Source organism: Chiloscyllium plagiosum, unplaced genomic scaffold (genome assembly GCF_037043375.1).
Source record: "Chiloscyllium plagiosum isolate Xiang-an unplaced genomic scaffold, Cpla_swu_hap1 HiC_scaffold_10, whole genome shotgun sequence".
NCBI lineage: Eukaryota > Metazoa > Chordata > Chondrichthyes > Orectolobiformes > Hemiscylliidae > Chiloscyllium > Chiloscyllium plagiosum.
Genome location: NW_028270148.1, coordinates 78,260,887 through 78,405,065, shown reverse-complemented (window position 1 = coordinate 78,405,065; position 144,179 = coordinate 78,260,887). Strand labels below are relative to the sequence as shown.

The following is a 144,179-nucleotide window of genomic DNA, read 5'->3' as shown; positions in this document are numbered from 1 at the left end:
TCATTCAATCAATGAATCTAACTGCGCATGTCAATTCAAATAGTAGAGCTTAACGCATTCATTCAAGGAAACAAAGTGTCTTCATTCACCTATTCCTTGAAGCATACTTCAATCATTCATTCAAACATTATTCCTTGATTAAATGAAACAAACTTAACTCATACAGTTAATGTGTCCAACTACACTCATTCATCTACTGAAATGAAAAGCATTCGTTCACTCATTCAGTGAACCAAACTGCACTCATTCCTTCAATGAAACAAACTGCACGTGCTATTTCAATGAGTTGAGCTGAAATCATTATTTCAATGATTCGAGATTGACATATTCATTCAATGGAACACACTGCAATCATTCATTACTTCAATCAATTAATGAGAAAAGCTCTACTCATTGAATTAACTTGTTTCATTAAATGAATGAGTGCAGTGTGATTCACTGAATGAATCAATGCAGTTGGATTCATTAAATGAACGTGTTAATAAGTTTGTTTCATTGAATCAATGAATAACGTTTGATTCTTTGAATGCACGATTGCAGGGTAATTCAAGGAAGTTTGAGCTCGTGACATTGAATATATGAGATAATAAGATAAACTCAACACTTGGAATTAACACGTGCAGTTGTTTTCATTGAAGGAATGAGTGCAGTTTGTTTCACTGAATGGATGAACGAATGCAGTTTGTTTTAGTAAATACATGTGTGCAGTTGGTCTCATTAAACGTATGAGTTAAGTTTGTTTCATTTTTTCATTGAATAGCGTTTGATTCATTGAAAGTATGATTGAAGGATTGAATGAATGCAGTTTATTTCATTGAATGAATACGTTAAGCTGGAATCATTGAATGAACGTGCAGCTCGTTTCATTGACTGAATGAATGCATTTTGATTCACTGAATGAATCAATGCACTTGGATTCATTAAATGAACGTGTTAAGTTTGATTCATTGAATGTACGATTAAAGTTGAATTCATGCAAAGAATTAATGCAGTTTGTTTCTTCGAATGAACGCATTATGCTCGCAACATTGTATCAATGAAAATTCCTCCATTGATTGAAACCACACATGAAGTTTGCTTCATTGAAAGAATTTGTGCACTTTGATTCATTGAGAGAAAGAATGCAGCAGGAATCATTGAAGTTTCATTGAGTGATCTGCTAAGTTGAATTAGTGAGATTTCTTTCTTCCCATTGAATTAAAACTTGCATTTTCTTTCATTGATAGCGCGAATGCAGTTGGATTCATTAAATAAATGTGTGAAGTTTGTTCCATTAAATAGCGTTTGATCATTGAATTAATGATTGAAGTTTGATTCAAGGAATCAATGAATGCAGGTTGTTTCATTGAATGAATGCGGTATGCTCGAAACATCGAATTAACATGTGCAGATTGATTCATTGAATGAACGATTGCAGTTGGATTCATTTAATGAATATGTTCAGCTCGTTATATTGTCAGTGAATTTGTTTTGATTCATTCAATGATTGATTTAAGTTTGACTAAAGTAATGAATGATTGCTGTGTGTTTAATTGATTTAATGAGTGCACTTTGATTTATTGAATTATTGAATGTAGTTAGCTTCATCAAATGAATGTGTTAAGCTTGTTTCATTGAATCAATGAATGACGTTTGATTCATTGAATGAATGATTGGTTTGATTCGATTAATGAACGTACAGAATTGACTGAATGCGTTAAGTTCGTGACAGAATTAATGAGAAAAGCTCTACTAATGGAAAAGTACGTGCAGTTGGTTTCATTGAAGGAGTGAGCGCAGTTTGGTTCACTGAAAAAATGAAAGAATACAGTTTGACTCAGGCTAAATGAGTGCAGTTGGACTCATGAAATGTATGAGTGAGGTTTGTTGCATGTAATAAATGAATTTCGCTTGTATCATTGAATGAATGATTGAATGAATGATTCAACAAATGAATGAATGCAGGTTTTTTGAAACAATCTGCATGCATTCATTCATGCATTCAAACAATCATTCTTTCATGAATCAAACTTTATTCATTGATTCAATGTAACAAACTGAACGCATCATTTAATGCAGCGTAATTCAAGGCCGTTTAAGCTCGTGACATTGAATATATGAGATAATGAGATAAACTCAACACTTGGAATTAACACGTGCAGTTGTTTTCATTGAAGGAATGAGTGCAGTTTGTTTCACTGAATGAATGAACGAATGCAGTTCGTTTTAGTAAATACATGTATGCAGTCTGACTCATTAAATGTATGAGTTAAGTTTGTTTCATTTTTTCATTGAATAGCGTTTGATTCATTGAAAGTATGATTCATTGGATGAATGAATGCAGTTGGATTGATGAAATGAATATGTTCAATTTGATTTAAGTTTGATTGAAATAATCAATGATTGCAGTGTTGTAGAGCTTATCTCAATAATTCCATCTCTCGACCTTAACGCATTCAGTCAAAGAAACACAGTGCATTTATTCATTCTTTGAATCAAATATCAATCGTACTTTCAATGAATCAAACTTTATTCAATTACTCAATATTTACGCATTCATTTAATGAAACCAACTGCATTCATTCATTCAATGAAACAATCTGCGCATCTTAATTGAATGAGCTTAACTGAATAACTCAATATCACGAGCTTATTGCATTTAAGCAATGAAACAAACTGCATTCAATAACCCTTTGAATTAATCTTCCACGTACATTCAAAGAATCAAGCGTTATTCACTTAATCAAGGGATCGGCATTCATTCAATCAAGGGATCAGACTGAACTCATTCCTTCAATGAAACAAACATCGTATGTTATTTCAATGAATAGCGCTTATCTCATTAATTCAATGTTTCGAGCTTAACGCATTCAATCAATGAAAAACACTGCTTCCATTGATTCCTTTAATCATCTTCAATCATTAATTCAAAGAATCAAACGCTATTCAATGATTCAATGTAAAAAATCGTAACGCATTGATTTAATGCATTCGTTGATTCAACAAAACAAACTGTACGTGTTAATTCAATGTGCGGAGCATATCTGATTATTCAATATTTCGAACTAAGCGCAATCACTCAATGAAACGAACTGCTTCCGTTCTTTCATTGAATCAAATTTCAATCATTCGTTCAATGATACAAGCTTAACACGTTCGTTTAATGAGTCCAACTGCGTTCATTCAATCAATGAATCTAACTGCGCATGTCAATTCAAATAGTAGAGCTTAACGCATTCATTCAAGGAAACAAAGTGTCTTCATTCACTCATTCCTTGAAGCATACTTCAATCATTCATTCAAACATTATTCCTTGATTAAATGAAACAAACTTAACTCATACAGTTAATGTGTCCAACTACACTCATTCATCTACTGAAATGAAAAGCATTCGTTCACTCATTCAGTGAACCAAACTGCACTCATTCCTTCAATGAAACAAACTGCACGTGCTATTTCAATGAGTTGAGCTGAAATCATTATTTCAATGATTCGAGATTGACATATTCATTCAATGGAACACACTGCAATCATTCATTACTTCAATCAATTAATGAGAAAAGCTCTACTCATTGAATTAACTTGTTTCATTAAATGAATGAGTGCAGTGTGATTCACTGAATGAATCAATGCAGTTGGATTCATTAAATGAACGTGTTAATAAGTTTGTTTCATTGAATCAATGAATAACGTTTGATTCTTTGAATGCACGATTGCAGGGTAATTCAAGGAAGTTTGAGCTCGTGACATTGAATATATGAGATAATAAGATAAACTCAACACTTGGAATTAACACGTGCAGTTGTTTTCATTGAAGGAATGAGTGCAGTTTGTTTCACTGAATGGATGAACGAATGCAGTTTGTTTTAGTAAATACATGTGTGCAGTTGGTCTCATTAAACGTATGAGTTAAGTTTGTTTCATTTTTTCATTGAATAGCGTTTGATTCATTGAAAGTATGATTGAAGGATTGAATGAATGCAGTTTATTTCATTGAATAAATACGTTAAGCTGGAATCATTGAATGAACAAGAAAAGCTCTACTCATTGAATGAACGTGCAGCTCGTTTCATTGACTGAATGAGTGCATTTTGATTCACTGAATGAATCAATGCACTTGGATTCATTAAATGAACGTGTTAAGTTTGATTCAATGAATGTACGATTAAAGTTGAATTCATGCAAAGAATTAATGCAGTTTGTTTCTTCGAATGAACGCATTATGCTCGCAACATTGTATCAATGAAAATTCCTCCATTGATTGAAACCACACATGAAGTTTGCTTCATTGAAAGAATTTGTGCACTTTGATTCATTGAGAGAAAGAATGCAGCAGGAATCATTGAAGTTTCATTGAGTGATCTGCTAAGTTGAATTAGTGAGATTTCTTTCTTCCCATTGAATTAAAACTTGCATTTTATAGCGCGAATGCATTTCATTGATAGCGCGAATGCAGTTGGATTCATTAAATCAATGTGTGAAGTTTGTTCCATTAAATAGCGTTTGATCATTGAATTAATGTTTGAAGTTTGATTCAAGGAATCAATGAATGCAGGTTGTTTCATTGAATTAATGTGGTATGCTCGAAAGATTGAATTAACATGTGCAGATTGATTCATTGAATGAACGAATGCAGTTGGATTCATTTAATGAATATGTTCAGCTCGTTATATTGTCAGTGAATTTGTTTTGATTCATTCAATGATTGATTTAAGTTTGACTAAAGTAATGAATGATTGCTGTGTGTTTCATTGATTTAATGAGTGCACTTTGATTTATTGAATTATTGAATGTAGTTAGCTTCATCAAATGAATGTGTTAAGCTTGTTTCATTGAATCAATGAATGACGTTTGATTCATTGAATGAATGATTGGTTTGATTCGATTAATGAACGTACAGAATTGACTGAATGCGTTAAGTTCGTGACAGAATTAATGAGAAAAGCTCTACTAATGGAAAAGTACGTGCAGTTGGTTTCATTGAGCGCAGTTTGGTTCACTGAAAAAATGAAAGAATACAGTTTGACTCAGGCTAAATGAGTGCAGTTGGACTCATGAAATGTATGAGTGAGGTTTGTTGCATGTAATAAATGAATTTCGCTTGTATCATTGAATGAATGATTGAATGAATGATTCAACAAATGAATGAATGCAGGTTTTTTTGAAACAATCTGCATGCATTCATTCATGCATTCAAACAATCATTCTTTCATGAATCAAACTTTATTCATTGATTCAATGTAACAAACTGAACGCATCATTTAATGCAGCGTAATTCAAGGCCGTTTAAGCTCGTGACATTGAATATATGAGATAATGAGATAAACTCAACACTTGGAATTTACACGTGCAGTTGTTTTCATTGAAGGAATGAGTGCAGTTTGTTTCACTGAATGAATGAACGAATGCAGTTCGTTTTAGTAAATACATGTATGCAGTCTGACTCATTAAATGTATGAGTTAAGTTTGTTTCATTTTTTCATTGAATAGCGTTTGATTCATTGAAAGTATGATTCATTGGATGAATGAATGCAGTTGGATTGATGAAATGAATATGTTCAATTTGATTTAAGTTTGATTGAAATAATCAATGATTGCAGTGTTGTAGAGCTTATCTCAATAATTCCATCTCTCGACCTTAACGCATTCAGTCAAAGAAACACAGTGCATTTATTCATTCTTTGAATCAAATATCAATCGTACTTTCAATGAATCAAACTTTATTCAATTACTCAATGTAACATATTTACGCATTCATTTAATGAAACCAACTGCATTCATTCATTCAATGAAACAATCTGCGCATCTTAATGGGCTTAACTGAATAACTCAATATCACGAGCTTATTGCGTTTAAGTAATGAAACAAACTGCATTCAATAACCCTTTGAATTAATCTTCCACGTACATTCAAAGAATCAAGCGTTATTCACTTAATCAAGGGATCGGCATTCATTCAGTCAAGGGATCAGACTGAACTCATTCCTTCAATGAAACAATCATCGTATGTTATTTCAATGAATAGCGCTTATCTCATTAATTCAATGTTTCGAGCTTAACGCGTTCAATCAATGAAAAACACTGCTTCCATTGATTACTTTAATCATCTTCAATCATTAATTCAAAGAATCAAACGCTATTCAATGATTCAATGTAAAACATCGTAACGCATTGATTTAATGCATTCGTTGATTCAACAAAACAAACTGTACGTGTTAATTCAATGTGCGGAACATATCTGATTATTCAATATTTCGAACTAAGCGCAATCACTCAATGAAACGAACTGCTTCCGTTCTTTCATTGAATCAAATTTCAATCATTCGTTCAATGATACAAGCTTAACACGTTCGTTTAATGAGTCCAACTGCGTTGATTCATTCAATGAATCTAACTGCGCATGTCAATTCAAAGAGTAGAGCTTAACGCATTCATTCAAGGAAACAAAGTGTCTTCATTCACTCATTCCTTGAAGCATACTTCAATCATTCATTCAAACATTATTCCTTGATTAAATTAAACAAACTTAACTCATACAGTTAATGTGTCCAACGACACTCATTCATCTACTGAAATGAAAAGCATTCGTTCACTCATTCAGTGAACCAAACTGCACTCATTCCTTCAATGAAACAAACTGCACGTGCTATTTCAATGAGTTGAGCTGAAATCATTATTTCAATGATTCGAGATTGACATATTCATTCAATGGAACACACTGCAATCATTCATTACTTCAATCAATTAATGAGAAAAGCTCTACTCATTGAATTAACTTGAATTTCATTAAATGAATGAGTGCAGTGTGATTCACTGAATGAATCAATGCAGTTGGATTCATTAAATGAACGTGTTAATAAGTTTGTTTCATTGAATCAATGAATAACGTTTGATTCTTTGAATGCACGATTGCAGGGTAATTCAAGGAAGTTTGAGCTCGTGACATTGAATATATGAGATAATAAGATAAACTCAACACTTGGAATTAAAACGTGCAGTTGTTTTCATTGAAGGAATGAGTGCAGTTTGTTTCACTGAATGGATGAACGAATGCAGTTTGTTTTAGTAAATACATGTGTGCAGTTGGTCTCATTAAACGTATGAGTTAAGTTTGTTTCATTTTTTCATTGAATAGCGTTTGATTCATTGAAAGTATGATTGAAGGATTGAATGAATGCAGTTTATTTCATTGAATAAATACGTTAAGCTGGAATCATTGAATGAACAAGAAAAGCTCTACTCATTGAATGAACGTGCAGCTCGTTTCATTGACTGAATGAGTGCATTTTGATTCACTGAATGAATCAATGCACTTGCATTCATTAAATGAACGTGTTAAGTTTGATTCATTGAATGTACGATTAAAGTTGAATTCATGCAAAGAATTAATGCAGTTTGTTTCTTCGAATGAACGCATTATGCTCGCAACATTGTATCAATGAAAATTCCTCCATTGATTGAAACCACACATGAAGTTTGCTTCATTGAAAGAATTTGTGCACTTTGATTCATTGAGAGAAAGAATGCAGCAGGAATCATTGAAGTTTCATTGAGTGATCTGCTAAGTTGAATTAGTGAGATTTCTTTCTTCCCATTGAATTAAAACTTGCATTTTATAGCGCGAATGCATTTCATTGATATCGCGAATGCAGTTGGATTCATTAAATCAATGTGTGAAGTTTGTTCCATTAAATAGCGTTTGATCATTGAATTAATGTTTGAAGTTTGATTCAAGGAATCAATGAATGCAGGTTGTTTCATTGAATTAATGTGGTATGCTCGAAAGATTGAATTAACATGTGCAGATTGATTCATTGAATGAACGAATGCAGTTGGATTCATTTAATGAATATGTTCAGCTCGTTATATTGTCAGTGAATTTGTTTTGATTCATTCAATGATTGATTTAAGTTTGACTAAAGTAATGAATGATTGCTGTGTGTTTCATTGATTTAATGAGTGCACTTTGATTTATTGAATTATTGAATGTAGTTAGCTTCATCAAATGAATGTGTTAAGCTTGTTTCATTGAATCAATGAATGACGTTTGATTCATTGAATGAATGATTGGTTTGATTCGATTAATGAACGTACAGAATTGACTGAATGCGTTAAGTTCGTGACAGAATTAATGAGAAAAGCTCTACTAATGGAAAAGTACGTGCAGTTGGTTTCATTGAGCGCAGTTTGGTTCACTGAAAAAATGAAAGAATACAGTTTGACTCAGGCTAAATGAGTGCAGTTGGACTCATGAAATGTATGAGTGAGGTTTGTTGCATGTAATAAATGAATTTCGCTTGTATCATTGAATGAATGATTGAATGAATGATTCAACAAATGAATGAATGCAGGTTTTTTTGAAACAATCTGCATGCATTCATTCATGCATTCAAACAATCATTCTTTCATGAATCAAACTTTATTCATTGATTCAATGTAACAAACTGAACGCATCATTTAATGCAGCGTAATTCAAGGCCGTTTAAGCTCGTGACATTGAATATATGAGATAATGAGATAAACTCAACACTTGGAATTAACACGTGCAGTTGTTTTCATTGAAGGAATGAGTGCAGTTTGTTTCACTGAATGAATGAACGAATGCAGTTCGTTTTAGTAAATACATGTATGCAGTCTGACTCATTAAATGTATGAGTTAAGTTTGTTTCATTTTTTCATTGAATAGCGTTTGATTCATTGAAAGTATGATTCATTGGATGAATGAATGCAGTTGGATTGATGAAATGAATATGTTCAATTTGATTTAAGTTTGAGTGAAATAATCAATGATTGCAGTGTTGTAGAGCTTATCTCAATAATTCCATCTCTCGACCTTAACGCATTCAGTCAAAGAAACACAGTGCATTTATTCATTCTTTGAATCAAATATCAATCGTACTTTCAATGAATCAAACTTTATTCAATTACTCAATGTAACATATTTACGCATTCATTTAATGAAACCAACTGCATTCATTCATTCAATGAAACAATCTGCGCATCTTAATGGGCTTAACTGAATAACTCAATATCACGAGCTTATTGCGTTTAAGTAATGAAACAAACTGCATTCAATAACCCTTTGAATTAATCTTCCACGTACATTCAAAGAATCAAGCGTTATTCACTTAATCAAGGGATCGGCATTCATTCAGTCAAGGGATCAGACTGAACTCATTCCTTCAATGAAACAATCATCGTATGTTATTTCAATGAATAGCGCTTATCTCATTAATTCAATGTTTCGAGCTTAACGCGTTCAATCAATGAAAAACACTGCTTCCATTGATTACTTTAATCATCTTCAATCATTAATTCAAAGAATCAAACGCTATTCAATGATTCAATGTAAAACATCGTAACGCATTGATTTAATGCATTCGTTGATTCAACAAAACAAACTGTACGTGTTAATTCAATGTGCGGAACATATCTGATTATTCAATATTTCGAACTAAGCGCAATCACTCAATGAAACGAACTGCTTCCGTTCTTTCATTGAATCAAATTTCAATCATTCGTTCAATGATACAAGCTTAACACGTTCGTTTAATGAGTCCAACTGCGTTGATTCATTCAATGAATCTAACTGCGCATGTCAATTCAAAGAGTAGAGCTTAACGCATTCATTCAAGGAAACAAAGTGTCTTCATTCACTCATTCCTTGAAGCATACTTCAATCATTCATTCAAACATTATTCCTTGATTAAATTAAACAAACTTAACTCATACAGTTAATGTGTCCAACGACACTCATTCATCTACTGAAATGAAAAGCATTCGTTCACTCATTCAGTGAACCAAACTGCACTCATTCCTTCAATGAAACAAACTGCACGTGCTATTTCAATGAGTTGAGCTGAAATCATTATTTCAATGATTCGAGATTGACATATTCATTCAATGGAACACACTGCAATCATTCATTACTTCAATCAATTAATGAGAAAAGCTCTACTCATTGAATTAACTTGAATTTCATTAAATGAATGAGTGCAGTGTGATTCACTGAATGAATCAATGCAGTTGGATTCATTAAATGAACGTGTTAATAAGTTTGTTTCATTGAATCAATGAATAACGTTTGATTCTTTGAATGCACGATTGCAGGGTAATTCAAGGAAGTTTGAGCTCGTGACATTGAATATATGAGATAATAAGATAAACTCAACACTTGGAATTAAAACGTGCAGTTGTTTTCATTGAAGGAATGAGTGCAGTTTGTTTCACTGAATGGATGAACGAATGCAGTTTGTTTTAGTAAATACATGTGTGCAGTTGGTCTCATTAAACGTATGAGTTAAGTTTGTTTCATTTTTTCATTGAATAGCGTTTGATTCATTGAAAGTATGATTGAAGGATTGAATGAATGCAGTTTATTTCATTGAATGAATACGTTAAGCTGGAATCATTGAATGAACAAGAAAAGCTCTACTCATTGAATGAACGTGCAGCTCGTTTCATTGACTGAATGAGTGCATTTTGATTCACTGAATGAATCAATGCACTTGGATTCATTAAATGAACGTGTTAAGTTTGATTCATTGAATGTACGATTAAAGTTGAATTCATGCAAAGAATTAATGCAGTTTGTTTCTCCGAATGAACGCATTATGCTCGCAACATTGTATCAATGAAAATTCCTCCATTGATTGAAACCACACATGAAGTTTGCTTCATTGAAAGAATTTGTGCACTTTGATTCATTGAGAGAAAGAATGCAGCAGGAATCATTGAAGTTTCATTGAGTGATCTGCTAAGTTGAATTAGTGAGATTTCTTTCTTCCCATTGAATTAAAACTTGCATTTTCTTTCATTGATAGAGCGAATGCAGTTGGATTCATTAAATAAATGTGTGAAGTTTGTTCCATTAAATAGCGTTTGATCATTGAATTAATGATTGAAGTTTGATTCAAGGAATCAATGAATGCAGGTTGTTTCTTTGAATGAATGTGGTATGCTCGAAAGATTGAATTAACATGTGCAGATTGATTCATTGAATGAACGAATGCAGTTGGATTCATTTAATGAATATGTTCAGCTCGTTATATTGTCAGTGAATTTGTTTTGATTCATTCAATGATTGATTTAAGTTTGACTAAAGTAATGAATGATTGCTGTGTGTTTCATTGATTTAATGAGTGCACTTTGATTTATTGAATTATTGAATGTAGTTAGCTTCATCAAATGAATGTGTTAAGCTTGTTTCATTGAATCAATGAATGACGTTTGATTCATTGAATGAATGATTGGTTTGATTCGATTAATGAACGTACAGAATTGACTGAATGCGTTAAGTTCGTGACAGAATTAATGAGAAAAGCTCTACTAATGGAAAAGTACGTGCAGTTGGTTTCATTGAGCGCAGTTTGGTTCACTGAAAAAATGAAAGAATACAGTTTGACTCAGGCTAAATGAGTGCAGTTGGACTCATGAAATGTATGAGTGAGGTTTGTTGCATGTAATAAATGAATTTCGCTTGTATCATTGAATGAATGATTGAATGAATGATTCAACAAATGAATGAATGCAGGTTTTTTGAAACAATCTGCATGCATTCATTCATGCATTCAAACAATCATTCTTCCATGAATCAAACTTTATTCATTGATTCAATGTAACAAACTGAACGCATCATTTAATGCAGCGTAATTCAAGGCCGTTTAAGCTCGTGACATTGAATATATGAGATAATGAGATAAACTCAACACTTGGAATTAACACGTGCAGTTGTTTTCATTGAAGGAATGAGTGCAGTTTGTTTCACTGAATGAATGAACGAATGCAGTTCGTTTTAGTAAATACATGTATGCAGTCTGACTCATTAAATGTATGAGTTAAGTTTGTTTCATTTTTTCATTGAATAGCGTTTGATTCATTGAAAGTATGATTCATTGGATGAATGAATGCAGTTGGATTGATGAAATGAATATGTTCAATTTGATTTAAGTTTGATTGAAATAATCAATGATTGCAGTGTTGTAGAGCTTATCTCAATAATTCCATCTCTCGACCTTAACGCATTCAGTCAAAGAAACACAGTGCATATATTCATTCTTTGAATCAAATATCAATCGTACTTTCAATGAATCAAACTTTATTCAATTACTCAATGTAACATATTTACGCATTCATTTAATGAAACCAACTGCATTCATTCATTCAATGAAACAATCTGCGCATCTTAATGAGCTTAACTGTATAACTCAATATCACGAGCTTATTGCATTTAAGTAATGAAACAAACTGCATTCAATAACCCTTTGAATTAATCTTCCACGTACATTCAAAGAATCAAGCGTTATTCACTTAATCAAGGGATCGGCATTCATTCAATCAAGGGATCAGACTGAACTCATTCCTTCAATGAAACAAACATCGTATGTTATTTCAATGAATAGCGCTTATCTCATTAATTCAATGTTTCGAGCTTAACGCATTCAATCAATGAAAAACACTGCTTCCATTGATTCCTTTAATCATCTTCAATCATTAATTCAAAGAATCAAACGCTATTCAATGATTCAATGTAAAACATCGTAACGCATTGATTTAATGCATTCGTTGATTCAACAAAACAAACTGTACGTGTTAATTCAATGTGCGGAGCATATCTGATTATTCAATATTTCGAACTAAGCGCAATCACTCAATGAAACGAACTGCTTCCGTTCTTTCATTGAATCAAATTTCAATCATTCGTTCAATGATACAAGCTTAACATGTTCGTTTAATGAGTCCAACTGCGTTCATTCATTCAATGAATCTAACTGCGCATGTCAATTCAAAGAGTAGAGCTTAACGCATTCATTCAAGGAAACAAAGTGTCTTCATTCACTCATTCCTTGAAGCATACTTCAATCATTCATTCAAACATTATTCCTTGATTAAATGAAACAAACTTAACTCATACAGTTAATGTGTCCGACTACACTCATTCATCTACTGAAATGAAAAGCATTCGTTCACTCATTCAGTGAACCAAACTGCACTCATTCCTTCAATGAAACAAACTGCACGTGCTATTTCAATGGGTTGAGCTGAAATCATTATTTCAATGATTCGAGATTGACATATTCATTCAATGGAACACACTGCAATCATTCATTACTTCAATCAATTAATGAGAAAAGCTCTACTCATTGAATTAACTTGTTTCATTAAATGAATGAGTGCAGTGTGATTCACTGAATGAATCAATGCAGTTGGATTCATTAAATGAACGTGTTAATAAGTTTGTTTCATTGAATCAATGAATAACGTTTGATTCTTTGAATGCACGATTGCAGGGTAATTCAAGGAAGTTTGAGCTCGTGACATTGAATATATGAGATAATAAGATAAACTCAACACTTGGAATTAACACGTGCAGTTGTTTTCATTGAAGGAATGAGTGCAGTTTGTTTCACTGAATGGATGAACGAATGCAGTTTGTTTTAGTAAATACATGTGTGCAGTTGGTCTCATTAAACGTATGAGTTAAGTTTGTTTCATTTTTTCATTGAATAGCGTTTGATTCATTGAAAGTATGATTGAAGGATTGAATGAATGCAGTTTATTTCATTGAATGAATACGTTAAGCTGGAATCATTGAATGAACAAGAAAAGCTCTACTCATTGAATGAACGTGCAGCTCGTTTCATTGACTGAATGAGTGCATTTTGATTCACTGAATGAATCAATGCACTTGGAGTCATTAAATGAACGTGTTAAGTTTGATTCATTGAATGTACGATTAAAGTTGAATTCATGCAAAGAATTAATGCAGTTTGTTTCTTCGAATGAACGCATTATGCTCGCAACATTGTATCAATGAAAATTCCTCCATTGATTGAAACCACACATGAAGTTTGCTTCATTGAAAGAATTTGTGCACTTTGATTCATTGAGAGAAAGAATGCAGCAGGAATCATTGAAGTTTCATTGAGTGATCTGCTAAGTTGAATTAGTGAGATTTCTTTCTTCCCATTGAATTAAAACTTGCATTTTCTTTCATTGATAGCGCGAATGCAGTTGGATTCATTAAATCAATGTGTGAAGTTTGTTCCATTAAATAGCGTTTGATCATTGAATTAATGATTGAAGTTTGATTCAAGGAGTCAATGAATGCAGGTTGTTTCTTTGAATGAATGTGGTATGCTCGAAAGATTGAATTAACATGTGCAGATTGATTCATTGAATGAACGAATGCAGTTGGATTCATTTAATGAATATGTTCAGCTCGTTATATTGTCAGTGAATTTGTTTTGATTCATTCAATGATTGATTTAAGTTTGACTAAAGTAATGAATAATTGCTGTGTGTTTCATTGATTTAATGAGTGCACTTTGATTTATTGAATTATTGAATGTAGTTAGCTTCATCAAATGAATGTGTTAAGCTTGTTTCATTGAATCAATGAATGACGTTTGATTCATTGAATGAATGATTGGTTTGATTCGATTAATGAACGTACAGAATTGACTGAATGCGTTAAGTTCGTGACAGAATTAATGAGAAAAGCTCTACTAATGGAAAAGTACGTGCAGTTGGTTTCATTGAGCGCAGTTTGGTTCACTGAAAAAATGAAAGAATACAGTTTGACTCAGGCTAAATGAGTGCAGTTGGACTCATGAAATGTATGAGTGAGGTTTGTTGCATGTAATAAATGAATTTCGCTTGTATCATTGAATGAATGATTGAATGAATGATTCAACAAATGAATGAATGCAGGTTTTTTGAAACAATCTGCATGCATTCATTCATGCATTCAAACAATCATTCTTTCATGAATCAAACTTTATTCATTGATTCAATGTAACAAACTGAACGCATCATTTAATGCAGCGTAATTCAAGGCCGTTTAAGATCGTGACATTGAATATATGAGATAATGAGATAAACTCAACACTTGGAATTAACACGTGCAGTTGTTTTCATTGAAGGAATGAGTGCAGTTTGTTTCACTGAATGGATGAACGAATGCAGTTCGTTTTAGTAAATACATGTATGCAGTCTGACTCATTAAATGTATGAGTTAAGTTTGTTTCATTTTTTCATTGAATAGCGTTTGATTCATTGAAAGTATGATTCATTGGATGAATGAATGCAGTTGGATTGATGAAATGAATATGTTCAATTTGATTTAAGTTTGATTGAAATAATCAATGATTGCAGTGTTGTAGAGCTTATCTCAATAATTCCATCTCTCGACCTTAACGCATTCAGTCAAAGAAACACAGTGCATTTATTCATTCTTTGAATCAAATATCAATCGTACTTTCAATGAATCAAACTTTATTCAATTACTCAATGTAACATATTTACGCATTCATTTAATGAAACCAACTGCATTCATTCATTCAATGAAACAATCTGCGCATCTTAATGAGCTTAACTGTATAACTCAATATCACGAGCTTATTGCATTTAAGTAATGAAACAAACTGCATTCAATAACCCTTTGAATTAATCTTCCACGTACATTCAAAGAATCAAGCGTTATTCACTTAATCAAGGGATCGGCATTCATTCAATCAAGGGATCAGACTGAACTCATTCCTTCAATGAAACAATCATCGTATGTTATTTCAATGAATAGCGCTTATCTCATTAATTCAATGTTTCGAGCTTAACGCATTCAATCAATGAAAAACACTGCTTCCATTGATTCCTTTAATCATCTTCAATCATTAATTCAAAGAATCAAACGCTATTCAATGATTCAATGTAAAACATCGTAACGCATTGATTTAATGCATTCGTTGATTCAACAAAACAAACTGTACGTGTTAATTCAATGTGCGGAGCATATCTGATTATTCAATATTTCGAACTAAGCGCAATCACTCAATGAAACGAACTGCTTCCGTTCTTTCATTGAATCAAATTTCAATCATTCGTTCAATGATACAAGCTTAACATGTTCGTTTAATGAGTCCAACTGCGTTCATTCATTCAATGAATCTAACTGCGCATGTCAATTCAAAGAGTAGAGCTTAACGCATTCATTCAAGGAAACAAAGTGTCTTCATTCACTCATTCCTTGAAGCATACTTCAATCATTCATTCAAACATTATTCCGTGATTAAATGAAACAAACTTAACTCATACAGTTAATGTGTCCAACTACACTCATTCATCTACTGAAATGAAAAGCATTCGTTCACTCATTCAGTGAACCAAACTGCACTCATTCCTTCAATGAAACAAACTGCACGTGCTATTTCAATGAGTTGAGCTGAAATCATTATTTCAATGATTCGAGATTGACATATTCATTCAATGGAACACACTGCAATCATTCATTACTTCAATCAATTAATGAGAAAAGCTCTACTCATTGAATTAACTTGTTTCATTAAATGAATGAGTGCAGTGTGATTCACTGAATGAATCAATGCAGTTGGATTCATTAAATGAACGTGTTAATAAGTTTGTTTCATTGAATCAATGAATAACGTTTGATTCTTTGAATGCACGATTGCAGGGTAATTCAAGGAAGTTTCAGCTCGTGACATTGAATATATGAGATAATAAGATAAACTCAACACTTGGAATTAACACGTGCAGTTGTTTTCATTGAAGGAATGAGTGCAGTTTGTTTCACTTAATGGATGAACGAATGCAGTTTGTTTTAGTAAATACATGTGTGCAGTTGGTCTCATTAAATGTATGAGTTAAGTTTGTTTCATTTTTTCATTGAATAGCGTTTGATTCATTGAAAGTATGAATGAATGCAGTTTATTTCATTGAATGAATACGTTAAGCTGGAATCATTGAATGAACAAGAAAAGCTCTACTCATTGAATGAACGTGCAGCTCGTTTCATTGACTGAATGAGTGCATTTTGATTCAATGAATGAATCAATGCACTTGCATTCATTAAATGAACGTGTTAAGTTTGATTCATTGAATGTACGATTAAAGTTGAATTCATGCAAAGAATTAATGCAGTTTGTTTCTTCGAATGAACGCGTTATGCTCGCAACATTGTATGAATGAAAATTCCTCCATTGATTGAAACCACACATGAAGTTTGCTTCATTGAAAGAATTTGTGCACTTTGATTCATTGAGAGAAAGAATGCAGCAGGAATCATTGAAGTTTCATTGAGTGATCTGCTAAGTTGTATTAGTGAGATTTCTTTCTTCCCATTGAATTAAAACTTGCATTTTCTTTCATTCATAGCGCGAATGCAGTTGGATTCATTAAATCAATGTGTGAAGTTTGTTCCATTAAATAGCGTTTGATCATTGAATTAATGATTGAAGTTTGATTCAAGGAATCAATGAATGCAGGTTGTTTCATTGAATGAATGCGGTATGCACGAAAGATTGAATTAACATGTGCAGATTGATTCATTGAATGAACGAATGCAGTTGGATTCATTTAATGAATATGTTTAGCTCGTTATATTAAGTCAGTGAATTTGTTTTGATTCATTCAATGATTGATTTAAGTTTGACTAAAGTAATGAATGATTGCTGTGTGATTCATTGATTTAATGAGTGCACTTTGATTTATTGAACTATTGAATGTAGTTAGCTTCATCAAATGAATGTGTTAAGCTTGTTTCATTGAATCAATGAATGACGTTTGATTCATTGAATGAATGATTGGTTTGAATCGATGAATGAACGTACAGAATTGACTGAATGCGTTAAGTTCGTGACAGAATTAATGAGAAAAGCTCTACTAATGGAAAAATACGTGCAGTTGGTTTCATTGAAGGAATGAGCGCAGTTTGGTTCACTGAAAAAATGAAAGAATACAGTTTGCTCAGGCTAAATGAGTGCAGTTGGACTCATGAAATGTATGAGTAAGGTTTTTTGCATGTAATAAATGAATTTCGCTTGTATCATTGAATGAATGATTGAATGAATGATTCAACAAATGAATGAATGCAGGTTTTTTGAAACAATCTGCATGCATTCATTCATGCATTCAAACAATCATTCTTTCATGAATCAAACTTTATTCATTGATTCAATGTAGCAAACTGAATAACTCAATATCACGAGCTTAATGCATTTATGCAATGAAACAAACTGCATTCAGTTACTATTTGAATTAATCTTCCACGGACATTCAAAGAATCAAGCGTTATTCACTGATTCAGTGTAACAACGCTATCACTTTCACTTAATCAAGGGATCAGCATTCATTCAATCAAGGGATCAGACTGAACTCATTCCTTCAATGAAACAAACATCGTATGTTATTTCAATGAATTGCGCTTATCTCATTAATTCAATGTTTCGAGCTTAACGCATTCAATCAATGAAAAACGCTGCTTCCATTGATTCCTTTAATCAACTTCAATCATTAAATCAAAGAATCAAACGCTATTCAATGATTCAATGTAAAAAATCGAAACGCATTGATTTAATGAATCCAACTGCATTCGTTGATTCAACGAAACAAACTGTACGTGTTCATTCAATGTGCGGAACATATCTGATTATTCAATATTTCGAACTAAGCGCAATCACTCAATGAAACAAACTGCTTCCGTTCTTTCATTGAATCAAATTTCAATCATTCGTTCAATGATACAAGCTTCACACGTTCGTTTAATGAGTCCAACTGCGTTCATTCATTCAATGAAACAAACTGCGCATGTCAATTCAAAGAGTAGAGCTTAACGCATTCATTCAAGGAAACAAAGTGTCTTCATTCATTCATTCCTTGAAGCATACTTCAATCATCCATTCAAACATTATTCCTTGATTAAATGAAACAAACTTAACTCATACAGTTAATTTGTCCAATTGCACTCATTCATCTACTGAAATAAAAAGCATTCGTTCATTCATGCAGTGAACCAAACTGCACTCATTCCTTCCATGAAACAAACTGCACGTGCTATTTCAATGAGTTGAGATGAAATCATTATTTCAATGATTCGAGATTGACATATTCATTCAATGGAACACACTGCAATCATTGAATAGCGTTTGATTCATTGAAAGTATGATTCAAGGATTGAATGAATACAGTTTATTTCATTGAATGAATGCGTTAAGCTGGAAACATTGAATGAACGCGAAATGTTCTACTCATTGAATGAATGTGTGTAGTTTGATTCACTGAATGAATGAAAGCAGTTGGATTCATTAAATGAACGTGTTAAGTTTGATTCATTGAATCAATGAATAACGTTTGATTCTTTGAATGCACGATTGCAGGGTTTCATTGAATGAATGCGTTATGATCGAAACATTGAATTAACATGTGCAGATTGATTCGTTGAATGAATGGAATGCAGTTTGATTCATTTAATGAATGTGTTCAGCTCGTTACATTAAATCAATGAATTTGTTTTGAGTCATTCAATGATAGATTTAAGTGTGATTGAAGTACTGAATGATTGCTGTGTGTTTCATTGATTTAAATTTGTTACATTGACTGAATGTGTTCAGTTCGAGGCATAGAATTAATGAGAAAATCTCTACTCATGGAAAAATACGTGCAGTTGGTTTCATTGAAGGAATGAGCGCAGTGTGGTTCACTGAAAACATGAACGAATACAGTTTGGCTCAGTAGATAAATGAATGGCTCAGTTGGACTCATTAAATATATGAGTAAAGTTTGTTGTATTTAATAAATGAATAACGCTAGAATCATTGAATGAATGATTGAGGTATAATTCAACAAATGAATGAATGCAGGTTTTTTGAAACAATCTGCAATTTTCAGGTTTCCATGAGTTCATTTAATCATTGAATAGCGTTTGATTCATGGAAAGTATGATTCAAGGATTGAATGAATGCATTTAATGAAATTTGCTCTGCTGATTGAAACCACACATGAAGTTTGCTTCATTGAATGCAGCAGGATTCATTGAAGTTTCATTGAGTGATTGCGCTAAGTTCGAAACATTGAATTAGTGAGATCTTTTCTTCCCATTGAATTAAAACTTGCATTTTCTTTCTTTGATAGCGCGAATGCAATTGGATTCATTAATCCAATGTGTTAAGTTTGTTCCATTGCATCATTGCATTTCATTCATTGAATGAATGATTGAAGGAATCAATTAATGAAGTTTGTTTCATTGAATGAATGCGTTATGCTCCAAACATTGAATTAAAATGTGCAGTTTGTTTCATTGAATGGATAAATGCTTGCAGATTGATACATTGAATGATTGAATGAGGGTTGCTTCAATGAATGAATAAATGAAGTTCGATTCATTGAGTGGACGCATACACTTTGATACTTTGAATGAGTCATTGACTAATTGAATGAATGAATGAGTGAATGCAGTTTGATTTATTGTGTCAATGAATGCAGTTTAAATCATTACGAGAAAGCATGAAGACTGATTCATTAAATGAATGAAGTTTGAACCATTGAAGGAATGAATGCACGTTGATTTATTATTTGAATTAATACAGTTTGATACATTGAATGAATGAAGTTTGATTCAGTAAATGAATGATTGTAGTTTGATTCACTGAATGAATGTTGATACGTTGAATGTTGGCTGCATTGAATGAATAAATGAAGTTTGATTCATTTAATACACTTTGATACTTTGAATGAATGATTGACTAATTGAATGAATTGAATGAATGAATGCAGTTTGATTTATTGTTTCAATTTGATTCATTGCCAGAAAGAATGGTGACTGATTCATTAAATGAATGAATGATGCTTTGATTCGTTGAATAAATGCAGGTTGATACATTGAATGAAGAAATGGAGTTTGAATTGTAAAAAGAATGAGGTTTGATTCATTGAATGAATGAATGAAACTTCAATCATTGAACAAATGCATCCAGCTTCATTCATTGTTTGAATGAATGAACTTTGAGTCATTGAAAGAATGAATAAATTTGATTAATTTAGTGAATAAATGTAGTTTAATTCATTGATTCAATAAATGAAGTGTAATTCATGGAATGAATTAATGCAGTTTGATTAATTATTTGAATTAATGCAGTTTGACTCTTCGAATGAATGGTTGAAATTTATTACATTGAATGAATGAATGAATGCAGTCTAATTCATTGAAGGAATGAATGAAATTTGATATATTGAATGATTGAATAAAGTTTGCTTCAATGAATGAATGAATGACGTTTGAGTCATTGAATGAATGTACACAATTTGATTAATTGAATAAATGGATTTAGTTTGAATCCTGAAATGATTGAATGAAGTTTGATTCATTGAATGTACAAATACAGTTTGAATTGGATGAATGAATGCTAATACTAATTAGATGAATGAATGCAGTTTGATTGACTGTTTCAATAAATGCACTCTGATTCATTGCCAGAATAAAAGAAGATTGATTCATTAAATGATTCATTAAATGAGTGAAGCTTGATTCATTGAAGAAATGAATGAATGAATGCAGTTTGAATCATTTTTGAATGAATGCAGTTTGATACACTGAATGAACGAATACCAATTGATACATTTAATGTTGAATGAGGTTCGCTTCACTGAATGAATGAATGCAGTTTGATTCATTGAATGATGTGTACAGTTTGATTAATTGAATACATGTATTCAATTTGAATCCTGAAATGAATAAATTAAGTTTATTCATTCAATGCACGAATGCAATTTGGTACTTAGAATTGACCAATTGAATGAATGGATGCAGTTTTGATGTATTGTTTCAATGTATTGAATTAATATTTGATAAGGCTTCCCCATGGTAGGTGCATTCATAAAATCAGGAGGTATGGGATACAGGGAGATTTGGCTCTCTGGATTCAGAATTGATTAGCTGACAGAAGGCAGAGAGTGGTTGCCGATGCAAAGTATTTTGCCTGGAGGTCAGTGGTGTTCTTGTCCTCTGCTCTTTGTAGTTTTTATAAATGATTTGGATGAGGAGGTTGAGGGGTGGGTTAGTACATTTGCTGTTCATAGAGGACTGTTGTAGGCTGCAGCACGACATTGACAGGATGCAGAGCTGGGCTGAGAAATGGCAGATGGAGTTCAACCTGGATAAATGCAAAGTGATGCATTTTGAAAGTTCAAACTTGAATGCTGATTATAGGATTAAAGACAGGATTCTTGACAGTGTGGAGGAGCATCAGGATTTTGGTGTTCAAGTATATAGGTCACTCAAAGTTGCCACTCAAGTAGATAGGGTTGTTAAGAAAGCATATGATGTTTTGGCTTTTTTTAACAGGCGATTGAATTTAAGAGCCACGAGGATTTGGTGCAGCTTGACAAAACCCTGGTGAGACCACTCGGAATATCGTGTCCAGTTCTGGTCACCCTATTTTAGAAAGCTATAGTTTTGTAGAGGGTGCAAAGAAGGTTTACCGGAAGGGCTTGTCTTACGAAGAGAGGCTGACTAAGCTTGGACTTTTTTTCTCTAGAGAGGAGGAAGAGAGGTGACCTAATCGAAGTGTACAAGGTAATGACATGGATACAGTCATTAGCCAGAAACGTTTTCCCAGGGCAGATTGACTGCCACATAGGTGGCAGTTTTAAGGTGTTAGGAGGAAGGTATACAGGAGATGTCGGAGGAAGGTTCTTTATGAATCATTCTTTCATGAATCAAACTTTATTCATTGATTCAATGTAACAAACTGAACGCATCATTTAATGCAGTGTAATTCAAGGCCGTTTAAGCTCGTGACATTGAATATATGAGATAATAAGATAAACTCAACACTTGGAATTAACACGTGCAGTTGTTTTCATTGAAGGAATGAGTGCAGTTTGTTTCACTGAATGGACGAACGAATGCAGTTCGTTTTAGTAAATACATGTATGCAGTCTGACTCATTAAATGTATGAGTTAAGTTTGTTTCATTTTTTCATTGAATAGCGTTTGATTCATTGAAAGTATGATTCATTGGATGAATGAATGCAGTTGGATTGATGAAATGAATATGTTCAATTTGATTTAAGTTTGATTGAAATAATCAATGATTGCAGTGTTGTAGAGCTTATCTCAATAATTCCATCTCTCGACCTTAACGCATTCAGTCAAAGAAACACAGTGCATTTATTCATTCTTTGAATCAAATATCAATCGTACTTTCAATGAATCAAACTTTATTCAATTACTCAATGTAACATATTTACGCATTCATTTAATGAAACCAACTGCATTCATTCATTCAATGAAACAATCTGCGCATCTTAATGAGCTTAACTGAATAACTCAATATCACGAGCTTATTGCATTTAAGTAATGAAACAAACTGCATTCAATAACCCTTTGAATTAATCTTCCACGTACATTCAAAGAATCAAGCGTTATTCACTTAATCAAGGGATCGGCATTCATTCAATCAAGGGATCAGACTGAACTCATTCCTTCAATGAAACAAACATCGTATGTTATTTCAATGAATAGCGCTTATCTCATTAATTCAATGTTTCGAGCTTAACGCATTCAATCAATGAAAAACACTGCTTCCATTGATTCCTTTAATCATCTTCAATCATTAATTCAAAGAATCAAACGCTATTCAATGTAAAACATCGTAACGCATTGATTTAATGCATTCGTTGATTCAACAAAACAAACTGTACGTGTTAATTCAATGTGCGGAGCATATCTGATTATTCAATATTTCGAACTAAGCGCAATCACTCAATGAAACGAACTGCTTCCGTTCTTTCATTGAATCAAATTTCAATCATTCGTTCAATGATACAAGCTTAACATGTTCGTTTAATGAGTCCAACTGCGTTCATTCATTCAATGAATCTAACTGCGCATGTCAATTCAAAGAGTAGAGCTTAACGCATTCATTCAAGGAAACAAAGTGTCTTCATTCACTCATTCCTTGAAGCATACTTCAATCATTCATTCAAACATTATTCCTTGATTAAATGAAACAAACTTAACAGTTAATGTGTCCAACTACACTCATTCATCTACTGAAATGAAAAGCATTCGTTCACTCATTCAGTGAACCAAACTGCACTCATTCCTTCAATGAAACAAACTGCACGTGCTATTTCAATGAGTTGAGCTGAAATCATTATTTCAATGATTCGAGATTGACATATTCATTCAATGGAACACACTGCAATCATTCATTACTTCAATCAATTAATGAGAAAAGCTCTACTCATTGAATTAACTTGTTTCATTAAATGAATGAGTGCAGTGTCATTCACTGAATGAATCAATGCAGTTGGATTCATTAAATGAACGTGTTAATAAGTTTCTTTCATTGAATCAATGAATAACGTTTGATTCTTTGAATGCACGATTGCAGGGTAATTCAAGGAAGTTTCAGCTCGTGACATTGAATAGATGAGATAATAAGATAAACTCAACACTTGGAATTAACACGTGCAGTTGTTTTCATTGAAGGAATGAGTGCAGTTTGTTTCACTTAATGGATGAACGAATGCAGTTTGTTTTAGTAAATACATGTGTGCAGTTGGTCTCATTAAATGTATGAGTTAAGTTTGTTTCATTTTTTCATTGAATAGCGTTTGATTCATTGAAAGTATGAATGAATGCAGTTTATTTCATTGAATGAATACGTTAAGCTGGAATCATTGAATGAACAAGAAAAGCTCTACTCATTGAATGAACGTGCAGCTCGTTTCATTGACTGAATGAGTGCATTTTGATTCACTGAATGAATCAATGCACTTGCATTCATTAAATGAACGTGTTAAGTTTGATTCATTGAATGTACGATTAAAGTTGAATTCATGCAAAGAATTAATGCAGTTTGTTTCTTCGAATGAACGCGTTATGCTCGCAACATTGTATGAATGAAAATTCCTCCATTGATTGAAACCACACATGAAGTTTGCTTCATTGAAAGAATTTGTGCACTTTGATTCATTGAGAGAAAGAATGCAGCAGGAATCATTGAAGTTTCATTGAGTGATCTGCTAAGTTGTATTAGTGAGATTTCTTTCTTCCCATTGAATTAAAACTTGCATTTTCTTTCATTCATAGCGCGAATGCAGTTGGATTCATTAAATCAATGTGTGAAGTTTGTTCCATTAAATAGCGTTTGATCATTGAATTAATGATTGAAGTTTGATTCAAGGAATCAATGAATGCAGGTTGTTTCATTGAATGAATGCGGTATGCACGAAAGATTGAATTAACATGTGCAGATTGATTCATTGAATGAACGAATGCAGTTGGATTCATTTAATGAATATGTTTAGCTCGTTATATTAAGTCAGTGAATTTGTTTTGATTCATTCAATGATTGATTTAAGTTTGACTAAAGTAATGAATGATTGCTGTGTGATTCATTGATTTAATGAGTGCACTTTGATTTATTGAACTATTGAATGTAGTTAGCTTCATCAAATGAATGTGTTAAGCTTGTTTCATTGAATCAATGAATGACGTTTGATTCATTGAATGAATGATTGGTTTGAATCGATGAATGAACGTACAGAATTGACTGAATGCGTTAAGTTCGTGACAGAATTAATGAGAAAAGCTCTACTAATGGAAAAATACGTGCAGTTGGTTTCATTGAAGGAATGAGCGCAGTTTGGTTCACTGAAAAAATGAAAGAATACAGTTTGCTCAGGCTAAATGAGTGCAGTTGGACTCATGAAATGTATGAGTAAGGTTTGTTGCATGTAATAAATGAATTTCGCTTGTATCATTGAATGAATGATTGAATGAATGATTCAACAAATGAATGAATGCAGGTTTTTTGAAACAATCTGCATGCATTCATTCATGCATTCAAACAATCATTCTTTCATGAATCAAACTTTATTCATTGATTCAATGTAGCAAACTGAATAACTCAATATCACGAGTTTAATGCATTTATGCAATGAAACAAACTGCATTCAGTTACTATTTGAATTAATCTTCCACGGACATTCAAAGAATCAAGCGTTATTCACTGATTCAGTGTAACAACGCTATCACTTTCACTTAATCAAGGGATCAGCATTCATTCAATCAAGGGATCAGACTGAACTCATTCCTTCAATGAAACAAACATCGTATGTTATTTCAATGAATTGCGCTTATCTCATTAATTCAATGTTTCGAGCTTAACGCATTCAATCAATGAAAAACGCTGCTTCCATTGATTCCTTTAATCAACTTCAATCATTAAATCAAAGAATCAAACGCTATTCAATGATTCAATGTAAAAAATCGAAACGCATTGATTTAATGAATCCAACTGCATTCGTTGATTCAACGAAACAAACTGTACGTGTTCATTCAATGTGCGGAACATATCTGATTATTCAATATTTCGAACTAAGCGCAATCACTCAATGAAACAAACTGCTTCCGTTCTTTCATTGAATCAAATTTCAATCATTCGTTCAAGCTTCACACGTTCGTTTAATGAGTCCAACTGCGTTCATTCATTCAATGAAACAAACTGCGCATGTCAATTCAAAGAGTAGAGCTTAACGCATTCATTCAAGGAAACAAAGTGTCTTCATTCATTCATTCCTTGAAGCATACTTCAATCATCCATTCAAACATTATTCCTTGATTAAATGAAACAAACCTAACTCATACAGTTAATTTGTCCAATTGCACTCATTCATCTACTGAAATAAAAAGCATTCGTTCATTCATGCAGTGAACCAAACTGCACTCATTCCTTCCATGAAACAAACTGCACGTGCTATTTCAATGAGTTGAGATGAAATCATTATTTCAATGATTCGAGATTGACATATTCATTCAATGGAACACACTGCAATCATTGAATAGCGTTTGATTCATTGAAAGTATGATTCAAGGATTGAATGAATACAGTTTATTTCATTGAATGAATGCGTTAAGCTGGAAACATTGAATGAACGCGAAATGTTCTACTCATTGAATGAATGTGTGTAGTTTGATGCACTGAATGAATGAAAGCAGTTGGATTCATTAAATGAACGTGTTAAGTTTGATTCATTGAATCAATGAATAACGTTTGATTCTTTGAATGCACGATTGCAGGGTTTCATTGAATGAATGCGTTATGATCGAAACATTGAATTAACATGTGCAGATTGATTCGTTGAATGAATGGAATGCAGTTTGATTCATTTAATGAATGTGTTCAGCTCGTTACATTAAATCAATGAATTTGTTTTGAGTCATTCAATGATAGATTTAAGTGTGATTGAAGTACTGAATGATTGCTGTGTGTTTCATTGATTTAAATTTGTTACATTGACTGAATGTGTTAAGTTCGAGGCATAGAATTAATGAGAAAATCTCTACTCATGGAAAAATACGTGCAGTTGGTTTCATTGAAGGAATGAGCGCAGTGTGGTTCACTGAAAACATGAACGAATACAGTTTGGCTCAGTAGATAAATGAATGGCTCAGTTGGACTCATTAAATATATGAGTAAAGTTTGTTGTATTTAATAAATGAATAACGCTAGAATCATTGAATGAATGATTGAGGTATAATTCAACAAATGAATGAATGCAGGTTTTTTGAAACAATCTGCAATTTTCAGGTTTCCATGAGTTCATTTAATCATTGAATAGCGTTTGATTCATGGAAAGTATGATTCAAGGATTGAATGAATGCATTTAATGAAATTTGCTCTGCTGATTGAAACCACACATGAAGTTTGCTTCATTGAATGCAGCAGGATTCATTGAAGTTTCATTGAGTGATTGCGCTAAGTTCGAAACATTGAATTAGTGAGATCTTTTCTTCCCATTGAATTAAAACTTGCATTTTCTTTCTTTGATAGCGCGAATGCAATTGGATTCATTAATCCAATGTGTTAAGTTTGTTCCATTGCATCATTGCATTTCATTCATTGAATGAATGATTGAAGGAATCAATTAATGAAGTTTGTTTCATTGAATGAATGCGTTATGCTCCAAACATTGAATTAAAATGTGCAGTTTGTTTCATTGAATGGATAAATGCTTGCAGATTGATACATTGAATGATTGAATGAGGGTTGCTTCAATGAATGAATAAATGAAGTTCGATTCATTGAGTGGACGCATACACTTTGATACTTTGAATGAGTCATTGACTAATTGAATGAATGAATGAGTGAATGCAGTTTGATTTATTGTGTCAATGAATGCAGTTTAAATCATTACGAGAAAGCATGAAGACTGATTCATTAAATGAATGAAGTTTGAACCATTGAAGGAATGAATGCACGTTGATTTATTATTTGAATTAATACAGTTTGATACATTGAATGAATGAAGTTTGATTCAGTAAATGAATGATTGTAGTTTGATTCACTGAATGAATGTTGATACGTTGAATGTTGGCTGCATTGAATGAATAAATGAAGTTTGATTCATTTAATACACTTTGATACTTTGAATGAATGATTGACTAATTGAATGAATTGAATGAATGAATGCAGTTTGATTTATTGTTTCAATTTGATTCATTGCCAGAAAGAATGGTGACTGATTCATTAAATGAATGAATGATGCTTTGATTCGTTGAATAAATGCAGGTTGATACATTGAATGAAGAAATGGAGTTTGAATTGTAAAAAGAATGAGGTTTGATTCATTGAATGAATGAATGAAACTTCAATCATTGAACAAATGCATCCAGCTTCATTCATTGTTTGAATGAATGAACTTTGAGTCATTGAAAGAATGAATAAATTTGATTAATTTAGTGAATAAATGTAGTTTAATTCATTGATTCAATAAATGAAGTGTAATTCATGGAATGAATTAATGCAGTTTGATTAATTATTTGAATTAATGCAGTTTGACTCTTCGAATGAATGGTTGAAATTTATTACATTGAATGAATGAATGAATGCAGTCTAATTCATTGAAGGAATGAATGAAATTTGATATATTGAATGATTGAATAAAGTTTGCTTCAATGAATGAATGAATGACGTTTGAGTCATTGAATGAATGTACACAATTTGATTAATTGAATAAATGGATTTAGTTTGAATCCTGAAATGATTGAATGAAGTTTGATTCATTGAATGTACAAATACAGTTTGAATTAGATGAATGAATGCAGTTTGATTGACTGTTTCAATAAATGCACTCTGATTCATTGCCAGAATAAAAGAAGATTGATTCATTAAATGATTCATTAAATGAGTGAAGCTTGATTCATTGAAGAAATGAATGAATGAATGCAGTTTGAATCATTTTTGAATGAATGCAGTTTGATACACTGAATGAACGAATACCAATTGATACATTTAATGTTGAATGAGGTTCGCTTCACTGAATGAATGAATGCAGTTTGATTCATTGAATGATGTGTACAGTTTGATTAATTGAATACATGTATTCAATTTGAATCCTGAAATGAATAAATTAAGTTTATTCATTCAATGCACGAATGCAATTTGGTACTTAGAATTGACCAATTGAATGAATGGATGCAGTTTTGATGTATTGTTTCAATGTATTGAATTAATATTTGATAAGGCTTCCCCATGGTAGGTGCATTCATAAAATCAGGAGGTATGGGATACAGGGAGATTTGGCTCTCTGGATTCAGAATTGATTAGCTGACAGAAGGCAGAGAGTGGTTGCCGATGCAAAGTATTTTGCCTGGAGGTCAGTGGTGTTCTTGTCCTCTGCTCTTTGTAGTTTTTATAAATGATTTGGATGAGGAGGTTGAGGGGTGGGTTAGTACATTTGCTGTTCATAGAGGACTGTTGTAGGCTGCAGCACGACATTGACAGGATGCAGAGCTGGGCTGAGAAATGGCAGATGGAGTTCAACCTGGATAAATGCAAAGTGATGCATTTTGAAAGTTCAAACTTGAATGCTGATTATAGGATTAAAGACAGGATTCTTGACAGTGTGGAGGAGCAGCAGGATTTTGGTGTTCAAGTATATAGGTCACTCAAAGTTGCCACTCAAGTAGATAGGGTTGTTAAGAAAGCATATGATGTTTTGGCTTTTTTTAACAGGCGATTGAATTTAAGAGCCACGAGGATTTGGTGCAGCTTGACAAAACCCTGGTGAGACCACTCGGAATATCGTGTCCAGTTCTGGTCACCCTATTTTAGAAAGCTATAGTTTTGTAGAGGGTGCAAAGAAGGTTTACCGGGAGGGCTTGTCTTAAGAAGAGAGGCTGACTAAGCTTGGACTTTTTTTCTCTAGAGAGGAGGAAGAGAGGTGACCTAATCGAAGTGTACAAGGTAATGACATGGATACAGTCATTAGCCAGAAACGTTTTCCCAGGGCAGGATTGACTGCCACATAGGTGGCAGTTTTAAGGTGTTAGGAGGAAGGTATACAGGAGATGTCGGAGGAAGGTTCTTTATGCATAGAGTTGTGAATACGTTGCCAGTGGTGGTGGTGGAAGCAGAGTCATTAGGGACATTTAAGCAACTGCTGGATATGCACAGGGACACCAGTAAATTGAGGTGTGCGTAGGTTAAGTTATTTTATTTTAGATTAGGATTAATCCTTGGCACAACATCGTGAGCCGAAGGGCCTGTTCTGTGCTGTACTTTTCTATGTTGATTCAATGAGTCAAACATTGTAAACATTCAATAAATCAACCGGTGTATGATTCAATGAATCAAATTTATTTATTTTAATAAATTTATTTATTAATTCGTTCATGCAATTAATGAAATTTCACATTCATTCATTCATTCAATTATATATTCACGGAATCAAACATTGCATTCATTCAATCATATATTCAAAGAATCATACCTTGCATATACACATTCATTCATTGCATCAAACTGCATTCATTCATTCATTCTTGACAGATGTGGGAGTTTAAAGAGAGTTAAGGGTTACTGCGGATTATATCTGCCATAAATGCTTTTGGATGCGAATCTTATCAGATCAAGTGGATCAGTTGGAGAGACAGATAGAAGCGATGAGGAATTTGCAACAGTAACAGTATGTGATGGATGGCAGTTATAGGAAGGGGGCAAAGTTTCAGATACAGTCATATAGATGGGTTAACTCCAGGAAGGGTAAGAGAGGTAGGCACCCAGGACAGGAGTATTTTGTGGATATACCCATTTCAAATAGGTATGCTGTTTTGAAAACTGTAGGGGGCAATGGATTCTCAGGGGAAAGTAGCATGAAAAGCCAAGTTTCTCGTATAGGTCCCACCTTCCCCAGAAGGCATGCCAATTATCTACATATCTGAAGCTCTCCCTCCTACACCAGCTGCGCAGCTACGTGTTAAGCTGCGCCCGCTCCCTGTTCCTCACCCTCGCTATCTCGTGGCACCGGTAGTAAACTAGAGAACACTACTTTGTTTTGTGCTGCCTTGCAGCTTCCATCCGAACTCCCTGAAATCACTTTTTATATCTTCGATCCTTTTCCTGGCTATGTCATTAGTGCCAATATGTAACAAGATTTCTGGCTGTTCGCCCTCCCCTTTTAGAACCTTATGCACCCGATCGGAGACGTCCCGGACCCTGGCACCAGGGAGGCAACATACCTTCCGGGAATCCCAATCCTGACCACAAAATCTCCTGTCGATTCCCCTAACTATCAAGTCCCCTACCACGAGTACTTTTCTATTCTGCCCCCTTTCCTTCTTTGCCACAGTGTCAGGCTCAGTACCAGAGAACTGACTGCTATGGCTTTCCTCTGGTAGGTCATCCCCCCCAGCAGTATCCAAAACGGTATACTTATTGCTGAGGGGAATGTCCACAGGAGATCTCTGCACTGTCTGTCTGTCCCCTTTCCTCTCCCTAACTGTAACCTGTTTATCCTTGTCCTTCATCAAAAGCCCTTCATCATTAAAATAACAAGTTGCATTGATGATGCATGAACAAAAGAATAAGTCAGATGAGCATGGTCCAGTCAAGTTTTTAATTATTGGAATTCAGAACAAAGGCAAAGGTGAAAGTGATCTAATTTATAGTAAATCACAACAAATTAAATTTTGATGATCTTCCTCTCTGCTGATAAGAAATACTGTTTATTTGGCTGCGTATTCTGATTCAGTGACAATCAAGTCCAGCAATGTATTTTATAAGTTGTGTTCTAGGATTTCTTTTGGTTCATTCATTTAGTTCCAGTCCCTAATTATTTGCTGTTAATTGTTTTAATAATTTCGCCATTTTAATTTGCATCCAGCGTACATGCTTTATGTACATGAACAGAATAATTATCATTTATTGTTAACTACTTTCAAAGTGGCAAGTCACAAAAACACAGTGTCCTGTTAAAAGCATCCTATATACAACATAATGTTCTCTGATGTATTGAATTTGTTTTTCCAATGCAATGTAGCAATTTTGAGACACTAGTGAATAGATTTATCTAACATTACAGCGTGGAAACAGGCCCTTCGGCCCAACAAGTCCACACCGACCCACCAAAGCGCAAGCCACCCATACCCCTACATTTACCCCTTACCTAACACTACGGGAAATTTAGCATGACCAATTCACATGACCTGCACATCTTTGGACTGGTGGGAGGAAACCGGAGCACCCAGAGGAAACACACGCAGACACGGGGAGAACGTGCAAACTCCAAACAGTCAGTCGCCTGAGGCGGGAATTGAACCCAGGTCTCTGGTGCCAACCACTGTGCAACCGTGCCGCCCATGAAGATGTTGATGGTAAACTTTGGTAATGAGATTAATAGCAGAACAGAAGAAATTGCTTAGCTATTTGTCGCTACTTATAATTCATGGCATCTCTTCGCTCATTACCAAATTATTTCTTACACATTAACAATTGCATGCACGGAAGACTCACAATAATTTAAAGCAAATTTTGGGCAAAGATGTTCATGGAATACAATCAAATCAGTAATAACAATTTGCAATCACTCTTTCATTCTATTATGGCTAGGCAGCAGTGTAAATTGCATGCTCAATTATGTTACTTAGTGGTGTGTGTGCAGGGTTTCTTGCCATTAAAGCACAAATCTGATTCATTGCCTTTCAACACACATTGCTATTCCCATTCCTCCACCAATACACAAAGCAGCGATTCCACGCTTTCCTCCTGTTCTCTCCAAAGTGTAGAGAAGTGTAATCAGGATACGGCACCCAGACATTCCCAGGGGGTGACCTAAAGCAATAGCGCCACCTTGGATGTTGACCTACAAAAGAACAATCAGATCTAATGTCAATCAACACTAATCTTTTCTAAAACAAAAGTTCTTTGTCCTTTAATTGTTGTCCTTTAACGGTTGATCTATCAACCTCCCTGAACCTACAATATATGCACGTGAAAAGAGTGAATTGTACAGGAGATGAGAAAAGGTTTTTCCCTTATAGTTAGGTTATGAGAGGGATAATCATCGATGGTTCAGCAGAGTAATTTAAAATTTACTCAATTTGTCTCTTCTAAGTAACAAAAATATCTGCCTCTGCATCTGCGTCAGGGTGATTTGAGATATAACTGCAAATCCAGGAAGGTTGGTTGTTGTACAGCTACAACTGTATCAGCTCTACAGAAACTGCAAATTCACCAATTGTAGGATTATGTGGATCTTCAATAGTGGACGTAACCAGTAGTGAAAAACAAACTATTATTTTTTTTAATATGTTATTGGATTTGGGTGCTTAGTAATGAACCATGCCAGGTGTCAGATCGCTCAGTGAGAGAGCATTTCTGTGATACAGATCACAAAGGTTGTGACAGATCACAAAGATTGTGATACAGATCACAACCTTTACTATACAAATGGAGAGGGATAGGAGCAGACAGTATGGGAAAGTATTTAAATTGGGGAGGGGGAATTCCAATGATATTAGGCAGGAACTGGGGCACCTAAATTGGGAACAGATGTTCTCAGGGAAATGCATGACAGAAATGTGGAGGTTGCTTAGGAAGCACTTGCTGATAGTGCTGGACAGATTTGTCCCACTGAGGCAAGCAAGAGGTTGAAAGAACTTTCAGTGACAAGGGATGTGGAACATCTAGTCAAGAGGAAGAAGGAAGCTTACTTAAGATTAAGGAGGCAAGGATCAGACAGGGCTTTAGAAGGTCACAAGGTAGCCAGGAAAGAACTGAAGGATGGACTTAGGAGAGCTAGAAGAGGGCAAAGTGAATTCCAAAGTGAATTACTTCACACTTTCCATATTAAATTCCATTTGACACATCTCAGCCCAGCTCTGCAGCTTATCTATGTCACTCTGTAACCTACAACATCCTTCGTCACTATCCACAACTCTACTAACCTTATTGTCATCGCAAATTTACTAACCAATCCTTCTACACTCTCATCCAGGTCATTTATAAAAATGACAAACAACTGTGGGCCCAAAACAGATCCTTGTAGTATACTACTAGTAACTGAACTCCAGGATGAATATTTCCCATCAACCACCCATCAATCTTCTTTTCGCTCGCCAATTTCTGATCCAAATGGCTAAATCACCCTCATTCCCATGCCTCTGTATTTTGTGCAATAGCCTACCGTGGGGAACCTTATCAAACACCTTACTGAAATCCATATGCACATCAACCGCTTTACTCTCGTCCATCTGTTTGGTCACCTTCTCAAAGAACTCTATAAGGTTTGTGAGGCACGACCTACCATTCACAAAACCGTGTTGACCATCCCTAATCAACTTATTCCTCACTTGATGATTATAAATTCTCTTATAACCTTTTCCAACACTTTACCCACAACCGAAGTAAGGCTCGCTGACCTATAATTTCCAGGGTTGCCTCTACTCCCCTTCTTCATCAAAGGAAAAACATTTGCTATCCTCCAGTCTTCTGGCACTCTTCTTATTGACAGTGATCACATAAAAATCAAAGCCAAAGGCTCAGCAATCTCTTCCCTGGCTTTCCAGGATAAATCCCATCTGGCCCAGGGGACTTATCTATTTTTACACTTTCCAGAATTGCTAACACCTCCTCCTTATGCACCTCAATCTGATCTATGTGTTGCTGGAAAAGCACAGCAGGTCAGGCAGCATCCAGGGAACAGGAGAATCGACGTTTCGGGCATAAGCCCTTCTTCAGGAATTCCCGAAACGTCGATTCTCCTGTTCCCTGGATGCTGCCTGACCTGCTGCGCTTTTCCAGCAACACATTTCCAGCTCTGATCTCCAGCATCTGCAGACCTCACTTTCTCCTCAATCTGATCTAGTCTGGTAGCCTGTATCTCAGTATTCTCCTTGGCCACACTGTCTTTTTCTGGAGTGAAAACTGACGAAAAGTATTCAGTTAGCACTTCTCCTTCTTCTATGCCTCCATGCAAAACTTACCACCATTATGTTTGATTGGCCTTAACCTTATTCTAGTCATTCTTTTATTCCTGATATAGCTATAGAAAGCCGCAGGGTTTTCCTTGATCTTATACGCAAAAGACTTCTCATGTCTCCTCCTGGCTCTTCTTAGCTCTCTCTTTAATTACTTAATCCTCGAATGTAGATTGGAATTTCAATATTTGCCATTGATACAAAACGTGGACAAGTGGCAAACAGTAAGGATTACATGAATAACCTGCAGTATAACATAGGTAAGCTATCAAAATGGGCAGCTGGAATTTAATGTCAAAACATGTGGCACTGAACAACACAGCAGGTCAGGCAGCATCTAAGGAGCAGGAGAGTCAATGTTTCAGGCGTAAGCCCATCAATCAGGATTGAAGGGCTTTATGCCCAAAACATTGACTCTCCTGCACCTTGGATGCTGCCTGACCTACTATGCTTTTCCAGCAATGTCCTAGTGGCATTATCGCTAGACTGTTAATCCACCATAGCATATGGTACAATTTGAACTCAGTAAAACCTGGAGTGAAGAGTCTAATGATGACCATGAATCCATTGTCAATTGTTGAAAAAACCCAACCAGTTCACTAATGTCCTTTAGGGAATGAATCTTGCCATCCTTACCCGGGCTGGCTTACATGTGACTCCAGATCCATAGCAATATGCTTAATTCTTAACTGCCCTTTGGGCAATTACGGATGGCAATAAATGCTGGCCAACGCCCTCATCCTGTGAACGAATATAAAAAAACTTTTCGACTTTGATCTCCAGCATCTGCAGTCCTCACTTTTTTTCATAGTTAGAATTTACTCTGTGAATCTAGTTTAATACATAGAAATGCAAAGTGATACATTTAGCAGAAGGAATTGGAAAAGGCAAAGATTATTCAGGGACCGAGGGACCTGGATTGCATGCACATAGATCTTTAAAGATTAGAAACAAAAACGTTGCAGATGCTAGAATTCAAAGTAGACAACTAGGAGGTTAAAAGAACACAGCAAGCAAGGCAGCATCAGGAGGTTGAGAAGTCAACATTTTGAGAACAACCCTTCTTCAGGACTCAAAAAGGGCTATACCTGAAATGTTGACTTCTCCATCTCCTGGCTTGCTGTGTTCTTCTATCTTATGTTTGTCTACCATAGATCTTTAAAGGCAGTTCAGATAGCAAATGGGATTTTGGGCTTCATAAAACAGAGGCACTGACTGTAAAAACAAGGAAATCATGCTGAACTTTTAAAAATGTAAGGCTCCAAGTAGGGTATTACACCCAATTCTCATCACAAGGGTCCAATTTATAAACGATGTGAAGATCCTTGAGAGATACTAGGGGAGATTTACCAGAACGATTCAATATCCATAGATTTTTGTTGCAAGATTAGGTTGGAAAAGTTGCTTTTGTCTTCTTGGCTTAAAAAAACTTGAGGGCAAATTTGATGGAAGCGTTTGATTTGATTACAACAAATTTGGACATAGACAAAAAAAATTGTTCCCATTAGTTGGTCATACGAGTGCTAAGGACACGCATTTAAGACTGACAAGAAATGCAAAGTGAATTTGAGAAGGAATCTTTTGCACAGTAAGAGGTAATGACAGAGAACATACTGCCTCTGAGTTTGGAGAAAACAGAAATAATCAACAATTTCAAAAGGAAAATGGATGGGCATTTTAATTAACTAAATCTGAGACTGACTGGATTGCTTCATGGAGAACCAACATGGACTCAATGTGGAAAAAAAAACAATTCCTTGCTGTAAATGTTTCTATGATTCTAAATTAAAGCAAGGTGTTTCCCTGTGCAGTCTACAGCATAAACTCCAATGCATAATCTGGGCTACGTTAGCTAAACACAATTCCATATGGACAACTGACCTCAGCCATTAAGAAGAGTGCTGGTGACAAAAAAAGAGTAATTTCTTCTCTCTAATACATGAACCGTCCTTGATTTAAAAACAAATGTATGAACATTAGGTGGCTTTGTTGCAATACCCCAATTTTAAAAGTCAGCCCGACTCTCAGTTGAAGAAATAGCATTTGATTGAGGGAGAGAACAGAGGACAATTAATGATCTTGCAGCCATTCTCCAATATGATCTGGCACCTTCTATGAGCAGTCATGGAAAGTCGAGAACCTGAGCAAAGATCAAATATAAAAAGATCTTAAACATCCAAAGCTAAAATTATCATGCAATGGAGCTGTGATATTCTCTGATGTTTTGGACAAAAAATACATCAGGGTTGTTTGAAAGACGAGTCTGTTTTTGATACTGGCAACGACACTCCCTCCATATTTCATGGAGCTTGTTGCACCTGACAAATCAACTGCTCAATGAGAAGCATAGATGACTTAGGTGGCAGTCTTTAAGGGAATACACAGTGTATAGGCTGCAGACTGTAGAGGGATCATGACACAAACGCCTTTCAACCTGCTTGAATATATAGCTTCTACAATTCTTAATTTCTAATATGTGCTTTTTCCCAAGTACGCCATCTCAGTAGAATATGAATTCTTTTCTATGTCTCACCTTTTCTGGGTTTAAACCAAGTTCCTTGACAACAGCAATTGACTGTGCAGCGAAAGCTTCATTAATTTCAAACAGATCAACTTCATCCAATCTCCAACCAGCTTTATCCACCTAGTAAATTTAGGATGTCAGTAAATTAAAACCATGGTTTAGCAGTAGTTGAACATAATTTGTATTCCACCAGACTTTGAAAAAACAAATCTTTTGGTGCAACGTCTTGTAGATTTGTTTGTGGGAATACTTGAATGGCAAATTAATTATCATCATGGGTGATAACAGCAAAAAGGTGATAAAATCAGTATATATAGTACAGGAGCAGAATTAAGCTGTTGGAAGAACTATTTTCACAATGTCACATCTCTTATTCTCAGCTACTTGTTTCTTGACCAAAACACCAAGCCAATCACAGAATGTGTGACAGAAACATTAAATCAAGACAGGTTGGTGTGCACACAGCTCATGGAGTTAAGAAATTGGACAAGAAGAAATGTATACTTACAAACATATATTGAGTTGCAAATGGTCACAGTGATATACAGTCTTTTTTGCGACTATATTAGATTCTTGATTTTGTTGGTAACATATACAAGGGTAATGTTAATTGACTAGTAATCCAAAGGCACTGGGACAAAAGGTTCAAATTCCACTGTTGTAGCTGATGGAATTTAAATTATATGCATTAAAAATCTGGAATTAAAAGCTTGTCTCAGTAACAGCTACCCTGAATTCATTGTTGTAAAAATCTATCTGATTGACTAATGCCTCAAGGAAACGAAACATGTTCTAACTAGTCTAGCCTATGTATGAGCCCAAACCAAAAACAACGTGGTTGACTTTTACATGCCTTTTGAAAGCCTGTTAGCCACTAAGTGATATTAAATTGCTGCAAGGTCAGAAACAAATGAAACGGGATGAACCACCCAGCAAAAATCCTTGACACTGATCTAACTTCCTTAGAGCCAGCTCTCACAGTGAACAGAACCACTGACACTCCATTTGTATCTGTAAGCTAGGGCACCGATTGGAACAGATTAATAGCCCAAAAAAGGGAATTCATATTCTATGATGTCCACTTGGCTGATCTTGTTATAATCACTACATTCCTCCCCCTGTTATTCTTCTTGTTTTGTAGCTCCTCCTCCAACTCTGCCTGCGGAGTGTAATGCATAGTGGCTTACATTTTGCACCTGGAGCATCTCAAAAGAAATTCATTCTCCTCTTCAGGCAGCAAAACTGTTGAGGCGGCGACATCCGCCTGGTCCATCTCAAATTCCGAGATATCTTCAACGTTTGATGGTTAGGGAAAGCCCACAGGTTCTGGAACAGTTGGAATGCCAGTGCAGGTGCTAGGTATGTTTTGCTCCCACTTGGTTTGCGAATTTGCAGCTTTCATATGGTCATGTGCTTGTTCAGGATCATCACACCTACCCCAACTTCATATGGCACTGGATGTGACTTCACATTGACCATGTCTCTTACCCATGCAGAATCACTCTCCTGGTTCCTACATAAAACTCTGTTCCCTGAGGTAAACTGTCTCTTCACCACCGTACAGAGTTTTATGTCCGACATTGGTGTTCTTGATGTGTTTTGCCCTCCTGTGGCCAGAAGGACCATCCGAAATAATGAACTTCTGATGGACAATAATAAACTTACCATGGAGTCACAAAAGATGAACAATGATTAAAGCATACTGGGAAATAGAACCCAGCCTTGACCAAAGTGACTGCTAATCCACATGCCGCAGCATCCAAATAGGTTGCAGCTGCTATAGACAGTTTGCCATCTAATTTAGAACAGAGAACATAGAACATCTTGCTAACATCTTCATTTTGGAAACCCCTGGATGATCCTGGTGGAGTTCCTGCAGCGACCTTTGCTCAGGACAACCACTGTAGCTCCACATAGTAATATCATGATCTGATCTCTCCAGGTCCAAAATGTTTTCAATTCTTTGGCTTCCCCCATCACCACCAGCTGTTTCAGTTTTGCCAGGAGCAAACTTTTCTGCGTCCAAAGTCTGATATTGTCATCAGTGACTGCAAAATTTAAAACCGAACAGACTCTTCCAACGGCAGTACCACCAGCAGTTCATCTGCTAATGGGAGGCAGTTCAATACATTCACATTTGACATTGGATTTCCAGACGGTGTTCCAACCTGTATTTATACGCACTTAGTGTTACAGCCTACCGCTCAATTCTATCTCAACCTATTGGCAGCACTGACTTGTCCTCTTTAAGTAGACCTTCCAGAGATTTTCGGTCCATAATATTACAAACCTGCAACTGTAAAAGTATTGGTAGAACATCCTGACTCCAAATATGACTGTCAAAACTTCCTCTGTCTGGGGGCATACTTTTTGTCCTGCATTAGCCAAAGTCCATATGTGTACTCTATTGAGCTAATGTGTACTCTTCACTGGGCCAGCTATGAGCTTATATGCCATACAAGAGGTCATCGCATTTCAATACCAGATCTCACTCTGGATCATAGTATGCCAACACTGTAGAGGAGGATAGCTGTTTCTTCACTTCTCTGAAAGTTAAGGCTTTGCTTTGCATTCATTTCGAAGTCTGACCTTTTTTAAGAGTTGATGCAAAAGTGCCATAATGGAGGCCAGGTTATGCATGAACTTTCCACAATACTTCACCAGCCCAAAGAAAGACCTAAGTTCCAGGAGAGATGTGGGTGCCAGGGCTCCTCTGATCACTTTCACTATATTCTCCAATGGATGTAACCCAATCTTATCAACTCTGTAGCCCAAGTACACATTTTACCCTTCCAAGGTGAAAGTTGGCCTGGGATAAATGTTTAAAGTCTATGTCCAAATTCTCTAGGTGCTCCATATTGGCTTCCCCTGTTATTAGCATGTCATCAAGATAAATAGTGACCTATGGTAGACCTTGCAAAATGTTCTCCATCATCCGTTGAAAAATTGCACAGGCTGACAATACCCAAAATGCCAGTCTCATATATTAGTGAAAACCCTTATGGATATTAATTGCTGGGAATCCTCATCCAATTGCATCTGCAAGTACACATGGCTCATGTCCAGCTTTCTGCCTTCCTGCCAGCTTTGCACATAAATCCTCTATGAAACAGATTGGGTACTTAACCAGTCATAAAAAATTGATTACTGTTTGTTTAAAATCCCCACAAAGGCGAACTGACTCGTTGGGATTCACAATTGGTAGAACGGTGCTGCCCATTCCGCAAGCTGGACTGGTGTGATTATTCCTTCGCTTTACAAACTTCGAATTTCTGCCTGTATTTTTGTCCATAAGGCGAATGTCACTGCACAGACCTTGCAGAATTGTGAAATTGCTTCTTGGTCAACAGGCAAGGTGGTCTTGGCTCCTTTGAGAGCCCCTAGACTTTCCTGATATTTAATTAGGACTTCACTCAGGTAACCATTTTCTAATTGAAAAATCCAGGTTAATCTTTCTCAACCAATTTTGCCCCATCAGCCTTAGCCCAAGCCTTCTACTGAACCAGATGTTTCTCAGAAGAAATCAGAATGGAAGTTGTACCCTTAATCTGCAAAGGTTCCCCAGTATAGGTTCTCCAGCTGAGGTCTTGCGTAAACGTAAGGATTAGAGTCCAGAGAGAATTTTGTTAAAGAATGGTTCTGCGATCACTGAAAGGGCCATATTGGTATCGACCTCTATTAGAATAGGGTCTATTGGACCATTTAACTAGATGTTTATTTTGATTGGTTTGATTTGGATGTTGCTAAGCAATTTGAATGGTCCAAATCAAAGGTGGACTTTCCAGAGTGTGCACACTCCTGGATACCATCCTATGAGTTCTCTTACTCCATTAGGTCTAGTGGAACTCTTTTGCTGTCTTGAATCTGCATACCAGCAGCAACTTCAATGGCTTGCTGGCCCAGATCCTGAAGAAAATTTTAATCATTTGGTCAAGGCTTGGTTTTGTTTTGGGGTTTTGCTCTGTGGATTGACCTAGAGTCCCTTTGTTTAGGATATGACCTGAGTGAGCTTGTGCCTTCATTCAAGTGGTGTTCCCAAGTTTTACTGAACCTGTAACCCATATGCTCCATTTGCTGCATCTTCCACTTTTAAAGCTAGTTGTAATACCAGTTTGAACTTCAGCTAATGGGCATGGTTACACCACTTCTCCCACATACCAAATGGTCACTCAGCATCTCATTGAAGGTTAAAACAACCTCTGTCAGTCACCTTAATCTAGTCAAAAATCTCAATACAGACTCGTCTGGTTCTCAAATTGCCAAGTAAAATCCATAGTATCTCAGAATTACAGGAGGCTTGGATTCATGATATTCCTTAACTAAATCTGTCAATTCTTGCAAGGTTTTAGTATTTGGTGCCTCAGGGAAATTTAGGGCCCTAATAACTGAAAACGTTGCGGGTCCACAAGCTGTTTAGTGAATTACTCATGGCTTTCCATCTGTCCCAATGTCATTTGCCTAAAGAAAATAAGGCATTCTTCCCACATATTGGGCCAATTTTCAACAGCAGGATCAAACGAGTCAAGCTTCCCAAATAATAATGGTACCAAGCCAGAACTGCTCGCCCCAACTCAAAATTTGACTGTTCAGTTAGGACTATGTTTTTCATTTGTCACCACTGAAATAATTCCACAAACACCTTTTCCTTTACTTACACATGGAAAGTCCTCGATACTGATCCAGCTGCCTCAGAGCAAGCTCTCAGAGTGAACAGAACTTCTGAAAATCTTGTTTGCATCTGTTAGCAAGGCTTCCCGATTGGACCAGATTCAAAGCCCCAATCGGGGTACTCATATTCTATGAGGTCTACCTGGCTGACCTCATTACAATTACTGCAACTTGAGCACTGGAAATGACAATGCCGACCCCAACCCTGCTGACCATTGAAAATCAACCTCAGTACGACTTGTGCCAAGACTGAGCTGCCCCACAGATTAGTCAAGCAACATAGTTACCTGAACCAAAGCAGACCTGACAGCATATGTCTCAGAAACGACCATCATCTTTCCTGGGTTTGACATGCCCCATTTACAGGCCATATTCAGCAGAGTAGTGGCACAATGCACAGTAGGATTGGGCCGGGAAGGGGAAATTCTAAACTGTACTTAGAATCTATTTACTTCTGATAAGAAGTACAGAAACCTGGTCTATAGAGAGGCATGGTTAATCCAAGATTTGTTAAATTCAAATTGTAAATCACAAACTCCAATAAATTCTTTGATAGGATAATACAGAATATTGATCAAGTTAGATCTGTAGATACTGCATGTAAGAACTTTGGAAGGCAATCAACAAAGGGACTTGTAAAAAGATAAAAGCACGTAGAATTATGGGGAAGTAGTGGTATAGGTATGAAAGCGAAATACTACAGATTCTGGTCATCTGAAATAAAAACAGAAAATATTGAAGGTGTGACTGCATCTGTGGAGAAAGAAAGAGTTAACATTTTTAGTCCAGTATATAAATAAGGCTCGCTGAGCTCGAAGATTTGTTTTCAGACGTTCCATCACCCTGCTAGGTAACATCATCACTGAGAGTCTCCAGTGAAGCGCTGGTGGTATATCCCAACTTTCTATTTATAGGTCTTGGTTTCTTAGGATGGGTGATGTAATTTCTAGTTCTTTTTTTTCCAAGAGAATTTATTGATTGAGTTCTGGTTAGAATGCCATGCCTCTAAGAATTCTTGTGTGTGTCTTTGTTTTGCCTGTCCTAGGATATGTGTGATGTCTCAGTCAAAGTGGTGTCCATTATAGTCTGTATGTAGGGAAACTAGTGATAGTGGGTAGTGTCTTTTGGTGGCTAGTTGGTGTTCATGTATCCTGGTGGCAAGTTTCCAGCTTGTTTGTCCAATGTAGTGGTTTTTACAGTTCTTGCATGGTATTTTGTAAATGATGTTAGATTTGCTGGTAGTATCCCAGTTTCATTAATATGACTCTTCAGAACTGTTGGGGTTCTCCAGCATTTTCTGTTTCTGGCTTAGATATAAAAGCCTATCAGTGCAAGAGACAAAGATGAACTGAAATTTCTCGGAGTAGTGATTTGTAGTGATGTTCCTCAAGGATTAATTTTAATCTTCTCAAATTTTATGAATGACTCAGTCTCAACTATAGCAAGAAAAGCAGTAGATAGTGAGGATGAAAGTTTATAGCTTATGGATGACACAGAGATGATGAAATGACGGTGGAGTTCAATGTGAAGAGTGTGAAGTGATACATTTTCAAAAGACTTGAATAGAAGAGTCATTATTGTCACTTGTATTGTTTACAAAACAAAGTCGCCACAATGTAACACTTAAGTTGCCATACCACAGCGCCTAAGTTGCCTTAACATGACCAATATGAAAGATGGCTAAAATGCATAATTTCGAAAAGTGCAGGTGAGTAGAGATCGCAGTCACCATATACGCAAATTCTTAAAGATGGTTAAGCAACACATAAGCTATTTGGATTTATTAAACAGAGGTACAGCATATTAAAGCAGAGAGAGCTTTATGAATCAATGGTTAAGCCTCAACTGGGCAATCCTGGGAACTACAGTTTGGAAATTTATAAATGATATAGAAAAGATTAACCAGGTGTTACCAACTTTGAGAGATTTTGATAAGGACTGAAGAAATTGGAAAACTAAGGACTGATCTCCTTGTAAATTAAATGGTTTCAGTTTTCTAAAAGAATAGACTTCCTACTGATTTCCTAACAGAATTATCTGACATAAAGGATGAAATAACCAAGAAAGAAATGAAACATTTGGCTATATTTTGGTACAGTCCATATTTCAGAAAGGCATAGCATTAACAAAGTTGGAAAGGAAATCGCATCTCTTACTGCTTTCCTTATTGCTGGTATAGGGCCAATTCCCATAATAGCAGGATCCAGTCCAGCTTGTGCCCAGGATACAATACGTGCCAAAGGCATCAGGTTTCTTTTAAGAGCTTCTGATTTCTTCATCAAAATTACAACCGCTGCTCCATCATTTATACCTGTAGCAACAGGAACCAAAATAACATCAGTCCAGTCATTGTAATTGTTAGTAACTGCTCAAGTGATGAAAATGACCAGGGTTAAAGGAAAGATGCATCACCCACCTGATGCATTAGCAGCTGTAACGCTACCAGTCCCATCGTTTATAAAACATGGCTTCAGTTTTGACATCACTTCATAGCTACTACCGTGACGGGGAAATTCATCAGCAGATACTTCAAAAGAGCCTGAAAAGAGATATGTCTATGTCCAGTTATTTACAAGCAAAAGCTAACACAAAACACTCCTGTAATCATTTTGAGGTAGACTTTTGTATAGGGTCATTAGAGTCCTTTTCACATGAAAACTAAGATCTACATCACATCCCATTTATGTCAAGCCAAAAGATAAAATGTATTAATTTGGAGCACTGTGTGCAATTTTGGTTACCTTACCTGAGGACAGGCAGGAGGCTGGAAGAACACAGCAAGCCAGGTAGCTTCAGAAGGTGGAGAAGTCTACATTTCGGGTCAAACCCTTCTTTAGTCCTGAATTTGGGAGTCCAGCATTTGCAGCTTTTTTTTGTCTCTAACCTTACCTGAGGAAGCATGTTCTGGCTATGCAGAAATTGCAACAACGGCCAATTTGCAGGAATGCAGGATTGATGTACAAAGAAAATCTGGATCAGTTAGGAATAAATTCACTGGAATTTTGACAAATTCTCTGACACGTCCCTCCCCTTCCTGGACCTCTCCATCTCCATTAATGACGACCGACTTGCCACTGACATTTTTTACAAACCCACCGACTCCCACAGCTACCTGGATTACACCTCTTCCCACCCTACCTCCTGCAAAAATGCCATCCCGTATTCCAAATTCCTCTGCCTCCGCTGTATCTACTCCCAGGAGGACCAGTTCCACCACAGAACACACCAGATGGCCTCCTTCTTTAGAGATCGTAATTTCCCTTCCCACATAGTTAAAGATGCCCTCCAACGCCACGTCCACATCCCGCCCCTCCGCCCTCAAACCCCACCCCTCCAACCGTAACAAGGACAGAACCCCCCCTGGTGCTCACCTTCCAAGCTACCAACCTTCGCATAAACCACATTATCCGACGACATTTCCGCCACCTCCAAACTGACCCCACCACCAGGGATATATTTCCCTCCCCACCCATTTCCGCTTTCTGCAAAGACCGTTCCCTCCGTGACTACTTGGTTAGGCCACGCTCCCCCCCCCCCCCCCCCCAACAGCCCACCCTCCCATCCTGGCACCTTCCCCTGCCACTGCAGGAATTGCAAACCTGCGCCCACACCTCCTCCCTCACCTCCATCCAAGGCCCCAAAGGAGTCTTCCACGTCCACCAAAGTTTTACCGGCACATTCACCAATATCATTTATTGTATCCGTTGCTCCCGATGCGGTCTCCTCTACATTGGGGAGACTGGACGCCTCCTAGCAGAGCGCTTTAGGGAACATCTCTGGGACACCCTCACCAATCAACCCCACCGCTCTGTGGCCCAACATTTCAACTCCCCCTCCCACTCTGCTGAGGACATGCAGGTCCTAGGCCTCCTCCACCGCTGCTCCCTCACCACCTGACGCCTGGAGGAAGAACGCCTCATCTTCCGCCTCGGAACACTTCAACCCCATGGCATCAATGTGGATTTCGCCAGTTTCCTCATTTCCCCTTCCCCCACCTCACCCCAGCTCCAACCTTCCAGTCCTGCCTATCTTCCTTTCCACCTATCCATTCCACCCTACTCTCTGACCTATCACCTTCATCCCCACCCCCATTCGCTCTTTGCTACCTTCCCCCACCCTTCTCTCTGGCCTATCAGCTCCATCCCCACCCCCATGCTACTTTCTCCCCACCCCCACCCCCCTCTCATGTATCTCTCCACTCTGCAGGCACTCTGCTTCTATTGCTGATGAAGAGCTTTTGCTCGAAACATCGATTTTCCTGCTCCTCGGATGCTGCCTGACCTGGTGTGCTTTTCCAACACCACTCTGGTTTCCAGCATCTGCAGTCCTTGTTTTTATCCATTTAGCACTGAGATGAGAGTGGTGGAATTCTCTGCTAAGGAATGTGCTTGAGGCCAAAACACTGAATCTTTTCAAGGAGTTAGATGTAGCCCTTTGGGTTAAAGGACTCAAAGGGTATGGGGAGAACGTGAGAACATGGTATCCAGTTGGATTATCAACCATGATCATTGAATGGGAAAGAAGGTTTGAAGGCCAAATGGCTTAACCTCTGCTCCTATTTTCTACATTCACTGCCTTGATACACGAGTTTATGTTTTTCAGGAAGGTTTTTCACTCAGTGCAGAATCCATTTTACTATAGTTTGCACAGAGGTAATATTGAAAGTGGCTAAAATCAGGAATGAAAAACAAATGAGAAAATTTTGTAAAGGGAGAAGTCATCTACAAGATTATTCCAGCATTAGCAGATGTGCAAAAATGAAGGAGATTCCAAGGATAGAGGAGGCTGTGTCAAAGGTATGCAAAATTATGAGAGGCAGATGATGAGAAATATTTGCTCGTGGTAGATGTGTCTAAAGCTGAATGGTACAAATTTAAGATGTGATGGAAGTGCTTCAGAGGAGATCAGGGAAAAATGTTTTCAAAATGTGAAGCATGGCAGAAATATGGAATATGCTGCCCTGAGAAGGTAATGAAGACAGGTCCTCTTGCAACATTTCAGAAGCATCTGGATAGGACAACGTAGGATATGACTAAGCAAAGGCAAATGAAATTAGTGTAGTCATGGTGTTTGTTGGCTGGCATAGACATGGTGGGGCAAAGTCAAAGAGTGTGGTGCTGGAAAAGCACAGCCAGTCAGCCAGCATCAGAGGAGCAGGAGAGTCAACATATCATGCATAAGCTCTTCATCAGGAATGAGAGAGGCTGACAGATAAATGGGAGGGGGTGGGGCTGTGGGGAAGGTAGTTGGCATTGTGATAGGTAGATGGAGGTGGGGATGAGGGTGATAGTTTAGAAAGAAAGGTGGAGGGGATAAGTGGAAAGGAAAATGGACAGGTAGGACAGTTTTAGAGAGCAGTACCGAGGTGGAAGGCTGGATCTGGGATGAGGTAGGTGGGGGGGAAATTAGGAAACTGGTGGAATCTACATAGATCTCGTGTGTTGGAGGGTCCCAAGGTGGAAGATGAGGCGTTCTTCCTCCAGGTGTTGGGTGGCTAGAGTTTGACAGTGGAGGAGGTCCAGGACTTGCATATCCTTGGCAGAGTGGGAGGGGGAGTTCAAGTGTCCAGCCACAGCGCGGTTGGATTGTATAGTGCATGTGTCCCAGTTATGTTCTCTGAAACATTCCATAAGTTGGCGTTCTGTCTACCCAAAGCAGAGGAGACCACATCGTGAGCAACAGACACAGTAGATGACGTGTGTGGAAGTACAGGCAAATCTCTGTCAGATGTGGAAGGATCCTTTGGGTCTTCAACAGAGGTGGTGGAGGGGTGTGTGGGCGTAGGTTCTGTACTTCTTATGGTGGCAAGGGATGGTGCCAAGGGATGGTGCCAGGAGTGGATGGTGGGTTGGTAGGGGCGTGGACCTAACAAGGGAGTCATGGAGAGAATGATCTCTGCTTAACGCTGATATGGGTGGGGAAGGAAATAGATCCCTTTTGATAGGGTCTGTTTGTAGACAGCGGAAATGGTGGAAGATGATATGCTGTTTCCGGTGGTTAGTGGGGTAGAGGGGGGGGGTTCTGTCCTTGTTGCGATTCAAGGGCAGAGGTGGGGTTCAAGAGCAGAGGTGTGGGAGGTGGAAGAGATGTGCTGGCGGACATCGTCGGACCACATGGGAGGGGAAATTGTGGTCCTTGAAGAAAGAGGCCATCTGGGATGTTCTATGGTGGAATTGGTCCTCCTCGGAGCAGTTTGGGAACCTTGAGCAGCATGGATGAGTTCGGTTTCTGTGTTATATGAATCTGTCACTCTATGACATTTGGCTTCAATGGGTGCAGAGAATGACCTTCATTCAGCTGCCCTCAGTACATATCAGGGTGCTGAATTGAGTGAAAATAAGTTTTATAGTATGTGGGGAAGTATGAGGTTATTTATTTTCATCATAAAAATGAAAACCGGGGAGGGCAGCAGTTGCCAGGATCATAGCACCATGGCAGGCACTGTAATTCAGAAGGGCAGGAAAAAGACTCATAGGGCCATAGTCATAGGGGATTCTATTTTGAGGAGAGTAGATAGGCGGTTCCGTGAACGAAAATGGGACTCCTGGATGGTATGTTGCCTCCCAGGTGCTCGGGTCAGGAATGTAATCGATCGGCTGCAGAGCATTCTGAAAGGGGAGGGTGAACAGTCTTGGTGCGTATCAACACCAATGATATAAGTGAAAAATGAGATGAGGTCCTGAAAGCAGAATTCAGGGAGCTAGGAGAGAAGTTAGAAAGGAGGACCTCAAAGGTAGTGATCTCGGGATTACTACCAGTGCCACCTGCTAGCCAGCGTAGAAATGTAAGAATAGACAGGATGAACACGTGGCTTGAGGGATGGTGTAGGAGGGAGGGGTTCAGACTGGTTGGACATTGGGACCGGTTCTGAGGAAGGTGGGACTATTACAAATTGGATGGTCTACACCTGAACCAGACTGGAACTAATGTCCTTGGGGGAGTTTTTGCTCCTGCTGTTAGGGAGGTTTTAAACTAATGTGGCAGTGGGCTGGGAACCAGAAGAGAAGACAAATAGACAGCGAGATGGAAACTGGAGACTGTAAGAATCATGAAGTTAGCATTAATAAGGGGAAGAGTAGGGAGAGAGGAGATGAACGCAAAAGAACTGGTGGCCCGGAGTGCATATACCTTAATGCAAGGAGTATAGTGGGTAAGGCAGATGAACTTAGGGCTTGGATTGGTGCCTGGGGAGTATGACGTTATTGCAATCATAGAGATTTGGGTGAAGGAAGGGCATGATTGGCAACTAAATGTTACAGGATATAGACGCTTCAGACAGGACAGGGAGGTAAGTAAAAGGTGGGGTACTAGTTGCATTGCTGGTCAAGGATGATATCCTGGCTGTGCTCAAGATGGCCATTATGGGGGCTTGTGTAGAGAGGCATTATGGGTGGAGCTGAGAAATAAGAAGGGTGCAGTTACATTGTTGGGGCTGTATTACAGGCTTCCCAACAGTGAGCGTGAGGTAGAAGAACAAATAGGTAAAGAGATTATGGAAAGATGTAGAGGCAACAGGATGGTGGTAATGGGAGATTTTAATTTTCCCAATAGTGACTGGGATACACTTAGTGTCAGAGGTCTGGATGCGGCAGAATTTGTAAGAAACGTCCAGGAGAGTTTTCTAGAGCAGTATGTTAATAGTCCGACAAGGGAAGGAGCCCATTGGACCTGGTGTTAAGGAATGAGTCAGGCCAGATGGTAGAAGTTACAACAGGGGATTTCTTTGGGAACAGCGACCACAATTCTGAAAGTTTTAGAATACTTGTAGACAAAGATGAGTGTGGTCCTAAGGGAAGAGTACTAAACTGGGCAAAGGCCAATTATATCAAAATTAGGCAGGAGTTAGAAATGTGCATTGAACACTGCTATTTCAAGGCAAGTCCACATTTGATATGTGAGAGGCTTTCAAAGATGGGTTAAAGATAGTACAGGATAGGCACGTCCCGTTGAAAGCAAAGGATAGGAAAGGCAAGATTCGTGAACCGTGGATGACAGGAGAAATTGTACGACTAGCCAAGAGAAAAAGGGAAGTGTATATAAGGTCCAGGAAGCTAAGAACAGAACAGACCCTGGAGGAATATCAGGAGAGTAGGACCAGATTTAAACGAGGAATCAAATGGGATAAAAGGGGTCATGAAATAGCTTTATCGAGCAGAATTATGGAGAATCCCAAAGCCTTTTACTCTTATATAAGAAGCAAGCGGATAACTAGAGAAAGGATTGGTCCACTAAAAGATAAGGAAGGAAGGCTATGTATCGAACCTGAGGTAATGGGTGAGATTCTGAATGATTACTTTGCATCAGTGTTCACTGAGGAGAGGGACATGATGAATATTGAGATTAGAGATAGAAGTTTGATTATTCTGGATCATGTTGACCTAGGTAGGGAAGATGTGTTGGGTAGGCTAGAGGTTATTAAGGTAGACAAATCCCCAGGACCGAATGAGATCTACCCCAGATTGCTGAGGGAGGCAAGACAGCAAATAGATGGGGCCCTGAGATAGCTTTGTAGCATCCTTAAACACAGGTGAGGTGCCGGAGGACTGGAGGGTTGCCCCTATATAAGAAGGGTAGTAGGGATATTCCGGGTAACTACACACCAGTGAGCCTGACGTCAGTGGTGGGAAAGTTGCTGGAGAAGGTACTGAGGGATAAAATCTACTTATATTTGGAAAAGAATGGGCTTAACAGTGATAGCCAACATGGTTTTGTGCGGGGGAGATCGTGCCTTACCAACTTAATAGAGTTCTTTGAGGAAGTGACTAAGTTGATCGATGAAGGAAGGGCTGTAGATATCATATACATGGACTTTGTATAAGGTTCCCCATGGTATGCTAATGGAGAAAGTGAAGTCATGTGGTGTGCAGGGTGTTCTAGCTAGGTGAATAAAGAACTGGTTGAGCAACAGGAGACAGAGAGTAATAGTTGAAGGGAGTTTCTCAAAGTGGTGTTCAAAAGGAAACAGGGCCGCTGCTGTTCGTGATATACATAAATGATCTTGAAGAGAGCATTGTTGGTATGATCAGCAAGTTTGCAGATGACACGAAGATTGGCAGAAAGCATAGGGGACTGTCAAAGAATACAGGAGAATATAGATAGGAGAGTTGGGTGGGGAAGTGGCAGATGGAGTTCAATCCACGCAAATGTGAGGTAATGCATTTTGAGAAGTCTAATTGTAGGGCAAATTATACAGTAAATGGAAGAGCATTGGGAAAAGTTGATGAACAAAGAGATCTTGGAGTGCAGGTCTATTGTACCCTGAAGTTTGCTGCACAGGTGGATAGACTGATAAAGAAGGCATATGGTATGCTTGCCTTCATCGGACGGGGTATTGAGTATAAGAGCTGGCAGGTCGTGTTAAGATTGTACAAGACATTGTTCAGTCGCATTTAGAATACTGCATACAGTTCTGGTCTCCACATTACCAAACAGAATTGGACCCTTTGGCGAGGGTGCAGAAAAGGCTTACGAGGATGTTGCCTGGTATGGAAGGTGCTAGATATAAAGAGACGTTGAGTAGGTTAGGATTGTTTTAATTAGAAAAAAGGAAAATCTGGGGGGACGGTGATTGAGGTCTACAAAATCATGAAGGATATAGACAGGGTCGATAGAGATAAGTGTTTTTTCTCAGGGTGAAGGATTCAATAACAAGAGGTCACGCTTTCAAGGTGAGAGGTGAAAGGTTTAAGGGCGATACACATGGCAAATACTTTATACATAGGGTGGTAGGTGCCTGGAATGCGTTGCCAGCAGAAGTAGTAGATCATCATTTAAGATGCGTCTGGACAGATGCATGAGTAGGTGGGGAGCTTAGGAATTGGGCGACAGGTTTAGACAGTGGATTTGGATAGGCACAGGCTCGGAGGGCTGAAGAGCCTGTTGCTGGGCTGTAAATTTTCTTCGTTCTCTTTGCTCTTGGGATCCAGCACCAATTCTTGTGGCACTCCATTGGTCACAGGCCTCCAGTCTGAAAAACAACCCTCCACCATCACTCTCTGTCTTCTACCTTTGAGCTAGTTCTATATCCAAATGGCTAGTTCTCCCTGTATTCCACGAGATCTAACCTTGCTAACCAGTCTCACATGGGGAACCTTGTCGAACACCTCACTGAAGTCCATCTAGATCACGTCCACCGCTCTGCCCTCATCAAACCTCTTTGTTACTTCTTCAATCAAGTTTGTGAGACAAGATATTCCATACACAAAGCCATGCTGACTATCCCTTATCGGTCCTTGCCTTTCCAAATACACGTACATCCTGTCCCTCAGGATTCCCTCCAACAACTTGCCCACCACCGATGTCAGGCTCACTAGTCTAGAGTTCCCTGGCTTGTCTTTACCATGCTTCTTAAACAATGGCACCATGTTAGCCAACCTCCAGTCTTCTGGCGCCTCACCTGTGACTATGACATCAAGCAATTAAGAATGAAAATGGCATGCTGGCCTGCACTGTAAGGAGTTAGGCTACAAATATGAAGTTGTCTTGCTGTAATCGTGTTGGGCACCTGAGACATTGTGCAGTGTTGTTCTCCATATTTAAGAAATAGCATATTTGCAATGGAGGCAGCAGAGTGAACTCTCTGGAAGACAGAGACATTAGCCTGGATTTTCCAATGACCTAACAGTCATTCCAACATAAACAAAAGTTGCTTGGGGGTACCCTGTGGAATCCCCATCATAGCACACTCCAAAGGAAATGTCCAGAAATTGAAGATTGTGGAAGCCTGGAACCCTTTGAAAAGCCCTTCCTAATCGTTAATGATTATGATGTGGTAGGCATCACAGAGATGTGGTTGCAGGGGGTTCAGGACTGGCAGTTAAACATCCAAGGATTTATAACTTATCAAAAAGACAGGGAGGGTCGCATTGATAGTTAAGAATGAAATTAAATCTATGGCACTGAATGACATTGGGTCAGATGATGTGGAGTCTGTGTGGGTGAGGGGGGGGGGGGGCGGGGGGGGGGGGGGGGTGGATGGGGGGTGGAGGGTGAATTTAAACAGCCATGGCTGACAAAGGAAGTCAGGAAATGTATCATAGAGAGAGAGCATACAAAGTGCACTGGGAAGTCAGAAGATTGCGAAGACTATAAAAACAGAGGATAACAAAAAGAGAAATAAGGAAGGAGAGGATCAAATATGAAGGTAAGCTAGCCAGTAATATTAGAAATTATAGTAAAAGTTTATTTCAATACATAAGAAACAAACGAGAGGCAAAAGTAGAAATTGGGCCGCTCCAAATTCATGCAGGAAAGCTAGTGATGGGAGATAAGGAAATAGCTGAAGAACTTAATGAATACTTTGTGTCAGTCTTCAAAGTGGAAGACATGAGTGATATCTCAACAATTAAGGAGAGTCGGGGCAGAGTTGAGCATGGTAGCCATTACAAAACAGTAAGTGCTAGAAAAGCTAAAAATTGATACATCTCCTGGCCCGGATGGGCTACATCCTAGAGTTCTGAGGGAGGTGGCTGAAGAAACACGGAGGTGTTGGTTGTAACCCCCTTGTTCAAGAAAGGATCAAGACAAAAGATGGAAAATTATAGGCCGATTAGCCTAACCTTGGTTGTAGGTAAAATTCTAGAATCCATCGTTAAGGATAAGATTTCTAAATTCTTGGAAGTGCAGGATCGGATTAGAACAAGTCAGCATGGATTTAGTAAGGGGGGGTTAGAATTCTTTGAAGAGGTAACAAGTAGGTTAGGCCAGGGATACCCAGTGGATGTTACCAACCTAGACTTCCAAAAGGCCTTTGATAAGGTGCCTCATGGGAGGCTGCTGAGTAAGGTGAGGGCCTATGGTGTTCAAGGTGAGCTACTGGCATGGATCGAGGATTGGCTGTCTGACAGAAGGCACAGACTTGGGATAAAAAGGTTATTTTTTGGAATGGCAGCTCGTGACAAGTGGTGTCCCACAGGGTTCAGTGTTGGGGCCACAGCTGTTCACTTTATATCTGGATGAAGGGACTTGGGGGCATTCAGGTGAAGTTCGCCGATGATACGAAGTTAGGTGGACAGGCATGTAGTTCAAAGGAGGTGGGGAGGCTGCAGAAAGAGTTAGACAGTTTAGGAGAGTGGTCCAAGAAATGGCTGATGAAATTCAATGTGAGCAAATGCCAGTTCTTGCACTTTGAAAAAAAGAATACAGGCATGGACTAATTTCTAAACGGTGAGAAAATTCATAAAGCCAAAGTACAAAGGGATCTGGGAGTGCTAGATCAGGATTCTCTAAAGGTTAACTTGCTGCTTGAGGCCGTGGTTAAGAAAGTAAATGTAATGCTGTCATTTATCTCAAGAGGGTTGGAATGTGAAAGCAGTGATGTGCTACAGGGACTTTATAAAGCTCTGGTTAGGCCCCATTTAGAATACTGTGCTCAGTTTTGGGCCCCACACCTCAGGAATGACATACTGGCACTGGAGCAGAGATTCACACAGATGATCCCTGGAATGGTAGGCCTAACATATGATGAACGGCTGAGAATCCTGGAATTGTATTCATTAGAGTTCAGAAGGTTGAGGGGAGATCTAATAGAAACTTACAAGATAATGCATGGCTTAGAAAGGGTGAACGCTGTGAATTTGTTTCCATCAGGCCGGGATACCAGGACACGTGGGCACAGCCTTAGAATTAGAGGGGGTCAGTTTAGAACGGAAATGAGGAGACATTTCTCCAGCCAGAGAGTGGTGGGCCTGTAGAATTTTTTGTTTGGAACGCAGTGAAGGCCGGGACGCTAAATGTCTTCAAGGCAGAGATTGATAAATTCTTAACCTCGCAAGGAATTAAGGAATACAGGGAGAGTGCGGATAAGTGGTGTTGAAATGCCACCAGCCATGACTGAATGGTAGCGTGGACGCGATGGGCCGAATGGCCTTATGTCTTATGGTCTAATTCAGTTTAAAATCAAAATTTGGAGAAGAAAATTTGGACTAAAAGGAAGTCTGTCTCCTGGGTAACTGTTTCACTGTCGCCATATTTAAACTACACATGCCTAACTACACCTCCCTAGACCTTGACCTGACATCCCTGGGACCGACCCCTCCTTCCCTTACTCTGGATTCAAACCACTTCACCTGCTCTTTAACAACCTCCTTTCCCCTGCTTTTGGACACTGTTATTTCTCTCCATGACATTAAGCATGCTCACTCTTTCCCCCACTGATGGATCCTTCCCTGCTCCATACCGAACCATTCCTACTGCAGGACTCAACATCCCCCACCCATCCAGATATACCCTAAACACTGCATGCATTACCTAGCCCCTTTGCAGCCTTGCATTCTACCCATACTCCAACCTGTCTGGCACCCTACTCTCCCTGCATCCTAACATCACACTTTATGTACTTAGCATCTGGCAGAAGCTGTTTGGACCTTAAAATTACACAATACAACAGGAAACTTCTGTGAACATGGGGCACTATTTTCTTTCTCCGACATTCTGGCACGGTAAAACAACTGTCAGAATGGAAGTACAGTTCCACAATTCTGAAGGAGTTTTCAGGAATGCAGAGTCCCCTCCTTTTATAAAAAGGGGCAGTGCAGCAATCTATGAGAGGTTTCTCCTCACTTCCTAAATGATTGGATCTCTTATCCCAAAACAGGAATTCTTTTGTTCTAGCACAAATCGGCACTTCTCAGAAAATCTCCTTGCCGGCCCATGTTTTACCTTGGCTGGGAAATCAATAATGAAAGGTTCTTGAATGAAATGTGGTACAGCTACAAATGCTCAGTGTCACATAATCAAAATTTATGCTGATGAGATTAGTCAGTAGTCATGTATCCCTGGACACTACAGGGCAGTTTGCCATGGCTAGTCCACCGAACCTGCACATTTTTCCACTGTGGGAGAAAACCCAAGGACCCGACAGAAATCCACACAGAGACGGAGAGAACCTGTCACTTAGATGAGGACATATCTCTTCTCTCAAAAGAAAGTAAATCTTTGGATTTCTCTAACCCAGAGGGTTGTAGATGTGCAATTACTGAATTTATCTAAGGTTAAGACAGATTTCTGGTCTCTCAGAGAATTAGCAGATATGGGAAGCACACACAAAAATTGAGCTGAAGGCTGATAGGCAACTAGGTTTACCTGGTATAATATGTCAGCAGTCAGCAAACCTTCGGAGACTTTGTGGCACAAGACTATTAAAAAAATCAGCAAATTCCTAAAATGTATGTGGTACCGCTATAAATGCTCAGTGTCACATAATCAAAATTAATGCTGGTGAGATTAGTCAGTAGTCATGCATCCCTGGACACTACATGGCAGTTTGCCATGGCCAATCCACCTAACCTGCACATCTTTCCACTGTGGGAGGAAACCGGAGGACCCGATAGAAACCCACAGAGAGGCGGGGAGAACCTGCAAACTCCAGACCAACACCATGACTCTAAGTCGCCCTCTGCAATTGCTTAGCAAGACAGTTAATTCAACAGCCATTGAAAAATCAATGTTGGCATTGCCAGTGATGACACATACCATGAAATAAGGAAAAGATGCTTTCCTAGGACTATATTAATTCATAGATACCTCCTCACCATCATGGATTTATCCACTTTATTTCCAGAGGCAGCGCTAGTTTAAAAAAAAGCAGCAATAAGTTCTGACCGAGGTGTTGGTCCAGTTTTTCCAGTTCCTTTCAATTGCCAAAAGAAGTTCAAACTGACATGATCACATTTCATGTTAGATAGGTTTCAGAAGGTCATGTGTAATTTAGGAGATCAGCAGCTCACGTGACCTGGTTATTTTCTGCAGCCCCAAGATTATCAGACACCATAGAATATGATTAGAATTTATTGCCTTGAGCACTGCCAGAATTAGGAAAGATATTGTTCTTGTTATTTGGTGTAGCACTACAGACCACATCATGAACTTGTGGCATCAGTATTGAGTTTTATATGCTGTTATAATCACAGTGTTCAGTACAACAATTGTGGGGGTATACAGATTAAATGCAGCTATGAGGGTTTACAGCTGTTACAGAAGTAAGTGATGCCAGCTCCTCAAAGGTTTAAGGTTCATTCAACACTTTCATGCTAATCTTGTCAATGCAAATGATCCTGATGTTTTTGAATTAAGGGAAAGGCTCAGCCACTAACTGCAATGCAGTGGTTGCTGCTGGAATTGTAAATGTACATTACTGCTCAGAAAGATCAAGCTGTTTGGTTGGCTTGGTTGAGATGTCCTCTCTACAATCAAATAGCCTATAAGATATACTGTCAACACTGACAAATGCAAGACCATACAATCATTACCCCAGTGTTAGCACTCTCAGAAGAAGGCTGAAATTCCCTGATCGAGACCAAAACCACTTTTTCTACAGTCCTATTCTTAGAAAACCAAAAGTAAAGCTGACCAAGATCAATGTTGAAGATTTCACAAATGCTTCATGTGGGATCACACCAATACCTTTTCGAGATGGGACACAGATGGGTACAATTTCCTTGTCAAAAAATCCTGCTTTTTGTGCCTTCTCAGTTCTTGTCTGGGATTGTACAGCAAATTTGTCCTGTTCTTCTCGACTAACATTCCATTTTTTGGCCACATTCTCGGCTGCAGAAGGAGAAACAAATAAAAACTAAATATAGTGAAATGCCCATGCTGTAAAAGTCATGATAAGCTACTTTCCTAAGTGTAGACATGTGGATTGTCAGGAAATATAACAAGTAATTGATCAATCTTGCACCATTGATCCATGCTCAAAATTATTCTACTAAGTACAAACTTAGTTATAGTACTCAGGCATCCAGCCATTCAATCTGCAATTGCTTCACATATTTTTGCTAAAACTCAAGAGTCATTTAGAGCACTGGTTGTCTATTGAGTCCACACAGCTGCCTGTGGAGCAATCCAGTCAAACACCCTGAAAAGCTAATCTCGCCTCGTAATCTCTTAAAATATGAGTGACAAAGAACTCCCAGATTCCATTATTTGAAGAAAATAAGATCTTTTTTTAACTCTAAAAGTGAACATTAAAAACCTATTCACAATGCCAAGCCCTCTTTTCTCTTAACTGCCTATTATCTGCCTCCAAACCTATAACATCATACTGTTTCCATAAGACACTCATTAAAAATATATCAACTTAATTTCAAAACCACACAGTAGCTTCCTTCTTCTGTGTCTTCCATCTTCCAGCTGCTAGGTCGTTTCCTTTCTTTTTACTGAGAGTATATTTCACATGGAAAGATACCTTTGATAGAGAGGGTTTCCTAAATTCTTGGAGAGCAACATGTCATATTGGCAAATAACTCTCTGGCTCTACAACAGTTGCTCTCTGACCAATTTTCAAAATGTCTACATTTTATACGTCCCAACATCGAATCATCTCATTGGTTCAATGTTGGCAAAACAATAAATTCAAACTTGATTGGGTTTCACAATCCTGGGGCATAATTTAAACTAATTGGTTAAATTCAAATTGTTGTCAAAACAGCAACCAAAACTCAGGTATCCATTTCATAGCCAAATGTTATATATTTTCAATTTTCCAGTACACTCTGGGACTGTCATTTAGTCACATTCACAGGTGCTTGTAATCTCTCAGTTCCAAACAGCATTCTCTCTCAAATTTCATCACACCTCCCTCTTAAGAAATAAGTAAACCATCATTATGAGAAGATGGCTTCACTTTTTTTCTCTAATTCTTAATTCCAATACAATGAAATACATATGTCATTAATCTAAGTTATACTATTCATATTAATTTCTGCACAAATATATAACATTGGAATCAGTCAAATCTTATCTACACTTTTTCTGTCAAATTCGCTTTAATACATCTGCTATCACACTTTTATGACACACAACATGCACAATTTGTAAATTAAAAACCTGTAACAGATGACTCCAATGAAATAGTCTCATATTTTTGCCTTTAAATCTCTCTACGAATGTAAGAGGATTGTGGTCCATGTACACAATTGTCTCTGGCACATTGTTCATCACATCAACAGTAAAATGTTGGAAGGCCAGTGCCAAACTCAATAATACCTTTTTGATGGAAGAGTATTTTCTTCGAATGGAGGACTGTGACTTGAAAGAAGTTCTGGGATCTACATATTAGTCACTCGAAACCTGCATCCTCAGATGATTAAAGACTTGACAGCAATCTTCACACCAATTGTATGACATTTTGATCTTTTATTATAAATTCTATGTCCTGTGATCCTGCCCCATTAGCTACTTGATGAAGAAGCAGCCTCTGAAAAAGTGAGAACTATTACCTGGTGTTGTGTGATTTTTAACTTTGTCCACTCCAGTACAACACCAGCACCTCCACATCTTACATTAATGATGGTTAGGGAGTGGCCAATTCTCCCATTTGAGGTGTTTTCCAGTTTGGTTTAGTTTCAGCAGGCAGTCAGAAGCTGCAACAGTGCAAAAAAAATGTCATGCTTCAACAGGTGATTCTTAACTGACTTCGCTCTCTGAAATTTGTCTTGCTCCTAAGAACGGGATTTTGAACGTACCTTTTGCAAAGGGGTGTGTTTATGGGATATTACAAGAATTGGAACAGCTCCTTAGTTAAATAGTGGTATTGGGTCAGTTGAGTTATCATAGAGATATACAGCACAGAGAGAGACCCTTCGGTCCAACCAGATATCCCAACCCGATCTAGTTCCAGCTGCCAGCACCTAGACCATATCCCTTCAAACCTTCCTATTCATATACCCATCCAGATGCCTTTTAAATGTTGCAATTGTACTAGCCTCCATCACTTCCTCTGGCAGCACATTCAACACACGTACCACCCTCTGTGAGAAAACACTGCCCCTTAGGTCTCTTCTATATCTTTCCCCTCTCATCCTAAGACTATGCCCTCTAGTTCTGGACTCACCCATCCCTGGAAAAAGACTTTGTCTATTTATCCTATCCATGCTCCTCATGATTTTGTAAATCTCTACAAGGTCTCCCTTCAGCCTTTGACGCTCCAGGGGAAACAGCCCTAGCCTATTCAAGTCTCTCCCTATAGCTCAGATCCTCCAACCCTGGCAACATCCTTGTAAATCTTTTCTGAACCCTTTCAAGTTTCACAACATACTTCCAACAGGAAGGAGACCAGAATTGCATGCAATATTCCAACAGTGGCCTAACCAATGTCCTGTACAGCCCCAACATGTCCTCCCCAAATCCTGTACTCAATACTCTGACCAATAAAGGAAAGCATACCAAACTCCTTCTTTACCATCCTATCTATCTGCCACTCCACTTTCAAGGAGCTATGAACCTGAACTTTAAGGTCTCTTTGTTCAGCCAACACTCCCTAGGACCTTACCATTAAGTGTATAAGTCCAGCTAAGATTTGTTTTTCCAAAATGCAGCACCTCGCATTTATCTAAATTAAACTCCGTCTGCCACTTCTCAGCCCATTGGCCCATCTGATCAAGATCCCATTGTAATCTGAGGTAACCTGCTTCACTGTCCACTACACCTCCAATTTTGGTGTCATCAGCAAACTTAATAATTATACCTCTTATGCTCACATCCAAATCATTTATATAAATAATGAAATGGACCCAGCACCGATCCTTGTGGCACTCCACTGGTCATTTAAGCCAGTTCTGTACCCAAATGGCGAGTTCTCCCTGTATTCCATGAGGTCTAACCTTGCTAACCAGTCTCCCATGGGGAACCTTGTTGAACACCTTACTGAAGTCCATGTAGATCACGTCCACCGCTCAGTCCTCATCAGTGCTCTTTTTTACTTCTTCAAGAAACTCAAGTCAAGTTCGTGAGAGATGATTTCTCACACACGAAGCCATGTTGACTATCCCTAATCAGTCCTTGCCTTTCCAAATACATGTACATCCTGTCCCTCAGGATTACCTCCAACAACTTGCCCACCACCAATATCAGGCTCACTGGTCTATATTTCCCTTGCCTGTCCTTACCACCCTTCTTAATCAGTGGCACCATGTTAGGCAACCTCCAGTCTTCCATCACCTCACTTGTGACTATCAATGATACAAATATCTCAGTAAGAGCCCAGCAATCACTTCCCTAGCATCCCCCAGAGTCCTAGGGTACACCTGATCAGGTCCTGGGGATTTATCCACTTTTATGCCTTTCAGCACTTCCTCCTCTGTAATATGGATATTTTTCAAGATGTCACCATCTATTTCCCTACATTATATATCTTCCATGTCCTTTTCCACAGTAAATACTGATGCAAAATACTCATTTAGTATCTCCTCCATCTCCTGCAGCTCCATACAAAGTTCTCAAGCAGTTAAGTTATTCTAAATTCTGTTTTCTTTTGTTCATGTTTCAACTATAGTGTTTAAATAAATTCTGTTTTGCTTAAAGCTGAGTGGCTTGACCAGCTCATCACATCTGGAATTTACTCGACATTTGCCTTTAAAGTAAGAAAACGTTAGGGTGTAGGCTATCTTCTTCAAATATTTTGAGTGGGTGTGGCCTGGTCCATAACAAATTGAGGGTTTTTGTCAGGATTGATTTGTTCATTCCAATTTAGGATTAGGATCTTTGGACTCGAAAGCAGCAAGTGATAAGTGTTTCGTTCCGGGTATTGAATTTGGTTGGTTTAAGCAGTGCTTGGGATAGAAATGGCTCTTTCAGTCACTAAGAGTTTTCTGCACCTGATAGAAGTGACTTTGGGGGCTTTACAAAGGTAAGCAAGGCAAAGCTGCTGGAAGTGGCAGACAAGCTGGAGTTGGAATTGCCTGCATCCATGAGAACTGGAGAGATAATTCCAGCCATAGTTTGGCACTTAAATTTGCTGGAATAGCTATTATAATCTTTGGAAATTCAATTGAAAATGAAGCAGCTTGAGTTAACGGCAAAAGAAAATGAAAGACAAAAATAAATGAAACAGTTTGAATTATGGTCAAAGGCACAGGCAAGAGAAAAAGAATGAAACACCCTAGTAGAACAAAAGGAGAGGAAATGGAGAAAGAGAGAGAGTTTGAACTTCATAAACTGGCACTTAGACAAGAAAGTTGGTTGAAAAGGATGGAGGTGAAGGTAGAAGGTAGGCTTAGTGAGGAGGATAGGGAGGATGAGCAAACCCATAATAGCCAAAAGCCTGGTGGGGATCTGTTTAAATATATCCAAGCCCCTCCCTGGACATGTACGGGAAGAGACTATTTTCTATTCTTTCTTTCTGTGCAAGGAAAAATATTTTGGTGAACTGGGTGGCTGAGGGCCCCCCTGGACTTTCAAATTGGCACAGATTAATTATGGAATGTATTCCCCTTGACTTCCTTACAAATATGGTGCACCGAAACACAAATTATTTTATAAAATATGGCAGCCCTTCTTGAATTACATAAATACACATATCTCGGCTATTCTAACAAGGGCTTTTATTTAATTGAGATTACAAACCTGGCTGGTCCTTAGGAGAGGAATCCCGCACGAATATGGGTTTTATTACATCGGATGTTAACACATTCCGAGCATGTAAGAGATTTAATATACACTCTGGTTAGTTATAGGTTAGATTAGTAGATAGTTGAGTTTCTTTTTTTCTTTTTCGGGCTTTTTTTTCTTTCTTCTTTTGTTAAATTTTGGCTATTGTGTATTTGATTTAATTGTATATCAATGTTTATATTTGAGAGTATTGTTTATTTTTGTAAACTTGTAAAAATGTTAAATTTCTAATAAAAATATCTATAAAAAAAAATCCAAGCATTGCCTAAATTTGATGAGAAGGACGCCTTTTCACCTCATTTGAGAAGGTAACTAAACACATTAAGTGGCCAGTGATTAAGTAGATTTTGTTGATTCAAACAAAGCCGGCAGGTACAGCAAGTAAGGTCTTTGCATCACTATCAGAGGAGGTATCTGTGGAGTATGAGAAGGTGAATAAAGCCATTTTATGTGCAAATGAGCTTGTGCCAGAAGCCTCCAGATAACATTTCAGGAATCTAAGGAGGGACCCTGGTCAAACATATATTGAGTTTGAAAAGATCAAACAAAGTAATCTCGATAAGGACTTTAAAAATAGATTAAACGTATGATGCTCTCAGGCAGATGATTATTTTGGAGGAGTTCAAAAATTGACTTGTTGAGGTAGTGAGAACTCATGTAGAGCAGAAAGTTAAAACAACATGAAGCAGCTGAAATGGCTGACAATCATGAGTTGGTTCTAAATCAAAGTTTGACTTCTGATAACAATTTCAGATAGAAATTGGGGAAAGAAGAAATGCTCAGGTGGTAAGAGAAAACTACATCTCTTTGAAGGTAATAAAGATAGTTTACCACAGGATAAAAAGGAAAAGGAGGAAAGTAATAAAGAGGAAAGTTAAAAAACTCAGGTGTTTTCACTGCAATAAAGTAGGCCATATGAAATCATTGTGTTGGTGGATTAGAAAAAGCACTGGGAAGATGAATGTAGGAAAACAGGGTAAGCCATTGCATTTTGTTGAAGTGGTAAAAGAAAGCACACTAGAGACTAAAACGATACACCAGAATGTACAACCTGGTCAGAGATTGGTTAAGGAGAAAGTGCCAGATCTTCTTCAACCAGTTACTTATGAAGGTAAGGTCTACTCACATATTTTCATACCAGTACGTATAAATACAATTTACTACCAGTAATTCATTCGTTTCTCTTGCTTTATCCGGTGATTACCTTTACCATAATTCATTGTGCTTTTCTACTTTACCTGGGATTAGTTGAGATATCAAATGGACTTCTGCTAATAATACAGTATTTTGTACTGTAGCATGAATTTCAGCCCCTCAAAACTAGTACCTGTGTAATTGTCGACTCTATAAACTTAGAAATAGTCGAAAAAATTTGACTTTTACACGAATATATACAGTTTTCAGGCAGATGAGACATGAGACAAGTTGAATTACCAGTGGCTTATAGGTAAGAGATGTTGCAGGTAGTGCATGAAGTACCAGTCAGGAGGTCATTTGGAAAAAGACAAGCATTTTCTAAAAAATGGCATTTTTATTGGTCTGGACTGCATAAAGAAGTAGCTGAATTTTGCCAGACACATCACACTTGTCAGGCAATGAGAAAACCGCAGGCATTAATAAAACCTGCACCTTTACTACCCATTCCTGCATTTGATTATGTAGGACCCCAACCTTAAACATGAAGTAGGAATCAGTACTTGTTAACATTAATAGATGTGTCGACTAGATTTCCAGAGGCTATTCAACTATGCAACATCACTACTAAAGAAATTGTATAAGAGTTACTCAAATGTTTCACTAGATATGGACTACCTACAGAGATACAATCAGATCAAGGGTCAAATTTTACATCAAAATTATTTAAGAAAGTTGTAGACAGATTAGGAATAAAATCAAATCCACTGCAAACTATCCAGAATTGCAGGGAGCACTAGAAAGGTAGCATCTGATGTTAAAGACCATGTGAAGGGCTTATAATCAAGACTATCCAGATGATTAGGATAAAGGAATTCCGTTTGTACTTTTTGCCATTAGACATGCACCAAATGAATCAATTCCACCTCCCCCACGAATCAAGGGATTTTGAAGGGATCTGTTGTACAGAGCATGTCAGGGACAGGACACCCAGATCAAGCGAGCACTGTTCCCACTTCCAAAACCAGACTTACTCGGAGTGCAGTCGCAGCCTTGACGCCCCAGACTGCCGATAACCAGTATCCCCGCATTATGATAGGCATTACACCTCTAGACAAGCCCTGGACTCACACTGAGGTCCGAAGCATGCGCCAGGATGCCCGCAATGCACTATATCACCCTGATACACTTTTTCAATTGGCTACTACAAATTTGTGATATCTACAATTGCTTACCGCAGGATGTCCAGACTTTACTGTAGTTGTGCATACACGCCTTTCTGGGCAGCCATGACAAGCTCTATTGAATTCTCCGCCAAGCTGTGGGCTCATGCAAGCATATGTTCCACCAGGCTTGGGAACAGTGTTAAAGGTGCCGTGGTGGGGGGATCCAAGATTCCAAGATGGCAGCAATCTGAGCAGATCTGCACTCCAGCCCAGCAGTACTGATATTTTTACCCCTCCACCATTTAAATCCATTTGCGGTGGAGCATCGACTGTCCAAATGAGTCGGGCAGGGAGTATTATGTTTGGATGATTGATTGTTCAGGTGGCCGGAGACTAGCAGCAATCTATGAGTGCCGGTTGCTCAAGCGTTTCTCGATTATCCGGCAATGTACACCCTAATGCCAGTTCACCATGAGCAGCCAGCTATTAAACATCTCTTGGTTATCTGGCAATGCATGCCATAATGCCGTTTAACTGATAGCTGAATGCTAGTTTGCCTAGTGTTGTTTTTGTAGGGTCTTGAGATCTTGTTCGGATGCTGAAAATGTGTTGCTGGAAAAGCGCAGCAGGTCAGGCAGCATCCAAGGAACAGGAGAATCGACGTTTTGGGCATAAGCCCTTCTTCAGGAATGAGGAAAGTGTGTCCAGCAGGCTAAGATAAAAGGTAGGGAGGAGGGACTTGGGGGAGGGGCTTTGGAAATGCGATAGGTGGAGGGAGGTCAAGGTGAGGGTGATAGGCCGGAGTGGGGGTGGGGGCGGAGAGGTCAGGAAGAAGATTGCAGGTTAGGAAGGCGGTGCTGAGTTCGAGGGATTTGACTGAGACAAGGTGGGGGGAGGGGAAATGAGGAAACTGGAGAAATTTGAGTTCATCCCTTGTGGTTGGAGGGTTCCCAGGCAGAAGATGATCGGATCTTGTTCGGATGGTCAGCGATTCCAATGGTTGATGTTCTGATAGTCGAGGTTCTGCTGTAAATTCTTTTGGAGTGAGCAAGTATGATGAAAGGAAAGCGTACAGCCAAGCTCCAACACACGGGACACTTGTCGAAAGCATCAGGTGGTGCCGCAACTGCGGATGCAGCGGCAGCTCCCTCGACAGCCAAGAAAGAGGTACCTGCACAACAGAACGTTGCTGAAGGACTCGTGGCAATCAAGGAGTTGATGGAAGACAATCGTACTCGGCTGAAACCGATTTCGGTCATGCTACAAAAGCATGAGAAGGAGTTGGAAGGGCTCGGGAAGCGAGTTGGATAGGCATTGGAGACCAAGGCGGAGTCCTCAGAGGGGTGAATCGAGGCCCTCGAAAAACATGTCCAGGCCTTGACTGAACAGGTCTATGATCTGGAAAATTGAGGTAGGAGTGGAAAGTGGGTACCTGTCAAGCTTTTTTGAAAACAAGCTGCCACAGTTATTTGGCTGGGATGTCAAGACTGACTAAGTGAAGGTTGATAGAGCTCACCAGGTTGCGGTGCACAGATTTCATGGCACCCCTGCCCGATCTGATATGATTTCAAAGCTACAGGGACAAGCAGAAACTCCTTGAATCTTCTAGAAGGAAGGGGAAAGATCCACAGGCCCGGACAGGGAACTAAGATGTTTTTCTGCGGCAGTGATCCATAAAAGGAAATTATTTGATGAGGTCAAAAGAAAATTAAGGGACCTTGGTATTAGATACCCAATGGTGCGGTCATTTGTCTCCTCAGAACGAGTGAAAAATTTCTTGGACACTTTAAAATAATTCTTATGGATTTTTAGACACGGACAATAATGTTTATTTTTTTTCTCTTGCTATGTTTCTTGTAATGTTACCCTTTTCTTAAAGAAGCTGCTGTTGTTTTTTTTCTCTCAGATTAGGCTTGGTGTTGATATATAGTTGGGGGTGGGCAGAGTGCTCACTATTTTGTCTGTTTCCTTTTATTGCTTGGGTCTGGGTTAACGATGATGTAAAAATATCAGCCAGGGCCCCCGCAATTTCTTCTCTAGCCTTTTGCAGTGTTCTTAGATATATCTGGTTAGGGCTAGATTTATCCACTTTCATACATTCTAATATGTCTAACAGCTCCTCTACAGTAATATGGACTGTCCTCCAGCTATCACCTCTGACTTCCCCAGCTTCCCCATGTCTTTCTCCACAGTAACACAGAGGAGAAAGAGTGATTGAGGACCTCGCCCATGTCCTGCGGTTCTACACATACATGCCCACTTCGGTCCTTCAGGGGTCCTACACTCTCTTTAGTTATTCTTTTCCTTTAATATACTTAAAGAACGTCTTTGAATTCTCACTAATCTTCTCAGTCAAGTGTATCTCATGCCCCCTTTTCGCCTTTCTGATTTCCTTCTCCTGCATCTCCTATATGCCCCCAGGGATTCCCTCGATCCCAGCTGCCCGTATTTGATCCTTACCTCCTTCTTTTCTCTGGTCAAAGCCTGAACATCTCTTGTCATCCAGGGTTTTCTATTCTTGTCAACCTTGCCCTTCACCCTCACAGGAACTCTAGCGATCTCACTTTTAAAGGCCTCCCACTTGCCGTAGATCCCTTTACCTGCAAGCAAACTACTCCAATCAACCCCTGCAAGTTTCTGACTAATTCCATCAAAATTTGCCTTGCCCCAATTTAGAACTTGAACCTATGGACCAGATTTGTCCCTCTCTACAACTATTTTAAAATTAATAAAACTATGCTCGTTGGTCCCCAAATGTTCCCCCACTGTCACCCCAGTCACCTGTCCTGTCCTATTTCCCAACAGTAAATCGAGTTTTGCCCCTTCTCAAGTAGGACCCTCCCTATACTTTCTGAGGAAACTTCCCTCCCAAATTCCACCCCATCTAAGCCCTTCATGTGATGGCAGTCCTGCTCTATATTAGGAAAATTTAAATCCCCTACTATGATAACCCTATTGCTCCTGCAAGTCTCCCCAATCTCCCTGCATATTTGTTCCTCTAATTCCCATTGACTATTTAGGTGCCTATCCCCTTATTATTTCTTAGCTCCACCCACAATGCCTCACTGGATGATTCTTCAGTTATTTCATCTCTGATTACTGCTGTAATACTTGCCTTAATAAAAATGCAACTCCGCCTCCCCTCTTTCCACCACCTCTGTCCTGCCTAAAGCACCTAAACCCTGGAACAATAAGGTGTCAGTCCTGTACCTCCCTTAGCTATGTTTCTGTAATGGCTAATAATATGCCAGTCCCACGTATCTATCTACACCCTGAGTTCATTGGCCTTACTTATTAGCCCTCTTGCATTGAAATAGAAGCAATTTAATCCAACAGTTATTGCTTAGTCCCCGTCATGTTCCTGCCTGACTTGTCTCTTCACTTTACTCTCTCTGATTACTCTATCTCCTTCCAGCCTTGCACTTGCCTCCCTGGTGTTAAGAATCCGACCTCCCTGCCAATTTAGTTTAAACTCTCTCTTGTAGCAGTAGCAAACTTGGTCGCCAAGATATTGGTCCCCCACCAGTTCAGATGAAACCCAGCCCTATTGAACAGGTTGCCCTCTGATGGAGGTGATGGGCAAAGCTAATGGTATGCTGGCCTTCATAGCGAGATGATTTGAGTATCAGAATAAGGATGTCTTGCTGCAGTTATATAGGGCCTTGGTGAGGCTACACCTTGAGTATTGTGTGCAGTTTTGGTCTCCTAGTCTGAGGAAGATATTCTTGCTTTTGAGGGAGTCCAGCAAATGTTCACCAGACCGATTCCTGGGATGGCAGGACTGACATACGAAGAAACACTGATTGACTGGGCTTTTACTCACTGGAATTTAAAAGGATGAGGGGAGATCTCATAGAAACATACTAAATCCTGTTGGGACTGGGCTGGCTAGATGTGGGAAGAATGTTCCCTATGTTGGAGGAAGTGCAAAACAGTGTCAGAGTAAGGAATTAGCCATTCGGGATTGAGATGAGGAAGAACTTCTGTACTCAGTGCTGTGAAACTGTGGAATTCTCTTATCACAGAAAGCTGCTGAGGCCAGTTCATTGGATATATTCAAGAGGGAGCTGGACTTGGCCTTGCAGCTAAAATGCTCAATAGACAGAAATCTTTGAGGAGAAAGTGAGGACTGCAGATGCTGGAGATCAGAGCTGAAAATGTGTTGCTGGAAAAGCGCAGCAGGTCAGACAGCATCCAAGGAGCAGGAGAATCGACGTTTCGGGCATGAGCCCTTCTTCAAGAACGAGGAGAGTGTGCCAAGCAGGCTAAGATAAAAGGTAGGGAGGAGGGACTTGGAGGAGGGGCGTTGGAAATGCGATAGGTGGAAGGAGGTCAAGGTGAGGGTGATAGGCCGGAGTGGGGGTGGGGGCGGAGAGGTCAGGAAGAAGATTGCAGGTTAGGAAGGCGGTGCTGAGTTCGAGGGATTTGACTGAGACAAGATGGGGGGAGGGGAAATGAGGAAACTGGAGAAATCTGAGTTCATCCCTTGTGGTTGGAGGGTTCCTAGACAGAAGATGAGGCGTCCTTCCTCCAACCGTCATGTTGCTATGGTCTGGCGATGGAGGAGTCCAAGGACCTGCAAATGGACCCCACCACCAGGGATATATTTCCCTCCCCTCCCCTATAAGCGTTCCGAAAAGACCACTCCCTCCGTGACTCCCTCGTCAGGTCCACACCCCCCACCAACCCAACCTCCACTCCCGGCACCTTCCCCTGCAACCGCAAGAAATGCAAAACTTGCGCCCACACCTCCCCCCTTACTTCCCTCCAAGGCCCCAAGGGATCCTTCCATATCCGCCACAAATTCACCTGCACCTCCACACATATCATTTATTGCATCCGCTGCATCCGATGTGGCCTCCTCTATATTTGGGAGATGCCTACTTGCGGAACGTTTCAGAGAACACCTCTGGGACACCTGGACCAACCAACCCAACCATCCCGTGGCTCAACACTTCAACTCTCCCTCCCACTCCACCAAGGACATGCAGGTCCTTGGACTCGTCCATCGCCAGACCATAGCAACATGACGGTTGGAGGAAGGATGCCTCATCTTCCATCTAGGAACCCTCCAACCACAAGGGATGAACTCAGATTTCTCCAATTTCCTCATTTCCCCTCCCCCCACCTTGTCTCAGTCAAATCCCTCGAACTCAGCACCGCCTTCCTAACCTGCAATCTTCTTCCTGACCTCTCCGCCCCCACCCCCACTCCGGCCTATCACCCTCACCTTGACCTCCTTCCACCTATCGCATTTCCAATGCCCCTCCCCCAAGTCCCTCCTCCCTACCTTTTATCTTAGCCTGCTCGGCACACTCTCCTCATTCCTGAAGAAGGGCTCATGCCCGAAACGTCGATTCTCCTGCTCCTTGGATGCTGCCTGACCTGCTGCGCTTTTCCAGCAACACATTTTCAATGGAGAGAAAGCCATGATTATATTGAATGATAGTGCAGGCTCAAATGGCCTACTGCTGCACCTTTTTTTTTATGTTTCTATGTATCTATGAGATACAGACTGCCTGAAGTAGGCTGTCTACAGTGGCAAAGCAAAGTACTGGATCCCTTACTGTTTGTGATATTCATAAATTATATAGATGAGAATGTGGAGGGTGGCGTGACTAGCGTAGGTAATAATATACTTTTGGTAATACAGACCCGATGGCTAAAGGACCTCTTCATTACTGTACGATCTTATAACTGGATCTTTATTTCCTACAGGTTAGAAAAGAACAAGGTGATCTCATTAAATCATATCAAATTCTTACACTGCTCAACAGGATGTTCTCGTTGGCTAGGGAAAGAGCAGTTGGGGGCACTCGCCTCTAGAAACAATGAAGCTATTTAGGACTGAGATGAAGACAATATTCTTCACTTACAGAGAAGATTTTCTGTTGTATTCTCTGCTATCAATACTTCAAGGGGTCTTGCTTTTTTTCAAAATTTCCTAAAGTAAAGAGCTTTTTTTCAAACATGGTAAAAATTAATATTTTTTTCCTTTTTTCTGTAAACACATTCTATTGTCACTATAGTGTAAATTTGTCCGACATAGTTTAGGTGACATGGAAATGCCATTGCAAGGTACAAGAAAGTGATTCTAAAATTACCTTCTATAAAATTTCCTCATGTAGTCCATGGTTCAGGACACTTCTGAAGTGCTGTCTTGTGAGTGATGAATCTTTTAAAGGCTGGCCTAACTTCACAAACTATGTAGAGGTTCAGGGCATGCCTATCCCTATAATGTTGCCACTAAAGTTGGGAGCACCAGGTGGAAGTGCCAAGTGACTTGGTGAAAATCCAGGTCCATGTCTCCAATTTGAGATTTAAAGTGAAAGTACTATTACTTGTCATAAAAATCCATCACATCATTATGTCCATCAGGAAAAGAAATTTGCTTCATGCCGTGAAATAAATTAGAGACTAGAGCTAGTTTACTTGTGACTCTAGACCAAAGTAATGTGATTGACTCTTAACTATCCTCTGAGCAATTAAGGATCAGTAATAAATGCTTGCAAAACCAGTGAGGGCCCATCCTATGCAAGAAAAGAAATCATGTCAGCATTTTAAAGAAACAAGCTGCTGTCAGGTTTCTAAGAATATCCAAACAAAAATTGAAAGAACCACGGATGCTGTAAATTAGAAACACAAACAAAAACAGAAGTTGCTGGAAAAGCTCAACAGGTCTAGCAGTATCTGTAAAGAGAAATCAAAGTTAACATTTTGGGTCCAGTGACCCTTCCTCGGAACTGGTGGTAGCTGGGAAAATGTTGTTTATGTGCAGAAAATAAGGTTGGGGGAGGGGATTAAGGAGTAAACAATAGGTAGAGATAGAGCTGAAAGAGAGAGAACAGGGAGGTGTGTGACCTCGCCTACATTGGGGAAACGAAGCGTAGACTAGGTGACCACTTCGCATAACATCTACGTTCTGCCTGCAAAAAAAGATCCTGAGCTTCCAATTGCCTGCCACTTTAATACACCACTCTGTTCCCTGGCCAGGCTTGCTGCAGTGCTCCAGCGAAACTTGGCGCAAGTTGGAACAATAGCACCTCCATCTGGGGACCTTGCAGCTCTCTGGACTTAATATTGAGTTCAATAATTTTAGAACCTGAAGTGCCCCATGTCCTAAGCCCCATCACACACACACCAGGCCTTTGGATCACAGTGTTCCATTACACACTACCTATTGTCAGCCACTACCCGTCTCCATGAACAGCTATTCACACTTCTAGCCAGATCGTTATTGACTCGTTTGTCTGTCCAACTGCTCTTCTCTCTCTTTGGGCTCTATTTCTACTTATCATTTACTCCTTAACCTCTCCCTCCACCCTATCTCCTGCATATAAACCAACATTTTCCTAGCTACCATCAGTTCTGAGGAAGGGTCACCAGACCCAAACAGTTAACTATGATTTCTCTTCACAGATGCTGCCAGACCTGCTGAGCTTTCTCAGCAACTTCTGTCCTAATATTATCCACTTGATTCACTCACACAAATTGTATTCCTGTCTGAAATAATAAGTACAATATACTAAAGAAATCTTTTTAATAGTTCAGGGCAGTTCTTACCTGTAATTCCCATGTGGTAACCGTGAAACGCATCCATCAGACCATCACAAAGAATGCTATCTTGAAGCGATACATCACCCATTTTGACTCCAGTTCTCATAAGTGCCACATGCGGAGTCTGGAGTAAACAATATATGCAGCTTTTAATTGATCTCCTTGCAGTGGGTCACCACTTGGTACACTGGCTAAAAGTAACCATGAGATCCATCAAGCTTTGTGGAAATATCCAAGTCTACACTTCCATATCCAATATAAAAATACTATAAAATTCATACATTATTATGAAAAATTGATTAAATATTATTGAAAGGTACTTGTCATAGGACTACATTTCTCTTCTACAAGTACACAATAAATGAATATTTTGCATCAGTATTTACTGTGGAAAAGGATATGGAAGATATAGACTGTAGGGAAATAGATGGTGACATCTTGCAAAATGTCCAGATTACAGAGGAGGAAGTGCTGGATGTCTTGAAACGGTAAAAGGTGGATAAAGCCCCAGGACCTGATCAGGGGTACCCGAGAACTCTGTGGGAAGTAGAGAAGTGATTGCTGGGCATCTTGCTGAGATATTTGTATCATCGATAGTCACTGGTGAGGTGCCGGAAGACTGGAGGTTGGCAAACGTGGTGCCACTGTTTAAGAAGGGCGGTAAAGACAAGCCAGGGAACTATAGACCGGTGAGCCTGACCTCAGTGGTGGGCAAGTTGTTGGAGGGAATCCTGAGGGACAGGATGTACATGTATTTGGAAAGGCAAGGACTGATTAGGGATAGTCAACATGGCTTTGTGCATGGGAAATCATGTCTCACAAACTTGATTGAGTTTTTTGAAGAAGTAACAAAGAAGATTGATGAAGGCAGAGCAGTAGATGTGATCTATATGGACTTCAGTAAGGCGTTCGACAAGGTTCCCCATGGGAGACTGATTAGCAAGGTTAGATCTCATGGAGTACAGGGAGAACTAGCCATTTGGATATAGAACTGACTCAAAGGTAGAAGACAGAGGGTGGTGGTGGAGGGTTGTTTTTCAGACTGGAGGCCTGTGACCAGTAGAGTGCCACAAGGATCGGTGCTGGGCCCTCTACTTTTTGTCATTACATAAATTATTTGGATGCGAGTATAAGAGATATAGTTGTAAGTTGGCAGATGACACCAAAATTGGAGGTGTAGTGGACAGCGAAGAGGGTTACCTCAGATTACAACAGGATCTTGACCAGATGGGCCAGTGGGCTGAGAAGTGGCAGATGGAGTTTAATTCAGATAAATGTGAGGTGCTGCATTTTGGGAAAGCAAATCTTAGCAGGACTTATACACTTAATGGTAAGGTCCTAGGGAGTGTTGCTGAACAAAGAGACCTTGGAGTGCAAATTCATAGCTCTTTGAAAGTGGAGTCGCAGGTAGATAGGATAGTGGAGAGGGTGTTTGGTATGCTTTCATTTATTGGTCAGAGTACTGAGTACAGGAGTTGGGAGGTCATGTTGGGGCTGTACAGGACATTGGTTAGGCCACTGTTGGAATATTATGGGCAGTTCTGGTTTCCTTCTTATCAGAAAGATGTTGTGAAACTTGAAAGGGTTCATAAAAGATTTACAAGGATGTTGCCAGGGTTGGAGGATCTGAACTACAGGGAGAGTCTGAACAGGCTGGGGCTGTTTTCCCTGGAGTGTCAGAGGCTGAGGGGTGACCTTATGGAGGTTTATAAAATTATGAGGGGCATGGATAGGGTAAATAGACAAAGTCTTTTCCCTGGGGTTGGGTAGTCCAGACTAGAGGGCATAGGTTTAGGGTGAGAGGGGAAAGATATAAGAGAGACCTAAGGGGCAACTTTTTCACGCAGAGGGTGGTACGTGTATGGAATGAACTGCCAGAGGGTGTGGTGGAGGCTGGTACAATTGCAACATTTAAAAGGCATCTGGATGGGTATATGAATAGGAAGGATTTGGAGCGATATGGGCTGGGTGCTGGCAGGTGGGACTAGATTGGGTTGGGATATCTGATCGGCATGGATGGGTTGGACCGAAGGGTCTGTTTCCATGCTGTACATCTCTATGACTCTAAATAACATCATACATCTCCAGAGACCATAATTCAGGCTGTAATGTAAAATTGATATATACTGAACACTGATTTGGTGTCCAGAAGACCGAAAGAAATAGAAACAGGAGCAGGCCGCATAGACTTCTAGCTTGCTCCACCATTTAATAGGATCATGTCTAATCTGACATTTCTCATCCACTTTCTTATGCTTTGCCTGTAATCCTACTGATCAAGAATCTATTTTTCTCAGCCTTAAAATATACAGAAGGATTCTGGTCCCATAGCCCTCTGTAGCAAGGAGTTCCACAGACTCTCAATCCTCTGAGAAGAGAAAATTTCGCCTCATCTTAATCTTAAATTGGTACATCTTTATTCTGAGACTATGCCCTTTGGTCCTAGACTCTTCTGATGGGGGTGGGGTAACATTCTGTCAAGTCTCTTAAGAATATTGTATGCTTCAATGAAATCACCTCTCATGATTCTAAACTCCAGTGAGTAGACCCCCAACCAATTTAGCCTTTGCTCATAAAACAATCCTTCCATAAGAGGGATCATCATAGTGAACCTTTTCTGAACTGCCTTCAATGAAATGGTATCTTTTCTTAAATAAGGAGTCCAGTTCGGACGCCACACTTTAGCAAAGACATGAATGACTGAGGGTAGAAATTATTTCTGAGAATGATCCCAGGGATGAAAAACATAATTATGTTGATAAATTGGAAAATTTTAGACTGGTTTCTTTCAAAAACAGAATTTTGATAGAGGATACTAAAAATGAGGGGTCAGGATTAGAAGGCTGGGGATAAAATGTTTCCAGTTTTGTAAAAGAATTGCAAACAAGAGGACACAGATTGAAGGCAATTGGCAAAAGAAGCAATGGCGATATGCAGAAATACTTATTCATGCAGTGAGTGGTTAGGATCTCAAATGATTGCCTGACAGTGTGCTGGAGGCAGTCAAGGTATTCAACAGAGGATTTTATTGTGATACCAAAATTAAGTACGTCAGGATAATGCAGAGCAACTAGGAAAGTGGCACTAGGTAAATTACTCTAGGGAGCCTAATTAGGCAAGAATTGTCTCCAGTATGTGCATGGGTTGAGGATTGACTAACTAACATAACGTAATAGGATCATTTTATGTTAGAAAACTGTAACTAGTGAAATGCCACAGCAATCTATCTCAATGACTTTGGATGAAATAACTGACTGTATTGCAGCCAAATATACAAGGATAGATTGGAAAGCAAATTGTGAAAATGATACATAGAGCAAAGTGGTATAGATAAGTTATAAAACCAAATTACTACACATGTTGGAAATCTGAAATACGCTGGAAAAAACTCAGGTCAGGCAGCAACCAGGGAGAGAATGGTCAAGACCTTTCATCAGAACTGAAGAGAAATAGAAAGGTGAAAGTTATAAGCCAAAGGAAGGGAGAAAGTACAAGAAGAACTAAGAAATTCCATGAGAAGACAAAGGCTAGGGATCATTAAATAACAAAAGAATTCTTGCTGCAATAGACAGACAGCTAACGAATGTAGTAAAGAAATAACAGTTGCATTAACAAAGAGCAGTACAGCACAGGAATAGGCCCTTCAGCCTCCCAAGGCTGCGATATCACACAATGCCTATGTACCAAACTAAATAACTAATGCCTCTACACTGTGCCTCTATTCCCTGTTTATTCTTATATCTGTCAAGATGTCTTGTATACGTTTCTATTCTATCTCCTCCTCTGGCAGCACGTTCCAGGTACTTACCACCATCTATAAAGAAAAAGTGCCTCTCAAACATTTTATCCCCTTTAAACTTATCCCATTTTACCTTAGACCTATGACCCCTAGGAAATGACATTTCTATATGGGAAAAAAAGACTCCATTCTATCTATGTCTCACATAACTTTGTAACTTTTATCAGGTCACCCCTCATGGTCAACATTCAAGTGAAGACAAACCATGTCTGTCAAATCCCTCTTCATAGTTAATATTCTCCAAACCAAGCAACATCCTGCTAAACTATGTTTGTACGCTTTCCAAAGCCTCCACATTCTTCTTAAAGCATGGTGGCCAGAAATGTACACAATGTTCCAAATGTGGCCGAACTAAAGGTCAATACAGCAGTAACATGAGGAGTATGGGCTACATAAAGAACACCAAAATGAATTGTGAAGGAATGAAAAAAAGCCATCCCAGCAAACAAAGATGAAGAAAAATATTACATAGAATAAAATGAGGACAGAATTATGATAGGTCAATTGAGTGGACAAAAAGATTTGGCAGCTGGAGTGCACTATGGGAACATATGAATCAGGAAGAGTAGAAAAGCACAATACTATTTAAATGGGGAGACAGCAGAACGCATTACAGAGGGAACTGGATATCCTTATACATGAATCACAGAAGATTAGCATACAGTGCAGCAAGTAATTAGGAAGTTAAATGGAACAGAGATATTTATCGCAGGTGAGACAGTGGATAAAGTGGGGATGTCTTGTCACTACTCCCCACAACCCTTCTCACAACTCTTATTACATTGGTGAGACTACACATGGAGCACTGTGTTCAGTTCTGACAACTTTGTATTCGCTTTGGAACTGTTTAGAGAAGGCTGATTTTCAAGATGAAGGGGTTGTCTTAGGAAAGCTTGAGCAGGTTGGGCCTAGTTTAGAAGAATGGGTTCCTTTTATTGTAACATATTATTCTGAGTGGGGCATGACTGTACATGTGGAGAAATTGTTTCCCCTCACAGAGAAGTCTAGAATTAGAGGGCATAATTTAAAAATAAGGGACCTTTCAGTTAAAATGGAGAGGAGTTTTTTTTCTCTCAAAAGGCTCTGGAATTCTTCGTAGTGTCAGCAGTGGAGCCTGGACCACTGAATATATTCAAGACAGCATGAGAAAGATTTCAGATTTACAAACAATTAAGGGCTATGGGAGACAGGCCAGAAAGTGGAGTTTAGGATGAATCAGATTCGCCATGATTTTATTGAATGGCAGAACTGCTCTGCAGAGGTCTTATTTCTTATGATCTTAGGTGGGTTCAATTACAGCTTTCAAAAGAAATTGAATAACTACCAGAAGATTTGCAGGGCTGCAGCAAAAAGGTGGGGGGTTGAAAATATCCCAGAGGATTGGAAAACTGCCAATGTGAAGACAAAAATCAAGTAACTATAGGCCACAAAATAGAAAATTCTGGAGAAACTCAGCGGGCCTGGCAGTAGCTGTGGAGAGAAAGCATAGTTAACAGTTTGGGTCCAGTGACCATTCTTCAGAACCAATAGTGGCTAAGAAAAGAAGGTATGTATTCTGTTAAGAGGGTTAAAGGGTAAGTGATAGGTGAAGGTGAACCCAGAAGGCAAGAAAGATAGTTCAGCAAACAAACAAATGAATAATGGTAAGCCATCGAGAAAGAAAAGCTACTAATAGGGACCATAAGTACATGAAATTAAGTTAGCTGTGCTTAAAGCAGCCCATATGATGACAGGGCCTGGGTTGTGGTGATGGATAAAGGTCAAGGAAAAATATGTTCATGCCCTAAAATTATTGAACTCAATATGGAGTCCTGATGCTGCAGGGTCCCAAGCAGAAAGTTAGATGACCTAACTATACACCAGTTGGCTTAACATCTGTCATTGTGAAAACATTCAAGTCTATTAGAAAAGATGCAATAGCTGATCATTTAAAAATGCTAAATACAATCAGGCAGTGTCAGCACTGCTTCATGAAGAGGACATCATCTCTGACAAACCTACTAGAATTCTTTGAGGAGGTAAGAAGCAGGATAGATAAAGGGGAGGCAATGAGTATGTTTGGATTTTCAGAAGGCACTTAATAAGAGACTACACATAATAGGACAAGAGCACATAGTAGTAAATTAGTATGGATAGAGAACTGGCGAACTAATAGAAGCCAGAGACTTGGAATAAGGAGGGGTGACATTTCAGGCTGGCAATCTGTAATTAGCAATGTGTCACTGGGATCAGTGCTGGGGCCACAATCATTTATAATATATTAATAGCTTGGATGAAGAAAATGATTCTGCTATGGAAAAGTTTACAAATGACATGGAGATATGTGCAGATTAGATCAATGGGCAAAACCTTTGCAGCTGGAATATAAGATGGAGAAATGTGAGGTTATGCATTTTGGAAGGAAGGTAGAGGAGGCGAATATTGTTTAAATATGAAAGACTGCAGAAAACTACAGAACAGAATCCTCAACAATGAATCACAAAAAAGGTGGCCGTGAATGGGATAGGTAGATGAAGGTGGGGAAGTGATGGTGATAAGTCAGAAAGGAGGGTGGAGCAGATAGGTGGGGAGGAAGATGGACAGGTAGGACAGTTCAAGATGGCGGTGCCGAGTTGGAAGGTTGGATCTGGGATAAGGTGGAGGGGAGGGAAATGAAGAAACTGGTGAAATCTACTTTGATCCCATATGGTTGGAGGGTCCCAAGGCGGAAGATGAGACGTTCTTCCTCCAGGCATTGGGTGGCTAGAGTTTGGTGGTGAGGAGGCCCAGGATTTGCATGTCCTTAGCGGAGTGGGAGGGGGAGTTAAAGTCTTCATCAACAGGGCAGTAGAGTTGTTTAGTGCCAGAAATGTTCTCTGAAAGGCAAGTTGGCATTCTGTCTCACCAATGTAGAGGAGACCACACCAGGGGCAATTGAGACAGTAGAGAATGTATGTGGAAGTACAGGTAAATCTCTGTTGAATGTGGAAGGATCCTTTGGGGCCTTTGGACAGAGGGGAGAGGTGTGGGCACAGGTTTTGCGCATCTTGCGGTGGTAAGGGAAGATGCTGGGTGTGGAGAGTAGGTGGTGGAGGCTGTGGACCTAGCAAAGGAGGCACGGAGGGAATGGTCTCTGAGAAACGCAGATAGGAGTGAGGAGCAGGCTGAGACGATGAGTGGACTGGGGCAGTCAGGTTTCTGAATTTTGGGTAGGAGGTGGAACCGGACGGTATGGGGATCCCGGACTATCAGGCTGTTGGTGGGAGGTCCCCTGAGGTGATGAGGTTGTGGATGATCTGGGAGATGATGGTTTATTGAGAGGAGGTGAGGTCATGGTCAAGGGGGCAGTAGGAGGAGGTGTCCATGAGTTGGTGTAGAGGTCGGTGCACCAAACTAACCCTGCACCACCCGGTTCTACCTCCTACCCAAAATTCACAAACCTGACTGCCCTGGTTGATCCATCATCTCAGCCTGTTCCGGCCCCACTGAACTTATCTCTGCATACCTTGATAAGGTCCTGTCACTGTTGGCCCAGGATCTCCCCACATATGTTTGGGACACCACCCAGGCCCTCCACCTCCTCCATGACTTCCGTTTCCTTGACCCCCAATGCCTCATCGTCACCATGGACATCCAATCCCTGTACACTTCCATCCGCCATGACAAAGGCCTCCAGGCTCTCCATTTCTTCCTCTCCTGCTGACCCAAACAGTACCCTTCCACTGACACACTCATGCAATTGGCTGAACTGGTCCTCATCGTCAACAATTTCTCCATCGAATCATCCCATTTCCTCCAGACAAAAGGGGTAACTATGGACATCCACATGGACCCCAGCTATGCCTGCCACTTCGTAAGTCAGTGGAACAGTCCATCTTCAGTCGTTACAATGGCACCATTCCCCATCTTTTCCTCCACTAAATCGATGACTCTATTGGTGCCACCTTTTGCTCCCGCAAGAAGATTGAACAGTTCATCAACTTCACCAACACCTTCCACCCTGACCTCAGGTTCACCTGGACTATCGCGAATACCTCATCTTACCCCTTGGGACCCTCCAACCACACAGGATCAATGTAGATTTCAGCAGTTTCTTCATTTTCGCGCCCCATCCCCCCATCTTATCCCAGATCGAACCTTCCAATTCGTCATCGCCCTCTTGAACTATCCACCTGTCAATCTTCTTCTGCACCTATCTGCACCACCCTCCTTTCTGATCTATCTCCATCACCTACCTATCGCATTCCCAGCCAACTGTCCCCAGCTCCACCCTCCTCTTATTTATCTCTCAGCCCCTTTGGGCTACCCCCTCATTTCCGATGAAGAGCTTATGCTTGAAATATCAACTCTCCTGCTCCTTGGATGCTGCCTGACCGGCTGTGGTTTTCCAGCACCATACTTCTGGAGTCTGATCTCCATCATCTGAAGTCCTAATTTTCTCCTACTTCTGATCTTTGATATATGGAACTGTCATCAGTTGCTTCTGCATAAAGCAGATAAAGACATAATTGGATGCCTGCCCTCCTTCTTTATGTAAAGATTCAATATTACTGGGTAAATAACTCTAAACTATGGTCACTTTCCTCCAAACTAGAACTGCAGGCTTTTGCCATAGATATTTTCACTCTTTTGAAAGGACATCAACATCAGCTCACCTTTCTTGATGTTTACAGGGCCTATTTTCCTTCCTGCACCTTAATGATAGTCTTGGTGGGCTATTCTTCCAAAACCCATGTACCAGTGAGGGTAATTCTGCTCACACCTGGACTACACTAGATGGGAATAACAAGGGAAAACACTGGCTCTATCAACAAGTGGTGTCACAGCTAGACAAGGTGGTGAAGAAGACATTTAGCATGCTGGATTTCAGCAATCGAGGCATTAAATGTAGGAGTTGGGGCATTAGGTTACAGTTATATATGTTACTGGTGAGGCTGGACTTGGAGTATTGTGTGCAGCTTTGGTCATCCTGCAATAGGAAAGACAGAGCTAAATTAGAAAGAGTGCAAAGAAGATTAACAAGGATATTACCAGGGCTAGTAGGCCTGAGCTATAGGGAGAGGTTGGCCAGAATAGGACTTTATTTCTTGGAATGTAGGAAATTGAGGGTTGACCTTATCGAGGTGTATAAAAGCATGAGGGGCATAGGTAGGATTAATGCATATAGTCTTTTTCCCAGGAATGGGGAACTGAAAACTATAGAAGGCATAGGTTTAAGGTGATAGGGGAAAGATTTAGGAAGGACCTGATGGGCAACTTCTTCACGCAAAGAGTGGTGCGTATATGGAATGGACTGCCAGAGAAAGTGGTTGAGGCAGGTACAATAGCACCATTTAAAAAACATTTGGAAAAGTACATGGATGGGAAGAGTTTAGAGGGATATGGACCAAATGTGGACAATTCAAGCTAACTGAGTGGGCACCAAGCTCAGCATGGACCAGTTTAGGATGAAGGGCCTGCATGACTCTATAACTCCACAGCACATTGTCATTAAATTTTGCCTCTTCATCTAAGCCTAACTGCAGACAATCCTATATCCCTCTTATCCCTCAGAGTATAAAATGTGAACTGCTTGGTTTTGGTGGGGCAGTTACCATTTTGAAATGTGAAAATAATTAACACCTGTGGCTTAAATTAAATCTACAGGCCAGACCTTCCAGTTGTTTACTGCAATTTAAACTACCTAGCTACTTTTTCACACTGAAGCCTAATCCAATGATGAACAGGAACATCTTACTGAGCAGTAAGGCCTAAGTGACATGAAGCCAGGCCTAATTTTTGTCAGGAACAAAAATAACGCCTTTCAAGCCTTTTCAGTTCAATGAGCTTTTTAAAGGACCTGTGAAACCCAGATAATGCTCACCACCCCTTATTAACAATGCACACTTACCCTCAGTCATCCTCACAACGTTTCCCCTCTCCCAACTCATCCTCATCTACACTCATCACTTATATCCCCAACAATACTGACTCTTCAAACATCGGGTGGAAAATAATTCATCTTTCATTCGTGCAAGTATTTTAACCACCTATACCATGAGCTTTTATTTTCCACAACAGCCTTTGATATTGCATTGTATCAAACTGCTTCTGGAAATCTAAGTACAGTACATCCACCCCTTTATCCACCGCACACATTACTTCCTCAAAGAATGCCATTAAGTTGATTAAACATGACTTCCCTTTCACAAAGCTAAGTTGACTTTGCCTGATTATCTTGAATATTTCTAACTGCCTCAGGTAATATCATTAATAATAACTAATATCTTTCTTCTGATAGATATTAAGCCTACTGGCCATAGTTTCCTGTTTTCTGTCTCCCTCCATTTTTGCATAAAGCAGTTACATTCGATGTTTTCCAATCTAGTAGCTCCTTCCATGAATCTAAGGAATGTTGGAAAATTAAAACCAATACATCAACTATCTCAATGGCTATTTCTTTTAAGATGCAGGGATGAATTCTATCTGGACCTGGTGGCCCTAAAACTTAGTTGCTGCCTAAGACCCCAATACAATAAATACTCAATCTTGAGCTGCTCCAGAACTGACCTCTAACCAAGCTGTTTCAGAAACCAGGGTCATGCATTCAAAGCTTACATCGAAATGAGATGGGAATGTAAACTTAAACAGGACACAAAAAAACTGCAAATAGATACAGACAGGTTAAAATGATGGACAACAAAGGGCAAATGGAGAATGTGAGTAAATGCAGGGTTATTTTAGTAAGAAGCAAAGAGAAGCATTATGAAAAGGCATCTCATTGAAAGGCAAAACCATGAATGCAGCAGTTTTCTTGAAAGCAAAGTACCCTAGTATGTTAACAGTCTTGAGTACAAATGACTTTTGGTGGCTTGGACATGTCACTAGGACACAAAAACAGAAGTTGCTGGAAAAGCTCAGCAGGTCCGGCAGCATCTGCGAAGAGAAATCAGAATTAACATTTCGGGTCCGGTGACCCTCCTCAGAACTATTCCAGCAACCTGTTTTTGTTTCTGATTTACAGCATCCGCGATTCTTTCATTTTTTTATTCACTAGCATATGAGACAGACCTTAGGATTTTCTCTATGATGAGATAGCCAGAACCAGGTGATGAGCAAAACACCCAAAGGTACACCTCATGTATATTTTTTAGTGATATGGGGACCTAAACATCTATTCTCACACATAGGGACACTAGCTGACATCACAGGAAAATGGGGACTTCTTTTGTGGTTGGCCTCTGCCAGCATGGCAACAGTCACTAACACCAAAAACAACAGCTTACATTTGATAACAGCTTCATATGCAGCACTTTTGGTGAGAGCTGCCTTTCATGGATTAGCTTCTTTAGCAAAAATGCACCATATGAAACTAATCAGCCCTGATCGATTTGATTTGCTGCAGATTGCTGACTGAGCCAGGTCGTACTCATTCCTAGTTGGCCTTGAGAAAATGTGATCAGCCACCTTCTTGAACCACTGAAATCAATTTGGAAAAATGCCATTAGGGAGGCAGTTCCAGGATTCTGACCCAGCCAGTGACACTGAAAGAACAGTCATACATTTCCATGATGTGCGTGGACGGGAAGTTTGACATTGTGGCATTCCCATGTGTTTGCCGCCTTTGTTCTGCTAAATGGTAGTTGCCCTGGGTTTGGGCGATGTTAAGGAGCATTGGTGAATTTCTGTAATGTTTTTGTAGATGGTACACGCTGCTGCTGCTGAACATTTACAGTGGGGGCAGTGACATCCTAAGGGAAGCAGCAGCTGAGGTAGCAGATCCATTTGTTATAAATTCCAAAATTTTCTGCAAGTAAGAATAGTTCTAGTGGATTGGGAAAATGCTAATATAAATCCTTACTCAAAAAGGGAGGGAAACAGGAAGTAGGAAAGTACAAACCAGTTAGTTTAACATATGTTGTTTGGAAATAATTAGAATTCATTATTAAGGATGTAACAACAGGACATTTGGAAAGTCAAAGTCCAATCTATCAGAGTCAGTATGGTTTTATGAAAATCAAGTAAAGTTTGACTAATTTGCTGGAATTCTTTGGTGATGCAGCAAACATTTTAATGGGATCCGTTCTTCCAGGTGTTGTTCTTCCAGACTTCCAGAAGGCATTTGATAAGGTGCTGCACAAAAGGTGAATATGCCATATAAAATCACATCTTAGGGATTGGGGATAATTCATTACCTTGGATAGAGGATTAGCTAAACAGAAAGCAGAGAGTCAGGTCTTTTCCCAGTTGGTAAGACACAATTAGGAAGTGCCATACGTTTTGGATCTTCAAGCCCCAGCTATTTATAATCTATATCAATAAAGTAGATGCAGAGTTATAAAGTAAGTAACCAAATTTATGGATGGCATTAAAACAGGTAGGAAATAAGCAAGTTACAAATAGGTATTAATAGGCTCGGTCACAGGCCAAAATTTGGCAAAGGACGTGGACAGGGCTTTAAACTAAATATTGTCGGGGGAGGGGGATGGGTTTAATTGCATGGAAAATTCTAGAATAAGTTAAAGCAGGGGGAGGACTCATCAGAGATTATTACAGTTTCCAGAATACATATTGCGACAGTGAGTATGGAAAGGGTCAGGAATCTAACTTCAAGCACAGTAGATAAGGGGATAACTATGAGAAGGGTGGCAGTCAACTCAGGACTGAGGGTGTTGCACTTAAATGGATGCAATATACGAAACAAGGTAAACGAGCTTGTAGTATGGATTAAAATTGGCAGGTTTGATATTATTATCACAGAGATGTGCGACAGGGCAGGAACCTAAATATCCAAGGATATGCATCCTATCAAAAAAAAAGGAAGATGGACAGAGAGGGTGGCATTGCTCTGTTAGTAAGAAATTAAATTAAATTGATGACAAGAAGTGATATAGAATTGGAAGACATAGAATATGTGTCAATACAGTTGGGAAACTGCAAAGGGAAAAATGACCCTGATGGGAGTTATGTATAGGCTTCCTTGCAATAGTCAGGATGCAATGAAGAAATTAAATCAGGAGATAGAAATTCCGATGAAGGGCTTATGCCTGAAACGTCGATTCTTCTGCTCTGTGGATGCTGCCTGACGTACTGTGCTTTTCCAGCACCACACTCTCAACTCTGATCACCAACATCTTCACTTTCCCTTAGAAAAGGCATGTTATAAAGGCACTATTACAAAAATCATGGGGGACTTCAATACACAGGTGGACTGGGAAAATCAGGCTAGTAGTGGATCACAAGAAAAAGAATTTGTGGAATGTCTACGAGATGTTTTTTGGAGCAGCTTGTGGCATAGCCAATAAAGCCACAGGCAATTCTGGATTTGGTGATGTACAACGAGCAGACTTGACTAGGAGCTTAAAGTGAAGGGCAATGATCATAATATGATAGAATTCACCCTGTATTTTGAGAGGGAGAAGCTGGAAGCAATACAATGATATTACAATTGAGTAAAGGTAAGAACATGAGGGAGAAGCTAGCCAGAGGTGATTGGAAAGGGAGCCTAGCAGGGAAGATGGTGGAGCAGCAATAGCCGAAGTTTCTGAGCGTAACTCAGGAGACACAGCAGCAATTCATTCTAAAGAAGAAGAAACATACTAAGGGGAGGATGAGGCAACCATAGCTGACAAGGAAAGTTGGGGACAACATAGAAGCAAAAGTAAAAGCAATCAATGTGACAAAGATTATTGGGAAGCTAGAGGATTGGGAAGCCTTTAAAAACCAGCACAGCATAAGGTAAGCTAGTTAGTAATATAAAAGATTGCAAGAATTTTTTTTCAGATAGCTAAAAGCTAAGAGCGAGAGCTAAGAGCTAAGGGCATTGAACCACTGGAATATGAGGCTGGAGAAGTAATAATGGAGCACAAAGAAATGGTAGAGGAACTGAATAGGTATTTTGCACAAGCTTTCACAAGACACCAGCAGCATGCTAGAACTTCAAGAGAGTCAGTGGGCAGAGGTGAGTGTAGTGGCTATCAGTAAGAACAAAGTCAGAAGTCACACAACATGTCCAACAGGTTTATTTTTGAAATCACAAGCTGTCAGAGAGCTGCTCCTTCATCAGGTGAAGTAAAGTGCACAGGCACATAATTTATAGGCACAGAGATCATTGCAAGAGATTCCAGCCCCATCTTAGATTAGATTAGATTAGATTAGATTACTTACAGTGTGGAAACAGGCCCTTCGGCCCAAGAAGTCCACACCGACCGGCCGAAGCGCAAGCCACCCATACCCCTAACCTAACACTACGGGCAATTTAGCATGGCCAATCTTATTTTTGATTTTTTGTAATTATCTCTCTACCTCAATTAATTGGATCATAGGTTAACCCTTCACTTGCTAGTCAGCTGTTAACAAACCAAACAGCCTCTCAGCAACCCATTAAGGGTTAAATCAAAGCCAGATGTCTCTGTCAGTCATCTTAACCTAGTCAAAAATCTGATTTGGATTTACCTGTTCTCAAATTGCCTAGTAAAACCAATAGCGTCTCAGAGTTAGAAAAGGCTCGAGGTCATAATATTCCTTAACTAAAACTGTCAATCGTGGAAGGTTTTAGTATCTGGTGCCTCAGGGAAAGCTATCAGTCCATAAGCTGTCAGGAGAATTATACATGGCATTTTATCTGCCGCAACGTCATTTGCCTGGAAAAAATAACACATCCCGTCCACAATGACAAGGTCAAATGAGTCAAGTTTACCAAATTACAGCATGATTACTCCATGAATGCTTACTCCAACTCAAAGACTGTAGAGAAGGATATGGAAGATAGAGAACGTGGGGAAATAAATAGCAATATCTTGAAAAATGTCCATATTACAGAGGAGAAGATGCTGGACATCTTAAAATGTATAAAGGTGGATAAATTACTGGGACCTGATCGGGTGTACTCTAAATCTCTGTGGGAAGCTAGGGAAGTGATTACTGGGCCCCTTGCTGAGATGCTTGAATCACTGAAAGCCACAGGTGAGGTGCCAGAATTCAGGAGGTGGGCTAATGTGGTGCCACTATTTAAGAAAGGTGGTAAGGTAAAGTCAAGAAACTATAGACCGGTGAGCCTGACATCAGTGGGAGGCAAGTGTTGGAGGGAATCCTGAAGGACAGGATTTACATGTATTTGGACATGGCAAGGACTGATGAGGGGTAGTCAACATCGTTTTCTGCATGATTTTTTGAGTTTTTTGAAGAAGTAGTGAAAAGGATTGATGAGGGCAGAGTGGTGGACGTGATCTATATGGAATTCGTTAAGGCATTTGACAAGGTTCCTCATGGCAGACTGGTAAGCAAAGTTAGATCATGTGGAATATTAGGAACACTAGCCATTTGGATACAGAACTTGCTTGAAGGTATGGTGGTGTGGAGAGCTGCTTTTCAGACTGGCAGCCTGTGACCAGTGGTGTGCCACAAGTGCTGGGTCCACTGCTTTTTGTCATTTATATAAATTATTTGGATGTGAACATAGCAGGTTTGGTTAGTAGACTTTCAGGTAACACCAAAATTGGAGGTGTAGTGGACAGAGAACAAGGTTACCTCAGAATACAACAGAATCTTGGTCAGATGGGCCAAAGGCTGATAAAGTGGCAGATGGGGTTTAATTTACATAAACATGAGATGCTGCACTTTGGAAAGGCAAATCAGGGCAGGACTTATACACTTAAATAGTAAGGTCCTGGGGAATGCTGCTGAACAAAGAGATTTTGAAGTGCAAGTTCATAGTTCCTTGAAAGTGGTGTCGCAGATAAACAGAATAGTGAAGGCAGCATTTGGTATGCTTGCCTTTATTGGTCAGTGCATTGAGTATGGGAGTTGAGAGGTCATATTATGGCTGTACAGGACATTGGTTAGGCCACTGTTGGAATATTGCATGCAGGTCTGGTCTCCCTGATATAGGAGGATGTTGTGAAACTTGAAAGGGTTCAGAAAAGATTTACAAGAATATTGTCAGGTTTAGAGGGTTTGAGCTATAGGGAGAGGCTGAGTAAGATAGGTCTATTTTCCCTGGAGCTTCGGAGGCTGAGGGGTTACCTTATCCTGATCTATAAAATTACGAGGGGCAACGGTTAGGATGAATAGTCAATATCCTTTCCCTGGGGTGGGAGAGTTCAAAAGTAGATGGCATAGATTTAAGGTGACAGGGGAAAGATTTAAAAGGAACCTAAGGGGCAACCTTTTCATGCAGATGGCGGTGCATGTATGAAATGAGCTGCCAGAGGAAGTGGTAGTACAAATACAACATTTAAAAGGTATCGGGATGTGTATACGAATAGCAAAGATTTAGAAGGATATAGGCCGAATGCTGGCAAATGGGACCAGATTAATTTAGGATATCTGCTTGACATGACCAAGTTGGACCAAAGAGTCTGTTTCTATGCTGTACGGCTTCATGACTCTATGACAATTGAGAGTGAATTTCTTCAGGGGCGTGCTTTTCTCTCATCACCAATGGAGTAACTCCACAAAGGCCATTTCCCGTCACCAAGTAACCCATTATTCACACGCAGCAAGTCATTGACACTGACCCTGCTTCCTCAAAGCCATACGTCAGAGTGACCAGAACTTCTGACACTTCTGTTTATTTTTTAAAATTTTTTTTGCACGAATTTTTTATTCAATTTCCACCACCAGGAAGATAGGAAAACACCCGGGTGGCCAGTGACAAACACTGCCCTTCACATCAAAGGGCAGTGCTGTGTGACACTCCTGTTTATGTCTGTCAGCCAGGATTCCCCGATTGGTGCAAATTAAAGCCCCAATCAGGGAACTCATTTGATATGAGGTCCACCTGGCTGACCTGACTGCAGAGAGGCATGAACAGAGTGGATGTGGAAAGGATATTTCCACGAGGAAAAGAGACTAGGACCTGAGGATACAGCCTGATAGTGAAGGACAATTCTTTAGAACTGTGAAGGAATTTTTTCCAGCAAAAGAGTGGTTAATCTACAGCACTCATTGCTGCAGAAAGCTGTGGAGGCCTCATCATCGAGTGTAGGTTCTTGATTAGTAAGGGACTCAAGGGTCACGGTGACAGGCAGGAGAATAGGATTCAGAAACACATCAGCCATGATGAAATGGTGGTGCTTACTCAAAGAGCCGAATGGCTTACTTTGCTCCTGTACCTTATTGTGTTAATGTGGACAAGTGAGTTCAGATGAGTAGAAAGTCAACTTATCTAAAAGGTCAATAACTTTAGAGTGTGTCAGTGCAAGAATCGCAAAAAAACTTGTTTACGCAGATAATAAGGAAGGCAAATGGCATTTATTGCTAAAGGAATAGAGTATAAAAGTAGGGAAGCATTGCTACAACTGTGCAAGACATTAGTGAGACCACAGCTGGAATACTGCTTCCAATTTTGGCCCCTTTACTTAAGGAGAGATGTAGTTGTATTGGAGGCCATTCAGAGGAGATTTACTAGGTTGATTCCAGAAATGGAGGGTTTGTCTTATGAACAGAGATTGAGCAGTTTAGATCTATACTCTCGGGAGTTTAGAAGAATGAAAGGTGATCTATTTGAGATATACAACACACTAAAGGAACTTGACAAAGTAGTTATAGAAAGGATTAGATTAAATTAGATTACTTAGTGTGGAAACAGGCCCTTCAGCCCAACAAGTCCACACCAACCCGCCACCCACCCAGACCCATTCCCCTACATTCACCCCTTCACCTAACACTACAGGCAATTTAGCATGGCCAACTCACTTAACCTGCACATTTTTGGATTGTAGGAGGAAACCGGAGCACCCGGAGGAAACCCACGCAGACACGAGGAGAATGTGCAAACTCCACACAGCCTGAGGCGGGAATTGAACCCGGGTCTCAGGCGCTGTGAGGCAGCAGTGCTAACCACTGTGCCACCATGCCGCCACATGTTTCTCATGTGAGGCAATCTAGAACAAGAGATCACAATTTAAGGTTAAAGAGGAGCAGATTTAAAACAGAGATCGGGAGAAATTACTTCTAAGAGAAAGTGAGCACTGGAGAGTTGGAGTCAGAAAGTGTCATGTTGGAAAAGCACAGCAAGTCAGGCAGCTTCCAAGGAGCAAGACAGTCAACATTTCGGGCATAAGTCCTTCATCAGGGATGTGGAGGGGAATGAGACCGAGAGTTAAATGGGGGTGGGAGTGGGGCTGGCGGGAGGTTAGCTGGGAAGGCAATAGGTGGACGCAAGTGGGAGGGTAATAGTGATAGGTCGGTGGGGAGGGTGGAGTAGACAGGTAGGAAAGAAGCTGGAAAGGTAGGACACATCATGAAAGGGTGTTAAGTTGCAGGGTTGGATCTGTGAATGAAATGGTGCGAGGGAAAACTAATGAAGTCGATGTTGACGCCATATGGTTGAAGGGTCCCAAGGCAGAAGATGAGGCATTCTTCCTCCAGTTGTGGAGTAGCTTTGATTTGGCACTGGAGGCTGCCCAGGACCTGAATGTTCTTGAGGGAGTGGGAGGGAGACTTGAAGTGGTTGGCCACAGGCCAGTAGGGCTGTTTGGTGTGTGTGTCCCAGATATTTTCCCTGCAATGCTCCGCGAGTTGGCATTCTGTCTCCCCGATGTAGAGGAGACCAATCAACAGCAACAGACAACAAATGAAGTGCGGGTATGTGCAGGAAAATCTCCAGATTTGGGGCCCTGGTTGGAGGTGAGGGGGGAGGTGTGAGCACAGGTCTTACACCTCCTGCGGTGGCAAGGGAAGGTACTGGGCGCGGAGGGTGGGTTGGTGAGGGGCATGGACCTAATGAGGGAGTCACAGTGGAATTGATCTCTGCAGAACGCAGATGGGGTGGGGAGGGAAATATAACTTTGGGGGTGGGGTCTAATTGTAGGTGGTGGAATCAGTAGAGAATAATGCACTATATCCAGAGATTAATGGGGTGGAATGTGAGGACCGGGGTGTGCTATCCTTGTTGCGGTTGGAGGGGTGGTGTCCAACTGCAAAGATGCAGGAAGTGGAGGGCAACTGAGGGCAATGTTGGTCATGGGGGAGGGGTGATTGCGGTCCTTAAAATAGGAGGCCATCTGGGATATCCAGAAATGGATGCAGCAAATGCGAAGGAATTGGCAGTCAAGGTGGCTACGCAAGTGAATGGGTTTGAAATAGATGTCCATATTGAGTCGGTTGCCAGAGATAGAGATGGAGAGGTCCGTAAGGGGAGGGAGATGTCAGAGACGGTTCATGTGAACGAAAGGTCAGGGTGGAAGGTGTTTGTGAAGTTGATGGGAACACAAGGTGATGCTGATAAAGTCAGCAATGTAGCAGAGGAAAAGGTGGGGGATGGTGCCGGTGTAACTGTGGAAGAGGGACTGTTCCACGCATCCTACAAAGAGGCAGGCATAGCTGAGTCCCATGCGGGTGGCCATGGCTACCTCTTTGGCCTGAAGGAAGTGGGAGCATTCGAAGGAGAAGTTATTAAGAGTGAGAACCAGTTCCACCAATCAAATGAGTGTGTCAGTAGACAGGTACTGGTTGGATTGTTGTGAGAGGAAGAAACAGAGGGCTTGGAGGCATTCGCCAAGGCAGATGGAGCTGTATAGGGCGGGATGTTATAAGGTAGCCAGGAAGGATCTGAAGAGAGAGCTAAGAGCAGCAAGGAGGGGACATGAAAAGTCCTTATTTGGTAGGATTAGGGAAAACCCAAAGGCTTTCTATAGGTATGTCAGCAATAAAAGAATGATTAGGGTAGGAATAGATCCAGTCAAGGATAGTAGGGAAGTTGCGTGTGGAGGCTGAAGAAATTGGGGAGACACTGAATGAATACTTTTCGTCAGTATTCACTCAGGAACAGGACATTGTTGCCGATGTGAATACTGAGTCACAGTTAATTAGAATGCACGGCTTTGAGGTATGTAGGGAAGAGGTGTTGGAAATTCTGGAAAGGGTGAAAATAGATAAGTTCCCTGTGCCTGATGGCATTTATCCTAGGATTCTCTGGGAAGCAAGGGAATTGCAGAGCCATTAGCCTTGATTTTTATGACCTCATTGTCTACAGGAATAGTGCCAGTAGACTGGAGGATAGCAAATGTGGTTCCCTTGTTCAAGAAGGGGAGTAGGGATAACCCTAGTAACTATAGGCCAGTGAGTCTCACTTCTGTTGTGGGCAAAGTCTTAGAGAGAATTGTAAGGGATAGGATTTATGAACATCTGGATAAGAATAATGTGATCAAGGATAGTCAGCGTGGTTTTGTGAAGGGCAGGTCGTGCCTCACAAGGCATATGGCGTACTGGCTTTTATTGGCAGAGGAATTAAGTTCCGGAGTCCTGAGGTCATGTTGCAGTTGTATAAAACTCCGGTGTGGCCGCATCTGGAGTATTGTGTGCAGTTTTTGGTCACCATACTATAGGAAAGATGTGGAGGCACTGGAACGGGTGCAGAGGAGGTTTACCAGGATGTTGCCTGGTATGGTAGGAAGATCGTATGAGGAAAGGCTGAGGCACTTGGGGCTGTTTTCATTGGAGAAAAGAAGGTTTAGAGGTGACTTGATAGAGGTATACAAGATGATTAGGGATTTAGATAGGGTTGACCATGAGAACCTTTTTCCACGAATGGAGTCAGCTATTACGAGGGGGCATAGCTTTAAATTAAGGGGTGGTAGGTATAGGACAGATGTTAGGGGTAGATTATTTACTCAGCGAGTCGTGAGTTCATGGAATGCCCTGCCAGTAGCAGTAGTGGACTCTCCCTCTTTATGGGCATTTAAACGGGGATTGGATAGGCATATGGAGGATAGTGGGCTAGTGTAGGTTAGGTGGGCTTGGATCGGCGCAACATCGAGGGCCAAAGGGCCTGTACTGCGCTGTATTTTTTCTATGTTCTATTTCTATGTCCATGGATGAGGCGTTAGGGGCCGGAGAATCAAAAGTCATGAAGGAAGTGGAGGACAAGGGTGGTGTCCCAAATATATGTGGGGAGTTCCTGCACCAAGGGGGACAGGACAGTATTGAAAATGAGGAGATAAGTTTGGTGGGGCAGGAGCAGGTGGAGACAATGGGTTGACCAGGGCAGACAGGTTTTGGATTTTGGGTAAAAGGTAAAACCAGGTATTGCACTGTTGTGGAACTGAGGTTGGAGGCCGTGGAAATTGCCTGTGGTGATCAGATTGTGGATGGTCTGGGAGATGGTTTCATGATGGAAGATGAAGGTCGTGATCGAGGAAGCAGCAGGAGGTGCTCGTGAGTTGGCACCTGGCTTTAGTGACGTAGAGGTCGATGTATCTGACTACCAGTGCGCCCTCCCCGCTCCCACCTCCCCTGTCCATTAGTTTAATGGTGAGGTTGGGGTTGGAATGGAGGGAGTGCAGGGCTGTGCTTTGCGTGAGTTTGAGGTTGAAATAGGTGAGTAGGGTGGACAGGTAAAGGCTGTCAATGTCACGGCAGCAGTTGGAGATAGAGGTTGAGGGCAGGTGAGAGGCCAGCAGGGGGTGTCCAGGAGGACGGAGTATGTTGGACACTGGAGAAGGTTTCCTCAGAGGGTGGGTGGGACTCACGATTGAAAAAGTAAGCACAGAGAGGCGGAGGCAGCAGAAGAAAAGTTCAATGTCGCAGCATATATGGAATTCGTTGACCTGGAAATGTGATGGCATGATGGTGAGACCTTTACTGAGGACTGATCGTTCATCCTCAGTGAAGGCGAAGTCTAGGGGTTGGTAAAAAACCAGGCAGGGCTGGAGCCTAGTGTAGAGCTGGAGTTGGGAGTGGGAATGGAGGCTGTCTCTGGAGTGTGGGGGGGGGCAGTCATGAAATTGTTGATGATGTCATAGGTGATGTCACCAGAGGAAGTGACGTGAATGGTGGCGGTTATGGGAGTGGAAGCAGTGCGTTCAGTGGCACTCGTGGGGATGAAAGTGACATTTTGGGCGGTGTTCACTAAAACAGTGTCCTTGGCAGCAGCGTTCTCAGTGGCAACTGTGGAGACGACATGGTCAGCAGAGCTTCATTAAGCAATGTCAGCAGGTGCAGAAGTGCCATGTTCAGCAGAAACAGCGGGGGCGGAAGCGGCATAAGTGTGCTTTCAGTGGGGTGTGTGGGGGCATCAGTGAAATTCCAGTAAGTGACATCAGTGCGAGCGGAAGTGGCATTTAACAGCAATAACCACGAGGGCAGAAGTGACATAGCGGACAGCATTCATCAGGTTTCAGCAGTGAAGGTTTCAGCAACAGAAGTATCAGCATCTTTGCGGAGGCAATAGTTCTTTCTGGCAGCAATCGCAGCGGCAGTAGTTCTAGGAAATTACTTCTCTCAAAGGATCATGAATGTGTGGAATTTACCACACCAGAATGTGGTTATGCTGAGATACTGAGTAAATGTGAGGAGGAGGAGATGGACAGATTTTTAGAGTCGAGAGTGTGGTGCTAGAAAAGCACAGCAGGTCAGGCAGCATTCGATGAGCAGGAGAATCGATGTTTCAGACGAGCCCTTCATCAGAAATTTTAAATAGGTTGAAGGGTTAAGGAGAGCAGGAACAAAGTGAAGTTGAAACTGAGATGATATAACGGAGCAAGCTCAAGAGGGTGAACTGGCTTCTAGTTGTTATGATATGATAACACAGATATCAAGTTGGAAAATAATAAAAATTAGTCAATAATTAATATCCCAGAATGGAAAAGGGCACATTTTTGGGATCTAAAAGTTGAACTGGAGCACGTTTATTGCAATTGCATTTTGGTGAATAAAATTGTGAATGAGAAATGGGAGAATTTCAAAAAGAGCTGAATAGGGCACAAACTAGGTACACAAGCAAGTAAAATAAAAATGTAATATCTAAACCTAGAATACGTGGTGACTAAGGGTATTGATAAGAAAATAAGGAAGGAAAAGGAGACATATGATACACACTGGATTAGAGTCTCAAATGCAGGAAAGGCTAAGGTTGGAAAAAGGAATGCTGACAGGAAGTACAAAGAAAGGAGCTGAAAATGTGTTGCTGGAAAAGCGCAGCAGGTCAGGCAGCATCCAAGGAGCAGGAGAATCGACGTTTCGGGCATAAGCCCTTCTTCAGGAATTCCTGAAACGTCGATTCTCCTGCTCCTTGGATGCTGCCTGACCTGCTGCGCTTTTCCAGCAACACATTTTCAGCTCTGATCTCCAGCATCTGCAGTCCTCACTTTCTCCTACAAAGAAAGGAGGGCAGGCTGTGCTAAAACAATTGGTAAACTGTTCTTCAAACATATTAATAGTAAAAGATTAATGAAGGATTGAGTGTGTCCATGTGGAACAAACAAGGTAGGCCATTCACTGAAGCAAAGATCATGACCCAGAGGGACTAAATGAATATTTTGCTTCGGTCTTTACCAAATTAGAAAATGGTGGCAATGGCCTTATTGAAAATGTGGGTGTTGAACATCTGAGCAGTATAGTGAAGATGAAGAGATGCTAAAATGGCTGACAGCACTACAAGCAGACAAGCAACGTGACCCGGATGGGATGCATCCTCGATTGCTAAGAGGTAAGGCAATAAACTGCAGTTATTGACAGAAATTTTCCAAGCCCCTCTAAACAGAGGATTAGTCCTGAGGGTCTGAAGGATTGCAAATATGACACCATTGTTTAAGAAAGTGGCAAAGCATAACCCAGGAGACAACAGCTTTTAATCAAAAGTGGGAAAACTAATGGAGGTCATAATATGGGATAATGTAAATATAGAGTCAATGAGTTATACAGCATTGAAGCAGACCCTTCCGTCCAACTTGTCCAGGCCAACCAGAGATCCTAAACTCATTTAGTCTCATTTGCCAGCATATGGCCCATATACCTATAAACCCTTCCTATTCATGTTTCCAACCAGATGTCTTCTAAAATTTGTCATTGAACCACTTCCACCACCCCCTCTGGCAGCTTGTTCCATTTGCGCACCACCTTCTGTGTGAAAATTTGCCCTTAGGGTCCCTTTTAAATCTTTTCCCTCTCACCTTAACCTATGCCCTCCAGTTCTGGGAAAAAGACCTTGGCTATTCCAGTCCCCTAAATCAAGTTTGTGAGACACATTGCCCATGCATAAAGCTATGCTGATTATCCCTCATCAGTCCTGGTCTTTCCAAATGCATTTAGATTCTGACTCTCAGAATCTCATCCAACAACCTACCCACCGCTGATGTCAGGCTCACTGGTTCCATGGCTTTTCCTTACAGCCTTTCTTAAATAATGACACAACATTAGCTACCATTAGTCTTTCAGCACCTCACCTATGGCTGTTGATGAGACAAATACCTCTGCTAGGGACCCAGTAATCTCTTCCTTAGCTTCCCACATTGTTCTGGAATACATGTGATGAGGTCCCAGGAATTGTTCTAACTTTATGCATTTTAAGACCTCCAGCACCTCATCTTCTGTAATGTGGACTCTTTTTAAGACATCACTATTTATTTCCCCAAGTTCCTTAGCTTCCATGTCTTTCCCCATGGTAAATACTGAAGAGAAATATTCATTTAGGATCTCATCCATCTCATGTGGTTCCACAGATAGATGGCCTTGTTGATTTTTAAGGAGTCCTATTCTCTTCCTAGTTATTCTTTTGCCCTTAATGTACTTGTAGAATTTGAATTGTCCTTAACCTTATCTGCCAAAACTATCTGATGTCCCCTTTTCGCCCTCCTGATTTCCCTCTAAAGTATACTCCTACACCCCTATACACCTCAAGGGATTCATTTGATCCCAGCTGTCTATATCCAACATATGCCTCCTTCCTTTTCTTGACCACAGTCTCAATGTCTCTAGTCAACCAGTGTTCTCCATTCCTGACAGCCTTGCCCTTCATACTAACAGGAACATCCTATCCCTGAACTTTTGTTGACTCGCTTTTGAAAGCCTCCCACTTAACAGCCTCCCCCCATCAATTTTTGAAAGTTCCTGTCTAATACTATTAAAACTGACCTTGCTCTAATTTAGAACTTAACTTGTGGACCTGGCCAAACCTTTTTCACAACTATTTTAAAACTAATAGAATATGGTCACTGGTCCCAAAGTGCTCCCTCACTAAGGCTTCAGTCACTTGTCATGTCTTGTTTCCCAAGAGGAGGTCAAGTTTTGCTCCTTTTCTAGTAGGTCTATCTACATATTGATTGAGAAAACCTTCTTCAACACACTTAACAAATTCTTTCACATCCAGGCACTTAACACTATGGTAGTCCCAGTCTATGTTTGGAAAGTTAAAATCCCCTACTATTACAGTTTTATTACTCCTACAGTTACCCTGCATATTTGCTCCTCAATTTCCCACCGATTATTGGATGGGGGAGGGGAGCTAGAGTATAATCCCATCATAGAGATCACCCCCTCCTTATTTCTCACTTCCACCGATACAGATTCACTGAACAATCCCCCAAGAATATCCTCTTTAATTGTGCGCCATTCCCCCTCCTCTCTTGCCTCCCCTTTTATCCTTCCTATAGAATCTGCACCCCAAAACACTGAACTGCCAGTCCTATCCATTCCTCAGCCATGTTTCTGTAATAACTACAATATTCCCAGTCTCCTGTTCTGATCCTTGCCCCAAATCCATATGCCTAACCTGTTGGGCCTCTTGCATTTAAATAAATGTATTTTAAATCATCAGTCTTCCCTTGTTCCCTGGCCTGCTCTTGCCTACCTTGTCTATTGAACTTCTTCATTTTAACTAGACTCAACCTTCTGTCTTGTCTCACTACTGTTAACCAGCAAACAACCAGTTAGTATGACAGCTGAACTGTGTTCATACCTTGCTCATGCTCTCCATGCCTCCTGCTATCACAATATTGGAGCTGCCCGTTATGATGGCTTGTGTTGCAAGACACACTGCTTTCAGGCCAGAGCCACAAATCATCTGACAACTCCATGCTGGCACTTCATATGGGATTCCTGAATTGACGCTAGCCTGGCGAGCAGGATTCTGTCCTTGGCCTACAAAATTGTAGAAGAGAAATATAGTAGTAATATTTCATTTCATAAAGCATATAATTACTACAAAGAGAATTTTTAAAAAGTATGTTTAATCAAAAGACACTGGTTATTCAAGCGCTTGGTTTGCAACTACAAGCCTCTTTAAAAAAAAGGGTTCCAAATGTAAAACAGAGGTGGGCACTCTTGTACATTGCCTATGGACCTGTCATAAGATCCGTAGATACTGGACTAAAGTAGCAAGTACCCTGACAGAAATTTTAGGAATGGAAATTAAAATGGACCCTGTATCTCTCCTTTTGGCCTTTTCGAACTTTCCCTCCCTGGATATGCACGGGAAGAGACTATTTTCTATTCTCTCTTTCTGCAAGGAAGAATATTTTGGTAAACTGGGTGGCTGAGGGTCCCCCTGGACTTTCAAATTGGCACAGATTAATTATGGAATGTATTCCCCTTGACTTCCTTACAAATATGGTGCACCGAAAGACCGAATTATTTTATAAAATATGGCAGCCCTTCTTGAATTATATGAATACAGATATTTCGGCTATCCTAACAAGGGCTTTTATTTAATTGAGATTACGAACCTGGCTGGTCCGGGGCCCCTTGGGAGAGGAATCCCACACGAATACGGGTTTTGTTACATTTGATGTTAACACATTCCGAGCATGTATCTCACTACCCAATCTCTATGTTATCCATTGTTTTTTTTTGTTTTTTTTCTCTTTCTCTTATTTGAATAATGTAAGAGACGTAAATATACACTCTGATTAGTTGTAGGCACCCTCCTCTAGCTTATCTCTCCACGCTTCAGGCTCACTGCCTTTATTCCTGATGAAGGGCTTTTGCCCGAAACGTCGATTTCGAAGCTCCTTGGATGCTGCCTGAACTGCTGTGCTCTTCCAGCACCACTAATCCAGAATCTGGTCTCCAGCATCTGCCGTCATTGTTTTTACCTAGGTTAGTAGTTAGTTGAGTTTTGTTTTTTTCTTTCTCGGTATTTTTCTTTTGTTAAATTTTGGTTATTATATATTTAAGATTTAATTGTATATCAATGTTTGTACTTGAGAGTTTTGTTTATTTTTGTAAACTTGTAAAAATGTTAAATTTCTAATGAAAATATCTTTAAAAAAAGGGTTGTATCAGGCTATTCAATTAAGTGAGGGATCACAGTTGAGCTAGATCCCCACTTTGCTAATACATTTATGGTTTTAAAAACATGGTGGTGACTGCGGTGAGCGTTTAAAATACAGCAGGGATAAAAAACTCAAAATATTTGGATCACACAAGCAAAACCAATGATGCAAAGGATGCCAATTGTTCAGTGGATTTTTTTTTGGTTGGAAAGTTGTTGTGGGAATGGCACACAATGAGCTGGAAATCAGCTGATATCACCTGATACTTTAGCTAATACCCAGAGTTGCACATTATCATTGCTACAGATGCATCTTTTACAGGATTGGGTGCTGGTTTTTCCATACAGGCAGACAGAAAACACAGGGAGAAAGTGAAGACTGCAGATGCTGGAGATCAGAGTCGAAGAATGTGGTGCTGGAAAAGCACAGGTCAGGCAGCATCCAAGGAGCAGGAGAATCGATGTTTCAGGCATAAGCCCTTCCTCAGAAATGAGGCTGAATGATAAATGGGAGGGGGGTGGGGCTGTAGTAAGGTAGTGGGAGTGCAATAGGTAATTGAAGGTGGGGTGCAAGTGGTGGATTAGGAGGAGGGTGAAGCAGATAAGTGGGAAGGAAGATGGACAAGTAGGACAGGTCAAGGGGGTGGTGCCGAGTTGGAAGGTAGGGACTAGGATAAGGTGGTGGGGTGGGGGACATGAGGAAACTGGTGAAATCCACATTGATCCCATGTTGTTGGAGGATCCCAAGGCAGAGGATGAGGTATTCTTCTTCCAGACGTTGGGTGGTAAGGGTTTGGGAATGGAGGAGGCCCTACACGTCATTGGCGGAGTGGGAGGAGATGTTAAAGTGCTCAGCCACAGAGCGGTGGGGTTGGTTTTTGTGAGTGTTCCAGAGATGTTGCTGTCGGATGTGGAAGGATCATTTGGGGTCTTGGATGGAGGTGAGGGGGAGGTATGGGTGCAGGTTTTATACTTCTTGCAGTGGCAGGATAGACGCTGCCAGGGATAGACACTTCTTGCAGTGGCAGTGGAGGGTGGGTTGGCCCCTCACCAATTCATTTGTACTTCTACACATGTCATCTACTGTATCCGTTGCACCTGATGTGGTGGTCTCTACATTGGGAAAACAAGATGCCCACTTGCAGATCGTTTCAGAGAATATCTCTGGGACACCCACACTAACCAACCCCACCGCCCTGTGGTTGAACACTTTAACTTCCTACAAGTTCTGGAGGAAGAATGCCTCATCTTCCGCCTTGGGACCCACCAACCACAAGGGATCAGGATGGATTTCACCAGTTTCCTCACTTCCCCTCTCCCCACCTTATCCCAGTCCCAACCTTTCAACTTGACACCACCCCCTTGGCCTGTCCTACCTGACCATCTTCTTTCCCACCTATCTGCTCCACCCTCCTCTCTGACCTATCACTTTCATCCCACCTTCATCTACCTGGTGTATTCCCAGCCAACTTCCGCTAGCCTCAGCCCCCCTCCCACTTATCACTCTCAACCCTTTGGGCCACAAGACTCATTCCTGAAGGGTGTTTATGCCCGAAATGTCAATTCTCCTGCTCCTTGGATGCTGCCTGACTGGGATAGAAAGCACAGACCTGTTTACAACCAATTCCTTTACTTGCAGATTGATCAGAGATATCCAGTGATAGAGAAGGGGATATTAGGTGCTACATGGATTTGTGTAAAGTTTTATAGATTACATTCTTAGTCTTCACCTCAAGTTACATACAGACCACAAATCCAAGTTGGCATAAATGCCTCCACCAATTAATATGTTTCAGGAAAGAGGCTGACTACAGCACAGCAGCCTATATCTTTGTTGTCAAAGCCTGGTCAAGCAGATGTAGTCTTTGTTGAAGAGGTGTAAATCTTTACATCAAAGCAAACCACAACTCTACCAGAAACTAAATGAACTCAAGGGATACACAAAAATCTGATGAAGAATGGCACGGTGGCAAGTGGTTAGCACTGCTGCCTCACAGCGCCAGAGACCCAGGTTCAATTCCCGCCCCAGGCGACTGACTGTGTGGAGTTTGCACGTTCTCCCCGTGTCTGCGTGGGTTTCCTCTGGGTGCTCCGGTTTCCTCCCACTGTCCAAAGATGTGCAGGTCAGGTGAATTGGCCATGCTAAATTGCCCGTAGTGTTAGGTAAGGGGTAAATGTAGGGGTATGGGTAGGTTGCGGTTCGGCGGGTCGGTGTGGACTTGTTTGGCCGAAGGGCCTGTTTCCACACTGTAATGTAATCTGTAATCTTAAATCAGGCAGTTTTGTGTCAAACATTCTTAGACAGTACTATGATCAGAGGGATTGGTCCTTCCAAGGGTCCCAAAACTGGAAGAAATGATGTCAAGCTGTATAAGTTGTGTTATTCATCAGGAGGGAACAAGAAAACAATGTTCCCTCTAAATTATGCAGCTGCTGGGAGGTTCTCCACACAACCATTGTGAGCAATGCATTGGCTTCCACTTACAGAAACTGCCACCAGACAGGTCCTCAGAGCAGAAAAAAAAAGTTGAAAGGAAAACTGCAAGAGGACTATTGATATCTTCTTCTTTTCCACGAAGACCATGGGAATATGCTTGGATGTACCTTTACAAACAAGAGGTAAAATGTTCTTCAAAGTGGTAGACTACAATTACAAATGGATTAGAACTCAAAAACATTGAGGGTTACATGTCTGAAGTAGTAATTATATCACCGATCTTTCCAACACAGTTAGTTTACGAATATTTTAAAAAGCTTACAATGTCATATGAATTTGTCACATAATCGCCTTGTCAATAAAATTAACGTCTAAATGAACAGTGCAAGCATAAATCTATGCCAAGAGAACCGAAAGCAGAGAATCGTTGTTAATACTGGAGGGCAGTATTTATTTGGGTCTGCATTTAGGTTTATAAAATCATAGAAAACAGGCACAGAAGTAGGCTACTCAGCCCTTTGAGTCTGCTAAGCCATTCAATATGACTATGGGTAATCATTCAATCCAACTCCATAGCCTGTTCTTGCTTTTGTCCTATATCTATTTTAAGTTGTTCTATTTTAAGTGCATTTAAGTCGTCATTGGACAGGCAAATGGACGTAACATGGAATAGTGTAGATGGGATGGGCTTCAGACTAGTATGACAGGGCAGCGCAACATCGAGGGCCGAAGGGCCTGTACTGCGCTGTAATGTTCTATGTTCTATCCTTTGATCCTTTCAACCTATCTCCTTTTTGAAAACATTCAATGTTTAGGCCTCAATCACTTTCTGTGGCAGGGAATTCCATAGGCTCATCACTCTCTGCCTGAAGAAATGGTTTCACCATGCATTGTCATAACGACTACTGCTCCTTTTGATATGTGTTGGCTACATAGGGTTTCTTGGATACATAGGGTTTCTACATATCTAAAAAGAACTGGAAATTTGCAGACAGAACCACCAAAATTTCAAACCTAATTTCTCTTTGTTACCTTTCATGTATGCTTTCTAAACTCACTTAAGAAGACCAAAACTGCACACAATATTCCAGGTGTGACCTCACCAATAGCCTGTATAATTGTAGCAAGACATCCTTGTTCTTGGACTCAAAGCCTCTTCCTATGAAGGCCAACATATAGCTTGTCTTCTTTACTGTCTGCTGCTCCTGTGCACTTGCTTTCAGATACAGCTACAAAATGACACCCAGGTATCATTGAACATTTACATCTCAAATTTACAGCCATTCAAATAATAATCTGCTTTCCTGTTTTACCAAAATTGATAACCATACGCTTACCCATGTTAAAAAGCAGTTACCATGCATTTATCCACTCACCGAGCCAGTCTAAATCACACTGTCATCTCGGCATCCTCCTACAGCTCATCTTTCCACCCAGCTTTATGTCAGCTGCAAATCCCTCATCTAAATTATTAACAAATATTGTGAAGAGCTGGAGTCCTAGTACCAACCCCTGCAATGCCCCATGTGATAAAGTAAACTTCACAACTTCAATAACTGTTCATGGATTGAAAGAATTAGTACCAACACTTTCTAGAATAAACTGTTTCCTAGGATAATGGAACAAGGAATTAAAAGCAAAATGCCAATTAACCATGCCACGGAAAAGAAGTCAAAGCTACATAAACAAGCAGTTTTAACAACTGTTTGACAACTGGTGGCCTAATGTCACAAGGAAGAATTTAAGGAATTAACAGACAGCTAACACCAAATGTAACAAGAAATAGAGAAACTACCCCTGCTAAGAAGGCAAGCTCCAGGTCTGATAACTCCAGATATGTAATCAAGGTTGTGGATGAATAGATCTAAAGAATCATCAATAATGTCACATCACAAACTTTACAAGACAGAAAATTATTTAAGAATTCAACTTCAACAGCAGAACTTCAGAGAACCACACTGCACAACGATCTATCCAGAACAAATGTTGGTTGAATCATAGTTAAATTCCACCATTAATTGGGTAAAATCTCAGTTGGGTTGTGAGGCTTAACTTGCATATTTGAGGGGTCTTATTTTGGTAACCACATGCAATAAATTTCAATTAATTGCTTCATTATTTGATAGTTTGTGAGATTTCTTAATAAGTAGCTGAATTAAAGGTAACTGTCATAACTTATCTACAGCATCCACTCATCACTGCCTGCCATTCAGAAAAAGGCCCATTTACTCCTACTCCCCATTTCTTGACTGTGAACCAATTTCTGTTCATCTTAATTAAACTACCCGCAATCCAACACACTTTCATTTTACACATTGATCGTTTACTTGGGATTTTGGCAAAAGCCTTCTGAAAGTCCAAATTAACCACATCCACTGGCCCCCCTACTCAACGGTACCAGTTACACCCTTGAAGAATTCCAGTAGGTTTGTCAAGCATGGTCTCCCTGTCCATTGACTGTCTGCCATGGTAACTAGATTACAAAATGATGCTTATTGTCTCTCAAGATTTCTTGAAGCCCACATCTAGTATCAAAGTACAGTGCCGAAAAGGCCCTTCCATGAATACCAATCACTAAAGACATGCTTAACACAATTTCCTACACTTCACCCATATCCTTGAATGTTATACTTCAAGTGCTCACCCAAAGTTTTTTTAAATATATTTTTACTGAAAAATAGATTTTTTTTAATATGACAACAAATATAAAACAATTCAAAACAATAAAAGGAAAGAACACAAAAATGTTAAAAGAAACCAACCCATCCTCATGTACAAGTGTATAAATATATATAGAAAAATATATTTTTAAAAACCCAACTAAATAAATAATAATCAACAACAAACTAATAAATAGTAATAACTCAACTCAGCCAAACAAGACACTCATACGTTTGCAGTTCCTCCTCCCTGGATATTGGACTCGTAAAGCACAATCACTACGGTTATATAAAAGCCCTTATTAGTGTGGCAGATAAATCTGTGTCCAGGTATTCCAAAAAGGGCTGCCATGACTTAGAAACATTCTCACTTTTGTGTTGTACCATACTTGTGAGAAAATCCCAAGGGGATATGCTCCACAACAATCTTCCCCCAAGCCAATAGGCCCAGTGAGTTTTCGGATGCCCAACCTAACAAGATATTCTTTCTTGTGCAGAAAGTGAGGATGTTGAAAAGTTTTTTCTTATGCACATCTGCAGGAATGTACTGGGCAGGCCAAGAAGAAGAGAGATTGGGTCCTTCTCCACCCTTACACCCAAAATCATCTCCATCGCACCCGTCAGAGCACTCCAGTATGTTTGAAGCCTACCACAGGACCAGAGACAATGGGTAGGAGTGCCCGTACCAAACTTGCACTTGGGACATGTTGAAGATACCCAAGTTTAAATTTTGACAAACGGTCCTGGGCCAAGTAAACCCTGTGGAGAATCTTCAACTGTAAAGCATGGGTCCTAACTTGAAAAAAACGAAAGAGATCCCTGTAAGATAGCTCGTGTTTCCGTGCTAACTGATCAACGGACATTGTTGTGTCTCCCTCAAATAAATACTCCATGCAAGACACTTCACTAGTTGCTCAGTATTTGAATCCTGAATGTATCATCCCTAGTTGAAAACCTGGCATTCCCACTAAAAGTGTAAGAGAAGATGTTTTGCCCAATATTGCCTTCCCTCTGCCGAACTGCCCTCCATGCTTTAACAGTATTGATAATTATTGGGTCATGCCAATATTCCCTAACTGTCCTCATTTTGTCCAAAACCACCAAGCTAGTAAGGGGGCACCTTACCTGGGAGGTTTTGATATCTAACCATATTGAAAGAGGGTACCACAAGCCCAATTACTCACATAGGATAAAAGTGAGCTTAGTTAGTAGGTTTTAATATCCAGGAGATCCACTCCCCCCAATCTGTAAGGCAATTGCAGTTTAGCTAACTTAATGAGGGGCCACTTACAATGCCAAATAAAAGAGGTGAACCAACCGTTCCATCTCTTGAATGTTTGCTTATTGAAAATCAGGGGGAGCATCATTACAGGGTAGAGCAAACGGGGGAGAATATTCATCTTAATAAGCGCTATCCGACCCAACCATAAGACCAGAAGCGCCTCACATCTTTGAAGGGCTTGTTTGATTTTGTCAAATACTTGAACAAAATTAGCTTTGAACTGCCGATCCAGAACTGCAGTAATGAATATGCCCAAAAACACAAAACCCCTCTGTGATCACTTAAATGTGAATCGATATTTGCCCTCAAGACCTAGCACCTTCATAATACCACCCCCTGATTTTGCAAGATTAATCTTGTACCCTGAAAAGGTGCCAAATGCACTCATGCATTGTATCAGGCAAGGCATCGAAACTGCTGGATTTGACAAAAAGGAAAGGACATTGGCCACGTAGAACGAAATCTTATATAATTTTGACCCCACTTCTAGAACTGATATATTGGGATCCCTATGAATGGCCTCCGCCAATGGTTCAATCGCCAACGTAAAAAGCAGTGGCGAAAGGGGACAGCCGTGCCAGCTACCCCTAAAAATGTTAAAATTGCTTGATCGCACCCCATTGGTGATGACCGCACCAAGACGGTCACTGTAGAGAACCTTTACCCATCTTACAAAAGGCTTTGCCCAAGCCAAACTGCTCCAGAGTATAGAAAAGGTACGGCCACCCAACCCGATCAAATGCCTTCTCTGCATCTAGAGAAATCACCAATCCTGTATTGACTGTGGTTGACATGCTTGAATTACATTAAAGCAGCATTATTGGAGGATCTGTGGCCCTTTATGAAGCCAGTTTGGTCCTCTTTAACAATAGAAGGTAACACATTCTCCAGCCTTAATGCAACAGTCTTAGAGAGGATTTTAATGTCCACATTTAAGAGTGAACTGGGCCTGTATGAAGCACAATCCTCTGAGACCGTCCCTTTTTTAAGAATAAGCAAAATATTGGCCTCTCTCAGATATGGCAGGACACAATCATGGCTGTATGAATCATTAAACATGTTAAGCATCGGACCTGACAATATGTTTATAAAGTCCTTACAGAATTCACTGGGAAGTCTGTCAGGACTAGGCACCTTTCCACTCTGAAGCTGCTTCACAGCCTCTTGCTCTGATAAAGAGGTATTGAGAAGAGACTCTTGTTCGGGGATAACGCCCAGGAGCTCCAGATCCTTGAAAATATACTCCATTTTGGCCCGCCCCTCCTCACAACCCTCAGATTGGTATAACTTAGAGTAAAATCTCTGGAATACCACATTAATCTTTTTGGAGTCACATGTTAGGTTCCTAGACCCTTCTCTAATCACCGTAATGGCTTGAGGGGTGCTCCTTTTCCTGGCGAGATTTGCTAAGTATTTGCCTGGCCTGTCACTATGCTCATATAACCTTTGCTTTGCAAAAGTAAGCTCCTTCTTTGCTGTCTGCATGAGCACGGAATTCAATGCAGACAGCAGCGCCATAATCCTCTGTAGTTTTGATGAGGGCCTGTCAAAGTAAGCCTTCTCGGCTGCCTTCAACCGTGCTTCGAGGAGACATTGCTGCTCACCCTTCTGCCGCTTCCTACTGCCACAGTAGGAAATAACTAACCCTCTGGCATAGGCTTTGGCAGTTTCCCAAAGGATGGATGGGCTACTAACAGAGCCTGAGTTAATATCTAGGAATGCCCTAAATTCCACAAACATATTATCCTTGAGGACAAAGGGATCCATTTGCCAGTGACTTGACCCCACTGTAACGTCCTTAATCTTAACCAACAGGTACACTGGGGCATGATCGAAGCTTGTAATATTACCAATTGAACAAGATGCCACCAAGTCCAGGGTTGGCACAGAAAAAAATCAATTCTGGTGTGACATCTGTGTGAATTGGAACAAAACGTATAATCCCTGCCTGTAAGGTGGAGACGCCTCCAGACTTCCACCAACCCTAACTCCACACACATCCACTAATTGTTTAGTTTGTACAGAGGGTATCGGGGTGGGGCGGGGATCAGTTTAGAGAACACCTCTACCAAAAATTTGAGGGGATGGGCCGGAAGGCAATAAACATTTAAACCACCATATTCTTTCCCGTATGTGTCTTTAACACACTCTAGTAACTCAAAGGTGAGATTCCTCCTAACCATTATAGCTACTCCCCTACTTCTGGCATTAAAGGATGAAAAGTAAACCCGATCAAAGCCAATCTGCTGTAGTTTCAAATGCTCCCTTTCATCCAAGTGTGTCTCCTGTAACAAAGTAATATCCACCTTCTCTTTTCTAAGACTCAAAAGGACCTTTTTCCTCTTAATTGGTGAGTCTCTCCTCTTGATATTACAGGTACACCACTTAATCAAGTCATTAGCCATAACCTTCTGCAGTAACATTTAAATTCCAGAGAGGAGGAACTCAAATCACAAATTGCCAACCCTTAGTGTCACAAGATCCATCGAACATAAAAGCTACACAAATTAAAATCAGTATAGTTAACAAACCTCCAAAGCTATCCAAGATTAAATACAACAAAAACCAAAAAGCAAACCAACATATAAAGCGCCAACGGCGCCAAATAGGGGAACCCTCCCCCTGCCCAAATGGGGGCAACTACCCATCCCAAAATTCAATTTCCCATCCCACTGCCAAGACTGCAGCCCGGGCGTTTAAATACCTGAACCGGGTATAAACTGCCCGTAAGTAGGCATCTAGCCATCCCAACCATTTTCTCTCCTCCTAGCTAGAGCCACACCGCAAACATAAGCAGAAAAGAAAGAAAATACACCATGGAATAGCAACCTGAATAAAGATTTTTTTTAAAAAAAACGGGGTCAATATCCCACCCATCCTTTGGTATAACTTAACTTAGAAATTGAAAGTACAAATCTCAACCGGCCCCAAACATAGTTTAAACCAGATTATTACCAATATCAAAAAGGAAAAGAAAATCCCACCTGGATTTCCTCTGTTTTCTTAAAGAAAAAAAGCAAAGACATACCCAAACAACACTACTATCTGTACAAACTAAATTGTTCAGATTAGGTTAATTTGTCCACAACGTCTCTTGCCTTCTGTGATGTGTCAAAGAGATATACGGATCCATCTGAGGTGTACCGAAGCACTGCCGGATACCTCAGACAGTACTGGATCCAAAGCTCCCACAGTCTTCTCTTGACACTGTCATAGGATTTTCTTTTCTGAACCCCCGCCACTGAGAAGTCCTGGGCCTTCGGATCCTTACCCTGGATTCTGGAAGCTTTCACAATTCTTTCCTTATCTCTATAATGATGAAACCGCACCGAGAGGACAAAGACGTTGATCCAGACCTGATCTCCACGCCGTGATCTGGTGTGTCCTCCTGATCTTCAAGTCACTCATTCCAGCCTCCAAGTTAAGGAACTTCGGAAACTAGACGTCAATAAATTCCGTCCGCCACTCATCTTCCTTACACTCCAGCAGACCGACAATCCAAATATTTTTTCTCCTGCCCCTGTTCTCAAGATCATTCACTTGGTCACACAAATTACAGATCTGAGTCTCCAGGACTTGGATCCTATCCTTGGAGGAAATGGTATCAGCTTCCAACACATGACTCTGTGTTCAACCTCATCCATCCTCTTTTCCAGGTCTCTCAGCTGCTGTTCACACTTCTGCAGCATGATAGAGCTCGCGGCTAGCTTCTCCTCTATCTGCTTATCCAACATCTCGTGAGATTTCACAAGCTCCTTCACCAGGGCCTGGTAGATAATGAAGTCCAAGGATCCTGCAGTCTGGGCCGTGGGCCCGGCCTCAGACGCTCCTCCTCCCTTCTTCAACTCTGGATGGCCAAAAACACAGGTAAGTTGATTTTTCACAATTTCCTGGGACTCCACGACCTTTCCAGTGTCCTAGGATATCACAATGGTCTGGTTTGGGCGGGTTAGACATTCGTCCCGCTTGTGCTGGGGTGCAAAGCTCTACAACGCAGTCCTCTGAGACCGCCGCCATCTTGGATTCCCCCCCACCCAAATATTTTTTAAAGGTTGTACAATTTCTGGCCCCCAATACCTCCCCATGCAGCGCATTCCAGATTCTCATCACTTCTGTGTGAAAAAATGTTTTTTTTCTTAAGTCCTCTCTGAATCTCCTGCCCTGACTGTCAAACTATGTCCCCTCTTGACTGACCCCTTAACCAAGAGAAACACTGCTCCCAATTCACTCTATCCATACCCCTCAATTTTATATACCTAGTTGTGTCCCCCCTCAGCCTTCTCTGCTCTAAAGGAAACAATCCAAGCCTACTGGAGGTTGGCTAACGTGGTACATCTATTTAAGATTAGATTAGATTACAGTGTAGAAACAGGCCCTTCGGCCCAACAAGTCCACACCGACCCGCCGAAGCGAAACCCACCCATACCCCTACATTTACCCCTTACCTAACACTACGGGCAATTTAGTATGGCCAATTCACCTGACCCTGTGATGTGGGAGGAAACCGGAGCACCCGGAGGAAACCCACGCAGACACGGGGAGAACGTGCAAACTCCACACAGTCAGTCGCCTGAGGCGGGAATTGAACCCGGGTCTCTGGCGCTGTGAGGCAGCAGTGCTAACCACTGTGCCACCGTGCCGCCCACGAAGAAAGGTGGGAAGGAAATGCCAAGGAATATAGACTGGAGAGCCTGACGTCGGTGTGGGAAAGTTGTTGGAGGGAATCCTGGGGGACAGGATTTACATGTATTTGGAAAGGCAAGGACTGATTAGGGATAGTCAGCATGCTTTGTGAGTGGGAAATCATGTCTCACAAACGTAATTGAGTTTTTTGAAGAAGTAACAAAGAGGATTGATGAGGGCAGCGCAGTGGACGTGATCTATATGGACTTGAATAAGATGTTCGACAATGTTCCGCATGGGAGACTGGTTAGTAAGGTTAAGTCTCATGGAATACTAGCCATTTGGATATAGAATTGGCTCAAATGTGGAAGACAGACGGTAGTGGTGGAGGGTTGCTTTTCAGACTGGAGGCCTGTTACCAGTGAAGTGCCACGAGGATCAGTGCTGGGTCTACTACTTTTCATCATTTATATAAATTTATATATAATTATCTAAATTATTTGGATGTGAACATAGTAGGTATGGTTAGTAAGTTTGTAGACTGGAGGTGCAATGGACAACAAAGGAAGTTACCTCAGAGTACAACGGGATCTTAATTAAATGGGCCAATGGGCTGAGGAGAGGCAAATGGAGTTTAATTTACATAAATGTGAGGTGCTGCATTTTGGAAAAGCAAATCATAGCAGGACTTATACATACCTGGGGAGTGTTGCTGAACAAAGAGACTTTGGAGTGCAGGTTCATAATTAATTGAAAGAAGAATCGCAGGTAGATAGGATTATGAAGAAAGCATTTGGTATGCTTTGCTTTATTGGTCAGAGTATTCAGTGTATGAGTTGGGAGGTCATGTTGCAGCTGTACAGAATGTTGGTTAGGCTACTTTTGGAACATTATGTCCAGTTCTGGTCTCCTTCCTATTAAAAGGATGTTGTGAAACTTGCAAATGTTCAGAAAAAATTAACAAGGATGTTACCAATTTTGGAGGATTTGTAGGGAGAGGCTGAATAGGCCGGGCTGTTTTCCCTGAAGTGTCAGAGGCTGAGGGGTGACCTTATAGAGGTTTATAAAATCATGAAGGACATGAAGATAAATAGAGAAAGTCTTTTCCCTGGGCTGAGGGAGTCCAGAACGAGACAGCATAGGTTAACGGTGAGAGGGAAAATATATAAAAGGGACCTAAGGGGCAACGTTTTCATGCAGAGGATTGTGCGTGTATGGAATGAGCTGCCAGAGGAAGTGTTTGGAGGCTGGTACAATTGCAGCATTTAAGAGGCATCTGGATAGGTCTATGAATAGGAAGGTCTTAGAGGGATATGGGCCAAGTGCTGGCACATGGAACTACATTAGGTTGGGATATCTGGTCGGCATGGACCAGTTGGACCAAAGGTTCTGTTTCTGCACTGTATATCTCTATGACTCTATCTCGTCTCTCCAACCCAGGCAACATCCCAGTGAACCTCCTCTGTCCCTATTTACTGCTGGGTGGCACGGTGGCTCAGTTGTTAGCACTGCCGCCTCACAGAGTCAGGGACCCAGGTTTGATTTCAGCCTCAGACGAATCTGTGTGTGGAGTTTGCACATTCTCCCTGTGTCTGCATGGGTTTCCTCAGGTGCTCCAGTTTCCTCCCACAGTCCAAAGGTGTGCAGGTTAGATGAATTGGCTGTGCTAAATTGCCCAAAATGTTCAGGGACCTTAGTTTAGGTGCATTAGTCAGGGGTAAATAGAGGGTAAGTGGAATGCGTCTGGGACTCTTTGGAAGGTTGATGTAGATTTGTTGGGCCAAAGGGCCTGTTTCCACACTGTAAGGGATTCTATGATCACTCATGCAGGGAGGTGATCAGAACACAGTACTCTAGTTGTGGCCTAACTGAGGATGTGGGCATCTGGGAGGTAGGACAAAATGGCTGAAGGAGCTGGACAAAATGGCTTCTGCATTGTTAAACTGCACTGAACAAGACAGAAACAAGAAACCAGAGACTGATGTGGATCCAATTAATTGCCGAAGTAACGATTTAACCCTAACCACAAGGCAGGATAAAGACAATTCTAAGAACAGGTTGTTTACAAGAAATCGTGATAGGCTAAGGCAAAAAATGTACGTGGGCCTCACGCAATTTGATTGATCATTCTTCATGTCTGAACAATGTATATAAACCCTATGTGGTGCAGGAATACTCATACTTCTGGGCTGATTGCTTGTGTGATTGACAAAGAGTCGTTTGATAGGTGTGCTTATTGCCTGATGAAGGGCTTTTGCCCGAAACGTCGATTTTCCTGCTCCTCAGATGCTGCCTGATCTGCTGTGCTTTTCCAGCACCACTCTGATCTAAACTCTGGTTCCCAGCATTTGCAGTCCTCACTTCTGCCTAGGTGTGCTTATTGATCGATCGCAGAACCAAGAGACTCCACCCCACCCCGGGAGTTCTTATCTTCATAACCAATGCTCTGTACAACTCCCAACTCCTTGCTCTTACTCTCACTCACAACTTGATGAAAGCAAGTCTCCCAAATACCTTAACTATCCTATTCAGGTGCTCTGCTGACTTCAGGATCTGTGAATAATTACCTTAATTTCCTTTTGTTCCTCTGAGCTACCCATTGTCCTGCCATTAATACTCCCTCACCTTGTTTTTTCTGGCAAAGTACATTGGGAAAGCTAAAGGAGAAAGTGCTGGAAAATCTCTGTAGGGAGAGAAAAGAACTGATGTTTCGAGTCTAACTGACCCTTTGTCAAAGCTACGAGGCTGCAAGAAGGTGAGTCATGGCTCCAGAAGCAAAGGTAGCAATAAAGAGGTGATAATGACAGTGATTATAGGGAGATTAGGAGCTGTGAATGACCAAGGCTGAAGCCAGTGCTATGTAACAAAATATGTGGGGGATGGGGGGGGATGGGTGAAGCAGAGGCAAAATGGAAAACAGGGGAGAAGGGTAGCAAAGGGGGAAGAGGAGTGGAAAAAGGTGATGAGAGAGTGGGGAGCAAGAGAAATGGAGACAATCAAAAAATAAGAAAAATTTTTTAAAAAATAAATAAAATAAATGAAATAAAAGCAGAGGGGTCGAGATGGGATAATCACCTGAAGTTGTTGAATTCAATGTTGAGACCGGCAGGCTGTAACGTGCCGAATCGGAAGATGAGATGCTGTTCCTCTAGTTTGCGTTGAGCTTCACTGGAACATTGCAGCAGGCCAAGGACAGACATGTGGGCATGGGAGCAGGATTGTGTGTTGAAGTGGCCTCTGACCTTCCCCTCTCTGAGGCTCAGCGTGCTGTTCTCAGTTTTATACCCTTACGTCCCCACCTCGATGAATCGCAGGCTCGACATGATGCTGAGCTCTTCTTCCGTTGCCTTCATGCTCACTTCTTTGGGCAAGAGTCCTCCCCTCGCTCCACAGATCCTTTCACATCCCTCCAAACATTCCACTTCTAATTGGACATCCCGCCAGGACAATTTCCTGCCCTCGATCTTTTCATTGACAATTGTCGACGGGACATTGGCCGCCTTAATTTTTCTGCTCCTCTTAACCATTCCAACCTCTCTCCATCCGAACTTTCTGCCCTTCGCTCCCTTAGGTCCAACCCCAACCTTGTCATCTAACTTGCTGACAAAGGGGGTGCTGTTGTTGTCTGGCGTACTGACCTCTACCCTCGCAGAGGCTGAGTGCCAACTCTCAGATTCCTCCTTCTACCTCCCCCTGGAGCATGACCACACCACTGAGCATCAAGCCATTGTCTCCAACACCGTGACTGACCTCATTTCCTCCAGATGCCTCACCCCACAGCCTCCAACCTCATAGTCTCCCAACCCCGGACAGCCCATTTCGACCCACTCCCCAAAATCCACAAGAAGGACTGTCCCGGCAGGGCCATTGTGTCAGCATGCTCCTGCCCCACTGAACTTATTTCCTCCTACCTTGACTCCATCTTTACTCGTCTGGTTCACACCCTCCCCACCTACATTCGGGATTCCTCTGATGCCCTGCGACACGTTGACATCTTTCAATTCGCAGGCCCTAACCACCTTCTAATCACCATGGATGTGCAATCTCTTTACACATCCATCCCACACCAAGACGGCTTGAAAGCTCTTCGCTTCTTTCTTGAAAAGAGGCCTGAACAATCTCCATCCACCACCACTGTCCTCCGCCTGGCTGAACTTGTTCTCTCTCTCAACAACTTCTCCTTCAACTCATCCCATTTTCTCCAAATCAAAGGTGTAGCAATGGGTACCCGCATGGGTCCTTGCTATGCCTGCCTTTTCATGGGGTATGTGGAATATTTCTTGTTCCAGGCCTACCCGGGTCCCCTCCCACAACTGCTTTATCGGTATTTCGATGACTATTTCGGTGCGGCTTCATGCTCTCATCCTGACCTGGAAAAATTCATAAACTTCGCTTCCAGTTTCCATTCCTCCATCACCTTCACCTGGTCCATCGCCGAAACTTGCCTTCCATTCCTTGACCTTTCTGTCTCCATTTCCGGCAATAGTCTATCCACTAATATCCATTACAAGCCCACTGACTCCCACACCATCTGGACTACAGCTCTTCTCACTCTACGTCCTGTAAGGACTCTATCCCCTTCTCTCAGGTCCTTCGCCTCCGCCGCATTTATTCCGATGAGGCCACTTTCCAAAGTGGTGCTCTCAATATGTGTTCCTTCTTCTCCAACCGTGGCTTCCCACCTACAGTTGTTGACAGGGCTCTCGACAGTATGCAGTCCATCTCCCGCGCCATGACCCTCACCCCCTCCATCCCCTTCCAGGACAATGATAGGGTCCCTCTTGTTCTCACCTTTCACCCCACCAGCTTTCACATGCAAAGAATAATCCTCCGCCATTTTCGCCAACTCCAAAATGACACCATCACTAAACACATCTTCCCTTCCCTCCCCCTGTCTGCATTCCTCAGAGATCGTTCCCTCCAGGACAACCTAGTCCACTTCTCCATCACACCTAACACCTCTCCCATCACACACGGCACCTTCCCATGCAATCGCAGAAGGTGCAACACCTGCCCCTTTACCTCTTCCATGCTCACCATCCAAGGCCCCAAACACTCATTTAAGATTAAGCAGCGTTTCACTTGTACCTCTTTCAATTTGGTCTATTGCATTCGTTGCTCCCAATGTGGTCTCCTCTACATTGGAGAGACAAAACGCCGACTGGGTGATCGCTTTGCTGAGGTACGCAATCAGGTCCCATTTGTTCAGAAGAACAAAGGATATCTGTTCTTTGTGTCAATGCATCATTGTAAAAATGATGATAACATTTGTTCACTTGTGGAATGTGTGGCAGTACTTCCTTTTGACCCTAAGGGCTGGAAGCTGCACATCAGTGGGCAGCTTGGTGGCACAGTGGTTAGTACCCGGGTTCAATTCCCCCCTCAGGCGACTTACTGTGTGGAGTTTGCACAATCTCCCATGTCTGCGTGTGTTTCCTCCGGGTGTTCCGGTTTCCTCCCACAGTCCAAAAATGTACAGGTTAGGTGAATTGGCCATGCTAAATTGCCCGTAGTGTTAGTGAAGGGGTAAATGTAGGGGAATGGTTCTGGGTGGGTTGCGCTTCAGTGGGTCGGTGTGGACTTGTTGGGCCGAAGGGCCTGTTTCCACGCTGCAAGTAAGCTAATCTAATCTAATAAAAAATTTTCCAGTTGGATGTTAAATACCTGAATTTCTGGTTTATATAGAAGACTCTTAACAAAACTCATACTCAATAGGAAAATAGCTTGTAACTTAATAAGCTGAGTGGAATATGCACGTAATAGAGCAATCCTGATACATTTTCATGTATACCACACTGAGCAGATTTGAATTTATGAAATTCAGCTCCCTAATCTGAACTGTTCTGGATTATGAAAGTCTCATTACCCTTTCAAGCTAGGAAAACACAAAGGCTGAAACTGAGATAGTAAGAAAGTTAGAAGATGTTCATACGTGAGAAAGGGCAGAAGCTGGTCGAAAGGTTAACTCTTTGTGGTCTGATCCGAGTGTACACTTGCTTGTCATGGATTGAATGTTTGAGTATTGTTCCCTGGAGCTTAAGATCCGAGAATGATATGATTAGATTAGATTCCCTACAGTGTGGAAACAAGCCCTTCAGCCCAACAAGTCCACACTGACCCTCCGAAAAGTAATCCACCCAGTCCCACTTCCCTCTGAGTAATGTACCTAACACTGTGGGCAATTTAGCATGGCCAATTCACCTGAACTGTGGGAACTTTGGACTGTGGGAGGAAATTGGAGCACCCGGAGGAAACCCATGCAGACAAGGGGAGAATGTGCAAGCCCCACACAGACAGTCGCCCAAGGCTGAAACCGAACCTGGGGTTCTGGTGCTGTGAGGCAGCAGTGCTAACCACTGAGCCACCGCGCCGTATTATGATTTTAATTTACATTTTGGGAATCTAAGATTTTTTTGTTAAAAAGCCATGTTGTTGGACCATGGTACTGGGAATGTTAGCTGAGCAAAATTACCTCATGACGTTTTCCATATAGTTTAGACTAGTGATGTACTGATAAAATGGAAGCTTATCTAGCCAATGCAATTGGCCATTTGGCCTGGCTTGATCAGGATTTCCCACTTTGATGTGCTTGTAGCTTAAATTAGTCAAGCATACTCAGACCTGTCAATTAGTGTCTCTTCCTCTATAAACTTTTGCCATTTTATTGCTGCTTATCTGATTAAGGACATGTGGTGTTTTTTGTAATCTCAGTACCAATTTCTGTATAAAGACAGCTTGTTTGCAGCAATAAGGGGAGTCGCCTGAGCAAGCTCTTCAGGGTAAGAGCTGGCGCCGCTACTCTCCTAATGGTTTTAAAACCTTAGCTCAAGCCTGGCTTGTAGGTATCTATGTTATAGTGTAACATTGATGCCATTTGTAAATAAAGGTAATAATTTAAACTAAACTGTCTGTAAGAATTTTATACTCCAGACTACCACAGAGTACGATCTCCAGGTCGAACTAAGAGAGGCTTACAGGTCAAGTCCGTTAAGGATTCCCTGAGCCTTCTCAAATAGGTACTTTACCAGCATCACCTTGCAATTGTCAGGGTTAAATACTATCTGCCACTTTTCTGCCCACCTGACCAACCTATCTATATATTCCTTTAACCTGCAACCATCTTCTTTACTATTATGACACAATCTTGGTGCCATCTGCAAATTTGTTTCAATTCTCCACACATTTCCACCTGTATCATTTATGACTACCCAACAATAAGGGTCCCTGTATTGATTCTTGTGGTCCTAATACTAGTGGTCCTACACACCAGCCTCCAGTCACTCAAACTGCCTTCTACTACAATCCTTTGTGACCTAAAACTAAGCCAGTATCTGGTCCATCTCACCAAGTTTCCCGGAGTTCTTAATCAATCTCCCTTGTGGTACCTTTGTTAAATTCCACATAAACTACATAAACAGATTTTTTTCATCCACACACTTGATCACATTTTCAAAAAGTTCAAACACGTCTGTAAATCAAGACCTCCTTCTGACAAGGCCATGCTGACTATCCCTAGTTTACCCACACTTTTCCAAGTGGACATCAATTCTCTCCTTCAGAATTTTCTCCAGTAGTTTCCCTACCACTGATGTGAGACTCATCGGTCTGTAATTTCCAGGTTCATCTCTGTCACCTTTCTTAATAAGTGGAACCACATTAGTCATCCTTCAGTCCTCTGGCACTTCCCCAGTGACCAGTGCACCTGCAATTTCCTTTCTCACTTCCCACAGCAGCTTGGGTTGCAATTCATCCAGGCCAGGCATTTGTCTGTTTAAGGCTGTCAGAGCCTCTAATACATCCCAATTTCCTATGTCAAACTGTGCAAGTTTCTCACAGTAATCTTTTATTGAATTCTGTACCTACATTCTCCTTTTCCGGAGTGAAGACTGAAGAGAAGTTTAAGAAATTTCCTGCAGCTTCATACGCAGATTGCTCCCTTTCTCCCTAACGGCACTACTTTCCCTGTGGTTTACCTCTTCTCAAATGCAAAGTTCCCAGCGTTGTTAACATGCAAACAGAGGCGGCTTTGTTTCTTCAGTCATGTCCACAGGTCACATACCCCAGAACTTCCTGTGTTGTGAGGTAGCCAGAGACTAGTGAAATGTCCAAATCTCCGCTTCAACAATGCTTGAAAGTATGACACAAAGGTCCTAAACAGAAACTTTCATAGACTCACAGCTGTGAGTCACTGCTGATTACAGAGGAAAATAACAACAGCTCCTTTGGGCTAGCATGCACCACCATGATGAATAGTGCCTCTAATGTCTTGGCAATAGGCACAAAAAGCAGCAACACACAATGAAAACTGCAATCTCCATCTGTGGCAAAACATGCTTCTCAGAAATGGTCATTAATGACACCTCATCTGAAATGGATTGTTTTATTTTGCATCTCATCACTTTTTGTAGATGGAGCAATGCCAATGAAGAATTCTTGATCTCAGACTGCTACTTGGTGACAGAATTCCTTCCACTGGAATGCAAGTATGTAAACATACGGTGCAATTAGACACGGGTTGCAACATGATATTCTCTTGATAGTCAATAATCTTATGTCTGCACAACAAAAATATGTACCTAAAAATGTATCAAGGAACTGCAAAGTTTGATGATAATATTGGCAAAGAAAAAAACCATACTTCTTTCCAAATTTCTTAATATCTATAGTCCTTACCGTCATTCTAAATTGCATTTTTCTATCTTGTGTCAGCCTTGGCTCAGTGGCAGCATTTCCACAACTAAATTGTTGTGAATTAAAGGTTCACTCCAGAGACTTGAGCACATAATCGGATGATACTGAGGGAGTAAAGATAAAGATGCCCAAGTCTCAGAAGACATAATGTCTCCTCCCATAGTAGAGAGACAGAGAGAGATGACTGGTGGTAAATGGCAAGGTCGAAAAGTTTGGACCTTCATAGTGGATCTCAGTTGATATTAGAATTGAACCTATATTGTTGCCATTATTCAGTGTTGTAACCAGCTGTCCAACCAACTCTGAGTCAATCAACCCAAATGAAGGACTGCTGCCTTGCACATGATACTTAAACTCTGTCTGCCTCCTCAGGCGAGGGTGAAAGGTTCCATTGCACTATTCAAAGAGCAGGAGAATTTCCACCACAAACAACAACATGGAACTGAAGATCTGATCATTATAACACAATATCACATTGGTGCACTGAACACAAAAGCATGGAAGCTATGATAAACCTTTAAAGAGTTCCAGTTTGTCTACAACAAAAAATTGCATCCAGTTCTGGTCACCCCACCCAAGAAAAGATCTTTATTCTTGCATGGCAAATGAGCATTACTGGCAAGCCCACCATGTGTCATGCATTTAGAATTGCCCTTGAAATATGTAGTTTACAAAGCCATTTCAGAGCACAATTAAGAGTCAATCACATCGCTAAAGAGCTGAAGGTTGTAGACCAGACCAGGTAAGGATGACAAATTTATTTCTGCCAAGGACATCGTGAACCAAATAATTTCAACAACAACATTACTAAGGATAGCTTTCAATTCCAGATTTATTAATTTAAATTATTAAACCATGTCTCCAGAGCATTAACCTGGGGCTGGTTTATGAGCCTAATGACACTTCTACTAACCCACTGACTCTCTTGTGTTTTTGAAAGCATGCAGAGGTGACTGACAAGAATGAGGGAATTTAGCAAATGTTAGGTTGGAGAACGAGCTTCTTTTCCTTACAGCAAAGGAGTTCGAGAGGGAGATTTGATCGAGGTGTTAATGTACAGGTTTTGATAAAGTAGACACAAAACCTGCTTCTATTACCTAATGGTGCAAGAGCTAAGGGGGACCAATTTATGATTTTGAGCAAAGAATATATGGGAACATGGAGAATAGCTTTTTTACAGTACAAGTAGGAATGATCTGAAACATACTGCCAAGAAGGCTGGAAGAAGCAGAGACAATTTATGATTTCAAAAGGAAACTGGATAGGAAGATTGGATTGAGGGAAAAAAACTTGCAGGCTACTGGGATAGTGCAGAAAAATGGAAATGTTTGAATTACAAATAGTAAATACACTTCAAAAGTACTCAATTAGGTATGAAGTGCTTTATGTCCTAAGCACATGACAGGGACAGAATAAATACAAATAATCAACTTCTTTCTTTTTTTGTGTACAACCTTCACTTTATTTGCCACCCAATTACCACACATACCTGCAGTCAAAACCTGGCCTAAAATTACTTCAGACACATCTTCTGGTTTGATATTTGCTCTCTTCAGGACTTCTTTTATCACCACTGAAGCTAGTTGATGGGCAGCCAGGCCAGATAAACTGCCATTGAAGGAACCTACAAAGACAAATAAATCATACGAACATTTATTAAAATACCACAAGTCAGAGGCAAATAACACTGATTTCCATAGGAGAGATTAATTAATTTGCACTTCATTAATTTGCTGTTTCATGTTGGTTCAAAATAATAGTAACCTTCCAGAGGTTCTCAGGAGTCAAAATCAGCCAGAAAAATTGGAAAATGGGTTCTCCTCAGATCAAACTGTATTGAAGGGAGATTTCACAAGAACATACAAGGTTATGACAGATTTGGATAGGTAGACACAGAAAAATTGAAATCATAGTATCACAAATTTAAGGTTATGGACAAGAGATGCAGTGAAAACATGAGAAATAACTTGTTTGCAAAGTAAGTGGGTAATGAATTAGAATTCTTTGCCCACAAGTGTCAAAATAATACTTCCAAAATGAAATTGGATGGATGTAAATTAGAAGTAATTGCATAGAGTCATCGAATCATAGAGCATACATCCTTCTTTCCAACCAGTCCACGCCGAACATAATCCCACCTGCCTGCTCCTGGGCCGATATCCCTCCAAATCTTTCCTATTCATGTACTTATCCAAATGTAATTTAAACGTTAAAGCTATGCCCGCATCCACCACTTCCTCAGGGAGTTCGTTTCACATTCGAACCACCCTCTATGTAAAAATTTGCCCTTCATGGAAGTTTTAAATCTCACACCTCTCACCTTATAAATATGCCCCTTAGTCTTGAAATATCCCATCCTAGGGAAAAGACACCTACCATTTATGGGCGGCACGGTGGCACAGTGGTTAGCACTGCTGTCTCACAGCGCCAGAGACCCGGGTTCAATTCCCGCCTCAGGCAACTGACTGTGTGGAGTTTGCACGTTCTCCCCGTGTCTGCGTGGGTTTCCTCCGGGTGCTCCGGTTTCCTCCCACTGTCCAAAGATGTGCAGGTCAGGCGAATTGGCCATGCTAAATTGCCCATAGTGTTAGGCAAGGGGTACATATAGGGGTATGGGTGGGTTGAGCTTCGGCGGGGCGGTGTGGATTTGTTGGGCCGAAGGGCCTGTTTCCACACTGTAAGTAATCTAATCTAATTAACTATATCTACACCCTTCATGATTTTATAAACCTCTAAAAGGTCACCTCTCAACCTTCTATGCTCCAGTGAAAGAGTTCCAAGCCTAAGCAGGACTGTGAGAATTGAGAACTGACTGGTTCTTTTAAGTGGAAAATATACTTCATTCATTAAAATTATCTTTTAGTACAACCAAAAAGGTTCTCACTCTGTTCTGTATAATATTTCCAACAAGGAAAATAGACAAATGATATATTGGAATTTTACATCCCACAGAACGACTCTACAGTTGTGAATAACAAGGGCATTTACATTTTGAGACAACAAAGGGTCTGACAATGGAACAGACTCCTGTTATACAATGGCAGAAAAATCTTAGATGAAGGTTTTTTCCCACTGCGTCTTGTACAGCAGCTGCTCCATGCTTAACTGCGTCCTGCACATGGTCCTGAACTTTGAAATGTGCCAGACTGCAACACTCAGTCAAGGACAACTCGTTACACTGGAAGATCAACAAGTTTCAGGCACACCAAAGTGCATCTTTCACTGAGTTGTTGGTCTTCCAGATGCAATCAATGTTTGTTGTGGTGTGTCTCAGGGAACAGCCCATAGAACACCGAGTCCTGCGTCACAGAGTTGCTTGGGACAAACCTCAATGAAAACCAGCATATCTCTCTCCAGACCTTCTTTGCAAAGGCACATTCCAGAGGGTGGGGCATGACTGTCTCCTCCCTCCAACCTCCAGCCGCTTCAAGGGCAATGTGACATAGTGGAGAGAGTTCAGGCATACATGAAGGATCTGATGGGTAGTGCCTTTCTCACCACTAGACAAGCTGTGTCTTGGTTGAAACTTTATTGCTGGAACAGCACAGCAGGTCAGGCAGCATCCAGGGAACAGGAGATTCGACGTTTCGGGCACAGGCCCTTCTTCAGGAATGAGCAGAGAGTGTTCAGCAGGAGAAGATAAAAGGTAGGGAGGAGGGACTTGGAGGAGGGGCGTTGGAAATGTGATAGGTGGAAAGAGGTCAAGGTGAGGGTGATAGGTCGGAGTAGGATGGAGGCGGAGAGGTCAAGAAGAAGACTGCAGGTCAGGAAGGCGGTGCCGGGCTGGAGGGATTCGGCTGAGACAAGGTGGGGGGAGGGGGGATGAAGAAACTGGTGAAGTCCAAGTTCATCCCCTGTGGTTGGAGGGTTCCCAGTCGGAAGATAAGACGCTCCTCCTCCGACCGTCGCGTTGTTGTGGTTTGGCGGTGGATGAGTCCAATGACCTGCATATCCTCGGTGGAGTGGGAGGGGGAGTTGAAATGCTGTGCTACAGGGTGGTTGGGTTGGTTCGTCCGGGTGGCCCAGAGGTGCTCTCTGAATCGCTCCGCAAGTAGGCGGCCTGTCTCCCCAATATAGAGGAGGCCACACCGGCTGCAGCGGATGCAGTAGATGATGTGGGTGGAGGTGCAGGTGAATCTGTGGCGGATATGGAAGTTTCCTTTGGGGCCTTGGAGAGAAGTGAGGGGGGAGGTGTGGGCACAAGTGTTGCACCTCCTGCGGTTGCAAGGGAAGGTGCCGGGAGTGGAGGTTGGGTCGGTGGGGGGTGTGGATCTGACAAGGGAGTCGCGGAGGGAGTGGTCTCTACGGAAAGCTGATAGGGGAGGGGAGGGAAATATATCCTTGGTGCTGGGGTCTGTTTGGAGGTGGCGGAAGTGACGGCGGATGATGCGCTGTACATGGAGATTGGTGGGGTGGTAGGTGAGGACCAGTGGGGTTCTGTCCTGGTGGCGGTTGGAGGGGCGGGGCTCAAGGGCGGAGGAGCGGGAAGTGGAGGAGATGCGGTGGAGGTCACCGTCGACCACGTCGGGGGGGAAATTGCGGTCCTTGAAGAAGGAGGCCATCTGTGTTGTACGTATTTTGAACTGGTCCTCCTGGGAGCAGATGAGGCGGAGACGAAGGAATTGGGAGAATGGGATGGCGTTTTTACAGGGGGCAGGATGGGAGGAAGTTTAGTCCAGGTAGCTGTGGGAGTCGGTTGGTTTGTAGTAGATGTCCGTATTGATTCGGTCGCCTGAGATAGAAACAGAAAGGTCTAGGAAGGGGAGGGAGGAGTCCGAGACTGTCCAGGTGAATTTGAGGTCGGGGTGGAAGGTGTTAGTGTAGTGGATGAACTGTTCAACCTCCTCGTGGGAGCACGAGGTAGCGCCGATACAGTCATCAATGTAGCGAAGGAAAAGATGGGGGGTGGGGCCAGTGTAGTTGCGGAAGATGGATTGTTCCACATACCCTACGATGAGGCAGGCATAGCTGGGGCCCATGCGGGTGCCCATGGCTACTCCTTTTGTTTGGAGAAAGTGGGAGGATTGGAAAGAAAAGTTGTTCAGGGTGAGGACCAGTTCGGTCAGTCGAAGGAGGGTGTCGGTGGAAGGGTACTGGGTGGTACGGCGGGAAAGGAAGAAGCGGAGTGCTTTGAGTCCTTCGTGATGGGGGATGGAGGTGTACAGGGACTGGATGTCCATGGTGAAGATGAGGCGTTGGGGACCGGGGAAGCGGAAATCCTGGAGGAGGTGGAGGGCGTGGGTGGTGTCACGAACGTAGGTGGGGAGTTCTTGGACTAATGGGGACAGGACCGTGTCGAGGTATGCCGAGATGAGTTCGGTTGGGCAGGAGCAGGCTGAGACGATGGGTCGTCCGGGGCAGTCAGGTTTGTGGATTTTGGGCAGGAGGTAGAAACGGGCGGTGCGGGGTTGTGGGACTATGAGGTTGGAGGCGGTGGATGGGAGGTCCCCTGAGGTGATGAGGTTATGGATGGTCTGGGAGATGATGGTTTGGTGGTGGGGGGTGGGGTCATGGTAAAGGGGACGGTAGGAGGAGGTATCTGCGAGCTGGCGTTTGGCCTCAGCGGTGTAAAGGTCAGTGCGCCAAACTACTACTGCGCCTCCCTTGTCAGCTGGTTTGATGGTGAGGTTGGGGTTGGAACGGAGGGAGTGGAGGGCTGCGCGTTCCGAGGGTGAGAGGTTGGAGTGGGTGGGAGGGGTGTGGGAGTTCAGGTAGCGGTTAATATCGCGGCGGCAGTTTGCTATGAAGAGGTCGAGGGCAGGTAGGAGGCCAGCATGGGGTGTCCAGGTGGACGGGGTGTGTTGGAGGTGGGAGAAGGGGTCGTCAGAGGGTGGGCGAGAGTCTTGATTGAAGAAGAAGGCACGGAGGCGAAGGCGGCGGAAGAATTGTTCGATGTCACTCCGTGTATTGAATTCATTGACCCGAGAACGTGTGGGAACGAAGGTGAGACCTCTGCTGAGGACTGATCTTTCATCCTCAGAGAGGGGCAAGTCTGGAGGGATGGTGAACACACGGCAGGGCGGGGAGCTAGGACCTGGTGTGGGACTGGAGCTGGATGTGGGGGCGGGGTTAGGCCTGGGGGCGGGGACAGAGGTCAGCGTGGGGGCGGAGTTGGACATGGTGATGGAGACCGGCGGGGGGGCGGGGTTAGGCGCGGTGACGGAACTCGGCCGGGGGGCGGAGTTAGGTTGGTGGCGGAACAGGGAAGTGGAGGAGATGCGGTGGAGGTCACCGTCGACCACGTCGGGGGGGAAATTGCGGTCCTTGAAGAAGGAGGCCATCTGTGTTGTACGTATTTTGAACTGGTCCTCCTGGGAGCAGATGCAGCGGAGACGAAGGAATTGGGAGAATGGGATGGCGTTTTTACAGGGGGCAGGATGGGAGGAAGTGTAGTCCAGGTAGCTGTGGGAGTCGGTTGGTTTGTAGTAGATGTCCGTGTTGATTCGGTCGCCTGAGATAGAAACAGAAAGGTCTAGGAAGGGGAGGGAGGAGTCCGAGACTGTCCAGGTGAATTTGAGGTCGGGGTGGAAGGTGTTAGTGTAGTGGATGAACTGTTCAACCTCCTCGTGGGAGCACGAGGAGGAAACTGGCGGAACCAGTTTCTTCATCCCCCCTCCCCCCACCTTGTCTCAGCCAAATCCCTCCAGCCCGGCACCGCCTTCCTGACCTGCAGTCTTCTTCTTGACATCTCCGCCTCCATCCTACTCCGACCTATCACCCTCACCTTGACCTCTTTCCACCTATCACATTTCCAACGCCCCTCCTCCAAGTCCCTCCTCCCTACCTTTTATCTTCTCCTGCTGAACACTCTCTGCTCATTCCTGAAGAAGGGCATGTGCCCGAAACGTCGAATCTCCTGTTCCCTGGATGCTGCCTGACCTGCTGTGCTGTTCCAGCAATAAAGTTTCAACTAGTGTTGGGTACTTCCACATCCCCTCACCTTATCCAGAACTTTGCACACACTGTCCATCTTTGATCTCTAGATGAAGTAGAAGATGACTTGAGTGACTGCAGTGGCACAGGCTCAGGGAATGGGCCAAACCTGCGCCACACACAGCAACTGAGAGTACTTCACACTCGACGATTAGGTTTTTACTTGAAATGAAGATGGAGTGATGCTCCCTTTGCCCAGTTATTGCCTCACCATAACGTTCCTCCCAAGTTTTAGCATACTGGCCCCTCCAACCATATTCCTTCAGGTAATCTGTCCTGATTTAAGGGTGGCACAGTGGCACAGTGGTTAGCACTGCTGCCTCACAGCACCAGAGACCTGGATTCAAGTCCCGCCTCAGGCAACTGTCTGTGTGGAGTTTGCACATTCTCCCTGTGTCTGCATGGGTTTCCTCCGGGTGCTCCGGTTTCCTTCCACAGTCCAAAAACGTGCAGGTTAGGTGAAGTGGCCATGCTAAATTGCCCGTAGTGTTAGGTGAAGGGGTAAGTGTAAGGGAATGGGTCTGGGTGGGTTGCTGTTTGGAAGGTCGGTGTGGACTTGTTGGGCCAAAGGGCCTGTTTCGACACTGTAAGTAATCTAAATCTAAAAGTAATCTAAATCTAGATAGTGAAGGGGATAAAGGATTGGTCAGCCCAGCTGCCAAAGAACATGGCTCACTCATACCTTGATTAACCTTGGCTCCCAGGGCCAGTTCAGACTTTTTGAAGATGCTCAGGAGTCTGTGCACTGACAGTGGATTCAAGCAGAAAACGGTGATGTCATCCATATACAGGGAGGCTTTGACCTGCATGCCTGCATTGCCTGGTGTAGTCACTCCTCTCAGGCTTGCATCCTTTCATATGGAATTGGCAAAAGGATTTATACAACACACAAATTGGGAGAGAGTGGGCAGCCCTGCATGACTCCTGATCTGATCAGGAAATTTTCTGATTCCCACCCACTGATCGAGAGTACACTACTGATGTTAGTGTAAAGTAGTCAGATCCGATTGTGGATTCCCTCCACAAAGTCCATTTTGGACAGAACACCCCTCATGTAGGTGTACAATATCATAAAAGAAGGCCTTCTCCTAGTGCAGACTGTTGAGGCAGATGTCCACCCCACCGTCCTGTATGTAGACAATCCAATTCCTGAGGAGCATGAGACTCGCAGAGACCTTTCTGCCCAGTAGAGCACAGGATTGGTTGGGGTGAATCACCAATCCCAGAGTAGACCTGGCACAGTTGGCGATGACCTGAGGTAGGATTTTGTAACTCATATTCAATTTCTAATTTCCTCCCTCTCCCCCTTCCACTTGTTTACGAGGCAGATGATACCTTTCCTCATGGATTCGCACATGGTACCTGCCAGTGCATACTGTCACACATCTTTATCAGGTCCTGGCCAATCAAGTCCCACACAACTGAATACAACTTGGCCAATAGCCGTCGGTTCCAAGAGTTTCATTCTTTTCAAAGGACCAGTCCAGTCTCTCTGACATGCTGTGGTTTAAGACTTCCATGACAAAGGACAGTAACGATTAGAAGGCTGTACTGCCAGGGGGCATCATGTCATATTGTCTGGAATAGAAAGATTTGCTGATCCTCAAAACGTCAGACAAAGATAATGTTTTAAAGTCATAGAGTCAGAGATGTACAGCACAGAAAAAGGCCCTTTGGTCCAACTTGTCTATGCCAAATAGATATCCTAACCTAACGTCATCCCATTTGCCAGCATTTGGCCCAGGTCCCTCTAAATCCTTTCTATTCATATACCCATCCAGATACAATTGTACCAGCCTCGACTACTTCCTCTGGCAGTTCATTTCATATATTCCTCTGCGTGAAAAAGTTGCCCATGAGGTCCCTACTATATCTTTCCCCTCTCACCCTAAATCTAATTCTGCCCTCTAGTTCTGGACTCCCCACCCCAGGGATAGGACTTTCTCTATTCACCCCTCAGCCTCCGACCCTCCAGGGAAAATAGCCCCAGCCTATTCAGTCTCTCACTATAACTCAAATCTTCCAACCCTGGTAACATCCTTGTAAATCTTTTCTGAACCCTTTCAAGTTTCACAACATCCTTTCAATAGGAAGCAGACCAATATTCCAAAATAGTCTAATCAATATCCTGTACATCTGCAACAGGACCACACAATTCCTGTACTTAATACTCTGACCAATAAAGCATACCAAATGCCTTCTTCACTATCCTATCTACCTGCGACTCTACTTTCAAGGAACTATGAACCTGCACTCTAACGTGTTACTGAGCTATGTTTTTCCTTGAGGTTGCTAATCACTGAGTGCACCTTCTGGAAGAAGAAATGCAAGAAACCCTTCCTGGAGATCTTCCTTGACATACCATTCCCCCCAACCCCCTTCCTTTCCACTGTGTGCATCAGGAGTAGGTTCTACATGCCGTTGCTGAAATTTGGTCATTTTCCCTGTCTCTTTCCCAACTTTTCAACACCTCTGAGGATGAGGAAGAACCTCTTGATATTCCTCTTGACTGCTTCCTATCAGTCTGCTGAGACTCAAAAGATAGATTTCATAGTTCTTCAACCTGTATAACTCCCTTCTGAGTTCCTCAATGTCAACAGTGGATTGCTCTAATGAGAGCTGGTGTGGTAATAGTGCACCAAGTGACATCCTTCTGACTAAAAGTGTCGCCATGACTTAACACATACATTCCTTTGTGAGGTGACAATATGCCAATTCCTTGGAACAATGTATATACCTGATAGAAGTCAAACTAAATTCTGATAAAGTACAAAATTCTGATAAAGTACAAACATCTAAGATGGAAATCCCAAGAGAAAAGAAAGAGCTGAGAATTTCAATTTGTTTATCTAGTGCACAAGTTTTTTCATAACTCGCATCAAAACACGGAAACCATCCATTGCCCACCAACAGTCCGGGTCAGATGAGAGAAATTTGAGCAAACCCAAAGTCGAAGTATGTAAAATGGTACTAATGTTTATATCACAACAGAAGGAAACCGGTCAGTATGCTTCTTGGCTGTAAATGGCTCTGATGCAAGAAGGGAAAATCAATATGCAGTATTTGCTGACACTGGAACTGCAGATAACTGCATATGTTTGTTCACTCTGAAACATGCATGAACATAGTTACAAAACCTGTAAAAAAGCTAGTACTTCCAGGTAAATCTGTTGGACGATAACCTGGTGCAGTGTGATTTTTAACTTTGTCCACCCCAATCCAAGATCCAATCCAACACCACATCACAAAAAACCGTATGTTATTGTGTCATGTGCAAAGTCAGAATTGCACATGTACAGGACACAGGCGCAATATTGAAACTGGAATAAAACAAAGAACTGCAGATGCTTGAGATTTAAATTAAAAACAGAAATTCCTGAAGCTCAGAAGGTCTGGGAGCATCTGTGGGAAACAAACAAAAGTGCATGTTTCAAGTCTGGTGACCCTTCGTCAGATATCAGGCCAAAGGAACATGGATGGGGCTGAAGGTGGGGAGCAGAATGGGAGGGCTGGATGGGTGGGAAGTCAGGAAAACAAATTGGGGTGGTGGTGGGGGAGTGAAGAGGAGAAAAGGTGGGGCTGTTAGTGTGGGAAGAGGACAACGGGCAGAGGGGAAAACAGGACATGATGGGACAGTGGGGAAGTTTTCTCCCCCCTACTCTGTCCATCCCAACTGAATGGTGAGCCAATTCTCCCCCCCCACCCTGATGCAATCACTGTCTCAGTCCGATCTCCTCCCTTCACACCCCCATCTCTTTCCTTGTCCTACCCCAGTTGCTCCTTCCTCCCTTGGTACATCTCCAATGCTCTCCTCTTTCAAGGCTGCCTCTGTGAATACGCAATTGTGCATTCAAAGGAAATAGCTCAGATGCTCTGTGGTGTCGCCAAGCACAATTAAATCGATAGCTGAATTAGAACCTTAAATTAGAAATCCAATCAGAAATACCAACACAGGAGAACATTTGGTTCATTTACGCATTAAAGAAATTCCATACATATCTTTATGGGAGACCATTCCAAGTGAAGAGTGATTATTGACCACTACAGCAGATTAATGCAACAATGATAAACATGGGCTACCAATATTCATCTTTGATCATCTTACTTTTAATATCTCTGACTTTCAAGGACTAAAGTGATTTTTTTTAAAGTATTGATGTAAAATGACTGCCATGATCACCTGATTTCAAATTGAGGACTAGTCAGATTCACAAAACTTCTCAAATGTACTGATGTAGAGATGCTGGATTGGACTGGGGTGGACAAAGTTAAAAATCACAACACCAGGTTATAGTCCAACACGTTTATTTGGAAGTACCAGCTTTCAAAGCGCTGCTCCTTCATCAGCTTAGTGCTCTGAAAGCTAGTACTGTACTTCCAAATAAACCTGTTGGACTATAAGCTGGTGTTGTGTGATTTTTAACCAAATGTTCTGAAATTGAGTTCTAAAGAACAGTCACTGAGCTCAAAAGGTAAATTCTGCTTTCCCTCCACAGATACTGCCAGACCTGCTGAATTTCCCAAGTAATTTCTGTTTCAGGTTCAGATCTTCAGCATCCACAATTCTTTGCTTCATCTTGTTTGCATCTTGTTTACTTTACATTCCTACGAGCAGTTGACAGTACTTATTTTCTCCCTTTCACACCTTAATTTACATCCATTTTACATCTCCTTTTCCTTTTCACCACTATTAACAACTCCTTTGTCTTTGGAACTCTGCTCCTAAGCATCTGTTCTCTTCAGCTCAGCAAGCAGAAAGCTGCAAAAATAATTGAACTTCATCCTTATCACTGGAATTTGAATGTGCACTATCTTGTTTGGTGGGAAAAACTAGAGTGAAAGGTATTTTAAGTAAAGACAATGGGCCCCATCCAAAAATCAAACCTCTGTTTTGAACCAACTTAAAGCTGCAACATAGAGAGACTGTGTTTGTTTGATCTCCCAAGTACAAGACAGAGAAGCTGCTCCCCAATTTGTCAGCTGTCAAAGGATTATAATATTAGATGTAACTGTATATCCTGACACATAACTAACTTTACATTGGAACTGATATTACAAATTTGATAGCAATTGGTAGAAATTAGCATCATTTAGTACCTCCTATAATATTAGTACAAAATATGAATTGTCTAACAGAATTTGAAAGTCATTAGTGATAAGCAAGTATCCAAGTTATTGAAAATAACTTGATGCAGCAAGCAAGTATCTGGGAAAGAGTATAACTGTCAGTGCTGGAACGTGACTGAATGAGATGCATTGTAAGATCTCAAGGCCCAGTGATAAAGGTGAACATCATGAGGTCATGGGAGGACCTAGGGCTGTCCACAAAGATGTCCATCATTGATTGTGTGTTCACAGGATTGGATGTGTAGATTTGGGGGGGGTGTTTAAGAATGACAAAAATGTTGCATGTAATCATTGTAACGCGGAAAGTAAAAAGTGTTGTACTCGGCTGAGAGAACCAGTCATGAGAAAACTGTATCCAAGGACCTATGTTCCATTGGTAAAGAGCTCTGAAAAAGATCAACTGGTGCTGCTAGACACAGAAGCCAAGACTCCTCTTTGATATCTCTCTCCAACAGAAGTTAAATTCAGGTGGTTTTCTTTAAAAAGTAAGATTTTATAGTTTGTAAATCATATTGGTATTGTACATATTCATAGTAGTGTAGTATCTAAATGCATTCACAACTGCACGATAGTTGGATTCTGAGAGACAATGCATTAATCTGCAGCACATGGTGAAATTTGTTAAATACACTCAAAATATCTCCAGCATTTGTGTCGGGAACAATGGGCAAAACTTTTCAAATGGCACTGAGTATTAATTGGCTAGAGACAACAACTTTGCCCCTCACCCAAATGGAACCCCTACCTCAGACAGATGCAATCCAATCAGATTGGCTGGCAACTCTGTATTATTAATAAAGTAGTGCCTGCAGAAGCTTGGTCTGTGGTCACAAACAGTACCCAAATTCCAAGGGGAAATTTTTACTGTTCCTTGAAGGAGAGTTTGTAGGCTGGATGAGCCTATAAAATTCTCAAACAGCCTTCTATCAGCCCTATCCCTATCTCCATTTGTCCAGCAATTTACATGGGACACACAAGGTCCAGGAGGGAAGACGTGAGGACTGCAGAAGCTGGAGATCAGAGTCAAGAGTGTGGTGCTAGAAAAGCACAGCATCCGAGGAGCAGGAGAATCGATGTTTTGGGCATAAGCCCTTCATCAGGAAAGAGGCTTGTGGGTTGGGGCTGAGAGATAAATGGAAGGGGGTGCGTTGGGGGGAGGTAGCTGGGAAAGTGATAGGTGGATGAAGGTGAGGGAGGAAGTGATACGTCAGAGGGGGCAGTGATGGACGGGTGCGGAGGGCGGTGCTGAGTTAGAGGTTTGGGACTGGGATAATGGGGGGGGGGGGGAAGAGGGGAAATGAGGAAGCTGTTGAAATCTACACTTATTCTGTGTGGTTGCAGGGTCCCAAGGCAGGATATGAGGCATTCCTCCTCCAGGCATCGGGTGGTTAACGGTTTGTTGGTGGAGAAGGCCCAGGACTTGCATGTCCTTGATGGAATGGGAGGGGTTTGAAGTGTTCAGCCATGGGGCGGTGGGGTTGGTAATTACGGGTGCACCAGAGACATTCTCTGAAACAATTCACGAGAAGGCATCCTGTATCCTCAACGTAGAGGAGACCAACACCGGGTGCAAAGGATGCACTAGATGACATTGGTAGAGGTACAAGTGAATTTCTGATGGATGTGGAAGATCCCTTGGGGCCTTGGATGGAGGTGAGGGGAGTGATGTGGGTGCAGGCTTTGCACTTCCTGCAGTGGCAGGGAAAGGTGCCAGGAGTGGGGGTGTGGGCACGGAGAGAATGGTCTTTTTTGGAACGCTGATAGGGGTTGGGACGGAAATATATCTCTGATGGTGGGGTCCGTTTGGAGGTGGTGGAAGTGGCAGAGGATGACGCATTGTATGCAGAGGTTGTATGGGGTAGAAAGTGAGGACCGGGGGAGGGTGGGGTTCTGTCCTTGTTGTGTTGGGAGGGGTGGGGTTCAAGGGCAATGGTGCGTAAAGTGGAGGAAGTTGTAATCATGGAAAAAGGAGGCCATCTGAGACTCTCTAAGGTAGAATTGGTCATCCTGGGAACAGGGCTGGTAGAGGCGGAGGAATTGGGAATAAGGGATGGCATTTTGACAGGAGGTAGGGAGGGAGGAGGTGTAGTCTAGGTAGCTGTGGGAGTCGGTGGGATTGTAGTATATGTCTGTGGTTAGTCGGTTGCCAGAGACGGTGATGGGAGGTTAGAGCTGAAAAATGTGTTGCTGGAAAAGCGCAGCAGGTCAGGCAGCATCCAAGGAGCAGGAGAATCGACGTTTCGGGCATAAGCCCTTTTTCAGGAATGAGGAGGGTGCGCCAAGCAGGCTAAGATAAAAGGTAGGGAGGAGGGACTTGGGGGGAGGGGCGCTGGGAATGCGATAGGTGGAAGGAGGTTAAGGTGAGGGTGATAGGCCGGAGAGGGGGTGGAGGCAGAGATGTCAGTAAGAAGATTGCAGGTCAAGAAGGCGGTGATGAGTCCGAGGGTTGGGACTGAGATAAGGTGGGGGGAGGGGAAATGAAGAAGCTGGAGAAATCTGCATTCATCCCTTGTGGTTGGAGGGTTCCTAGGCGGAAGGTGAGGCGCTCTTCCTTCAGGCGTCGTGTTGCCATGGTCTGGCGATGGAGGAGGCAAAGGACCTACATGTCCTTGGCGGAGTGGGAGGGGGAGTTAAAGTTTTCAGCCACGAGGTGGTTGGGTTGGTTGGTGCGGGTGTCCCAGAGATGTTCTCTGAAATGTTCCGCAAGTAGGTGGCCTGTCTCCCCAATGTAGAGGAGGCCACATCGGGTGCAGCGGATGCAGTAAATGGTGTGTGTGGAGGTGCAGGTGAATTTGTGATGGATATGGAAGGATCCCTTGGATCCCAACCAAGCCATGATGACTATCCCTAATCAGACCTTGCCTTTCCAAATACATGTACATCCTGTCCCTCAGGATTCCCTCCAACAACTTGCCCACCACCGAGGTCAGGTTCACTGGTCTATAGTTCCCTGGCTTGTCCTTACCACCATTCTTAAACAGTGGCACCATGTTAGCCAACCTCCAGTCTTCCAGCACCTCACCTGTGACTATCGATGATACAAATATTTCAGCAAAAAGCCCAGCAATCACTTCTCCAGCTTCCCACAGAGTTCTCGGGTACACCTGATCAGGTCTTGGGGATTTATCCACCTTTACCCGTTTCAAGACATCCAGCACTTCCTCCTCTGTAATCTGGACATTTTGCAAGATGTCACCAACTATTTCCCTACGGTGTATATCTTCCATATCCTTTTCCACAGTAAATATTGATGCAAAATACTCATTTAGAATCTCCCCCATTTTCTGCAGCTCCACACAAAGGCCTCCTTGCTGATCTTTGAGGGGCCCTATTCTCTCCCTGGTTACCCTTTTGTCCTTAATGTATTTGTAAAAATTCTTTGGATTCTCCTTAATTCTATTTACCAAAGCTAACTCATGTACCCGTTTTGCCCTCCTGATTTCCCTCTTAAGTATACTCCTACTTCCTTCATACTCTTCTAAGGATTCACTCGATCTATTCTGACTATACCTGACAAATGCTTCCTTCTTTTTCTTAACCAAACCCTCAATTTCTTTAGTCATCCAGCATTCCCTATACCTTTCCTTTCACCCTGACAGGAATATACTTTCACTGGATTTTCATTATCTCATTTCTGAAGGCTTCCCATTTTCCAGCCGTCCCTTTACCTGCGAACATCTGCCCCAATCAGCTTTTGAAAGTTCTTACCTAAGACTATCAGAATTGGCCTTTCTCTAATTTAGAACTTCAACTTTTAGATCTGGTCTATCCTTTTCCATCATTATTTTAAATCTAGTAGAATGATGGTCATTGACCCCAAAGTGCTCCCCTACTGACACCTCAGTCACCTGCCCGGCCTTATTTCCCAAGAGTAGGTCAATGTTTGCACCTTCTCCAGTAGGTACATCCACATACTGAATCAGAAAATTGTCTTGTACACACGTAACAAATCCTCTCCATCTAAACCCTTAACACTATGGCAGTCCCAGTCTATGTTTGGAAAGTTAAAATCCCCGACCTTAAGTACTCTTACAGATAGCTGAGATCTCCTTACAAGTTTGTCTCTCAATTTCCCTCTGACTATTGGGAGGTCTATAATACAATCCCAATAAGGTTATCATTCCTTTCTTCTTTCTCAGTTCCACCCAAATAACTTCCCTGGATGTATTTCCGGGAATATCCTCCCTCAGCACAGCTGTAATGCTATCCCTTATTAAAAACGCTACTCCCCCTCCTCTCTTGCCTCCCTTTCTTTCCTTCCTGTAGCATATGTATCCTGGAACATTAAGCTGCCAGTCCTGTCCATCCTTGAGTCATGTTTCTGTAATTGCTATGATATCCTTTTCCCATGTTCCTAACCATGCCGTGAGTTCATCTGCCTTCCCCGTTAGGCTGAAATAAATGCAGGGTAAAAACAATGATTGCAGATGCTGGAAACCAGATTCTGGACTAGTGGTGCTGGAAGAGCACAGCAGTTCAGGCAGCATCCAAGGAGCAGTAAAATCGACGTTTCGGGCAAAAGCCGAATCAGGAATAAAGGCAGAGAGCCTGAAGGCGTGGAGAGATAAGCTAGAGGGTGGGGGTGGGGAGAAAGTAGCATAGAGTACAATAGGTGACTGGGGGAGGGGATGAAGGTGATAGGTCGGGGGCAGGGGGGAGGTTGGAGTGGATAGGTGGAAAAGAAGATAGGTAGGTAGGACAAGTCATGGGGACAGTGCTGAGCTGGAAGTTTGGAACTAGGGTGAGGTGGGGGAAGGGGAAATGAGGAAACTGTTGAAATCCACATGGATGCCCTGGGGTTGAAGTGTTCCGAGGCGGAAGATGAGGCGTTCTTCCTCCAGGCATCTGGTGGTGAGGGAGCGGCGGTGAAGGAGGCCCAGGACCTCCACGTCCTCGGCAGAGTGGGAGGGAGAGTTGAAATGTTGGGCAGCTCAGGGGCCCCTTCCACATAAAGTCATTGTACTCTATGCTACTTTCTCCCCACCCCCACCCTCCTCTCCACGCTTCAGGCTCTCTGCCTGTATTCCTGATGAAGGGCTTTTGCCCGAAACTTGGGAAATCATGTCTCACAAACTTGATTGAGTTTTTTGAGGAAGTAACAAAGAAGATTGATGAGGACAGAGCAGTAGATGTGATCTATATGGACTTCAGTAAGGCTTTCGACAAGGTTCCCCATGGGAGACTAATTAGCAAGGTTAGATCTCATGGAATACAGGGAGAACTAGCCATTTGGATACAGAACTGGCCCAAAGGTAGGAGACAGGGGGTGGTGGTGGGTTGTTTTTCAGACTGGAGGCCTGTAACCAGTGGAGTGCCACAAGAATCGGGGCTGGGTCCTCTACATTTTGTCATTTACATAAATGATTTGGATGCGAGCATAAGAGGTATAGTCAATAAGTTTGCAGATGACACCAAATTTGGATGTGTAGTGGACAGCGAAGAGGGTTACCACAGATATCAACAGGATCTTGACCAGTTGGGCCAATGAGCTGAGAAGTGACAGATGGAGTTTAATTTAGATAAATGCAAGGTGCTGCATTTTGGGAAAGCAAATCTTAGCAAATACACTTAATGTTAAGGTCCTAGGGAATGTTGCTGAACAAAGAGACCTTGGAGTGCAGGTTCATAGCTCCTTGAAAGTGGAGTGTGCAGGTAGATAGGATAGTGAAGATGGCGTTTGGTATGCTTTTCTTTATTGGTCAGAATATTGAGTACAGGAGTTGGGAGGTCATGTTGCGGCTGTACAGGACATTGGTTAGGTCACTCTTGGAATATTGCATGCAATTCTGGTCTCCTTCCCATCGGAAAGATGTTGTGAAACTTGAAAGGGTTCAGAAAAGATTTACAAGGATGTTGCCAGAGTTGGAGGATCTGAGCTATAGGGAGAGGCTGAACAGACTGGGGCTGTTATCCCTGGAGTGTCGGAGGCTGAGGGGTGACCTCATGGAGGTTTACAAAATTATGAGGGGTATGGATAGGGTAAATAGTCAAAGCCTTTTCCCTGGGGTTGGGAAGTCCAGAACTTGAGGGCATAGGTTTAGGGTGAGAGGGGAAAGATACAAAAGACACCTACGGGACAACGTTTTCACACAGAGAGTGGTAAGTGTATGGAATGAGCTGCCAGAGGAAGTGGTGGAGGCTGGTACAATTGCAACATTTAAAAGGCATTTGGATGGATACATGAATAGGAAGGGCTTGGAGGGATATGGGCTGGGTGCTAGCAGGTGGGACTAGATTGGGTTGGGATATCTGGTCGGCATGGACGAGTAGGACCGAAGGGTTTATTTCCATGCTGTATTTCTCAATGACTCTATGACTTCCAAACAGACCTCACCACCAGAGATAAAATATCCCTTCCCACCCCATCAGTGTTCCGAAAAGACCATTCCCTCTGCGACTCCCTTGTCCACACCCTACTCCTGGCGCCTTTCCCTGCCATGGCAGTAAATGCAAATCCTGCAACCACACCACTCCCATCTCCTCCAACCAAGGCCTCAAGGGACCCCTTCCACATAAAGTCATAGAGTCATTAGATTTTTTTTAGATTAGATTACATTACAGTGTGGAAACAGGCCCTTCGGCCCAACAAGTCCACACCGACCCGCCGAAGCGCAACCCACCCATACCCCTACATTTACCCCTTACCTAACACTACGGGCAATTTAGCATGGCCAATTCACCTGACCTGCACATCTTTGGATTGTGGGAGGAAACCGGAGCACCCGGAGGAAACCCACGCAGACACAGGGAGAACGTGCAAACTCCACACATTCAGTCGCCTGAGTCGGGAATTGAACCCGGGTCTCCGGCGCTGAGGCAGCAGTGCTAACCACTGTGCCACCCACATGTCATCTGTCAGAAATTCACCTGTACCTCTACCTATGTCATCTTCGGCGTCCTTTGGGCCCGATGTGGTCTCCTCTATATTCGGGGAGACAGGATAGCTTCTTGTGGATCGTTTCAGAGAACATCTCTGGGACACCCATCCCCACCAACCCCACGGCTGAACATTTCTTCCTCCCCCTCCCACTCCGTCAAGGACATGCAGGTCCTGGGCCTCCTCCACTGTCAAACCTGGAGGTGGAATGCCTCATATTCCACCTTGGGGACTTGTAACCACACAGGATAAATGTGGATTTCAATAGCTTCCTCATTTCCCATCCTCCCACATTATCCCTGTCCCAAGCCTCCAAACTCAGCATCACCCTCCAGACCGGTCCATCGCTGCCCACTCTGACCTACCACCTTTTCTCCCTCACCTTTATCCACCAATCACTTTCCCAGCTACCTCCTCCCAACCCAGCCCCCCACTCCCCCCATCCCATTTATCTCTCAGCCCCGACCCACATGCTTCATTCTTGATGAAGGGCTTATGCCTGAAAAGTTGATTCTCCTGCTCCTCAGATGTTGCCTGACCTGCTGTGCTTTTCCAGCACCACACTCTTGACACACAAGATCCAGGACAATCCTATCTGTCCTTGCCCCAGTTAAGGCCCCAAATTGGCTATTTAAAGGCATCTTGCTTTCTGGCCTCTTATTTGAATCTGCTAAGAGAAGCACAACCATATGGAGGTAGCTAGACAGAATACTCTACCCAGGCCTGGAGTAGGGAAGCACCACCTCATGACACACACTGAGCATAGTAGAACACTGTAAAATTCTGCTGTGATCACACTGAACTCATATGATCAACAGATATATTCCTGGAAAATACAACAGAGAGCTTTCAATATATTGGTATACAAATATGCTGGATTTATCCAAATACTTTTCGTAAATGAAGATAAGGTAAAGTCGCCACAGTTCCAGAGGAACATAGGGCCGCTCTTTTAACATTAAAGACCTACATTGATTTGTGTTAGAAAAAACTGGAATATTTGGGTCCAGTTTAAAAGGTTTCGTTGCTGTTATCTCTCTGAATTAATTCCAAGGAAAACACAAAGACAATGGCCCTACAGCCAATCAGGTGCTGAGCTGAGAAACAAGTTTGATTAATAGGGAACGTGCAATTGGTTACCAGCCGTCTCCTGAGCTGCGGTTGGCCCAACAGAGGCCACGGATTTCGGCTTTCTAGGCAATTCGAAATGACAGCAAAAAAGAGTCCCGTCTGTCGTTTCACAATTTTACAACATGGCTACCGACTCGACTTGTTCGCTCCATTCCTACACCAAACCGAATGTCCTTACCGATCGGTGTTCTTGCAGCACCTATGATGACCACATCTTCCTCTTGGCTCATGATGCGAGCAATGGGGTGCGGGTATTCAGGGAGGAGCCACTGTAAATACGAGCGATACAGTGGGCGGAGACAAGATCTAAGATTGCTCAAAAGCATATTGCGCAGCTGTGACGTGGCGACTGTGCAAGAGCGAGCCACATAGCTTATAGTAAAAGCTGTTATACGGAAGTGCTACTTTTTTCTCTCTTGGCATAACTATTCATTGTTTTGAAGGCCAAGGAAATCTTTCTTCAACATTCTCCCAAATCCTAACCAGAAACGGCGTAGAATAGGTTTTTTTTCTCCAGGCACATTAAATCCGGGTTCTTTGATTCTTGATGTTTATGCTATCAGAAACAACTGGACAGCTTCTGTCCAGACCACTTTAAAGTTAGCAGTTGAGGTGTGTTGCGAACACTGCATTGTTGAGCCATCATCACCCCCAACTCACCATCCACGAACAAAAGTTACAGGCAACTTCGGATGTAGGATATCTGAGCTCTGCTAATCAAAAATATTCCAAAGACCATTGTACAATTGAGATTTAGAGCATTGTATCAGAGTGTTATAGTTAATGTTAACCGAAACTGTTTATGAAGCTGAATGTAAAAAGTCACATGGAACTATACGAAGAAAGTGTCCAAGAATTCTCCCCAAGGTTACATTACAGCTCAAAACATATAATATTATATTGTTTGCAAATGCAGAGAATGCTGGAGGGACTCAGCAGGTTTGGCAGAATCCATGGAAAGAGAAACAGGTGTTTCAGATTTCCAGCATCAGTGTATTTTGATTTTGTACATTCCATTTATCACAAGCATAAACAAGACAAAGAACTGCAAATGCTGGAAAGTTAAAACAGAAATTGTTTGAGAAACTCAACCGATCTGGCAGCATCAGTGGACAGAAAAAGCAGAGTTAATGTTTTAGTCTAGTGTTACGACACAGGGTAAACTCTCCTGCATAAAACCAGCAACACAGAAAAGATTTATCCCATGCAGTAATCTGTAAAAATTCGAGTGGCCAAGAACTATTTAAAGTAAAAATTAACAACTTTAATTCTTCAAGTATAACAGAAAATAATTAACTAACAATTATGTACAAGTACTTACTCTAACCTATCTTTTATCTTCCCTTTTATAATATAAGTCCAATGGGGTGGCACGGTGGCTCAGTGATTAGCACTGCTGCCTCACAGCACCAAGGACCCAGGTTCAATTCCCACCCCGGGTGACTGTGTGGAGTTTGTACATTCTCCCTGCCTCCACGTGGGTTTCCTCCGGGTGCTCCGGTTTCTTCCCAAGTCCAAAGATGTGCAGGTCAGGTGAATTGGCCATGCTAAATTGCCTGTAGTGTCAGATGCAATAGTCAGGGGGAATGGATCTGGGTATCAGAGGGTCAGTGTGGACTTGTTGGCCGAAGGGCCTGTTTCCACACTGTAAATAATCCAATTTAAAAAAACCTCCCAATTAAGAATTACAAAACAACACTTCTTATCTCAAAACCAGGTAGCTTTTGGTTCTTCTATTTGGATCTTCCTATGTCTTAGGGATTTCTGCTGCTCAGGTTACTGATCAAAAAAGGTACTTTTAAGATAGTTATTTTTCAGGCAGACTTTTACCAGCTGTGGCTTGGCAGTTCTCCTCCCAACTGTTCAATTTCCCCCGGTCTTACACCCCAGGGCATTGGATTGTGTCATTGGCTTTTAAGATTGTCAAACTTTATTGAAAATTAGTATTTTTTTCAGGGAATAGTTTAAACTGAATGGCCTAATTCAAATCTGTTTTCTGTCAATTCCAGGCAACCAGCTACTCCAGTAGGCACAGGCTACCACAGGCAATAACGCCTGCACGTTTAATACGTATTCCAGCATTTTACAAGAGTCTTAATTGATTGCATAGGATTCCTACCTCAAACAAAAAGTGGTAATCAGTATTTGTTAGTAATAATGGATGTATTGATGAGATTTCCAGAGGCCATCCATTACACAATATCACAGCTAAACGAATTAGAGAGGAATTAGTCTTTTTTTGCTAGATAAAGACTACCAATAGAGATACAGTCAGATCAAGGGTCAAATTTCACATCCAAACTGTTCAAGGAAGTTATGGACAGACTAGGCGTAAAACAATTCAAATCTACTGCGTACCATCCAGAATCCCAGAGAGCACTATAAAGATGGCATTAAACACTAAAGACCATGTCTGGACTATCCAGATGATTGGGATAAGGGTTATGCTTTTTGCGATCAAAGATGCACCAAATGAGTCCATCAAATTCAGTCCATTTGAATTAGTTTTAGGCATGAAGTGAGGAGTAGTTAGTAAGTCAGAATTCAGAGACCATACATTTGACTATGTGTCAAATTTTAGAGAATGATTAAATAGAGCTGGGAGTTGGCTAGACAGCATTTAAAATTATCACAGCATACAATGAAACAGAAAGCAGATAAGAAATCAAAAATTCACAATTTTGCTATCGGGGATAGGGTATTAATGTTCTTTCCAGTAATAGGTCAAACTTTATAAGCAAGATTTAGGGAACCTTATCAAATTGAAAGGAAATTGTGTGAGGTGAACTATGTGATAGACCAGACAGAAGGAAATCTCACAGTGTGTGTTAAAGTACAGATTTGAGCCGGCTCAGTGAATCCCTTGTGGACTCAGACCTGTAAAGCCTCTCTCTTGGTTTGTCCCAGATATTGTACTCTTTGGATATCTAGAATAAAAACCTTTTTCAGACATTTAGTTTAATTTTAGTCATCCCCTTTATTCACTAATAGCATCACTGTTACAACATAACATGGATACCTATAAGCTAAACTAACTTGGTTCTAATGACCTAGGAGAGTAGGGTACCAGCTCTTCAAGTGCCCCAGCAGGCTACTCCGCTGTACTGATACAAAGTGGCTTCCTTTATACAAAAGTTTGAAAAACACACTGCATTTTCTTAATTAGACAGATAACAGTGAAGGACAATAATTCATAAGGAAGAAAAGTTATTTGACAGATCTGTGTGCGCTTGACTAATCACTCCTACAGGCCTCGAGTTATCCATCAGGTGGGAAAAACATACCCAGCTTGCTAGCGAGATAAACTCCTATCATAAAGAGGTCCAGTCTGAGCTAATTGGAGAGGTCATAAAGTAACCATGCACAGCTCGCATGTCTGATACAATTGATTTGGAGATGCCGGTGTTAGACTGGGGTGGGCAAAGTTAAAAACCACACAACACTAGGTTATAGTCCAACAGGTTTAATTGGAAGCACACTAGCTTTCGGAGCACCACTCCTTCATCAGGTGGTTGTGGAGGACACAATTTATAGCAAAAGTTTACAGTGTGATGTAACTGAAAAATACTTTGATTGTCTGTTGAGTCTTTCATCTGTTCGAATACCATGATAGTTTCACTTCCTCCTCTGTAATCTGGACATTTTGCGAGATGTCACCATCTATTTCCCTACAGTCTATATCTTTCATATCCTTTTCCACAGTAAATACTGATGCAAAATATTCATTTAGTATCTCCCCCATTTTCTGTGGCTCCACACAAAGGCTGCCTTGCTGATCTTTGAGGGGCCCAATTCTCTCCCTAGTTACCTGTTTGTCCTTAATATATTTGTAAAAACCCTTTGAATTCTCCTTAATTCTATTTGCCAAAGCTACCTCATGTCCCCTTTTTGCCTTCCTGATTTCCCTCTTAAGTATACTCCTACTTCCTTTACACTCTTCTAAGAATTCACTCAATCAGCAAAGATTTTTGTTTTCTCTGTGTCTGCCCCGCTTGCAAGGGGGTAATGAGGATCCATTATAATTGGCAGCATCTGACCATTAATTACAAAGCTTTTGATAGTACCGATTTTCATTCAGGGTCAGAATCAAACACTGTCATTAATTTCACGTTATCACTTGGTGTCTTGTTCACAGATTCACCGATGCTGAGACAAATGTTTTCAATTGTCTTACACCATCCTGTTATCACTTGGTGAGCCCAGGTATCCCTATCTTTAAGTTCCCCCTTTTTCTGAGCCTTCCTGCCTGTCTATTTTCTCGTGCAGTAAATATGTTCTATAATTCAGCATTACATTTTAGTCTAAATGTTTAAAGACAAGTTTTAAGGCTCTAGACTTTCTCATGTATGTCATGCTCAAAAGGTATTTTGACAGGGAAGGAAAGCCAGAAGAGATGGTGTTAATGATTACAACACAGAAGGAAGACTAAGATTCAGAGGATTCTGAATTGGACATTCATCAAATTAAATTGGACAATAAGGAAGTTGTCAAAAATTGGATTAAATTATTGAATTACCTTCCTGAGAAAATTCAAAATGACCTTAAAAAGTTATTACTATCGCATGGGGAGATACATGGAAATAAACTGGGAAATACTAACCTAATTGTACATGATGTAGATATAGGAGATGCTGTTCCGATTAAGCAACATAATCCTCGTACATTGGCACAGGTTCAGAAGGAGGCAGAATGAATGCTCCAAGGTGGCATAATCAAAATGAGTTACAGTGACTGGAGCTCACCCATAGTAATGGTGCCAAAGCCAGATGGTACCCAATGGTTATGTGTGGATTGTCGCAAAGTCAATGTAATTATAAAGACTGATGCACATCCAATTCCACACTTGGAAGACTGCAACTTAAATTTTTAAGTTGGGTTTGCTCAGAGGCAGGTACCTCTGTCAGAAAGAGCAAGGGCAATTTCGGTTTTTGTAACGCCAAGTGGACTGTATCAGTTTAAAGTCATGCCATTTGGTATGAAAGTACATTTCAGAGACTAACGAACAAGGTAATTGCTGGATTATCTAACTGTGTGGTGTACTTTGATGACCTGATGGTTTTTAGTTACTCATGGAAGGAACATTTACAACTCTTATTCGACTTGTTCAAACAACTTTGTAAGGCATGCTTGGTGGTTACTTAGCTAAAAGTGAATTTGCCAAAGCACAAGTCACCTTCCTGTGCCATGCTAT

The 144,179-nt window shown here is 41.3% G+C and overlaps 1 protein-coding gene across 2 annotated transcripts; it reads right to left on the bottom strand.

The window, feature by feature from the left end:
* Positions 1-31,660: 31,660 nt before the first annotated feature.
* On the bottom strand, positions 31,661-139,291 carry acat2 (acetyl-CoA acetyltransferase 2). 2 transcript variants are annotated; one of them, XM_043696187.2, is made up of 9 exons: positions 139,167-139,291; positions 120,410-120,544; positions 97,914-98,095; positions 72,484-72,601; positions 57,635-57,778; positions 44,649-44,771; positions 44,389-44,543; positions 37,574-37,684; positions 31,661-32,924 (listed from the first exon to the last, which is right to left on the bottom strand). In XM_043696187.2, the coding sequence occupies exons 1-9, from the start codon at positions 139,216-139,218 to the stop codon at positions 32,754-32,756; spliced, it is 1,191 nt and encodes a 396-aa protein (XP_043552122.2). In that variant the 5' UTR covers positions 139,219-139,291; the 3' UTR covers positions 31,661-32,753. The 2 variants fall into 2 exon arrangements, with proteins under 2 accessions (XP_043552122.2, XP_043552124.2); XM_043696189.2 differs by lacking the exon at positions 57,635-57,778.
* Positions 139,292-144,179: the final 4,888 nt, after the last annotated feature.

Coding starts and splice junctions, on each gene's coding strand:
- acat2 (XM_043696187.2), bottom strand. CDS start 139,218: ATGAGCCAAGAGGAAGATGTGGTCATCATAGGTGCTGCAAGAACACCG. Junction 57,779..72,483: donor TTACCACATGGGAATTACAG/GTAAGAACTGCC, acceptor CTCCTTCTGCAG/CCGAGAATGTGGCCAAAAAA. Junction 44,544..44,648: donor TACAGCTGCTAATGCATCAG/GTGGGTGATGCA, acceptor CTGTTGCTACAG/GTATAAATGATGGAGCAGCG.